Here is a 144,179-nt window from a genome sequence, read left to right as displayed (position 1 = left end):
GAAGCCGTCAACAATTGCAAAAGTGTTGCCGGCGTAGGATTTCGTGCACAAACCGACCTCTCGATTATGTCCCATCAGTTTTCGACGGGATTCATGTCAGGCGATCTGTGTGCCCAATCATTCCCTTAAATTTCCCAGAATGTTCTTCGAAGCAATCGCGAACAACTGTGGCCCGGGGAATGGCGCATTGTCACCTACAAAAATTCCATCGCTGTTTGGGATCATGAAGTCCATGAATGGCTGCCAATGGTCTTCAAACATTTCCAGCCATTGACCGTTTCAGTCGGGCCAGAGGGCGCAGTCCACCCCACGTAAACATAGCCTACAACATAATGGCGCTGCCATCGGCTTGCACAGTGCCTTGTTGACAACTTGGGTCAGTGGCTTTGTGGCGTCTGTGACACACCCTACCACCATCTCTTACCAACTGAGACCGGCACTCATCTGGACCAGGCCGCGCTTTTCCAGTGTCTAGGATGCGACTGACATTACCTCGCGCCCAGGAGAGGCAACGCAGGCAATGTCGTGTTGTTCGCAGAGATACGTCGGTCGTCTGCTGCCATAGCCCAATAACTCCAAATTTCGCCGTACTGTCGCAACGGATACGTTCGTCGCACTTCCCACAGTTATTTCATGCACTGTCACTTGTCTGTAAGCGCGCAAACACCGCTGTTCTCGCTCGTTAAGTGAAGGCCGTCGGCCACTGCCTCGACCCTGAAATTTCGTATTCTCGGCTCACTATTGACACAGCTTGAATTCCCTAACGATTTCCTAAACGAAATGTTCCACGGGCCTAGCTCCAACTACTACTCTACCGCTCAGAGTCTGTTAATTCCCAACGTGCGACCAGAGTCACGTCGGACACGTTTTTACTTGAATTACTGCTGTGCGAAGGGACCGCGAAGATAAGATTTGAGTAATTGTGCCGAGGACAGAGCAATAAAAGCTGTTATTCTACTCGCGCTACATGCACGAACAGAACAAAAGGTGCGGCGCGGCACCTTACTTTTTACCGCCCTGCCAGTGTCCAGCAATGTTCACTCGTCTAGCTAAAAGCTGTAGTAGAAAATACTACACCACTACTGTCTATTGCAGGTCGCAACGTACATAGAATTGTCCGGTAAACGTGATGTGGCTAGCTACTGAAATAAAAGTTTTCACTTGGCAATGTAAATTTTCAGGTGTATTTTTGTGATAAAGATCACACTGCCAAGTCCGTACTAAGTGGCAACACAATGTAAAGTTTTCACGCACACCACAATCACACACCTAGCCAGCGTATGGTATTCACACCCATTACTGAAGTTAATAGAGTTCATCGGATCGTTTAGTTATGAAAATGCTCGCTCAAATGTTGTACACTCTGCTCTACATGTACTACCTGTTCCAGTCTTAGATCGCACAACACGCCACGCGGTTTTAACTGACAGTCAAAAGAAATAATTGTGATATTCCGTCCGAAATTCCACACGACTTTCACTATACCGTCCACTTAAATACACTTTGTACTACTTCGCGAACTCGTAATTAGCATTTTTCCGCGTTTTTACAGTACTTTCGTCGGAGCTGCTTTCAATGACATGTTACTAGTTCGAACCCTCAGCCCCGACTCCTCTAGATCACATCAAAGGCTTCGTTCCCCAGCATAGACTGGCGCGAGCCTGCATTTTTCTGATTGGCTGATATCACAAACAGCAAATCAGGTTGCAGGATTATCCCGCGCTAACCCGCGCTTTACTTCAATGACCAATCATAGTAAAACATTTCTTTCTATGGTAATTGCTAAATAAATAAATTTAGAAAAGTAACATATATAAAATTACTTCTTCTGAAATTACCGATTAATTTGTGTTCTACTCACGATTTATTAGTACCATAAACTGACTGCACATTTAATTATAGTATATCCCCTGTATAGTTTAACTGTACTTCGTGAAGAAACAAAACAATTTTCATTTACTTCTGTTCTTCTTCGCTCATACAACACTCAAAAAAAAAAAAAAAAAAAAAAAAATGGCTCTGAGCACTATGGGACTTAACATCTATGGGCATCAGTCCCCTAGAACTTAGAACTACTTAAACCTAACTAACCTAAGGACAGCACACAACACCCAGCCATCACGAGGCAGAGAAAATCCCTGACCCCGCCGGGAATCGAACCCGGGAACCCGGTCGTGGGAAACGAGAACGCTACCGCACGACCACGAGATGCGGGCTACAACACCCACCCTGCTAATTACTACACATATAAAAATTATAATTATGCAAATACATTAAATATTAATCAAACATAACTTTACAACATTGTTTCGACTACGACTGCTCGCACTGTCCGTCAACTGCTGACCTCTGCCGCCTCCTAGCACAACTACGTGCAGCTCTGTAACTCGGGTCCATGTCAGCTGGTGACATCTGTCGATGACTCATGCCTATAACGATATCGTCCTAACAAGGGACAGGAGCGATGTGAAGGCGCTACGCCTCAAAGGGAGCAGTAATACAGTAATACTGTGGTCACAAAAGGCCTGCGTTCTTTTTTTCTGTTTGAATGCCCTCCTTTTATTTTCTTGAAATATTTGTGATTTTATGTAAGTTCTACGTTGTGAAATGGGAAGTATGCTCTGCCATGTTTTTTACAGTGATTTGCTGGGCTTGGGTGTAGTTGTAGGAGTGAGCACGTGGGATGGCATTGGAATAATAGCATAATTCGTGATAAACGACATACTTATGCGACAGGGCGGCGAGTTACGCGTTGAATAGATTAAAAGCCCAGAAGGGATCTCGCCGCGTAAATGGCCGCCGCGTGTGTGTGTGTGTGTGCGTGTGTGTGTCGGCTACCGCTACCTGGTGTGAATGCACCGCGCCCCCCACCCCTCTCCACCTCTACCGCTGTTCCACCCACCCCCACCCCTCACCCCTGCCGCGGCCGTTGATTTGATTCCCGGAGATATTCATGGCTACAGCCGGGCGCCCCGCTCTCCACCGCCTCCTTTATCAACGTCGTACTGCAGTCTGGCTGCCGGGCCACGCCGCTAGCCCGCCGCCTGCATATTGATATAACGCGGCCGTAGCTCCGCATTACCCCGGCACCGCGCGGCCCAGATGGCGGCCGACCATAAAAATTGAAAATAAAATTGGATCCCGCGCGGTTTTCCGCCGAGCCCGATTGTTTTCCGCGCAACCCACGGCGCCATTATTCCCGCGTTGCCGCGTAACGTCGTGCTCCGTCCTGGTTGGGGTGCGAGATAGTATTCGGCGTGGTCAGGGTTACGCATGACGAAATGTCTCGTCTTAATGTACCCCTCTTACGTATTGCTTACACCCAAAGATCTCAATTTGCAGATACGTATGCGTAGTGGGAGACTATAACGTTAATGTTATTTACACGTTTATTCACCGAAATTTACAGAGATTAACCCTACAACACTAAAGGGTGGAACATGTTGTATTGTTGCTAAATCATTGTAAATTTTACTACTTCACATTTTATTCAAAGGAAGTCGTAATTCATCATTTACACACCGTTAATTACAATTGTAAAGTCTCCAATGGTATGCCCCATACAAAATAGGTACAAAATGCCCTAGTTTACATACTATACTGCCAATAACGGATTGGCGGAAGTCACGAATTGGTACCACATGCAATTGTAAATTTTATGAGCGTTCGTAGTCTAGGGTTAAAGAACAAAACAGCACTAGACTGCATCTGAAACATTTTGTGGCTGAGAAAAGAAAAAGAGACATTTGTTCTTGTTAGTCTGAGAGGAATAACCAGCGAACATGGTAATTAACAAAAATATTTTTGTGGCTATGTCAGTTTCGACGTTACAATTATTTTGATACAGATAAAGTCTGTTACACGAAAAAATACAAAGGCAATATATTGATAAAGTTAGCAACCTCTATGTACCAAATGATGGTTTACCACAAGGAACAGTTCTTGCTCCATTGCTCCACTACTGTTGAGCATCTACACTGTAGATTTTCCAGAGAGTACATTCCTAGAAATTCATACATGCACATGACATTGTTCTGATCGCCCTGAACAGTGACTTCAAAACAGCTCAAAATGCAGTCGCAAAGCATCTCCATAACCTGAACAAGTACATCAATACACCGCTACCTTAACCTAACTCGAACTAAACTGAAATAAGCTGCTGTCATTTGAGTAATGAAAGAGACGACCATATACCTCAAGCGGAATCCAACAACTAAAACACAATCTTTCCAAAAAATAACTGGGTGTCGCAACCGACTGGATACTCTCGTATAAACGTCTGTGTAATAATGCAGCAAAGATAAAAACGAGGGACGAGATCTTGCGCAATCTCAGTGGAACACCTTTGGGAGCGAACACAGTGGTTTTCATCGCGCTGGTTTATCCAGTCGTACAATATTGCTGACCTGTGTGTATGTACTGCTAAACCTGACACACAGCTGAACGATACAATGAAGCACGATCAAATGGATACCTCTGCAATGGTTGCCAGCGTTATCCAACATCCACCAGCTTACATACGAAGACAAACAGCCCTGCTAAGAGAATGGTAGAAATGTCGCGATAACTCCCCTCGGTAGCTGCGGGGTGAGAACTGCAGATTTCTAACAGAAAGGGTCCGGGTTCGATTCCTGCTCAGGTCAGAGATTTTCTCTGCTCGGAGACCGGCTGTTGTGGTGTCCTCACATTCGCATCGTCATTACTGACACGAAAGTCGCCTCAAACACAGCGTCGTATCGTCTTTCCACAATGGAGATGGCTGCATGGACACCAGCCGAAAGAGAATAAATGGAAAAAAATAAACTCTTAATTGTTCTAGAAACGAGAGAGGTTGAAATCTAGGAATCCGTCATGGAAGCTTGGTTGAGAGGAAACACAAAATCAAATTTGGACGCTGATCAGACCTGACATGACGAATGGACCTCTTCAACTCCCGATAATCTACATTTAATCAACAATGCACGCAGAGATTTGCCTGGTTTCAATTTACCAAGAAAAGTATGGACATCATTAAATACAATTAGGAGAAATCCTGGAAGGTGTAAAATCTGTCTTCACAAGTGGGGGAAAAAGCTGAAAACCCATATAGGGATTGCGACATTGCGCCACAGCCATCGAGCACGTGGCTACGGAGTGTCCAAGACAGAGAGACTAGAAGGAACTACGAGAGATGTACACAGTGCCACCGATGATGTTGTGGACTGGCAAAAAAACACTAGAACCTGCGTTTTAACTTATCAAATTATCAAATCTGGCCTACAATGTCATATGTAAATACTGTGTATAAAGTTTTGTAAGATATTCGTATTTGTAATGTACATTTATTTTTGCCGTGAGAAATATAACGGGCAGTTAAATGAAACCTAGACAGATTTGAAAAAGTAAGTGGATGTTTATTATTTCAAAAGTAAGTGCCACAACTGTTAATATAATTATCCCACTGTAATATAAGACGGTCAGTGCCTTCCTCATGGCTCACTCCTTCTATTCTGTCGAGGAGCTCCTGGAAGAGCTGAAAAATTAAGCAAATTCCAATGTTACATTGTTGATTTTCTTTATTTAAACTTACGACTTGTCACCTGAATATGTTTTTTTGTATTTAATTTTATCTGTTTCTAATATCGTATTATAATTTCATGTATTGACTCGTTCCATGGCCATGGAGACTTCTCCTTAATTTGGTCCCACGGAACAATAAATAAATAAATAAATAAAAGAAAAATGTTTGCGGTTGTCTACGGAATCATGATTTTACGCAGGCGTGTACCTCTTCGTTCGAAGGAAATCAACGGTTCCGAATGTATTTCTCTAGGACTCCAAAAATACGGAAATCGCGTGGGGAGAGATGGGGACTGCATTAAGGTTGTGTAAGGGTTGCCCAGAGAAACATCTTCCGCGTAGACGAAACAAACTTGGCTACCTGTGATCATGATGATACATCACACTTCCTTTTTTTTAAAAAAAATATATAGTTATAATATTCTTGGAATACGAGAAACAGGCAAATATAGATGTTCTCTAAGTTTGTTCCACCTCCTTCCTATAATATAACTTATTCAATTTTTGTTGATTTCTGTAACTAGTTTTTATTTCTTAAACATTTGTCGTATGGTTAAATAAATATATAAATTTGTTTACTTTCATACAGCAGAGAATATTTTAATGAATTGTAATTTTAAAGAATTCTTTTGCATTTGTTTTGTATAATTATCTCTACCTTATACATGCATCAACGATCCAAAAAAAAATTTTGCAATCTGTATATAACAGACTGAAGTAAGCATGGAAATTTTGTTTATGTTATTTTATGTGCTTATGACTTGTGCAATGCTTCAGAATGAAGTTATATCGTGTTTATATTACAGCTTCTGTCCCTTGCTTTTAATCTCTTAATGCAGTAGGTAGCAATGCTTTGTTCTGTTACTTATATTGTAGATTCTGAAGATGACTACCACATAGCCGAACACGGTAATTCTGTTAAAAAGAACTTTGTGATCAACACAATTAAGTAAAAAAAAAGTGCATCATATGATCACTCTCCAAATTGTCATTTTATGTCAAAATCTATTTGATGTTTCTAAGCCTGAATACTTACAGTTACGGATAAAAGCTAATCAATATCGCAGCAGTCTAGTGAGCCATAACATAAGAGAGTTCATTTGAAACAGGACTCCAAAGACCGGGGCTTTTGCTGTTTGCAAGGAACTTTTCTCGGAATTCGTCTGAATGCGAAAGTAGGGAGGAAACGCTGACATCCTGTGCCGTCTTACCTGGAAAATGTAATTTAAAAATAAAGGCTTCCAGAGCTGGTTGAAATACAGAGCCGACAAGTGCAGCTAAGAAAGACTCTTTCAAAGTCACTAGAGCTTTTGAAGCGCTATGCTACAAATGTATTTGAATTAATAATGTATCTTTGCGCCAAATAATTGAAAGTCTGCAGTTGTAAAAGAAAAATTTGAGTTCAAATCTGAAGAAATTTTCATTTTAGTGAGCGATGAACACAAGTCTAGTGGGCGATGAACACAAGTCTCAGAAAAGAGTGACAACCTTCCATGAACAGGCCTTTCAACGTGAAAGAGTGCTTTCTGTCTTACATGTCGCCTTATATATTTACAGGAAAATAGTTATCTCTCTGAATCCATCAAGAAGCGATGCAGAACAGAGCATTTTCCAAATTTTGGTTTCCTTCGAATTGGGGACGACAGTTTTGTGCAGTTGTGTTGGCTATTTTTCCGAGTGCTGCAGAAACATTCTCAGACTCGCGTGTTGCAACAGCTAAGAGTAATTCAGAATTCGCCATGGATTTGATTACCTTTATTGGGCATTTAAAATTTGATTTATTTGAGGAAGATCTCATTTCAAATATTCTTTGGGATACGCATCCTGTGTATTTAACTGCAGTACGGCACTATAAAACAGTTTAAAAAACGCAGCGCAATCATCAAGTACAGGTAATACTTATAGAACCTTGTTATTATGGAACAAGGGAATATCTATTTCCATACTCAGATACGTGAAAAAGTTCGCTTCTTAAAATGAAACACACTCCGCTGCAGAGTGAAAATCTCATTCTAGTTCGGTTCTTCATGGCATTTCATAAAAACTTTCGTTTCATTCGCGATAAGAGCATCAACAGTGAGAGACCAGTCCGTATTTCCTCCCAGATACGATGGAACGTATGTGACTCCCTTGTCTGTCTTCTCAGCGTATACGACCCCATCAGTTACAAGCAAAACAAAATCAAAAGAACGTTGTCGTAACGAATAACATGATGCATCAACAATTCCATAAATTCAATGAAAAATTCGCCAGTGCCTTATGTTTTTGCCCTTTAGATGTTGAGTCATTTGTGAGGGCAGACTACAGGCCACCGAATCCCGGCACATTCCCAAAAGGAAGAAAGGAAGTTATCGTGGACGTCACCTGTCACATCCAGCCACTCTTCTTCCCAGCTACGTATGATTGCACAACAACATCGGGGCGATAACATGCAGGGGGACGGCACGCAGAAGATGAGTCAGAAGAAATTGAACAAGTGAAAAAGGGAGTGATAAAATAATCTTGCTGTCTGCTACTTCGCAAGTTTCACGCGACTATCTTCATTCAATAACTTGCCGCGTTTTCCTCTCCTACTTGTCAAATACAGATATCTGTAGCTTCCATCTTTCGACGTAGACGTAATACAGAACATTAGGAAACTACATTTGTGTAAGAATAATTTTAAGATAGATTTGATTACGCAGTAGGAGTTGTGAACTACACATCCTATTATTTTAATAACAATAAATAAAATATTTTATTAGCTGTTATTTAATAAACGGCTGTGTTCCCATAAATCCACGACGATGGATAGTCAAGATATCCACTTATTTTCTTCTTCAGTTTCCTTTTTCTGTCTCTCATACCCTTCAAATCACTAGGCTTCTTATTTATATTCGTTCCTGCAAATGGCGGTTACAGTTCGGGAACAGCTGCCTCAATTCTCCGCTGCGGCTTGGTAGGGGGTTCGTTCCAAGGTGTTATTTCGCAGTATAAGCACGGGAATTGATCGCTGAAAATAACCCTGCGGGCAGCTATTACTCCTCGTTGTTTTCGCCATAGATTATACTGAAATAGAGAAAGAGAAAGGACTGACGTTACTGATGGAAAAACTGATAGAACGTTCAAGCAAAATGTACAAATAGGGAAAGTCAATTGTGTGAAAAATACGGCAGCAGTGACACTGAGCGAGTAGGTGTGAAAAAAACCAAAGTTCACAAAATATATGTAGTTATACTTAACTGTATGAACCAATTTGCAAAAATCTACAGCAATTTTTGGAACATTATGAGCAATACAAAGAAATTCCAATATTGCAAAAGCTTTACAGTTTTTATATTTCCAGCAAAGCTCCGCGGGACCGACCAGACGCCGTGTCATCCTCTGCCACCGGGGACACTGCATGCGGTGTGGAGGGGTCTTGGATCTCGGTTGATGTCGGCTTTCTTAGCCTTGGAACCGCTACTTTTCACTCGAGTGGCTCCCCAGTTGGCCCCAAACGGTGGAGTTCACTCGATACCATCCTCCCACCCATCCTGGCCGTACCGGGAATCGAACCTGGGTCCTCGATGTAACAAACATATGAGGATAGGAACTTTAATAGTGGCAATTATTTATTTACAGCTCGTACAAAATAGATACGCGTTTCAAAGTCTTATTGACCGTCAAAGTAGTCACCAGTATTGTGTATAACCCGCTGCCAGCGATGTGGAAGTCTAGGATACTCTTAGCAGTGCCAGTTGTGTTGACAGTTCGAGCGGCGCGGTCTATTGCCTGACGAATTTGTAGCAGTTCTGTAGCAAATGCCGTGAAGTGTTTCCTTCAGTTTAGGAATCGAGTTGAACTCACGAGGGCTTAAGTCAGGGGAGTGCAGTAGGTGGTATAGCACTTAGCAGCCCCATCAGTGAAACAAATCAGTAACAGCTTGCACTGTACGTGCTTGAGCATTGTCCTGCAAAATGATGGTCAAGTCCTGCAGAAAGCGTCATCACTTTTGTCTCTATGTTACTCATTTTTGGAACACAACCTACGACCAGCTTAGAGACAGGAGGAGGACAACAAAGGCAGACTAGCACTGGCAAGAAGGGCATTGCTGGGAAACAGAAGTCTACTAGTATCAAACACGTGCCTTCATCTGAGGAAGAAATTTCTGAGAATATACGTCTGGAGCACAGCATTATGCGGTTGTGAAACATGGACTGTGGGAAAACCGGAAGAGAAGAGAATCGAAGCATTTGAGTGGTATTACAGACGAATGTTGAAAATTGGGTGGACTGATAAGGTAAGGAATGAGGAGGTTCTGCGCAGAATCTGACAGGAAAGGAATATGTGGAAAAAAACTGACAAACGGGACAGTATGATAGAACCTCTGTTAACACACCAGGGCCTGACTTCCATGGTACTAGAGGGAGCTGTAGAGCGCAAAAACTGCAGAGGAAGACAGAGATTGGAATACATCCAGCAGATAATTGAGGACGTATGGTGTTAGTGCTACTCTGAGATGAAGAGGTTGGCACAGGAGAGAAATTCGTGGCTGGCCGCATCAAACTAGTCGGAAAACTGATGACTCGGACAAAAAATAGAATTCATACCCTAATAAGTACGTGTAAAGGGGAGATTAGTTAGAAAAGCAGAGGAAAACGACGTAAAAAAAAAGCGAAGTGGCACGGCAACATGGAATATGTACGAAAAAAAGCCGAGACCGTGACCGTAAATCAACAATGGAGGTTGAGGAAGGAGAGAAAAATCGAGAGAGCGAGACAAAAAATGGGAAATGAGGCAGGAGTTGTGTAGTAGGGACGCTGCAGCGCGCGCTGTAACACGTCAGAGCGGCGCGGCGGCTGTGTGGCGTGTGCGCTGGTTCACCGCGCGCCGGTTCCGCCTCATTTCCAAATGGAGCGAACGAGCGAGCGAGGCCGCTGGCGGAGGCATTTTCATCAGGGCGCTGCCTCTGGCATATCGAGTTGCGGCCAACTTCCTGATGACGTCCTAATGGAGTGCGCAACTCGGCTGCGCCAACATGGCGCCGTCGCGCTGCCTCTCCCGCGCCTTTACCGCTCTCTGGCGCGCTCACTTAACGCTTCATTCACCCATCTTAACTTCCCACTATATTACGTTGATTTGTGGATGTTTCCTCATCAAGGAATCAATCAGTTTCTTCTCCGAAACTTTCGAAGTTTCTATGACACTCTGTCCTTATCGACATATGAACCCTATGTGCTCTCTTACTGTGTAAGAGAGAAGCTACTTTCGGAACCACTATTATTGCATTCCCCTCCTCCATTTTGCGTTACATTCGCGAAAGGTATGGGGAATAACTATTGTCCTGAAAGCAGCCCGTACACGATCAAGCTTGTTTGTCATTTTCTCTTTCCTATCCATAGGTTTTGCCAAACAAGCCTTGCATGTTTCAACAAAGTTTGTCACTTCAACCCGAATTTCGAAACGGACACTGTTCGTGTCGTGAAGTACTTTGACAGTAGTGGGAATAGCTGTCAATGTAGACAAAGCATTTCTTTCACTGGCTTTAGCACTCTGTACACAGAAGAAAAAGAGAACAAGATTGTGGTCCAGGGATGGTTGAAACTGAGAGAGAGAGAGTGAGAGAGAGAGAGAGAGAGAGAGAAAGACAGAGAGAAATATACCCTTCAACATCTTCTGAAGGAATTATTAGGCTCAGAACCCGTGATAATATCAACTTTCTCGGAATGGTCAGTCAGATTTTTAATAACTTGAGTTACCTCAGCCTCACATTGAAAAAGAAGTCAAAAGTACGCCAAAATTTATTCTCGTTTATTTCGTCCCCTAATGACAGGTTATTAAAATACCACAACGTAGAGGGCTCTACGTCGTCCTTGGAAGAACCGAAGGGCTTCGATTTTTTTTTTATTGTGTTGCACTCCTGCTTGTATCTTGTGCGTAGAATATTGATTATTTTCATCTTAAACTCTTCCTGCGTAATGTATTGCTGGGAAGAAACCAACACTTATACCATTTTGGTAACTGTCAGTGCTATTTAGTTTTTATACTGAACTGAAGTTTCCATAGTTTTGGAAACTCACGATACAGTGAGATAAATTGGAATCTGTTTAATATGCACGGCGAAAAACAACACAAATAACGCCCGCAATCCTGTAAATCATCCGTCAATCAAAATTTAACTCAAACAGGTCAGACACACACTGTGCTTGACAAACATAGACAGCTCCATACAAGCTAAAATATTTGACAAATCTAGGAAAAATTCACAATTCGTTTAATCGTGTACGGAGTGCTTAAGCCACCGTATGAACTTGAATTTCTCTATACTGTCGTATTTATTTTATGAGACGTACGTACTAATATCTTGCTTGACTTCAAGAGGTACGCTCTCGGAATTTTAACCTGGATAGGATCGCAGACTGAAAAACAATTTTCAAGAATTGCTCGGACAAGATTTTTGAAGCTTATTAATTTCTCCATGTTTGTATGATGCTGGTTCCGCAAATGTTGCTAAGTTAATGAAAAGCCGCTCCAGTTGCTTCATTAGAACTCTATTAAGTCCACACCATGGGTTTCCGCCTTTATATTAGGCTATTATCAAGTGTGTCTGAAAGTTACACAACGGAGAAGGAACGTCAAATGATCATTTGAAGTTGCTTATCTACAACAACTGATCATTTAAAGTTGTTTCTCTATAGCTTAACTTTGAGTTGCACTCGATAATGGCCTAACATAAAGGCCTAAGCCGGCCATGTGGGTTACATGTAGTTGTAATTAAGCAACTGGAGCGGCTTTACATCAGTTATATTTCCCTGGGATTCTTCCAATGGACATCAGCGTGGTACCTGCTTTTGCTGCAACCCATCTTAAGTGGTAGTTCCAGTAATGGCAGCACCGAACAGTTGTCCTTAGATATTTTACGGTTGTTACTCTATCCATTGATTTGCTGTCTATAGTGTAATCAAACAGCAAGAAAACATTTCGTCTGTTTACATTTTGTTATCTGATGGTCAACTACCTGTCTATCTTGTGGAGGTCTTCCTGCATTTCACTACAGTTTGCTGCTGTTGCAACTTTCCTATGTACAATAGTACTATCAGCGAACAGTTTCTCGTTATCGATCAGATCATTTATCTGTGTATATCTTGAACATTAACACTTCCTTTCGGTAGTCTCGAAGTTATTTTTAAGTTACGATTCCGCCCATGAAAAGTGAAAATACACCTGGACTTCAGTAGAGCGTGCTGTGTTTGGAATCGTGAACGATACAATGCGGCTTGTATACTCTATTCAATTCGCCAATATGTATCGATGGGTCACTTGGAGCATAGATCCTGCGTCCATTGCCACTTTTGTCATCACAATACGTTTGCCGCCGAATTAACGTTCACTACAACGACGCCAGTGTGGCCGAGCGGTTCTAGGTATCACAAGAGTATTAAAATTAACTGTGAAAAAGAATCAAGATTATATGTTCTACAAGCCCTAAGAAAATGGGTCACTTGTTTGAGAAAATTATGGCCAGCCGAAGTGGCCGTGCGGTTAAAGGCGCTACAGTCTGGAACCGCGCGACCGCTACGATCGCAGGTTCGAATCCTGCCTCTCGAATCCTGCCTCGGGCGTGGCTGTGTGTGCGATGTCCATAGGTTAGTTAGGTTTAAGTAGTTCTAAGTTCTAGGGGACTGATGAGCTCAGAAGTTAAGTCCCATAGTGCTCAGAGGCATTTGAACCCATTTGAACGACGTCATTCGAACATTCAATCGATGGTGTAGTTCCTCGCCGGACTTGGACGTCGAGATCGAGTTGGACGCACCAGATCGGCCGTCCATAGTCGTTTTGTTTCACGTCCGCAGCGTAGACTTCACGTCCTTTGGCATGACATTTTGGGAACGTAAGCCTGGAGAAATCAGTGCGCGCTTTCCTCGTCCAATTGTGTTGATGTTTCTGAAGTTTTCTGATGACCGACGCCACTTTCCCATACAGTTGCTGCTGAGTTTTCTTTCGATCTGCTGCTCTGGTTTTGTTTGTAAGCTGTTGACGATTCCTGACGTTCACGTGTTCGATTACTCTCGGCATATCGTTTCGGTTCTTGATTACTGTTTTAGCCGTTGGCGCCGCCCCCCCCCCCCCCCATCCCCTCCTACTATCCTTTGGGCCACTAGCCGTTTTTACAGAAAGAGATTCACCGCTCTCCCACAACTGGATTATGACGCCCGCGCTCAAAAAGACCTGCTACAACAGAGAGAGCCGTGTTGGTCTCGACAACAAGAGCTGCTACAACCGAGAGAGCCGTGTTGGTCTCCTCAAATGGTTCAAATGGCTCTGAGCGCTATGCGACTTAACTTCTGAGGTCATCAGTCGCCTAGAACTTAGGACATCACACACATCCATGCCCGAGGCAAGATTCGAACCTGCGACCGCAGCGGTCGCTCGGCTCCAGACTTGGTCTCCTCACTATCAGTTTAGCCTCTAGGGATTCAGCACCTTGTATACGGAGCAGGTGGAAAAGGCAACAGCTGCAATGAAACCTGGTTCAGTGACGTTGGGTTCTCTTCATCGACGTGTGCAGGATTTGTATGATGCCTAGAAAACTGTGGAGGCGGCCAGGTACCAATGCGCGCGTCAGGCATACAGTGCCAGTGGTATGGCATGGAGGAGGGTCGGCCATGTTTTAGGATGGCGGACGCCTCTCATGTCTATCCAAGGATATCTAAGGAGCTTCGAACCTATTGTCCCGACCTACGGTCAGTGTTTCAATGATGGGTTTGTCTTCCGAGACGAAAATGCACGAGCAAAGATGCATACTGGCGAGCTTTCCCAGCAAAGCTAATTCTCTCATTCTCTTGAATCTAAGCCCATATACTTTCACAGGTTTGTAAATGATGCAAAACTCTTTTGAGCAATTTAGATGGATACATTTTTCTGTAGCTTAATGTGTACGAATATACCAAATAACATTACAACCGGGTTGCGATAGTAAAATAGTGGCCCATATCTTAATATATCTCTTGATAGTGCTTGGACTGAAATCGGCGACTGATGTTTCTGGTGGCTGAGGTTCTTTGGTAATGTGTTGAGTTCTCCTGCTGCTATACGCAGCCAAAGAATACCTGAGCTACATCTTCCTCTTCACCAAAAGTTCCTGCAGAGGAAATGTAAGCCTGTTGATGCATGAAGGTACTGTTTGATCGATCGTGGTTAAACGTGTAGGATGTAAAAGTTAACACATCCTGTCCGCTGCCGAGCCTACGGCACCGAGATGTGTTTTATATCATTGGTGTTACTGTGGAATAGGGTTTACCTGTTGTCACTTGAGCGTTTCTGAACTCTCTTCCCACAAGAAAGTTTTATTTATTTCTTAACACAGTGATATTTTTATGGCACAATCTTAACCAGCTTCAGCCAATATGGGCGTATGCAGATAGTGAAACGGCATTTGGTGAACACATGCTCATGCGAGATGGTCTTTCTTGTGGATGAAACCTTCTCTCTTCCCAAGAGTGTTAGCTGTTTCATTGCATACCATATCTATATTTGTTTTTCACACAGCAAATTGCCACGTGAAGCACCTTCCCAGTCAACCGACAGATACTGGCCACTGTCGAGAGGGCACTGAATGGTACGACATGTTAGACAGACGTCTCAGCTGGAGCATTGTCACAAGGGCCCTAAAATTGTGAAAGGCATAGTGTAGTATGTGAAAACAGAATGAATGCTGTAGCAGTCGATGCGAGCGTTATTGCTGCCTCTAGCTATACGTGCAAATGAATTGAATGTCACTGTGACATGAAGTGTTTCCTTCCCAGGTGGAGCTTCTAGCACTTCTATGGAAAGCACGCGATATGGATGTTCCTTGTTTCGACTTGCATTTGATTGTCACCCGAACTTTTGTGCGGATTTAATGAAACTCCTGTCACACACATCTCGCAGTGCGACATCTTGTCTGTCATAATTTTGACATGTACTATTTGGAACGCTGTAATTGATGTTATACATTTCAGAGCGCCCAATAAAATTACCTTATTTTTCTCTCTGTTTCAGGTAAGTTGCAGCTACTGTAAGGGATTCGCCAGTGTATGTAAGTACTTCAATACTTTCCGTTGAGCAACTGTACCGACAAAGGGCCCTTTTGTTGCACTTTTAATAGTTGTTTACATTTTCTGCTAATTTTGTTTCTATGTTCAGTTATATTTCTGACGTCCTGTCACGAATTCTTACTTCGATACAAGGTGTTCAGCGATTCTACGATGTAGTGTGTAAAGTGGCGCGACTATTTACAAGTTTACTTGTGGGATAGTCTATTTTATGCCTTAAACGAGGCTTCTGATGTGCGTTTTCTACGTCTACATCCATACTCCATCGATCACTGTGAAGTGCCTGGCAGTGAGTACGTTTATTTTTTTCCGATCGTAACTGAAACGTAGGAAGAACGTTGCTTGTAAGACTTGGAAGACAGCATGTCCTTTCGCCTCACCTTTATGCCACTTTATTTACTCATGTTCTCTGGTGAGCGCCTGCGAGGCTGCGTGATGCAACCCGCCTGGGCCGGCACACCAGCGGGTACGCGCGCTGATAGAACGACTACAGCGCGCGTACGCTTTACAGGGGGCTGACAGTAAATGTAACACTAAATGGAATAATAGCTAAATGCACGCTGTCACTTGAGGTGTCCACAATAGAGTTCCGTAGTGCCTGTCGGTTGTCTTTGTTTGTCTGTGTGGTGTAGTTTTCCACATCTTTAGCATGAATAGTGACTGTGTTAGCTGTGTTCGGATGCAAGCAGAGTGGTGACATTTCACTCTCAGCTCCAGGCTGTGATGACTTCGGTTACACAGCTCGAAGCTGCAATGAGCGGGCGTCACAGTTGTGGCCTGGCCGTGCAGGTCCGAGTGACATGAATCTGCCGATCGGTCCGCACTGGCGACCAGCCCAGTTACTGCTCGCACCTAGGTCGACCACTCACCCATGGTCGACTCAGAGGTCGCCTCGGGGCGTGGCAGGCGGCGAAAGACTTCCCAGGGGGCCACATGTAAGGTATCCCCCAGTTAGTCTGACGAACAGGTTCCATATGCTGCCTGTGGCTGACACTGTCTCTCAGTCAGACGCAGACGCTTGTCTTGTTCCAGAGGGAACCTTTCATCGTGCAAGATCCGGGCAGTCACAAAGGGTGGGATTATTGCTAGTTGGGAGCACCAATGTTAGGCTCGTTATGAGGGGAAGGAGGGGAAGAAAGCCAGTGTGCACTTTGTGTGGATACCAGGTGGAGCCATTCCAGACATGGAACGGGTCCTTCCAGATGCCATGAAGAGCATAGATTGCAGCCAACTGCAGGTGGAGGTTCACGTCAGTACCAATGATGAGTGCCGCTTTGGATCGGGAGAGATTCTCTCTGTTTTCGAGTCACTAACAGAAGTGGTAAAGGATGCCAGTTTTGCTTGCAAGATGAAAGCAGAGCTGACCATTTTCAGCATAGTCGACAGGACCGATTGTGAACCTCTGGTACAGAGCCGAGTGGATGGTCTGAATCAGGGGCTCAGACGGTTCTGCGACCTTGTAGGCTGCAGATTCCTCGACTTGCGCCATAAAGTGGATGGGTTTCGAGTTCTGCTGAATAGGTCAGGTATCCACTATACGCTGGAGGCGGCTACACGGGTAGCAGAGGCTGTGTGGCGTGGACTGGGCGGTTTTTTACGTTACAGGGTCTCGGGAAAACACAAGAAGGGCTTCAGTCACAAAGAGTGCAGCCCGAACACATGAAGAACATAGATACAGAAACCATCGAGATAACAGTTGTAAATTGTCGTAGCTGTGGAGGGAAAGTACCAGAGCTCCAAGCGCTAATTGAAGGCACTGATGCTCAAATCGTTATAAACACTGAAAGCTAACTAAAGCTGGAGATTAAGTTCAGCCGAGATTTTTGCGGAGAACCTAACGGTGCTCCGAAAAGATAGGCTGAAGATAGTTGGCGGTGGCGTATTTGTGGCTGTTAAACTATTTTATCTTGTAGCGAATCCGAAGTAGACAGTTATTGTGAGTTAGTAAGGGCAGAGGTCACCGGAATAAAATAATAATTGGATCCTTTTACCGACCTCCCACCTCAGAAGATACAATTGCTGAAAGGTTCAAAGAAAACTTGAGTTTAATTTCAAACACGTACCGGAACTACAAGTATGGTTGGTGGTGACTTTATTTTACCCTCGATATGTTGGCAAAAATACATGTTTAAATCTGGTTCAAAAAATAGTTCAAATGGCTCTGAGCACTATGGGACTACTATGGTCATCAGTCCCGTAGAACTTAGAACTGCTTAAACCTAACTAACCTAAGGACATCACACACATCCATGCCCGAGGCAGGATTCGAACCTGCGACCGTAGCAGTCACGCGGTTCCAGACTGTAGCGCCTAGAAGCGCACGGCTACTCCGGCCGGCTTTAAATCTGGATGTACGCATAAAACATCATCCGAAATTGTGCTAAACACAATCTCTGAAAATTATATCTAGCGGTTAATTCATGACCTTACGCGAATAGTAAACTGTTGTGAAAACACACTTGACCACTTACCAGCAAATAATCTCGAGCTAATAAAGAGCGAAATTGAATATTGTCATCCACAGATCCTCCAAAAAAAAACGAAAAATATACTATTAAAAAAAACTCATCCGAAGATCAAAACAAATTGCAAAATGATTTAAAAAAGATATCTAAATGGTGCGAAAATTGGCATTTGACCCTAAATGAGAAGTGTGAGGTCACCCACATGGGTGAGAGGAGAAGGCGTTCCCACCTTACAGTACATAAAGCTGTTGATAATATCGCTGTTAGTAGGAAGAATGGGGTAGGTGCCCGGGTGATTTTGCATGACGCTTCAGTCTTTTGCGGATGCATATTGAATTTCACGCTTACGAACGCAGACGCTAATGGACATGGTAATGGTTGGGCTACTGTGGCTGTAATATGCTAACCATTGAAGAACGTGTGTTTTTAGTCGAACAAGTGTTCAAAGCTGGCGGTAAATACTGTGTTCAAAAAGTCTCTCCGCAGTGCCGTATGACTATTAGCCGCGCGTGCCGTATGATTGTTCGCCTGCCTGGGTTACTTCCTTTCAAGTGGACTCTCCCAACATCCCACTGTTTCGTTTACCTCAGCCAGCGTCAGTAGTATCGTTGGTGTGTGTCGAAACTTGTTGACGTGAATGTTTACGTTTAGTTCCTTTGTTCGTTTGTTTCGTTTTTGTCACTGTTAAAATGCTAACCATTGAAGAACGTGTGTTTTTAGTCGAACAAGTGTTCAAAGAAGGCGATAAATACACAGTTTCAGTTCGTCAATCATTTAATTCAGTTTTCCCGGAGACAACACTCCCACATCGCGATACTGTGCGAGATTTGATTAACAAATTTCGAAGTACGAGAAGTGTTCGTCCTAGCGTATTATCTGAGGATAAAACACTCGATTTTTCCGATAAAATGGCCACGAGTCCGAACAAGTCAGTAAGAAAACTCGCCCAGGAAATCGATATTGGTGTCGGAACGGCCCACACAGCTGTAAAGAAAAGATTAGAACTTTTCCCACACAAAGTGACAGTCGTGCAAGGACTGAAGAATACTGATCACGGCAAGAGACTGCATTATTGTCAATGGTTCAAAAATTTCGTTCAACAAAATGGAAGGAATATTCTTAATGAAACGTTTTTCACTGATGAGGCTTGGTTTCATTTATTCAGGTACATGAACTCGCAAAATTCTTGTATGTGGAGTACTGCAAATCCATTGTGTATTGATGAGGAACGACTTCATTCTGTGAAAATAGGAGTTTGAATTGCAATTTCTAGACGTCGGACTGTGGGTCCCATATTTTTCAACGAACCAATAAACGCACAACGATACTGCAGTGATGTTCGGTAGCCCTTCATAGGAGAATTTGTGTTAGGTGAAATACTGAACGGTTATTTTCAACAAGATGGTGCAACCGCGCATACAGTTCGCGTTTCAAGGTCACTGCTTGCTGATGTTTTTGGTGATCGCATAATCTCACAGGGACTTTGGCCTCCACGATCGCCTGACCTAACACCATCTGACTCTTTCTTCTGGGGTGCAGCGAAAGCAACTGTCCATAAAAACCGTCCAGAATCCACCGATGAATTAAAAACTGCAGTATCCACTTTCACTGATTCTGTTACAGAAGAAATGTTACACCTTGTGTTTGGAAACATGATTAGACAGAATTGAATTGTGTATTAAACAGCAGGGGGGACACTTACAACAATTAATGTGAAAATTTGTAAGTAAAAATGAATATTTAATACATTAATAACTTGTATTTCATTGAGTTTCAATTCGGTATATTTACTGGGGCATACGGCACGCCGCCGAAGTGGCCGTACGGTTAAAGGCGCTGCAGTCTGGAACCGCAAGACCGCTACGGTCGCAGGTTCGAATCCTGCCTCGGGCATGGATGTTTGTGATGTCCTTAGGTTAGTTAGATTTAACTAGTTCTAAGTTCTAGGGGACTAATGACCTCAGAAGTTGAGTCCCATAGTGCTCAAAGCCAAAAGCATACGGCACGCGCGGCTAACAATCATACGGCACTGCGGAGCGACTTTTTGAACACCCCGTACTGCTCCAAAAGTAAACACTAGCAGCGCTGAAGACGTTTAACAGTAGAGAAATTATGGCTTACCAGACATTCAGATATATGAATCTATAACATAGGTAGTGGCTTAAAGGAGCTCCTAACTGTAGCAAGATTAATCTAAAGACTGTAAATTCAGGTAAATACCTAAGAATTAGAACTGCGAACACATAGAAAATTTTGTGGGGAAGGAAAACGAAAGACTGCGTTTTATTGGCGGAACAGTTAGAAAATGTAACAGCTCTACTAAGGACATTGCCTAAACTTACTCTTGTTCGTCCTCTTTTGGAGTACTGCTTCGCGGTCTGGGACCCTTACGAGATAGGATGAGTGGAGTACACCGAGAAAGCTCGAAGAAGAGCAGCACGTTTTGTTCAAAAATGTTCAAATGTGTGTGAAATCTTATGGGACTTAACTGCTAAGGTCATCAGTCTCTAAGCTTACACACTACTTAATCTAAATTATCCTAGGGACAAACACACTCACCCATGCCCGAGAGAGGACTCGAACCTCCGCCGGGACCAGCCGTACAGTCCATGACTGCATCAGCACGTTTTGTATTGTCGTGAAATAGGAGAGAGAATGTCACGCAGATGATAAAGGATTTGCTATGGACACCATTAAAACAAAGATGCTTTTCGATACGGTGGAACATTCTCACCAATTTCAGTCACCAACTTTCTCCTCCGGATGCGAAAATATTTTGTTGGCGCCGACTTACATAGAGAGAAACGATCATCATATTAAAATAAGGTAAATCGGAGCTCACACGGAAAGATATAGGCGTTCGTTTCCCCCGCGCGGTCTTCGAGAGAGGAGTAATTGAGGATTATTGTGAAGGTGGTTCGATGAACTCTCTGGCAGGCAGGTGATTTGCAGAGAATCCGTGTGGACGTAAATGTGGACGATTGGTTGTTTTCCGTCAGGCAGCCTCAGCTGTGGCAGGTGAGGTTGAATAGGGCGAGCTCTGCGGAGGACAGGCAGCAGGTACGCAAAGGGCAGGCGACCACACGCCGCGAGCATCACAAAGGACGCAGTCCGAGCCACAGGGAGCCAGTCCCCGGATACAGGAAAGTGGAAAGCCAGCAGCAGGGGCTCGGCTGTATTGTCCCTGCGGCACAAGTTGAGACCAGCATCTGCTCCCGGGCGAAGTGAGGCGCAGTCCACGTTTCAGCAGGGAATCTCGTATTGTCTCCTGTTTCCGCTTAGATCGGTACCAGCTTGTTGGCGAAAACATTTTTGCGTAACACTGCTGCGGGCCCGAGACTGGGTGGCCGAGAAGGCTGTGGGTTTTCTTTCCACGTCACGTTGGCGCTCTAGTCCGCGGCGTTTCCCGCGTGCGGAAAATAACAGTATACTGATCGGAACGCAGTCCATGACGTAAAAAATCGCCACAGTGGACGCCTGTCGATGTACTGGGATTGGAGGAACAGTTTTTCCCCGTCCTATGGAGGCCGGCTGCACAGAACTAGTGGTGCGCAACTGGCGTACGGGTGTTCCCCGAGCTTTCGATTGGTGGTTGTGTTCGTTGGCAAATAATCCACAAGGAGTTTTTGCGGCCCTAAGCTATTGTGTGGGATCCGCGCCAGAATGCGGATGACATTCGGCCGCGATCCGTGAACAAGGGCAGAGGTTTTTCGTTCGCGTTCCGTGCAAGAATGCGGACTGAAATGAGATTCGGTCTTACAGCGAGGAAGAGTGGGAAGAAAGGTCTACTGACCGACCCGATGCCGAGCAGCACTGTGCATCGCGTCTCGAGTTTTCTACTGGTTCAAATGTTCTAATGTGTGTGAAATCTTATGGGACTTAACTGCTAAGGTCATCAGTCCATAAGCCTACACACTACTTAACCTAAATTATCCTAAGGACAAACACACTCACCCATGCCCGAGGGAGGACTCGAACCTCTGCTGGGACCAGCCGCACAGTCCATGACTGCAGCTCCTCAGACCGCTCTGCTAATCCCGCGCGGCTTTTTACTAGTATGGTGAGCACCGGCTGTAGGAATATTGAGAGCAAATTCTCTTAATTGCTCGCCCACGGAAGCAGCAGTTGCCCGATGGAAGCGCGTTATAGTAGTTTGCTTCCGAGTACAGTTAACAATCGCTGCCAGACATTTTGACCATAATCAGATGGAGTTCTTCCTTTAAAGTCGCAACTGAAGTCGAGTCGTCACCCTTGGTTCAACTTTGCCAACCGCCAGTAAACTCATTCTGTTTTATGAATACTAGATAGTGTATAAGCAAGCCGTTGTGTTGTCCAACATTCCATATTTTACAAGTATTCATGAATAACTCTGTCGTGCTATTTAATTCTTTGTTTAATTCACATTTACGAGACTTCTCGATCACGTTAACAATTTTATTACTTATGCGGGAACTAATAAGAGTAGTCATGTAGCGTGAAACACAGGTATCGTCTTCAGTAACACAACACAGGGCCCCTTTTATAGTCATTTGCGTTATTATCCCATGTGCATAGTCTTCATAGAAACGTAACTGAAGTAGTGGCTCTGTGTATTAGAATTATTCAGAGGCGTAGGTTGAATAGAGCCATCCGTGTTCCTGCTCACCAGAGACACGCATTGTAGCCTGTGTGTGACCTCGTATTCGTCCAATTTTATCGGCACCAACTCCGTGGGGTAAATTATTGGGAAGAATGTTGATGTTTTCAAGCAGAGTCTCGCGGGATCAGTGTGTCTGCCACTTCAGGTTTTTCACGATTCCCGTTGCACTCTGTTGCCAGTCATAGAAGCCTGTGAACGTTCGTGCCACCCTTCTATGCATACTGTCAGTGGCTCATATTAGTCCGACATTACATTGGTCCCACATACTTGAGCAATATCAAAGTAGGCGCCCTACAAGTGCTTTGCGTGCTGTTTGTTTTATAAGCAGAGTGCAGTATTTCAGTATCCCACCAGTGAACCTTAGTCTGGCATTCGCCTTAGCTGCAAGTGAGTCTACGTGGTCGTTCGACTTTGTGTTATAGATTTAGATAAATAGTCTGGCGATAGGCGGTTACACTCGATTAATTCGTATATCCTCACCAGAACTGACTGCCTTCCAGAGGGTGCCTAAGTCTGATAGAAGGAAAAGCTGGAACGAAAAACTTTTTAAACCAAAGGCGGCATGGAGTGTGCTTAACATAGGCAGTGAAGCCGTATGCTAGTTTTGAAACTGAACAATTGAACAAAGATAACGATCGAACATCGTGAGAACTGGAGCTGCTGCAAAGCTGAAATGCTTTTAGAGCAGTGGTGGTGAAGTTAGAGTAGCACTTACCTCCACGAACACTGGAATACGCCCTCGAAATTTGCTTACATGTTGGGCGTCTACGTAAGTACCCGCTACAGGAAGGGTACAGGTGTGTAGACTGTGAAGCTGGTTTACTAACCTTGCTGAACGATGACGTCCATATCCCAAACTATCGCTTTTATTGAACTCTCGCGTGTCTACCAATAAACTAGTATTGTATTGATTGTAATATTTCTAAGAAACTGTGTGATTCAGAATGTTTATAGCGTACAGCAACATCCAACCACAATTTGTTTTTCGAGCACTTTACTTAAAAGCACCGTTGCCAGTTTCGCATTTATATATGCATAGCCAGACGGCTTTGGTCAAAATACGCAGTACTTTGAACTAGACACGTCAATTAGTTTGATAAAAGCATGTACGTCGTCTGATGATGAACGCGTAATTTTGTAAGTGGTAACGGTGTTTTTTTGATAAAGTCAAACAAAATTGTGTACTATCAACATTTTGTATCAGATAATACAAAGTTCTCCAGAAAGCTCACTAACTCACAAAACAGTATCATCTATTTTTCGTAAGAGATAAACTATGAAGCCGTCTTTTTGCACTTGACGAGACACTGTTTGCAGTTACCCCTAATCTACAGTAGGTCCGTGATGTTGAGTTGTGCCTTCTTGCCGCGCGGAATGGCCGCGCGGTTTGAGGCGCCATGGCACGGACTGCGCGGCCCCTCCCGCGGGAGGTTCGAGTCCTCCCTCGGGCATGGGTGTGTGTGATGTACTTAGCATAAGTTAGTTTAAGTAGTGCGTAAGTCTAGGGACCGATGGCCTTAGCAGTTTGATCCCTTAGAAATTCACACCCATTTGTGCCTTCTTTTTATAGCAGGCACAGATCACGAAAGTTGATACTTGGCTCCTACACATCTGACACCACGGTTGCCACCACTTGTGAATGAAGGCCGTTTTCTCTTATCTGGAAGAGATGCATAGAAGGCAACATCTTCATAGTCAATTAGCTATCAAAATACGAGGGATTTGAAAGTTTTCATACTTCAATTAAATGCTGTGTACTCTCTCTCTCTCTCTCTCTCTCTCTCTCTCTCTCCCTCTCCGTCTACGTGTGTACGATGCCTTCCAAGGGCCAATAGATATTGCAAGGTGGACACTGGGATTGTAACAAAGCCCAACATGTGGCGACATAACAGCTTTGAGGGACGAAATCAGAGTTTGACCTGTCTGCGAAGACGTTTGTTAACAATATGAACTTCTCCAAACGGTGACTCTTGCCTCATTGAAAACCACATTCTGCACATATTAACAGAACGTAGTTTATACTGAGAAATGTTTTAAAACCGACTGATTGTCAGCAAAATATATTAGTCACTTGATTCTTTATCTGCAAAAAAGACATCTTTAAAATAATACGAACTCTTATGTACTCTTATTTGTCTAACTGGTGATTTACCTGCAGCTTTGTCCGCATAATGTATGGCACATATTCTACTCACGTCTCCTCCTTTCCCCTCTCTCTGTTGTTCTCCTTCTACTCCCTATTTTTCCATCTCCTTCTCCCCCTCTCTAATCCTCTGCTCCCACTACTCTCAGTCCATCTTGCCCTCCCTCTTCCACTATTCATCTCCTTAACCCCCCCCCCCCCCCCTATGTTTGCTAAGCCATGCCCTTCTATACACCGAGCGAGGTGGCGCAGTGGTTAGACACTAGACTCGCATTCGGGAGGACGACGGTTCAATCCCGCGTCCGGCCATCCTGATTTAGGTTTTCCGTGATTTCCCTAAATCACTCCAGCCAAATGCCGGGATGGTTCCTCTGAAAGGGCACGGCCGACTTCCTTCCCTAATCCGATGAGACCGATGACCACGCTGTCTGGTCTCCTTCCCCAAACAACCAACCAACCAACCAACCAACCTTCTATACATTCCAATACAACCTGCACAATATTTCCACCCCGTGGTTCTTACCCCAAGGTACTTGTTCCCAGACAATAAGTGGTATATGTACCACATTTGGTTGAACTCAATCCAGTGGTTTGTGATGAGATGTGTAAAATACACACACACACACACACACACACACACACACACACACACACAGTTATTAAATCTGTACACTGCTCAAGCCTTAGAAGAAGTTAAGAAAATATCTGGAAATTGAATTAAATTTCGGGGATGAGAAATTCAAGTTTCAACTGCATAATGCAGCCTTTCATAGCTTATATCTGCATTGTTGGCGATTTTTGTGACATGGGTATAAGGCAGCAATTCAAGCGTGTTTCTGAGCCTAACATTTCGTTTCCTAATGCTGGAGACGTCATCATTTGGAAAGCGAATTAAGGTGAAAGGAAAAGAAATAAAAAATGTGCGGTTTGCCAGAGAGACTTTAATTCTGCCAGAAATGGCACACGACTTTGAAGATCATTTGAACGGAATGGATAGAGTTTTATAAAGGACTGTGAGGTGAATATGGACAAAAGTAAAACAGGGGTATGGGAGTGTAATCGAATTAAATTGGGTGATGCTTGCAGAATTAGAAAGGGAAGTGAGGTACTGCAAGCAGCAGATTAATGTTGCTGTTTAGCCAGCATAATAGGCCAAAGTAGAGGGGATGGCACTAGTAAAAAACGCGTTTCTGAAAAAGAAAAATTGATGAACATCTAATGCAAATTTAAGCGATAGGAGACATTTCTGTAAGCACGAGAATTTGACTAGCGTGTAGCCTTGTACAGAAGTGAAACATGGTCAGTAACGCTGCAGATAAGAAAATAATAGAGGCTTTTGAAATTTAGCGCTACATAAGAATGCAGAAGATCAGCTGGCTACATCGCATGTCTTTGAAGACATACTGAATCGAATCACGGGGAAAAAAATTTATGCCACGACTTGACTAAGTGACCGGATCGGTTGATACAAAGGTATCATAAATGATTAATTTGATAGTGGAGGATAGTGTAGGGGCTAAAAACTGTAGAGGAAGTCTAAGCCTTGACTAAAGTAAGCAGATGGTGCTGGATATGGGTTGTAATACTTACTCAGATGAAGGGACTTGCAACGGATAGACTAGTGCGGAGACCTGCATCAAACAAACCTTTGAACTGACGAAAACAACAGCAACAACAACAACAACAACAACAACATGTCACTAAATGTACACCGTATGTGGGTGGAAATCCAATCAAACTCAAAGTGTAGTTTAACATTGTATCTGGTCAAAAGCGCTTAGCCTGAAACCGGTAAAGTGAAATAAAACAAATTCGATAGAAACAAGGTGCTCGGCAAATCAGTGTACGGCACGGGGTAAAGTGTTTTGCTATGGTGTGGCTAACACTCGTTACTTCTTGTCAATCGAGACAATGAAACTTTTTTTTATGGAAAGATGTACCTGTGATTTTGAAGGGCATTCGGCATTTACCGAAGACAGGTGTATACTGAAGTACCGGTTATTGATGTTTACAGTTTGAAATTTCACAAGAATAGCCAAGGAAACGTTTTATGATTGCTTGTCCCTGTCACAGTCGGTCTCACACTTATAACATTTTGCAGCTGATTTTGCGAAAAGTTAAATGCACATACTGTAACTACATTACGCTTTCAGTAACCAGTGATTCTCATTAAAAAGTATTCACTTTTACATTAAAGTTGCCGTAACTGTTGTTTTACTTCTGTAGATAAAAGAGTTAATTCTGGGAAACTGAATGTCGTGTATGAAATACGACGGTTTGTCGAGGCTACACGGGACTCCATAACATACCTTAATTGTATGTTTTCTTTGGAGTTGCATTTAGGTAATTATTTTTCTCATATCTCACAGTGATACTGAGTACGCCACACATTGGCAGCCCTGTCTGCATTACACGCAACCGCGCTAGAAGAAAGCACGTGGCGTCATATAGGCAAGAGACGAACATGTCCAGGGCGGGAATAAATGCCACCACTGTTTTGTCACCGTCCAGACACCCGCTAATTGGCACAGAAGCTACATGGTGGTGTTCGTTGTCTGGTCTTTAGTCAGAATGATGATTTAATGCTAGTCCATCCTGTGCTGGACTCTTCATCTCAAATTGAGCGTTCTGAGTGCGCGACATCGTATATGTATGTAGGCGCGATACTGAGAAATTATACTAAATGGAACGATCAAATAAAATCAGTATTAAGGCGAATGGAAGACTTGTAAGGAAACATGGCCTCATATTTTAACGACAAATAAACAGGCTTGCAAGACAACAGCCCCAGAAATCGATCTCGCGAATAAACCTAAGCAACTGAAGAATTATTATGAATGTACTTCACTTAAACAGTGTAGGCTTTCAATCGAAAAAAGAAACGTACAACAACGATGTTGGTGATTAAATAGTGCTATGCTCCTTCTTTAATGACACATTAATTCATTTCATTTATTTATGCTGCATTTCTGAATTGCTACATAAAAATGTTAAAAGCAGAGAGATCACTGGCATCAGCTTCAGATTAGAAACCCTGCACATTGGCACAATGAACAAAGCACGTTACGAATGTCAAAACAGTATTTCACTGAAACAGCGGCTTCCATACCAGTTGCACTAGAAGGCCGACCGAAATACTGGTGCACATAACCGCCTGTAAAGAAGACTCTGCATTTAACGGATGTTGTTACGCTTGCCGAAGTTCACATCGACGCCCAGTTGTACCAAGTTGTTGATCCTGCGGACAAAACTCTCGAATACGTGGAGACCAGACCCTTCCAGTGGCTGACAGTATGTAGTGCAACACAGAAACTGCACTGTCTTTTTCTCGTGGTTTTAATAATTTTATGTTCCTCTTGGCGATCCCGAAACACGGCTTTCCCTTTCTTTCACTTATCCAAAAGGCAACAGCAGTTTCATACATTCCTCAGTTACGGACAGGGACTTCATCGTAACATTCCTCGTTTTTACATCCTTGCCTCGTTGTACCAATGACACTGTTCGACGAATATGACTATGGTGAAAGGGAGCCTAATTATCGTCTTTGTCATACATAAATAAGCACTGAATGTCAGCCCAATGTTTTACTCAATAGCCGGCCGCTGGTGGCCGAGCGTTTCTAGGCGCTACAGTCTGGAACCGCACGACCGCTACGGTCGCAGGTTCGAATCCTGCCTCGGGCATGGATATGTGTGTTGTCCTTAGGTTAGTTAGGTTGAAGTAGTTCTAAGTTCTAGGGGACTTCTGACCTCAGCAGTTGAGTCCCATAGTGCTCAGAGCCATTTTTTTTTTTTTTTTTACTCAGTATCTAGCACGTCTTCATTCATGAAGTTGTCTATGATTGCGACAACGAAACTGAAGGGTATAAATAACAGCAAAGAGGAAACCCACATACGCTTTTGCTTGCGTTGCATGGAAGTTAGTCGAATAGCAGCATATAATGGTGCTTACCAGTCACACGTTTGAGGACTTCTCGTTCTTTAACGTTCCAATTTTACCAATATTCCGTACCTCTCCAGCGGATGCCGCACTGTCACTCTTTGGTTCACCGGCGTTATGAGCACAAACCTCGTACTCACACCACCGTATAGTACAGAGCGGCTGGCAGTGACGCGGAGCGACGACCCGTGCGCGCCAAGTGTAAAAGCTGTACGTTCGTCAAGTCATGACTGCGTACTGTCGCGATTATGACGCGGGATCTATTGCTGGGGCTTATGTCGCGCAAGTGTGCTTTATCTCTTTAAAATATGGTCAGGTTGATGATGTTTCTTTGTTAGATTTGTTGAAGAGGTTCTGGAAAAGTGCTGTGCATTTGTAAATTAAATTGCATGCAACATGCTGGTGTCAGTTTGTTCCATCGCTTGGATGCGCTGATGCGATCGTAAAAGTTCCGTACAGCCCATACGAAGGCGTAAGAGAAATGCTCGGGGCACTTAAATGGGAATCCTTGGAAGAAACACGACGTCGTCTTCACGAAACTCTATCCGATGAATTTGTATTTGTGGAAGACTGCCGATCATTACGCTACCACTATCCAGTAGCTCTCATAGCGATCACGAAAATAAGAAAAATTACGGCGCATTTCTCCCGCCCTCAATACGAGAACGTAACGGGAGAGAAAATAAATATTAGTTCGAAGTCTATTCCGCCATGCACTGTATAGCGCCTTACAGAGTACATATTTTTTGTCAAGTCCTTTCTGTTCAGTTCTGATCCCTAATTAATTATTTTTCTATCTATCCTTTTCTGTAACCTGTAACTTTGACGATATGAAAGTAAGCTGGATAACCACTATAATCCGCAGTCTAAGGCTTTTTCGATGCTAGTTAATGTCGGAAACTCGTGATTTTTCAAAATGCAGCATTTCAATGTAAATAAATACCTAGTAATACCTTTACGGAGTTGGCAGACACTTGAGACCGTGCGTTAATACTGTGTGAACAGAAAACGGCAGCGGGATGGCGTCAAAGGGTGTCTTTGGGCGAGGGGAGCTTTGTGCCGGGCCCGTGGTAAATTGCACACTTCCCTCTGCCGTCGGCCCCGGGCCCCGGGCTTGGAACTATGTGGTGGGTTAAGTTGGCGACCCTGTAATTAAAGAGCGCGGGCCTTCCCTGCGCGCAGGGCTGCCGCTGCCGCTGCCGCAGCTCCCGAGGCGCCGCCCCCTGGGAACGAGATTAAATTTCCGGCGGGAGTTTTTAACGCTATTACTGGATGGATGGAGGGAGCCCTGGAGGCGCGAGGTGGAGGGTGATTGATGCCACGCTCGGCGCTATCCGTCAAGAGGCTCGCGCGCCCGGCACAAAGGCGGTTCTATCTCCGGGCTGGCGACTATTTGTACCACAATTCACTCAAGGCACGTAGCGGTGTGACAGAGGGGACGTTTTATTACATCATATACGGTTTCTTCTCGTTCCACCACACATGAAAAGAAATATACAATGCGTTATCTGTAAGGTTGGAACTATTCTTACGTTTCGTTCATAGCCCAAAAGGGAGTAGTATGTAAGCGACTGTAGAGCATTAGCAAACTAATCGGAAACATCTTGAATTACTGCATTCACCCAGGTGATGTTCTTCTTCATGATGAACAACGCATTTCGAGAGAACAAGCTCCTCCCATCGTCAGGTTCCTAACAGTTTCGACCACATCCCCGTTAAAATATATCTGATATAAAGTCTGTATCAGCTGTCCCACGAATTATTAAAATTTCTCCTGAACACACATTAAAATACAGTCACAATATGTTTGTTTCGTATCTTAAAGTAGAACTGCATCTAACAGTTCGTGCACTAATCTTGAGGATGGAAACTTATTATCTGGAAATATTGATTTCAAATAAAAGATCAATATCATCTCGAGGAAAGCAGCAACTCAAGATTTTAGCTGCGTCACACTTCTGTGAAAATAGACCATATTAATTTGACTCTCAAAATTTTCTGTTTGGATTATCTGCCAAAAATATTCTATCTTTCACAAAAAAACCTATCTCAGATCAAAATCTCCTACTGTGACCTACCAATGAACGGAATTATTATTCTCGCATTGCTACGGCTGGAGCGATGACATGATTCCGTTTTATAGCCATAGACCACAGTTTTTTTTTTAATTACGTGACTCCAGCTATGATGCCGTGGTTAGCACCTCCGCATCACATTCAGGAGGTGCGCGGTTCAAATTTCCATGAGGCCATCCAAACATAGATTCCCTGTGAGATCTTTAAAGCTTTTTTTCAGTTATTAGTATTTCTCAATTATTTGCTGCATGTATCCTATTCTCTGTCTTTCTCTACAGTTCTTACTCTCTACAGCTGCCTCTAGTGTCATGAAATGCGTTCTCTGATGTCTTAAAGGGTCCTGTCATTTCTTCTTGCCAGTGTTTTCCACATGTTCGTTTCCTCGCCAATGCTGCAGAGAATCTCCACATTTGGTACCGTATCAGTGCTCCTAATTTTCAAAATTCTTCTGTAGCACCACAGCTCAAATGATTCGATTCTCTTCTGTCTCGGTTTTCCCACAGTCTGTGTTTTACAATCATACGATACTGTGCTCCAAGCATACAGAAATTTCTTGGTGAGGCTATACTTGTAGACTTCTGTTGGTCAGGATTGCCCTCTGTAAGTGCAAGTCTGCTTTTTATGTCGTCCTCGCTCCGGCCACCGTCGGTTATTTTGCTGCCTGGGTAGCAGAACACTTCGACTTCGTGGTGCCCAATTCTGAGGTTAAGTTTGTGTACAGCTGTGCAGGTGAAGGTCAGGATGGTTCAATTTGGAAAAAAAAAAAAAAAAAAAAAAACACTTTCTTGGCCCGTCCTTTTGAAATCTGAGCGTGTGCTGTGCTCGTAACAAGTTCATAGTCGATGGGAGTTTAAACATTGATCTTGCTTCTTTCTTCTTCCAGCGGGGAAAAACACTGTGTGACGTTTCTGACCACACCACATATTCTTTTATGTTTGTAATTAGACATTTATTCAGAGTAGTAGTGTGCGTGAAGTTTCTACTCAGGAGCAATAAATGGTGTGTCAGTGAGAATACTGCAGCCCCGCGTGAACCAGAGCATGTTCGGAACCGCACTACCGCTACGGTCGCAGGTTCGAATCCTGCCTCGGGCATGGATGTGTGTGATGTCCTTAGGTTAGTTAGATTTAAGTAGTTCCAAGTCTAGGGGATTTATGACCTCAGATGTTAAGTCACATAGTGCTTAGAGCCAATTGAACGATTTTGAACACCTCGGGAGGGCGCAGGGTGGCTCTGGAACCCATGGTTCTTGCTGCCCAGAGCGGCCTAGGAGCCGTGCGACGTTGCGTGGCGAGCATTCGTGGCCGACGACGCGGGCTGCTGCAGACACGGAGTCAGCGGTTTGACCCTGCATGCTGGTAACATAGCGGGTAGAAGGCCTGCCCAGCCACGGGAAGCGACGGAAGCGTACGTGTCCGGGATGCGAACCTTGGCCTCGACGTCTGGCTGGCATTGTCTGGCATCAGCCGTTTCCCAGTGGACCGGCGAGTGGGAGGGCCACGGTTCGACCCTCGACCTATCGGTGCTGCACCTGGACCCCGGTGGAGCGACGGCCTCACGGCGGTAGCCGGCTCTACGGCAACCACTGGTTCGATCTCACTTGCGGGTTGACTGCCAGTGGGCCTGTTGACGAGTGTATGCCCCGACGTGATATACTGCATTTGTTACAATACCACCGAAGCATCCTGGGTTTCGTTAATACTACTGGTTATTGCCAAACTCGTTATGCCAGTGTACCGAGATGGGTGTGGTTGTGAAATTCTGTGATGGCTGTTTGCAGAAGATACTGTGATTACAGCAATAGACACTTACACAGGTCCGCACCGCTACATAAGTGTGATTGCCATACCTCTTTGTTACTTATATTAATAACACCTACTGAAATCGGTATGAGCAAACTGCACTGAGAAGGTGTTTGAATGTTGTGCAGGTGTGGTTAAATTTAATGGAGCTAAACTTCTAATTGTTATTATTTATAGATCCCCAGACTCCGATTTCACAACATTTTTGCTAAAGCTAGAGGAGGTTCTTGGTTCACTTTATAGGAAATACAAAAAGTTAGTTATATGTGGTGCCTTCAATATTAATTGTATAAGTGATTGTGCAAGGAAGAGGATGCTGGTAGACCTCCTTAATTCATATAATCTTATGCAAACCGTATTCTTTCCAACGAGAGTGCAAGGGAACAGTAGAACAACCATAGACAACATTTTTGTTCATTTCTCATTACTAGAAGGGCATTCTGTTAGCAAAAAGGTGAATGGCCTTTCAGATCATGATGCACAAATTTTAACTTTAAAAGATTTTTGTGCTGCAACACGTGTTAAATATAGTCGTCAGCTGTTTAGGAAAGCTGATCCAGTTGCTGTAGAGACCTTTGTAAACCTTATCAAGGAACAAGAGTGCCAAGATGTTTATAGCACTGATACAGTAGACGATAAATATAATGCTTTTCTCAAGACTTTTCTCGTGCTCTTCGAAAGTTGCTTTCCGTTAGAACGTTCAAAACAGGGTACTAGCACAAACAGGCAGCCTGGGTGGCTGACTAGAGGGATAAGAATATCTTGTAGAACAAAGTGGCAATTATATCAAAACGTTAGAAACAGTCAAAATCTAAATGCAGCAACCCATTACAAACAGTATTGTAAACTGCTTAAAAATGTTATTAGGAAGGCAAAAAGTATGTGGTATGCAGATAGAATAGCTAAGTCTCAGGATAAAATTAAAACCATATGGTCAGTCGTAAAGGAAGTGGCTGGTCTGCAGAGACAGGTAGAGGATATAGAATCAGTGCGTAGTGGGAATGTCCGTGTTACTGACAAGTCGCATATATGTACAGTATTTAATAATCACTTTCTGAATATAGCAGGTGAACTAAATAGAAACCCAGTCCCAACAGGGAATCATATAGCGCTCTTAGAAAAAAGTGTTCCGAGACTGTTACCTGAAATGCTCCTCCATGATACTGACAAGAGGGAGATTGAGTTAATAATTAAATCACTAAAGACCAAGAACTCTCATGGATATGATGGGGTATCTAGCAGAATACTGAAGTATTGTTCTGTGTATGTTAGCCCAGTACTTAGCCATATCTGTAACTTTTCCTTTAGGAGTGGTCGGTTTCCTGACCGATTAAAGTACTCGGTAGTGAAGCCACTTTATAAAAAGGGAGACAGGGATAATGTTGACAATTATAGACCTATTTCTATGCCATCGGTGTTTGCTAAAGTTATCGAGAAGGTTGTATATACAAGGTTACTGGAGCATTTAAATTCACGTAATTTGCCGTCAAATGTTCAGTTTGGTCTTAGAAATGGTTTAACAACTGAAAATGCTATATTCTCTTTTCTCTGTGAGGTTTTGGACGGATTAAATAAAAGGTTGCGAACGCTAGGTGTTTTCTTTGATTTAACGAAGGCTTTTGACTGTGTTGACCAAAAATATTACTGCAGAAGTTGGACCATTACGGAGTAAGGGGAGTAGCTTACAATTGGTTCGCCTCTTACTTTAAGAACAGAAAGCAGAAGGTAATTCTCCGCAATATTTTGGTGGTAGTGATGTTCAGTCCCAATGGGGCACTGTTAAGTGGGGCGTTCCCCAAGGGTCGGTGCTGGGGCCACTGCTGTTTCTTATTTATATAAATTATATGCCTTCTAGTATTACAGGTGGTTCAAAAATATTTCTGTTTGCTGATCACACCAGTTTTATAGTGAAGGATTTTGTGTGTAATATTGAAACAGTAACAAATAATGTAGTTCATGAAATAAGTTCGTGACTTGTGGAAAATAATTTGATGCTACATCACAGTAAGACTCAGTTTTACAGTTTCTAACTCACAATCCAACAAGAACCGATATTTTGATCAGACAGAATGGGCATATTATAAGCGAGACGGAACAGTTCAAATTCCTAGGCGTTCGGATAGATAGTAAGCTGTTGTGGAAAGCCCATGTCCAGGATCTTGTTCAGAAACTAAGTGCTGCTTTATTTACCATTAGAACAGTTTCTGAAATAAGTGACACTTCAACACGAAAAGTAGTCTACTTCGCATATTTTCATACGCTTATGTCGTATGGTATTATTTTTTGGGGTAATTCTTCTGATTCAAAAAGGGTATTTTTGGCTGAAAAACGGGCTGTTCGAGCTATATGTGATGTAAGTTCGAGAACCTCTTGTCGACCCCTATTCAATAGTCTGAGAATTCTGACATTGGCGTCACAGTATATATTTTCTTTAATGTCGTTTGTTGTTAGCAGTATTAGCCTATTCCCAAGAGTTAGCAGCTTTCACTCAGTTAATACTAGGCAGAAATCCAATGTGCATGTGGAATGCACTTCCTTGACTCTTGTGCAGAAAGGAGTGCAGTATTCTGCTGCATCCATTTTCAATAAGCTACCACAAGAACTAAAAAATCTTAGCAGTAGCCCAAACTCTTTTAAGTCTAAAGTGAAGAGTTTCCTCATGGCTCACTCCTTCTATTCTGTCGAGGAGCTCCTGGAAGAGCTAAAAAATTAAGCAAATTTCAGTGTTACATTGTTGATTTTCTTTATTTAAACTTACAACTTGTCACCTGAATATGTTTTTTTATATTTCATTTTATCTGTTTCTAATATCGTGTTATAATTTCATGTATTGACTCGTTCCATGACCATGGAGACTTCTCCTTAATTTGGTGCCACGGAACAATAAATAAATAAAAATCTTCGTTTTGCTTCGTATTAGTGATGACGGACATCTGACTTGGTATTCGACGATCAACAAGAGAGTTCTTGCCGAATGCCTGAGGGCCGATTTCGCGTGCTCGCCTTTTCCTCTGTCATGCGAAAGTGGACGAATACCCTTCTGGACGTGCTCGTGGATATTCTCTACACCAATCGCAGCTGTTCTTGGATAAGCAGTTGTTTGTCAGCTTGATTGTTCGTTATCATACTAACTCTCGAAGAGTTAGTTAACTAACAATAAAAGTAACTTTAGGAGCACACCAAAGAAATTTCGTTGTCTAGTGGGTAACGTCACGAGCTCCAGGAGGCTGTTCGCGGACGATGCTGTTGGCTATAGGAAGGCTGCAACATCAGAAGACTGTAGTGAAATCCTAGAAGACCAGCAGCGAATCGACACTTGATGCAGAGACTAACAGTTCGTAAGCTTACTGTCATATCGCTGGTATGGTTTCGGAGTATCTTTGCGAGCTGCCGCGTTTTCGCTGAGTCGAGCGCGGGACACGGAACTGTTATGTTGTGTTGTGGGTAGCTGTGCATGTGACAAGCATTATTATCATGGAAGTTCAGGTGTTGCTACAAGTGTTATTATAGTGAAGTGATGAGATATGGATGTGAACTCAGTGAAAATGGGCGCAATGGAGTTGTTAAATATAAACAGTGCCGCCGTTAACGTATTTGAGTACCCACTCGTTGCGTGTCGCACAGCATCAATCATCCGCGCCGTGTTCGCTCTCCCAGAATGAACTGATGTGAATCAGTAATACTATTTACCACAAAAGAGAGTATTTAAGTGCCAGTGTCTTGTAGGGAGCGTGAGAACGTGTGTTCGATCATCGCGTTCCGCATCATCAACCATCAGCCGCGTCGCGACGGCTATGCGCACGACCGTACAAGTGAGAACTGAGAACTGAAAAACTAACTCTGTGGACAGTGTTATATCGTGATGTCAAGGAGGACTGGTACCAAATATCTGTGTATGCTTGACGAGCGTAAGAACCTTCGTTCGATCATTCGGCTTCCGTGTCATTAACAATCACCCGCGTCGTGTCGGTTACGCGTACGCTCGTCCAAGTGATATTGTGGACAGATAATCATCAAGAATGTTGATTGGGAGAAGCAGTTATGGCTTGGAATGTAAACAGTGCAAACTGTGATTTCTTATCGTCTCAGAATATAGATGTTCATACCAGACGTAGGACACTGTTGTGCTTAACGTTCAGTTGCTCCCCTAATCCCGCTTGCATATTGAGATACATAATTTCAGGCAAGCCAGCAGCAGTGTGGAGCAGAACAGTACGACCGCCGCGGGATTATCAGGTATGTGGTGTGGACAGGGCGCACGGTCACGGTCGCAAGTTCGAATCCTGCCTCGGGCATGGATGTGTGTGATGTCCTTAGGTTAGTTAGGTTTAAGTAGTTCTAAGTTCTAGGGGACTTATGACCACAGCAGTTGAGTCCCATAGTGCTCAGAGCCATTTGAACCATTTGAACGCACGGTCAGTAAACGGCGAGGATCCCGCCCCCCCCCCTCCCCCATTAGTTACCCCGGGCGTGTTACAAGTTGACCCTCAACAAACGTAAATGTAACGTAATGCGCATACATATTTGGAAGTACCTATTACATTTCAGTTACGCTATTGGCCATAAACACGAAAACAGTGACATTGCAAAACATGTAGGTATGCTCTTCTGAAAAAGCTAAAGTGGAACGACCACGTATACCTAGTAGTAGAAAAAGCAGACGTCAAGGTGAGACTGATTGGAAATACCTTTAGGGAATGCAGTTCATCAATGAAAGAATTAGCCTGCAAGACATCCGTTTTGAGTACTTCTCATCTGTCTGACACTTTTACCTGCTAGGGGTAAATATGGGAGATAAGATTCAGAGAAGAGAGGAGCGTTTTGGCACAGGTTTGTTTAACGAGAGCGTTTCGGAGCTGGTCAAGAAACTCCAGCGGCAGACGTTACAAGACAGGCGAGAGTGTGCGAGTCGAGAGCTGCTTACTTCCTCCCACACACGTCTCGTGAAAGTGTCCGTGTCAGGAATACCGGAGTAGTAGGAGGTCATATTCTGACCTCACTGGGCCACATTTCTTACCGCGAAGCACGCCAGATGTGTTCTCCGTCGTGGTTGCTGCACGGTCTGAGACGACTTGCTACGACTCACGAATCATTCTTCTCGTCGTAATTTGCGATCGCAGTACTCTCCATTGGCAGGCGTCGGCTGCATACGGCGCGCAAATCCTACGGTTTGTTTACGAAAATGGACTGTGTAAAATAATTGCGTTAAGCAATCGTCAAAGAAGAGTGGAGAAAATCGCGAAGATGATTCTGGACTCATCCGTGGCTTGAACAGTGAACTGATGGTAGAGGAATACTAAATAAGCTGCATTGAAAATGACAAACAGAATGTACTACAAATCACTTTTGGCAAAAATTATAGTACAAAATATGTTACTGGTAGTATAGTACCTCCCTATAACATCTGCCCCAGCTCCACTTTTATTGCTGTCGCTTATTTTTGTACTTTCTATGTTGAGCAAAACCTACATAATTAAATTTTTTTTGCTATTCCTGTGAAGTTAGCAGGTTCGGCTTGACGCATTTCACTTTGTCAAATACGCGGATAATACCTCGGAACGATATGTTCTTACTTTTAACTTTATATAAGCACCGGTCCTCCTTGATTGAGACTGTTAAAACATATATTCATTCTCTTGACCACATGCTGGCCAATTTGTTCTCTTTGTAGTATAAACAGTGTTGAACTGAGAGGGAACCACCCAGTGTCTTGCAGTTCATAGTTCTATGTCCCATGGAACATCCTCAATATCGAACAGACTCTGTCTTGGAGCAGAGCGCTCTTATTTATAAAAGTAGTAAATAATATCGAATATTGCAGTTCATACTTCAATTAAATTAATAAAAAACTCTCCGAATCTTGTAGAAAACATAAAAAATAAGCAGATAGGCAGACGCAAACCTACAAAATTTGCCTTGTTAGCTCACGACTCTTATCAATTACACTAACGTGTCATCATCGCAGTATCATCTAAATAATTTACACGTGATAATGGGCCGATCTTATGTTATAATTTATAATATTAGAAGCCAATATAGCGTAATGTGAAATAGTTTATTTCATGACGAATTTCGAGGGTATGTACGTTGTAGGTCTGAGAACCCGGGGATGCTGTCAAAAAGGGTCATGAAATGAACTGGTTCAAATCAAGAGTCCTTGGCATTTAGTATCATAAATGTTACCTAAGATCTTGTATAAAATGTGTACATATGTCTAAAGGCTGTAACCACAGATGTCATTCGATATTTGGTCATAACAATTTGTACCAGAAACGACGGATTTCTTTAGAACGTCAGTGTGGCGTAGCATTGAAACGGCATACTTGAATAGTACACAAGTTATAATACAAAAATAATGCAAAACAAGAAAACTTTTGTGAATCTTCAGGTTTTGGCGGCGCAAAGACTGTTCCATTAAGTTTCGGGTGTGCAGCCGCAAGAAATCTCCTTCTTCTTCAGTCTTGCGGCTCACTCTGAAGATGGCTGAACGTTATACAGCCGAAATATTAGAAGAAGAAGGAGATTTCTTGCGGCTACACACCCGAAACTTAATGGAACAAGAAAACTTTTAACTGCCAATATGTATTTTCCTGCCGTTCTTTTATAATATATCTTAACCAAAAACGACGCGTTTTCGAGACATTTTCAATTTGTTGGTGCTTTCAGTCAGCTTCAATTCATCGCACGTCCGCTACAATACAAAAACCAACAAATACGGAATTTATCCCCATATGACTTAATCTGACATGGGATCTCAAACTCTGCTTGTGACGTAAAACCGTGAAATTCCACTCTGTGACGTCACAAAACTCGACTGGCTCCTCGTCAATGAACGCTTTCACGTCACGTGGGAAGACGCCTTTACTAACAATCTGTTATTGCGGCGGACCACTCGCAAATGTAACAAAAATGATGAAAATGATAATGCTACCGGAATTACCCTCTGGCACTCACAATAAGCCGTCTTGCCCTGTGTAAATGTACTTCTTAACGATGAGCCACTAATATGAGGCGACTGAAGAAATGTTTCAGCGGAGCGATAGAGACGGATTATAACCCAGCCGAGTTGATTACGATCCGCGTGGCGCAGTGTGTGTGTGTCTCAGTACAGTATACAGGTAGGGTGGGGCGCACCAAGTTGCGCCTTTGTTCCGAGTCTCCGGCCTGTGCATGCTATTATGTAACCCGCAGCACGCCGCTCCCCAAACAGCGCCATAAAAAGCTGCCGCCGACTGCGCGCAAAACCCGAAAACCCGCAACCCTGAATCGAGCTGCCGACACTGGCTGCGTCTCTGCCCTGCACAAAACAGTCTATGCTCTCCATCGTCTTAAGGCAGTACCTTGTCCCCGCAAGTAATCTTCCCTGTTCTTTGATGTCCTCTACATTTATTGATAACTTCTGACTTCAGTTCAGTGCAATAGATCTTTTATTTCCTTTCTTAGCCTCTCATTCGTTATTTGTTTCCAAAATATTTCCTTTCATTATATTCGTTAAAAACTTTTGTGTCTAAACAAATCACCAAAATGTGTAGTTTTCCGTATCTGGATAGTTGTCATGAGGTTTCTGTGCTGACTGAACTCTTGAAAAACATCTTCTGTCCCGCTCACTGCCCTCGTCCTCATCGTGATTAGTCACCTCCAAGCTTTTACTATCTTCAGCAGTGTCCAGCTTTCGTAAGCATGTTGGAGCACACTCCAGATGAACGTCTTAACAAAATAATTTTTTCCTTTCTTTAATAAACAACGTATTCACAAATTGTCACCTTGTTTAATCGAAAGCACATTTAGCTGTTGTAATTCCTTTTGCGACTTCCTTGTTGCATCTGTTGTCATCTGTGCTTAAGACAAACTATATCAACTTAAAAATTTCGTTTCTTTTGGTTATGATGTCAGTATTCTTCTCATTTTTGATTTGATAAGTGTTACAATTTTTTGGTATTATACACATCAAGAAAAGTTCTGCATTTTCTCGATTCCGAGAGTTCCGGAACCTGTACAGAAAATTGGGTTAGAGATCAACATAAACATCATTTCCGCCCTTTTTACTGCTCATGAAAACCACACATTGCATGCTGTACCACCATACAGCGAGACCTTAAAAATTGGTGGTCCAGATTGCTGTACACACGGGTACCTCTAACACCCAGTAGCACATCCTCTTGCATTGATGCATGCCTGTATTCGTCGTAGCATGTTATCCATAAGTTCAAGGCACTTTGGGTCCAGATTGTCCCACTCCTCAACGACGATTCGGCGTAGATCCCTGAGAGTGGTTGGTGGGTAACGTTGTTCATAAACAGCCCTTTTCAATCTATCCCAGGCATCTTCGATAGGGTTCATGTCTGGAGAACATGCTCGCCACTCTAGTCGAGCGATGTCGTTATCCTGAAGGAAGTCATTCACAAGATGTGCACCATTGGGGCGCGAATTGTCGTCCATGTAGAAGAATGCCTCGCCAATATGCCGCCGATATGGTTGCACTATCGGTCGGAGGATGGCATTCACGTATCGTACAGCCGTTACGGCGCCTTCCATGACCACCAGCGGCGTACGTCGGCCCCATGTAATGCCACCCCAAAACAGCAGGGAACCTCCACCTTGCTGCACTCGCTCGACAGTGTGTCTACGGCGTTCAGCCTGACCGGATTGCCTCCAATCACGTCTCCGACGATTGTCTGGTTGAAGGAATATGCGACATTTATCGGTGAAGAGAACATGATGCCAGCCATGAGCGGTTCGTTCTGCATGTTGTTGGGCCCATCTGTACCGCGCTGTAGGGTGTCGTGGTTGCAAAGATGGACCTCGCCATGGACGTCGGGAGTGAAGTTGCCTCCCATACAGCCTATTGCGCACAGTTTGAGTCTTAACACGACGTCCTGTGGCTGCACGACAGGTATTATTCAACATGGTGGCGTTGCTGTCAGGGTTCCTGAGAGCCATAATCGGTAGGTAGCGGTCATCCACTGCAGTAGTAGCCCTTGGGCGGCCTGAGCGAGGCATGTCATCGACACTTCCTGTCTCTCTGTATCTCTACCACGTCCGAACGACATCGCTTTGGTTCGCTCCGAGACGCCTGGACACTTCCGCTGTTGAGAGCCCTTTCTGGCACAGAGTAGCAATGCGGACGCGAACGTCCGCGGTATTGACCGTCTAGGCACGGTTGAACTACAGACAACACGAGCCGTGTACCTCCTTCCTGGTGTAATGGCTGGAACTGATCGTCTGTCGGACCCTCTCCGTCTAATAGGCGCTGCTCATACATGGTTGTTTACGTCTTTGGGCGGATTTAGCGACATCTCTGAACAGTTAAAGGGACTTGTATCTGTGATGCAAATTCCACAGTCAACGTCTATCTTCAGGTTTTCTGGGAACCGGGGTGATGCAAAACTTTTTTTTGATGTGTGTAATTTTCAATTCTGCTTCTGCTGAAAATTTAGAAAATGTAGTCTACAGTCATGAAAAAAGTCTAGATGCTGTGACTGATGACAAGAACTGTCCGGACGAGATCGTAATTACTGTTCCGTAAAATTTCTGTTAGTGTATTGGATCTTTCTTGGGGGCTGGTGATGAGAACTAAATTTTTGCGTGCCTGTTATCAAAAATATCACTCTTTTAGTATGTACTGGTTTCAATATTAGCTATTATCCATCGCAATAGAATGTAGTTTATTTTTATGAACTCTGATGAAGGAACTGGTTTACAGACGAGGAGGAGGGAACTGTACAGTGAGCTGGTGGTGGTGTTGTATTAGAACGATTGACCATTCTGAAATGTAGTCGTTGTTGACGCTGGGAAATGATGTATGATATATATATAAGAAATTTCTGGGCAGCTGAAGAAAAAATATGTGGTTTCTGACTCGTGGTTGGAAGACCACCGCATAGATATCGTTTCAAGTTTCTGTCGTTTGTGATGTAAACAAAAACCGTAAGTCACGCGGTCATGACTCCGTAACGCGCTCAGGACATACCTATAACAATAAAAAAAACATAATCCTACAGAGAGCTTTAACCTCCTCAGTCCTTATGAAGCATGTATGCTACATCCAGCTTCTTTTCTCGCTATTCCCGATTGTAGAATATTCTTGACGCTATATGTCTTCTGTGCATCACCTGTTTTCAGTTCTGCATGTTCGCAGTAGGCGGTAGGATATGCTTGAAGAAAGTTATTTATCGGAGTGTCGGGATGTCTTTGACAAAGGAAGTTAATTTCTATGTGTTTTTAGTGATTTTGGGCTGATGTGTTTAGGATATGCTGTAAGATTCTAATACACCCCATTCAATCGTATAAGTTATTGTTTATTTCATCACAACAGTAGAACGACATGATTGTTTCGATCTAATAACTTACACCAATTCTTTGAATTAGTATTTTTGTCTTCTTTTGTACCAGAACAATGCATCCAACACCAGTATAAACTTATGATTCATAAAAACATAGTTCAGGACTTAGGAGGACATGTTAGTGTAGAGACACGGTTAGCAAGTGCGAATGTCTTGCTTTTTCCGTTTGGATGCGACCAATGAATGCCTTATGGGGGCGATGACGTGTGTAAACAAAGGAGATCTGACGCAATACCCGTGACTTTCAAGTGTGAAAACAATTGAAGGAGATGCGAACAGAGTTCCTATGAGCTCCATGTGGTACCACATTAGTTGTAATTGTGTACTTTCTATTTATTTCACTTTTTAATAAAAACATTAGAAATACTGGATAGCGGTTGGCAACGAATGACGTGGAGTTGGTAGTCGTCCGTAGACATCAAAGGAATGCCAAACAAAATTACGGGGAAATTGTACAACGTGGAAAAGATAGCAAAGAAAGTGGACCTCGGGCGGACGTTGTAAGTATTGTACTATCAAAATAATATTTTGTAATATAATTTTTATCCAACCTAGAGCTCTGTCTAAGCTGTAGATCAGTTTGTCACCACAATATTTATTCGGAAAACTAAAATAGAAGCCAAATAAGCGCTGCCAGTGTTTTGTTGCATCTCTGTTTGCTTTTGTTCGCAGAGGGACCAATGCTTGCTGGAGACAACTTACGTTAGTTTCGGAAGAGGCATTGCCTCTGTAACTAGATGAGAGTTTGTAACTTTCTTCGCTCCAGACTAACATAACTAACATATATGTTTTGCCTATCTCAGATATTGAGTTGCATTTGGGATACAGAAAATGAAAAATGTGTTGTTTATCCATTTTAGTTCATAATATGTTATCTAAGCTTAGTGCAGTTTACAGATAATGTATATGACGGTATGCGACTGAAAGAACAGCTTATGGCCACGGTAAGATAGCGCTCCAGTTGCTCATAATATGTGACATATACAAAACGTCTATGCCTCACTGATTGAAATAAATCAGCATAATGATGCAGGTATGTTTCTCCGAAACAAGTGGCAGGAAGAACAAAAAATGTGTATGCTTACATCAACACAAAACAGTCACAGTCAAGCGTCACCTAAAATGGTCTCATTGAAAAATGGAAAAAGAACATTTATTTTCCTCTGTGAAGTACTTATTTTCTGGTGTCTTCACCGTCTTCTGCCACCACGGAAACTGCAAGACGCGTCCAGTTAACAATCCAAAGTAACAGCGGATTTACGCGAATGAAACGCCTGTCTTTGCTGCTCAGCGTGCAACCACCGGAATTGCTATTTTTAACGTGTTGTAGGGAGAAAACAGTGTAGGGAGTACATTCCACGGATGGGCCGAGTGAGGGGGACATTGTGTAGACAGCTGCTGTACGAGAGCTGAAGAGTGTGGGGAAGCAGCGGCCGTAATTGGCTCCGTCCACAGTGGGGTGGGCGCCCCACGTGCTGCTTGCCGCGGGGCGTCACCGGCAAGAAAGCAATATGTATGGAAATGGGCGGCTAATCTTATGGCGCCGAGGACGGGCCGCATACCTAGCAGCAGCGGCCGAGGAGCAGCACGTGACCGGCTGGGCCGCACTCCATCTGTAGTGCAGCACCGCGTGTTCACACCGACCCGCCACAACTGGCCGCTTCACGCCTGCATCATTTATACTCGTGTACACGGCGATACACTGTGTCCCAGGAGGACTGGTCAATGTTCTGGGATATGAAGGACCCTATGCTCTACTCCGAATGACTGAATACATTTAATGTAAATTGTTATTTATTTTCTGTATTATTCAATAAATTGTGAGGTTCGCTCGCGCATACAACACTTAATTAATATTGAAACAAGCGCTTTTCTAAGTATAAATCAAACACTACGTATTTTTAACATATTTGGCTCTAAGGATTAGCGTACACGTCACTTTTGAGTTGTTATATACACTACTGGCCATTAAAATTGCTACACCAATAAACATATACACAACGTGCTTCAGAAAGATTCATCCGATATTACAAGACTATGTACACTACTGGATATTAAAATTGCTACACCTAGAAAAATGGCTCTGAGCACTATGCGACTTAACTTCTGAGGTCATCAGTCGCCTAGAACTTAGAACTAATTAAACCTAACTAACCTAAGGACATCACACACATCCATGCCAGAGGCAGGATTCGAACCTGCGACCGTAGCGGTCACGCGGTTCCAGACTGAAGCGCCTTTAACCGCACGGCCACACCGGCCGGCTACACCTAGAAGAAATGCAGATGATAAACGGGTATTCATTGGACAAATATATTATACTACAACTGACATGTGATTACATTTTCACGGAATTTTGGTGCATAGATCCTGAGAAATCAGTACCCAGAACAACAACCTCTGGCCGTAATAACGGCCTTGATACGCCTGGGCATTGAGTCAAACAGAGTTTGGGTGGCGTGTACAGGTACAGCTGCCATGCAGCTTCAATACGATACCACAGTTCATCAAGAGTAGTGACTGGCGTATTGTGACGAGCCAGTCGCTCGGCCACCATTGACCAGACGTTTTCAATTGGTGAGAGATCTGGAGAATGTGCTGGCCAGGCCAGCAGTCGAACATTTTCTGTATGCAGAAAGGCCCGTACAGGACCTGCAACATGCGGTCGTGCATTATCCTGCTGAAATGAAGGGCAGAGCCACGCGTCGTAACACATCTGAAATGTAACGTCCACTGTTCAAAGTGCCGTCAGTGGTGGTGGTGGTTAGTGTTTAACGTCCCGTCGACAACGAGGTCATTAGAGACGGAGCGCAAGCTCGGGTTAGGGAAGGATTGGGAAGGAAATCGGCCGTGCCCTTTCAAAGGAACCATCCCGGCATTTGCCTGAAACGATTTAGGGAAATCACGGAAAACCTAAATCAGGATGGCCAGAGACGGGATTGAACCGTCGTCCTCCCGAATGCGAGTCCAGTGTGCTAACCACTGCGCCACCTCGCTCGGTTTAAAGTGCCGTCAGTGCGAAAAAGAGGTGACCGAGACGTGTAACCAATGGTACCCCATACCATCACGCCCGGTGATACGCCAGTATGGCGATGACGAATACACGATTCAAATGTGCGTTCACCGCGATGTCGCCAAACACCGATGCGACCATCATGATGCTGTAAACAGAACATGGATTCATCCGAAAAAATGACGTTTTGCCATTCGTGCACCCAGGTTCGTCGTTGAGTGCACCATCGCAGGTGCTTCTGTCGTTGATGCAGCGTCAAGGGTAACCGCAGCCATGGTCTCCGAGCTGATAGTCCATGCTGCTGCAAATGTCGTTGAACTGTTCGTGCAGATGGTTGTCGTCTTGCAAACGTCCCCATCTGTTGACTCAGGGATCCGTTACAGCCATGCGGATAAGATGCCTGTCATCTCGACTGCCCTATCCTCTTGAACCCACCGATTCCATATTCCGCTAACAGTCATTGGATCTCGCCCAACGCGAGCAGCAATGTCGCGATACGATAAACCGCAATCGCGATAGGCTACAATCCGACCTTTATCAAAGTCGGAAACGTGATGGTACGCATTTCTCCTGCTTACACGAGGTATCACAACAACGTTTCACCAGTCAACGCCGGTCAACTGCTGTTTGTGTATGAGAAATCATTTGGAAACTTTCCTCATGTCAGCACTTTGTAGGTGTCGCCACCGGCGGCAACCTTGTGTGAATGCTCTGAAAAGCTAATCATTTGCATGTCACAGCATATTCTTCCTGTCGGTTAAATTTCGCGTCTGTAGCACGTCATTTTCGTTGTGTAGCAATTTTAATGGCTAGTATTGTACTTTACAATAAATTTTCGAATATACCACCGTCAGTTTCAGTGCATTTGTGCGCTCTTGGGAGAACGTGTCGAAGTTGAGTGACTGTGCGAGGACACAGGATGACCTAGACAAAATTTCTACTTGGTGTGATGAATAGCAGCTAGCCCCAACTGAAGAAAACTGAAAGCTAGTGTGGATGCGTAGGAAAAACAAACCCGTAATGTTCGGGTACGGCATTAGCAGAGTCCTGCGTCACACAGTCACGTCGTTTCAATATCTGGACGTAACGCTGTAAAGCCATGTGAAATGGGACGAGTATGTGCGGATAGTGGTTGGTAAGGCGAATGGTCCACCGGTTTATTGGGGGAGTTTTGGAAAACTGTGGTTCGTTTGTAAAGGAGACCGCATATAGGAGGCTGGTGCGACTTATTCTTGAGTACTGCTCGGGTGTTTGGTATCCATACCAAGTCGGATTAGAGGAAGACATCGAAGAAATTCAAAGGCTGTCTGCTAGAATTGTTACCGGTAAGTTCGAACAAGACGCAGGTATTACGGAAATTCTTCGTGAACTCAAGTGGAAATCCCTGGAAGAAAGAGGACGTTCTTTTCGAGGAACTTTATTGAGAAAATTAGAGAACTGACATTTGAAGCTGACTGGAAAACAGTTCTACTGCCACCAACATACATTTCGCGTGAGGACTACGAAGGTCATATCACCACAATCACGCAGATTGTGTTGAAAAATTGTGGTTTGTAGGCAAAACAGTGGGAAATGGTACGATGTTGTAGAATCCAGAACAAAACTAACCAGAATTCAAAGAAACAACTCTGTTGCATTATTTATTGAACGGCCCACATATATCGAGGGCAGTGATCACGAGAATAACAGAAATTAGGGCGTGTACAGAGCACATAGAAAATCGTTCACCCCTCGCTCAGTTCACGAATGGAGTATGATGGAAGATTGCCGATATTGTTACGAAATGCCCTCCGGGACGCGCTGTACAGCGGTGTGGATTAGGGAGACATGAAGTGAACAGGGAACAGGTGGTTCGCCGCAGCCGCATTTGCAGATTTGCGCGGACTGGAAGGCGTCGCCCGCTATTGAAGTGCCTTGGACGGCGCGCGCGCACGGCGCCGCCAGCACTCCGTGTATTGCGCGTCTAGCCGGCAGGGAAATCTGCGAAATGCCTCGGCCGCGCCCCGCAGCCGCCTGAAACAAACCACCGCCCCCGCGCCGCCCCCTCCGCCTCCTCCCCCGCAGTCCGGCCGGGCGCCGGTCGATTCCTCCCGCCGTCCCCTATCCTTCCTGGCGCGCTCCTTCCTTCCTGCGCTTCCATTCTTTCCCTTCCTCCGCCCATCTCGGTCCGGATTAATCGCTTTCTCGAGAGCAGTAACAAAGAAACGAATCGCTGGCTCCCGCGACCTCTCCCCTTTCCTGTGTCTCGTGTTATCTCGGGCCGGATGCCGGCCGGCGGGCCGCGTCCTTATTTAGCCCTCCCGTGTTCGCGATCGCATCACAGCCCGTTACCAGGGCAACGAGGAGCTGCGATTTGTCTGCAGATAACGGAAGGCTGCCCCGTCTCCACAGTAATACCAATCGGAAAAAAATCCACTGTTGGCTTCACTTGACTGTCCTCAGATGCGACCCGACTAGATAGGGTCAACTCTGGGCATCTTGTGATTATTTTCATGCCGAAGGAATTTTTTGTGTGTGTCGCGTCTATGTCCGAAAGAACAGAGAATGAGAATAACGGGCAAGGGGCACTACATTAGTAGAGTGTGGGTAAGTTGAGAATTTGGGTCTGACGGGAGGCGTGGGAGCTTCTACCTAGTAAGCAGGAGATCCAGGTTCGAATCCCAGTGCGGCACAAATTTTCAACTTTTCCCACCGACAGCTAATGTCCATGTCCTTTGTGACATAAAGGAATATTCCTACCTTTTGACATCGCCATTTTACCTTATATTATAGTAACGTAAAGATCAGAATATGGACCGAAATCCATAGTATGAAGACAATTCCTTCTGTTCACAGACTGGAGTTAATGATACAAAAAAAGAATAAAATTTGTCATAAAGGAGTTGAAAGTGTAAGGTCAGCCAGTGACACTGTAATTCAGTGAGAGACAGCAAAGAACTTGGAAAATGAATTGAAAAGTATGGTTAGTATTTTAAAAGATTTTTTAAAAGGATCACCAATAAAATAAATTAAGTCTGGCGATGCTGAGGTAACATACACGGTGATTTAGGTGCCCCGACCGCCGGGTTTTATGCAACCTGCAACGCCTTCACATACCACATTCTAGATTTTCATGTCCTCATGCTTGCTACACGCAAACTGTTAGTCCTATAGAAAATATGGTCAGACCTTCTTTACTGGAAATTTAATGTAGTTCAGTTTTTTAGTGGGATAGCTTTTCACTTGAATAACACGAAAACTGTGGCCTCCAATGAAAACGTACCCAACACAAAATTTAAATAAATTAAATTTCCTACAAAAAGATTCTGTTCAGTTTTTCTGTGGAACTAATAGTTCGCAAGCAGTGAGCGAGAGAATATAGAAATCTTTTGCGTGATATCTGAAGGCATCGCAGATTGCATAAAACCCAGCAGCAGGAGCAGATGAATGAGCCTGTATATTGAGCGTGGTACACGAGATGTGCTGTGTAGACCTGGGCGATAAACAGTACACTCTACGAGAGGACAGACGCCTTTAAAATATGCTTCTATGGACTAATACTGACGGTTATAGAGAGAGATAGAGTTACTAACGCAGATGCGCTGCATCGAATTGTGGACAAAAACCTTGTGGCACAATCTGAGCAAAATGACTCTGAGCACTATGGGACTTAACTACTGAGGTCATCAGTCCCCTAGAACTTAGAACTACTTAAACCTAACTAACCTAAGGACATCACACACATCCATGCCCGAGGCAGGATGCGAACCTGCGACCGTAGCGGTCACGCGGTTCCAAACTGACGCGCTTAGAACCGCACGGCCACACCGGCCGGCAATCTGAGCACATAAACGGATAGTCCATGGGACACATTTTGTGGCACCAGTAAATAACTAATTTGGTTACGCTAATAAGTGTCATGAGTAAAAATGGTACAGCGTCAAATGGTTGTTGTTTAAGGTAAATATGCAGAAAAGAAGAAATTTGCACAGTATACCCAAGTTTGGAGAGCTGCAGCAAAGGAGCCAATGGAGTGAGGTTACTGCAGTAACAAGTAACACAACAGGATTCACAGAATGCTTGAAAGCATTGATTAAGAACTTCACATTTAAGTCAGAGAGAGGTATTATCTTCCTGCGTTCTATTCTGCCTCTATTTATCATTTTTAATTGACTCACTGTCTACTCACCAGTTGTACGCCCACTGGAAATACAACTCACTGAGTTGTGTATGAGATACTTCACATTTAAGTCAGAGAGAGGTATTATCTTCCTGCGTTCTATTCTGCCTCTATTTATCATTTTTAATTGACTCACTGTCTACTCACCAGTTGTACGCCCACTGGAAATACAACTCACTGAGTTGTGTATGAGATACCATATGCAGACTGTTTTGCTGCAATTATGCGCTGAACATTTTTCGAGCTAATGTTATTTACTGCACTTTTTAATGGATCGCTGACATTACACACCACGTCCTTCACAAGAAACTTCTCATCTGTAGATATACGTATACACTTAATGGTTCTGACAGCATTCCTTCGTTCGATTCAATTTATACACTCAGTAGGTTATTAGCAAGCATTAACTGATTTTTTTATTTCAATTTTATATCAGACAGAAAAAGCAATGAAATCCATCTATAGTGTAAAAATAAATGTAGTTAAAAGTATAATTAGAGTATACAAATTATAAAGTAAAACCTGTTACAAATTCATTATAATATTAATTTAACGCAGACGTTCACTACAACAATATTTTTAGTTTCCACCAACAGTATTTCTTTCCAGGTGTAAGTCACGTACGTACAGCAACAAGTTTGAAACTACTGTATTTTAACCATCCAGATTTACGCTTGCATGTGGCCTCTTTCCCATCTCTAGAAAGAGGGTTGTCTTAGCTCTGCAGTATTTTTACCTTTACACTAAACAATATGTGTACCTAGTTTGGTTGAAATTTGTCCAGATGGTGCGGAATCATGCTTACATGGCACCTCTTGTTACTGTCACGTCCAGACCTAGGTATTAAATTTGATGAGACTGTCACCAGACAGTCCCGATAACACTAAAATTATGAATTCGACCTTGATATAGTCAGGACCAGTTCGACAAAATTTTTCGTGACAAGCGATTTAGTTTTGGCACCCCCTCCCTCTTCCCTTAGCCTTTGTACACTTTCAGTTGCGTCAGTGTTCGCTTCTACTTTTCAAACACTGTCTTGTACTCGGGCGCCCATGTCATCTTGGTGCCCGAAGCGGTCGCTACTAATTGCTTAGACACCTCACAGCTGTGGTGCCTCCAACGCTCCTCGTAGCGTGGCGCCGCAAGTGATGGCTTGCGTCACTTGGGCCTTAAACCTGCACTGGATATAAAAATGGCTCTGAGCACTATGGGACTTAACATCAGTCCCCTAGAACTCAGAACTACTTAAACCTAAGGACATCACACACATCCATGCCCGAGGCAGGATTCGAACCTGCGACCGTAGCGATCGCGCGGTTCCACACTGAAGCGCCTAGAACCGCTCGGCCACACTGGACGGCTTTAACACTTGATATAATTCGTTTTGCATTATTTTTATTTGCCACAACCTTCATACGTTCACGCCGCACCAAAGGTTGCCAGAGGCGTCTTAACACAGCGTCTTAACACTACTCCAGATAGCCTCTTCAAATACACTTCTCAGCCAAAATCATTATCACCACTGCCCACCGCGAGGTTGAACGCCTCCTGTTAGACGCAGTAAGGAAAGAATGTAAGCGGAAGAGAAACGAATGGACAGTCATTATGGCGAAGATACAGACCGCAAATGCGGAAATCCAATTTATATAAGCGGTTTTGACAGAGGACACATTGCGGCTGGGAATGAGAATCTCTGAAACGGTGAAGCTGGTCGCCTGTTGTCGTACTACTGTCGTGAGCACCTATAAAAAGTGGTCGAAGGATGGTGGAATAACGAGTAGGCCGTATGGTACTGGACGACCAAGTGTGATCACAAAACTTAGAGGTTGGAGGATCCCCCACAGTGTATGCAGGACAGACAGCGATCTGTGGCAGATCTGACGACACGGCACAATGCTGGTGCAGGCGTGGGTGTTTCGGAGCTCACCGTTCAGAGGCCACTGTTTGATGTGGAGCTGCACAAACAAAATCCCTACGTGTTCCTACGTTGACCCAACGGCATCGTCAGGTATGGCTGCAGTTGGGCATGGCTTCACTCAGTTTTCACCGTGGATCGATAGAAAAGTGTCGCCTGTCGAATGAATCCCATTTCTTGTTACACCAGTTCGATTGTTGGGTCGTTTTACGCCACCATCCACACCAGTGGTTGCACGAAACATGGACCGCGCCACATATGCTGTCGGTACACTGAGTTGGTCTTTCAGGGGATCTATGGCGGTGGTACGGCTATGACATCTTCCAGCAGGATAACTCTCCGTGTTGCGAGGTCAGAATCGTGCTACAATGGTTTGAGGGGATTATAGGGAACTGACGTTGGTGTCTTGATCAACACATGTGATTGATCTGTACCCACTGGAACACACATCGGACACTGTCCGCGTGCTCATAAACCACCATCACGCAATTTGTAGGAATTGCTTGACCTGTGCGTCGACATGTGGTACCACATACTTTTAGAATCCTGTCAAGGACTTCTCGAGCAGAACCTCTGCTATATTGTGTTAGCGTAGTAGACCAACACGCTATGAAGCAGGTGGTCATAATATGTTGCCTCACCGGCATGTACAAAGTTTGGTTCCAGTTAATCCAGGCATTTTAGAGATATTCTTAACATGCCGCCCCTGGTTCCCAAATGTGGGTCTTGCTGCATCTTACCCACAGCATTTGTCTACTGGCAGATAGTCGTATCTGTACCAAGTTTCATCGAAACTGCTCCAGGCGTTCCCTAGATGTGGCACACACACACACACACACACACACACACACGTGTTCCTGTCGTTCGTTACCTTGAAACGGAGAAGCTGGTTGGCTGTTCGCGTTCTATGGGAAGTGGCTGCAGGATGGTGAAATCAAGATTAGGCGACAACGTATTGCAGGTCCACGCTTCGTCATCAACTGTGGATGTCGGAGGCTTGCCTCTCTGAAGAGCAGAGCAGGCGGCGATGTGTGGCGGATCTGAAGGAGTACAGTGCTGGAGGACACTTCCAGCGCGCGTTGCTGGAAATGGGTCTACGAAGCAGACGACCTCCACGTGTTTCGACGTTGATCGAACGACATCGTTCATTATGACTGAAGTGAGCATGGGATAGTCGAGACTACGATTCAAACACGGAATTATTTTCCCCATGTTCCTACGTCGATAAATGACAGCTTAGCTGAAATGATAACGGTGAATGTGAAGGGAACTTTGAGTATTCCTGAGCGCTTGCGTAAGTCAGTCGGAAAGAACCATAAGACTGCAAAACTTCAGTGCGTTGTAGCAGTAGTCTACATTGGCCGTATTTCTGCTCCCAGCTGGAACTTCACTCCCCAGTTCTTATACGCTGAGGTGAATTCTTTTCGCTTCGTCCAAGCGCTGTGTGATAGAAATCCGACTTCGGTGTGTCACGTTCGTGAGACAATATCGCGCCCAGTTCTTGACAATCTTAGGCGTGTCATTAAATGTTGTTATTTTTTTGTTATTTTCCAAAGCAAGAAATAACAACGGTGCATGATTTGTTACGCATACAGCCTGCGGTTCATATAGTACTTTTACTCCCTTATAACTCACGCTTTGTGGATACGCGGCACGTTCCCATTCGTGCAGCTGACCGAGGAGTGTACGGTGTGACCGTTCCGTTCTGTTAACGGGTAATCCACTCGTGATGGCGTCTGAACCAAATATTCTATTCAGAGAGGCGTGTTTACATAAGGACCGCCGCATCAAAGCTGTAAAGCTCAGTCGTCCATTATGGCGAGCTCGGGTTTAGAAGCGCGCAGCGGCGCTGCGGACAATCGGCCGTCTGACGAACCGGGCCGTGAGCGGGCGGTATAAACTGTGCCGCCTGGGAAGAGCCGTGCAGTTGCGCGCCGCACAAAGCCGCCGTAGACGCACCACCATTGTGTGCGAGCGCATTGTCTCACCTGCTGGCTGCTGCAGCGCTAATGGCGCCGCCCGGGGCTCGAACCCGGGGCGCCGACGAGCCGGCCGGCACCGCTAGATCTCTTAGTTTCCAGATCCACTGACACGCAGTAGGAGTCGAAAAAATTAAGCTGCTACCATGAAACTCTACGTATTCATCAGCGCTCTACATTTTTCCCAAAAATGGGTGATTTGGTGGAGACCCGGTTGTAAAAGTCTGCATGTCGGCTATCGAGGAAGTTCCACCTCGAAAATCACATAATCGATATTCTGTGGATGCCTGCAATTCAACAATTTCCTCATCTGAGGAAAGGGGCAGAAGTCACTGAGTATCGTGTTAGGAGAATATTGGGAGGGGGTAAGGCCATATTTGTGTCTAAAGAAGCAGCAGGTGTGGTTGCGACTTATGCAGAATGATCTGGGGCGTTGTTGTGAAGCCAAAACAATGCGTTCTGTCACTTTCCCCATACTTCATCTTCGTAGCCCCCCTAACTTCGTCAAGAGATTTCGGTAGTATGCGCCGTTGACACTTTGCCTCTTACGAGCGTAATCCGTTACTACTGCACCATGTCAGTCCCTATTAACAGCATAACTCTTGCTCGATGATACTTTCTTCGCCTTTTACGGCGTCCTTGTGTTCCACTGCCTGTCTTGCTCCTTTGTCTCTGTATAACACCGAGCGAGGTGGCGCAGTGGTTAGACACTGGACTCGCATTCGGGAGGACGACGGTTCAATCCCACGTCCGGCCATCCTGATTTAGGTTTTCCGTGATTTCCCTAAATCACTCCAGGCAAATGCCGGGATGGTTCCTCTGAAAGGGCACGGCCGCCTTCCTTCCACATCCTTCCCTAAACCGATGAGACCGATGACCACGCTGTCTGGTCTCCTTCCCCAAACAACCAACCAACCAACTCTGTATAACAGTGATACGGCCAGCACTCTTCACTGACGATTAGCCGGCTAAAGAAGTTAAAGTATCCTGTAGTATGTGACGCGCGCACAGGAAGAGTAAAGTGTCGAGACAGCCAAGAACAACAGGACTTTATTGGTGAAGTGAACGTGTAGGGTAACGTTAGCGGCTGAAACAGCTTCCGAATCAAACAACAGAAAGATCGTCCTGATCTAATGAAGATTGTCCTAAATACGATAACAGTTCTTGAATATACGAAAAGAGTACACTGCTGGTCACTATGGAGAATAACTGCTGCCGTATACGCGGCACTGGCGATATCTCTGGCTTCACTGGTGAGTGCTATGCTGTGACAAGAACGCTGGCGGTACTTTGGAAGTTGAGTCAAGATGTCGAGATTCGTGCTAGCTGGCGAGCTACTGGGCTGCGTCCTAGAAGGGTCGCCCGGCGGGGGAGTACCAGGATATAGACTCGTGTCACGTGGCTCGCAGATTCCAGCTACTGACGGCTGTAACCGATGAAAGTGGCGCTCTATGCATTGCAGCGACTGGTGCAGGCAAACAGAGCTGCGTCGTCTTGACAGAACGGCAACCCCTCAACGCTGTGTTGAGTGGCGTGAGACCGGATCACAAGGTACCACCCGTATGCTACAGAAGCCATCTGGTTATGGTCTGACACAGCTTCAACATTTCCGCTGCTGCCTCGCTTTGGCGGACATTTTATACGGGTGTGAGCAGTCGCGGAATCCAGCGAGTGGCGATCTTCCTCGTGAACAAAATGTTCAAGGAATATAAGGAAAGTACTGGCAAGAAGAAGGGGCAGAACGATAGGACATCAGGGTACTAGAGGAGGCTGTAGAATGTAAAAACAGTGCAGGGTGCAAGAGCTACTCTGAGAGGATGAGGTCAGCGCAGGAGAGGAATTTGTGGCGCGCCGCATCCAACCAGTGAGAAATCTGACAAAAAACAATCTGCAACTAAGAGTGAATCTTAGGTAGATGCCACGTTCTGCTGGTTAAGAAACTTCTTACGAATCGCCAGCCAATCAGAGGGAGTTCCTGCCTCCACACTACCTACTTTCGATGTTGTTTTTCAGTATTGGCTTATGTTAACTCCAGTTCTTTTTTATCAGTTGTTCTTGTCTCGATCGTAGGCTACCATTTCCCTCTTATAAGCTTTAACTGATATTGTTGTTCTACTCTCTAATTATGTCTGTTTCCTTATTTACCGACACAGTGATGGCTACAAGGAGAACAACATCAAAAACAACAGGGTATTCTTCCCGCGTTCCATACACTATTGGAAAGTGAAGAATCACTAACATCTTGTACAGTTCTATGTATCCTCTGACAAGCATTCTACAGTTGTTTGCAGTGTATGCATCTAGACGTATTCGTAGTAATAAATACCCAACTGAAGAAATGTAATAAAACTTACCAATCCGGTCGGTGGCGGAGACATTACTTGGTACATGCGTAACACACCGTACCAGTTTGTGTCTCGAGCTGCAGACCGCTTCAAATCTACGCCAGGCAACTGGCTGCATGTTGAATGCACTGACTGCTCTCCCGACACACAGGCGCCTCCCGAGCCAGTTAATTAATTAAAGAGATTAGCAACTTGACGGCACGGCGTACTCCTTAAGTATTCTCAGCCCCGTAAAGTGAGTTTGAGAGTTGCGATGAAATTAGGGTCCTACAGAGGCGCAGCGCGCCTCAGACACTGGCGCACGCTTCAGATGTGCCTCTTCAAGTGTCAGGCAGCCAGGCGGAAGTTGGAGCAGACAGTGCAATACCTGGGGCAAGGTATCGCGAATAGGCGTAAGCAATTATGTTCCGAGCTCTGAGACGGCGAGTAGTTTGCGGGCACGGAAGCAACGTTGCCGAGGCGACCAGAATCTACTGCTACTTTCTGATGTTCTCTGGATCGTGTTTTAGTGCCCGTGAGTGCTAGGATACGCAGCCATATTATGCATATTTTGTCGACGCACCATGTTTGCTCAAGGTCGGGCGAGTGTACTCGCTAATTTGACACTAAGGTTTACACTGCAGACTTTTGCGGAAGTGTTGACAACACACTTACAGCTTCAAAGTTTTGCGCAAACTGTTCCACACTCGTTTTCCTCCAACTGTGCTTTCCAGTCGTTAGGTATGTATCTTTCGCTCTACCAAAGTAGTTATTTGGAGATGAAGAGGCTTGTACAGGACAGAGTGGCATAGAGAGCTACATGAAACCATTCTTTCGACTGAAGACCACAACAATAGCAGGTGATCTCAAACTTAAATTTTTTTGAAACAGCTGTTGGAGATGACAGTGCTTGAATAATGCTTTTAAAAGTTTGGAGGTGTGAATTAAACAACGCTTCAGTCACAACTTATTCGTGTTTCTTTTTTAACTACACGATGCATTTCAGACCCTGTGGGTCCATCGTCAGGTGTACTTTGTTTTAATACATGTTTTATTTCTTATTTGTTCTCCTGAATGAGGTGAAAAGCACATTCCTGTCACGAAAAGAAGGAGAAATGAGAAATAAAACATGTATTAAAACAAAGTCCACCAGACAATAGACCCACAGGGTCCGAAATGCATCGGGTAGTTAATAAAACACGAAAAAGTCGTGACTGAAGGCGTTGTTTAATTCATACCTCCAATGTTTTTAACACAGTCACGTTTTAAGCTGCAAAATATGGATAAAATTAAATTTTAAAAGTTTAATTAAGCAGTGTAAACCGCATACAATAATTTAGTTTCAGAAAAATGTTTCGATCGGTGTTTGACCGTCTTCACACCGATACTCCTCGCTGATTGCTAGAGAACGAATTCCTCCTACAGTTGCTCTTCACGCCATCCTAGCGCAGTTCGTGCTGCTTGCCATCACCTGCAGCAGTCAGGAAGGAGTAACGGTCTGAAGATGATCTAACATTGATCAACACCGGTCGCCATTTTTAAAATACGAGATTTTATGCGGTCTAGACTGTTTTTATTATTTTTAATTGATCCTGAATTAATTCCACATTTCTGCATTTCCAGAAGGGTTTTCACACCGTTTCCCACGAGCGCCTTCTAATCAAACTGCATATCTATGGAGTATGGTTTAATTTGTGCTACTGGATTCAGGAATTATAACTTTCGGTTATACCTCCTAGTAACGGACGGAAAGTCATAGAGTACAACAGAAGTGACGTGCTGCGCTCTGCTCTTTCTAATCTGTATTAACGATTTACGAGACAATCTGAGAAACCCTTGTAGATTGCTTGTAGATGATGCTGTCATTTACCGCTTGGTAAAGAACATCAAAACCAATTGCAAGATCATTTAGACAAGATATTTAAATTCTGCGAAAAGTGTGAGGTCATCCACATGAGTACTAAAACGAAACCGATAAATTTCGGTTACACGATAAATTACACAAATTTAAAGGCTGTCAATTCAACTAAATACCAAGGGATTACAATTACGAGAAACGTAAAGTGGAACGATCACATAGAAATGTGGAAAGGCGAACCAAACATTGCGTTTAACTGGAGCAACACACAGGAAGCGCAACAATTCTATCTAAGAGACTGCCTGTGGTACGCTTCTTTGTCGTCTTCTGGAATACTGCTGCGCGTTATGGGATCTTTACCAGATAGGTCTGTGGGATCACATGGAAAAAGTTGAAGGAAGGACAGCTCGTTCTATGTGTTCCACCGAGTTGAGATCAGGCAAATTTGGTGGCCGTGACATTAACGTCAGTTCTCAATTACGCTTCTCGAACCGTTACTGGTAATTCAGGCCTTATGACACGGACAGTTGTCACTGCAATCGACCTCGGGGCAGACGTAAAGCATGAAGGGGTGCTGGCGGTTCGCAGTAACGCTCGCGTAGTGCACAGCTTGTAGTGACGCCCTCTATCACTACACTGGTTCCATGGACCACAGGTGAATATCCCCCGTGGCGTCGTAAGCTCCATCGATCCCCTACGCGTGGTGTGTTCCAGCACCCGTTCGCCTGGATGACGGGATATATGGACGCGACCAACGGCTTTGTCTCACAAGAAACTTAATTTATCCAACTGGCTAATTCAGCGGACCAGGCGACACCTTTCTGTTGATGAACACTCGAATCTCCATGATTCCGCCTTAACTGTAATCGAAGTCCGTGACTTGGTGGGGGCCACGCGTAGTGGCCGCGCGGTTTGAGGCGCCATGTCACGGGTTGCGCGGCCCCTCCCTCGGGCATGTGTGTTTGTGTTGTCCTTAGCGTAAGTTCGTTTAAGTGGTGTGAAAGTCTAGGGACCGATGGCCTCAGCAGTTTGAATTCACACACATTTTTGACTTCCTGCGGACCCCTTTATTCAGCAATGTATGCTGAAGCTCGACCACTGTGCTCCATCAGATCTTCCTGCTTTACTGAACAGGCAGTTCTTCGACTACAAGTTCTGTGATGAGACGTGGAAATGCAACACTCTGCCGCTTACTCATGGCCGTATCGTCCTTCAACCATTTTCCACATGTGCTCACGACTATCGCACGCACCATCTCTCAACCACCAGTTCTGCCGTTTCCGCGTTCTCGTTTCCAGGTGACGGGCAATAGCAATATGGTTTTTTTTTTTTTTTTTTTTTTTTTTTTTTTTTTTTTTTTTTTTTTTTTTGCCAAGCTGCTGATGAGGTCATCGGTCCCGAGTCTTACACACTACTTAAACCAACTTAAACTAACTTATGCAAAGAACGACACATACACCCAAGCCTGAGGGAGGACTCGAATCTCCGGTGGGAGGGATGGTCTTTGTTGAATTCGTTTATGTCAGTGGATTTCCCACTAAAATGATTCCTCATTCGCTTCTGCTCCGCTTATATAATTCTCCTTACTGGATCACGTGACGACGAAGCCGTCTGGTGGCGTTCAGTCTCACGCTGGGCAATGGTCATAACGTTTCGTACCATTACTGTATTTAGAAAGTATTAAAAACGTGGCAATTTCTTCTTCTTTTATCAGAACATATCAGGTATTTCTTCTTATTTTCTCAGAAAATATTTTGCTATTTTCTTTGTTGTGTACTAAGATTTTACTGCGTTGTCTGGTTATCTTTGTTTTCTCCTAGCTTTAGCTTCGTGACCAAATGTTTAATGCTCATCGTTAATGTTAATGTTAATAAAGCCGTGGAACGTTCAGGAGTCGATCCTCAGTCGAGCTTAAGATTTTTTTATGTGATTTACCGCTTTTTTCATCTCCGGCAATTTCTGTTAATGTGAAAAATATGAACTTGCACCGTGTTGCAGAATCCGCACTAAACTGTACTTAGGTCCCCCTGTAACTGTCTGGCAAATCGCGTCAAAGGTTGGCAGAAGGCAAGCCGTACCACCTCGAACAGGACCTTGTCCGTTGCCTAGAAAGTTGAATACATATTTCATTACTTAATTCATCAATTTGGGTATTCATCTCTTCCTCGGCAATATACGCAATCTCAACAACATACTTGCATGAAACTTCCTGGCAGATTAAAACTGTGTGCCCGACCGAGACTCGAACTCGGGACCATTGCCTTTCGCGGGCAAGTGAGTCGTGCTTGGATAGTTCAGATGGTAGAGCACTTGCCCGCGAAAGGCAAAGGTCTCGAGTTCGAGTCTCGATCCGGCACACAGTTTTAATCTGCCAGGAACTTTCATATCAGCGCACGCTCCGCTGCAGAGTGAAAATCTCATTCTGGAAACATACTTGCATATTCCTGTACTGATTGGCGAGATAAAGGTGTGCCGAAGAGCTTCCCAATAAACAGCGCTTCTTCCAAACAGACTTTCCTGTGAGTTTTTAACTTTTATCACTCGTGAGTTCCTAATGATAAATTATTCTACCGCGTCACTCGCAGTGTATGAAATTCAGAATGTATAACAAACACGCAACATTGGGTAAAAAACTATGGCAGTGATATATTAAAGCGACGAATTTAAAATTAACGTTTGAACAGGAGATAAAATTTTCATGTTTAGGCATGCGCGTGAAATAATTGTGACAGCGTTACCGAGCTCACAGTTCCGAAAATCCCGGTTTCGAGCGCAAATTCCCCGCAACAGAGGAAAAAAGGACCTGAATAAAGGTTTCAACCCGGGCACTGGCTGCGCTAATTGAATGGATTAGTCTCTTCATTATTATTAACCGAAACGAGGGGTGCTTCACGTTAAACTGCCCGATGCGGGAGCACATCGATAAAAAAAAAATGGAGAACGAGATGCATGTTGCTGAACACCGTCACGAGAGGGACTGTAGGTATATTTCAAAAAGTACATTGATTTTGCACGATCATCTGTCTTCCTTCCCATCCACCTCCCCAAATCGTTTCCACTCGTATTTATATCAAAGAATACTGCATCTAACTCAAATTCGAAGATCCGCTGTACGATACGCGATGCGCTTTTCTTTTCAGTTTAATCCCAGCGAACTGGAAATGACGAATAGGGGTTCACAGTTGTGAAGCGTAAGTGTACTGGAGGCCCCCAAGAGACATCGGGCTAATTGAGTATGGTGCCGCCTTGAGAATGGCTTCTGTACGACGAACAAGACAGTCCAGTATTCTGTTATATAGTATGCCATAACCAGTTAAAGCCAATCATGGATGATCAGATCCTGCAGGGATTCATGATGACGATGTTGGGGCGACACTTGGTCACACAGAACGTTGAAATAAATATTCTGGTTCATGATACCACAGATACCTCTGGCCGTGATTATACTTTCCGCACAGTCGGGTTTAAACGCCTCATTACTACACTTCCTGTCTTATTTAACTCACTGAAGATGTACAGCTTTATGAGCGAGTACCCGACGCCGAATGTCTGTTGCAAGCACTTTTCTCAGTAATATTCGCTCGGAAACTGGTTGAAGTACACATGCAGTCGCTGACAGCATCGATTCCTTGCTGGTCATTGAGAAGGCGTCTCAGGTCACTGTCGATTAAGATCTTTGTATGACAGCTGTTATTATGTCGTGTTACACGGCTGTGGGAGTTCTACCGTTCCATGTAGACGCATTGGGCAGTCGGCACTGATGCGCCAAGAAATGGGGCAACTTCATTCGCGATGCTACTTTCTGCCATTCTGGCACATCTCGACGTCGGCCTACTTACTCTTCTGATTCCACACAAACGACGTACACACCATTTCATTGCGACACTTACGCCAGCGGTGCAGGGTAACAAAGCCACCTGGTGCCAGTTCTAGACCGTCTACAGCAGTCCAAAGCGAGCAGTGTGCTCTTTGAAGGAGGTGTCTGAACAAACACAAGATATTTGTGCACTCTTTCGTCGGAAGCAGACACTCGATGGCTGTGACTACCTCTTTGTCGATCGCTTCTCGATCCGTTTACTAAGAGCCGTGAGAGTAGCCTTTACGGTATTGTACCCCCTGCTAATCCCTCTACAGCTGTGACGACGGTATCTGCTCTCTTTGTATTGGTTTGCAATAATCCCGATTGCAGACGAGTGTGGTTCACGTTTTAATTTTATTTATTTATATTTGTATAGACAAAACTGCTTGGATCCACGTGTTACTGATGGATGAATCGTCAGTTTTAGGAGTCAGACAGCCAGCCTGTTTACTCTTCTAAGCTCTTTCCTGTATTTATAATTTTAAGTACTGTCGCTGTCTAAGACTTTGTCATCTCTCTCTCTCTCTCTCTCTCTCTCTCTCTCTCTCTCTCTCTCTGTGTGTGTGTGTGGGTGTGTGTGTGTGTGTGTGTGAATAGTTGCCACCTTTGTCAAGTGAAAAGTCGGGACACTTCGAACGAGGGGTATTACTTGGCATATTAAACGTGCAGTCGCAGGCCGGGGTAGCCGAGCGGTTCTACGCGCTACAGTCTGGAACCGCGCGACCGCTACGGTCGCAGGTTCGAATCCTGCCTCGGGCATGGATGTGTGTGATGTCCTTAGGTTAGTTAGGTTTAAGTAGTTCTAAGTTCTAGGGGCTGATGACCTCAGAAGTTAAGTCCCGTAGTGCTCAGAGCCATTTGAGCCATTTTTTGAAACGTGCAGTTCTTATTAACGTTCTTCAGTTTTTAACCTCACGAGAAAAGTAAACTACATGTACCATACTGATAACTCAAACTTAAAATACTTAAAAGTTAACAGCGTTCACCTTATATATTGGTGAAAATAAATGAGGTAGTCGCTGGAACCTACAGGCGTACTTGTTGTCTGCTGTAGGGATCTTCAGAAGTTTCTTTTCTTGAAAAACATGCTGACATAACCCTGAGCAGTTCGTATTATAGTTTATTTTAATAAGAAGTTCACTTTCACCAGACGCAAAGTATGCAGTCTATATAAATAAAAATCAGTTTGCGCATGTATGAAAGCTCATCACTTGAGAACGGCTCCACCGTTGTCTTCGTAAGCGTCAGTCAGGTCAAGGTTTGTACGAAAGAAAATTTTTTCAAAATCCTCTGGAAAAGTCGGAAATTTGGATGAAATTTTTATACGAAAATCGCAATGAAACAAATGCGAAGGTCGGTTTGACAGTTATGCTGTCGGATGTTCTCATACAAAAAAAAGGTGACCTTGCAGTTAGACGGTTCTGCTGTCGCTTGTTTTCATAACAACAAATTCCGCATTGGATCTTGATATTTTGCGGAACAGAATACAATTGAAAGTGTACATTTCAGTATGTCATTGGTGGTGATCACATCTTGGGTGTGTTGCAAAGATTGAATTGATGTCAGTTCGCGGTAACATGGTGTGTTGAAACATTCAGTTGATTTCAGTTCGTGGTTTATTTTTCTGGAAAAAATGCTACTAGTGGGGCATCGAAACATCCGTCGGCGTACGCGCAACGCAGGCCAAATGCGTGATCGTCGAGTCAATGTGACTGACGAAGAGCGTAGACAGTGTGTGGAGGCAAATCGAGCAAGAATTATACAGTAAACACTTTCTGTTAAACCGGCTGTGGAAAGGAAATGCTAAGCTGTGCACGATGTCAATTTCCTTTTGACAGTCATTTTTAACAGAAAGCAGGAAACCTGTGTTTATGGCTTACTGTGTAATACTACCTGTTCGTAGATTAAAACAGTGCGAAATACTGCCATTAAAATTGCTACCCTCATAGATCCAACGTGGAAGATCTCTCTCATACCCCGTGTACTGACGATTACAGCCAATTTACTCATTCAATTTGACCTTTATTCGCAGTCAAAGTTCCGTTTGCTGTAAGAATAAATAAGGTCACTACTGAGCGAGGTGGCGCATTGGTAAGACACTAGACGAGCATTCGGGAGGACGACGGTTCAATCCCGCGTCCGGCCATCCTGATTTAGGTTTTCCGTGATTTCCCTAAATCGCACCAGGAAAATGCCGGGATGGTTCTTTGAAAGGGCACGGCCGACTTCCTTCCCCCGTCCTTCCCTAATCCAATGAGACCGATGACCTCGCTGTCTGGTCTCCTTCCCCAAACAACCTAACCCAAATAAGGTCAGAGAGGAGGAGAAGGACGGAGAATGGAAAAGGAAATGGATATAAAGAAGGGGAAGGAGGATATAAACAGCGAGACGAGGGAGGAGGAGGAGATGGGGGGAGAGGTTGTGAATAAGGAACGCGCGGTAGTGGGGGGAACGTGATGGACAGATTTGGGGGAGGAGGGAGGGTACGGACAAAGGGAGAGTGGACGAGAAGAGACATAGAGAGGAGGGTGGGGGAGAGGAGATTAGGACGTATATCCAGTTCCTGTACATAATCGTATTTAGCAATTGCGAAGCATTGCTAGGTTCGGTAGTATCGTGTAAAAGCAGTTAAACTGTAAAAGTAAACCAAGAAAGTAGGGACTTGATAATGTCCCGTCATCTCATGTGTGGACACGAGTCAGTTGAAAAAAATACAGACGACCCATACAAAATCGGCACAGGTGGCAGGCAGTCCTAGTGTGTGTGATTGTGCCAATGTGTTCGTGAATGAGTCTGTTTTAAGGAGATTTTTAGGGCAAGCTTGTTCTGTAGTTCTGTGATAGCACTCGTCACAAGTTATTTAAGAAGGTGTCCAGAAGGCCCAAATGTGCAGTCTCCAAAAATCCAATATTCATCATCGTCGTCATCACCACCACCCCCTAAAGCCGCCGTAAAACGTGTGTGAGGGTCGGCGCCAGCTGGCGGCTGCCCTGTCTGAACGCCGGCTCCAGCAGAGCCACGCACAGGCGACGGCCCGACGCGACCCACCGGGCTGCTGCCCTGCCTGAACGCCGTTATCGCCGGTCGATGCGCGAGATCGTCCAGGCCGCTAATCGAAAAACAACGCCACGCCGCGGGCCGGCCAGGCCGCGCTTAATGAAGTGGGATCGTTTCGGAAATAAAGGCACGGCCCGCCGAGTAATCGAGTGTGCCGGCCTGCTGTTAGCGCGGCGCGTGTGTGTCGGGTGTAACCGCGCGGGTCCTGGCAATGAAGTTGGCTCCGTGATGCGCCAGCGTCGTGTCGTGCGTTATTTATAGCTGCGATACCAGCGGCAGTCCACATACAGCAGCATCCGTCGTTACACTCGACGAAACTGGCGCCACGCTGACTTTCCTTTTTTCCTTGCCACGGATGACGTTTCTATCAGGTTTTCTAAAATAATGGGTTTCTCCATGCTTGGAGGTGCTTGTTACTCTGCAGCTCATTTCTGAACAATTGAATAACCATTCCAGTTCCTAAAATGTTCCTTATTTTACTGCATTAACGGCTTTGATATGGACGTAATTTTCTAGTGGAACACACTGTATATTCAACCAATTGTTGTACATAATGACATAATGAAAGTTTAAATAATTGGCATAACAGGAGTGTAGGTGTTCCGAGATGTAAAAAAAATTAAGTTTACCCATGTGCAGTATAACTTCACAGACAAGAAATTGGCAACATTGTTGCGAGATGAAGCAAATGATTAGCTTCTCATCTTTTTTCCTTCGCCTGAGATCACCTTTTCTATTTTATTGGTGTTCGTTTGTAATCTGGTCTGTATGTCTTGCTACATTTTGGTTTTGTCTGTTTTGTTTATCAGGTCATCTACTGTAATTTACAGTTCTCGTATGTCTTCCGAAATTTCTGTAACCCATTTAATATTGCTCTTACTGTTCCACAGCTTTTCTGTTACTCTCTTAGTAATTCTGTTTTCTGGTGTTATCATCAGACATCCAAAGAATGGGATACGGTTCTTCCTGATCGTGTTCATATTGGTTCTGTTTTTTGTGTGCAGTTTCCTTTGAAGCTATTCTCCAATGTCCATTTATTGATAATTATTAATTTATCTATAGCCTAATTAGTCTTCTTTCTCTATTACTTTTTCCGATGACTTTTACAGTCACAATTTTTTTATGTGTGCTTGTGTAACTGTTTTATAATGTTTTAAATTTGCGGCGATCGATAGGCTTTCTTGATGTACATGGTTTTGGTAGTATAATTTTCTTTGTTGAGTTTTTTCATTGAATTTAGCCATGTCGGTACTGATATATGTTGTATGTTATGATTTCACCTAAATATTTAAATTTATCTACTTTTTTTTTATTTTCTGCTCCTCTCTTGCAATTTTGTTCGGAAGTGCTGGATCACTTAGCATAATATCTATGTCTGACGTCAGCCTCCAGACGGTCAGCAGGCTTTGAAAAGTGAACTGGTGACGGCCATACGATGGTGAACGTAGACTGATCGTGAGACCGCAGAGAAAGAGAGAGAATTTTATGGCATTGGTGGCAGGGAGGTTCATTTGGTCAGTTCTTCCTCGCACAATGGCCCCTTCCCACGCGGTTTTTGAGAGTTGTGTCAGAAATGTATGTGTTAAGCGTAGGTGGCTGTAATGGGATCGTGTGCTGTGAGGTGACGTGTGTGCATCGTGGTGTGATGAGAGAAAGGAGAAGGTGTAACCAGGTGTCGGCCCGTTCCTCTCGAACAGCACCGAAGTGACCACTGGGCCACATGTCCCCATCCGAACGGCGAAGCAGCACATGCCATAGCTCGTGAGTGGAATGTAATCCAGAACATCGTCTCAAAGCCAGGTAAGCAAGACCATTACGCTGCCGCCTCTCATCCCCTTGCCCGCCAAACACTGGAGGCGAAAATTTTTGCCACCACCGCGATTCGAACCAGATACTCCCTACTGGAGTGGCACCGTACAGCCATTCTGCGGTGGTAGGACCCAGAGGGGCGCAGAGGTTTCAGCGAGGGACGCGCGGCTTTCTGTAGTGGCGCGTGCCGCCCCAGTCGTAGGCCGGCTTATCGTGTTCCCGTTAAAAGCCGTAACCGCGCCGGGAAGGCACACGCAGCTTGCAATCCCGCCACCGTGTTCCGCGACACGACGGCACGCCTCACATCCCTCAACGATTGGGGCTACGTACATGGAAACACGAAAACACCCTGTAGTAGATACATATTTACTGCTGGCCTTGCATTTGACTCGCACCCTACAAGCTACTCCAGCCCGTGTGTCACAGTTACTGTCATCGCACTAGTGTAGCGTCGCAATCTAGTTTGACATCAGATTCCGTCCCAATAATTGGGCGAATACAATGGGAGTGGATGCAAACAGTCGCAGTCAAGTTCACTACGTTGGTTCGGAGTGGTCACTATTTAGATACATTTTTCCGAAAACGTTCTTCATAGTTAGGTTCACTTATCACGACGGGTTATTAGGCTCTCAACGAACTGAGCCGGTGTGAGGAGAAAACTTCTTGTCGTTAAATTGTTTCTTTTCGCCGTATTGATTTCGTTGCAGCTATGGAAACGCAGAGCGATTCTCTAGTTTCTGCTGTTTTAAAGACATCCGACAGACCTTATCACACTGGAGTCGGCGAGTTATTACGGAATTTTGATTTGATTATAAACTTTGTCGTTATCTTCGCAAAAGGAAACAGGTAACAACTTTTTATCCTTGGTTAAAATTTCTTTAGTCACTGCAAAACGATTTCATGGGTCTTGTAAGTAAATCACTTAACCAGAGGTGTTCCTTAGTCTTCAAACGTTTTTTTTTCTGATAAATATTTAAATTAACAAACACTTCATTCATTCGTCGTATACGGTGAAATTATTTTCCATCAGATTTATTATATTCTTCGCAAGTAATCAGACAATATAGAAAAACTTACTCGCGTAATAAAGCCTACGGCTTTCAATGTCTTCGTTCGACACTAATACAGGGCTACCATAAATGATTCATTCATTTGATAATGATAGATTTTACAAGTCAGCAGGTGAATACATCTCACAAAATATTTTTTGCGTACAACAAAAAAATTTGTAACTATATGTAGCAATTAAATATCAGCTACGTAGATGTATCCAGCGCCATCTTCTCTTGCTGGCTGCCGTTGGCTGGAGGTTTTTCCAATGACCGGCGCTGATTAGACCCTTTGTAAAGGAAGTACGGAAAGCTAGTCTGCTCTGCTCTTTCATACAACAGAAAAGATGAGCACACCTACTTAGTTTCGTTTAATACTTCGACCCTAATACAGGCCTACCATAAATGATTCATTCGTTTGCAAAGTTATGTTTTCCAAAGTATTACGTGTAGAAATATGATTGATGCGTGAACAGAACCGCAAACTCACGGAGTTTCCATTGTGCCCACCAACTGGCGTTACGAGTGAAGTTTCTTGTGTAATTGGTGTCAAAACAATAAAAGAGTTTGTTTTTGTATTGAAATATGCGAGATCTGTATCTGTCGCAACACTGCGGCGTGCATTGAGAAGGAATTATTTAAAAGAACCGCTATGTTATTAGAGCATTCTGCGTTGATATCGACAATTTACAGAAACTAATTGTCTCTCAACATAGAAAAGTTGCGGTCGACCAAGTGTATCAGATGGAGTTGTGGAGAGGGTGAGGGAAAGTTTCGTACACAGTCCAAAAATACCAATGCTCCGCGCAAGATACGAACTTGGAATACCGCAGCAAACTGTGTGGTAGATTTTGCAACGATGGTTACATTTCAAACCGCACCGTCTGCAGATCGTGCAGCAAATGAAACCGGAAGACAATGGCCGGCGCCTTCAGTTTCACATCACAATGCAGGAAGTGCTTGAAGATGAACGTTTCGCCTCCGAACTAACGTTCAGCGACGAAACAACCTTCGATTTATCTAAATCCTCGTGAAATTGTGGCACTTGAACGAAATTCGCCGTAGGTTAATGTTTTCTGTGCAGTGTCACAGGCGAAGGTGTAAGGGCCGTTTTTCTTCTGTGACGAGAATGCGATGGGAACCTCTTACAGCTTGATACGTCGCAGCTGGCCACAAAAGTCTACTGATTCCGAGCATTTCATCTTACAACAAGACGGAGCACTCTCTCATTGGAGCATCGATGTTCGTCACCAAGTAAACGACGAATTTCCGCAACGCTGGATTACGCGTAGTGGTGAAGATGTCATGTACTAGGTCATGTACTCGGTAAAACTGTAATAATCAACCCGGAGGTTGGTTTGAACACCATAGTGCTTTAATACACACGGTCATACTGGAGCTCAACAGGTTCGAACAACGCGCAAGTATTGCGAAGATGCTTCAGGAATTCAAATGGGAATCACTGGAAGGAAAGCGACGTTTTCTTCGAGGAGTGTGACCGAGAAAATTTAGAGAACCGACATCTGAGGCTAACTGCAGAAATATTCTACTGACGCCAACTCACACTTCACGTAAGGGCCGTGAAGGTGAGATTAAGGCGCGTACGGAGGCATACAGATAATCATTTTCCCCTCTCTCTACGAGTGGAACAGAAAACGTAGTGAGTAGTAGTGGTACGGGAAACCCTTCGCCGCGCACCTCACATTGGCTTGCGGAGTATGTACGTAAAAGTAGAACAGCAGCAGATGCGCTACTGGAAGCACGATAGGAGCGCACGTTCTCGGACAGCATTAAAGTGTTGAAAGTGATGACATTTCGTAGAGAGAACGCAATAGTTCCAGCGGTGGTATTTTTATCCACACGAACAACAAAGATACTAACCCAGTTTCGACCTCTATTAACATCCGTTTTAATCAGCGCCAAATCAAATTTAATAGCAAGCGAAGTCGCAGGACCACAGAATAATTGCTGACAGGAAACCGTGGCTGTAGCAATGTTATAGTCAGCGCCAACAACAGAAAGTTATTTTAACGGTAGGCTGCCGCCTATATACACGATGAATCCTACGCGTGGCCCCATGTTGCGACAGTGACGTAAAGATCACTACAGTAGCGGCGCGCAGCAGCTGCTGACGTGCTGACTGCGCCAGCTGGTAACGTGCGACTGCCCTTCCAGTTTACATACTCTTACACTGACAGTAGTAGGAAGCTGTCCTATCAGAATCCGCACGCTTCTCGCGTTATACAACAGCTTACGTAACTGTAACGCGATATCCTGAGCATCCGTAGCTTCTTCCAGGGACCGGGATACAGTGGTGACCACCCAGAGTGGGTATAGCAAGATACAGCGACGCAGGACGATCGGCCGTGTGCATAGCTCAACATTAACAAAATCGACAAACTGCAGGGTCGGATTCCTGAATGGAGGAAAAAAGGTCTTATGAATATATGCCCGAAAATGCGGCGTCGCCACGTTAAATGGCGATGAAGGACCTAAGTTCCCCCGACCACGTGCGCGTCTGTAGCTCACAGATGACGATTATACAGATTGATGATGCCAGCTCTGTTGAAAATTGCTTCTTCGTTAAAGAGGACTGATGACAGAAATCCCGCAATTGTGATGGTGCAAAAACCATAGAAAACTTTCTCGTAGAGGGAAATCCGCAGCTGATAATCCTTGTACGCGTTGCACGTGATGGGGGTGGCAGCGGTTGTCATGCAGGATACACATAATCGCACTTTGGCTGACGCCATCTCGGCGGGCCACTTGCCTGAAGGTTCGTCTCAATATCCTGTAGAAGCCGGTCCTCCAAATCTGGTGTACGCGCAGTCCTCCGCCACCCTACACGTTTGCCTATCTGGAAGGGGTCTTGATCACAGAAACGCCCAAAAATGGGTGAAATGTCGTGTGATGTGGTTGGTGTCTGTGAGGGTACCGTGCTACCTCTCGACCGTTACCATCTGCTTGGCCGTACACAAACACCGTCTCGGCTTGTTCCCGACATAAATACCTGACCCTTCTGTTGACAAACAACTCGGCTACCTTATCAGCTGTCGTTCCGTCATCTTGCAGTTTGTGTGCTGTTAAAGTCGATGGTGCTTTGACTACACTGCTGGCCACCGTAAATGCAACACCCTGAAGGAAGCATCCGAATCAAGTGACATTTACACCATGGGTTTGCAGCGATGAGATATGCAACTGATTAGAATTTCAGCGCAGACGCACATCACGCGCGCCTGTGGCGCCACCTCATAGCTCCATTTAAGGCTTGGCGATTTCGACGAGTGTACGTTCGGCACGTGTGTTTACCTTGTGGTTGTTTCACAAGACGATCAGTTATGCCTCGTAGATAACAGCGAACATCGTTTGATCAAGTATCCGAGTTCGACAGAGGAAGGATAGTGGCTTACCGAGATTGTGGATTATCATACAGAGAAATCGCTAGTCGTGTTGGACGAAACCAAACAACTGTAATGCGGATATGTGACCGTTGGATGCAGGAGGGTACGACGGACCGACGTGGTCGATCGCATTCACCTCGGTGCACCACTGCGCGTGCTGATAGGCAAATTGTGCGCATGGCAGTGACGGATCGCTCAGTGACATCCCGAACCATAGCACAGCACATTGGTTCTGTAACGCATCATCCAGTGTCTGCGTGTACCATTCGACGCCGTTTACAGCAGAGTGGTCTGTCCGCAAGACGTCCATTGCTTCGTCTACCATTGACGCAGAACCACAGACGTCTCCGTTGCCAATGGTGTGATGACAGACGGATGTGGACGGCAGAATGGAATGACGTTGTCTTTACTGACGAGGCACGCTTCTGTCTGGAGCACCACGATGGTCGGATTCGAGTGTGGAGACACCGTGGAGAGAGGATGCTGGACAGCTGCATTATGCACCGCCACACTGGTCTTGCACCGGGTATTATGGTATGGGGCGGTATTGGATATTACTCTCGCACTCCTCTAGTACGCATTGCCGGTACTTTAAATAGCCGGCGCTACATATCCGAGGTGCTGGAGCCAGTTGTCCTTCCTTACTTTCAGGGCTCGGCCATATTTCAACAGGATAATGCGCGACCACACGTGGCACGCATTGTCCAAAGGTTCTTCGTCAATAACCAGATTGAAGTGCTTCCCTGGCCGGCTCGCTCTCCGGATCTTTCGCCGATAGAAAACATGTGGTCCATGGTTGCTCAACCAGTGACCCAGATTACATCCCCAGCTGCCATACCAGATGATCTTTGGCAACGTGTGGAAGCTGCTTGGGCTGCTGTACCCCAGGAACACATCCAACGTCTCTTTGACTCAATGCCGAGACATGTGGCAGCGGTGATCTCCAACAATGGCGGCTACTCTGGCTACTGATTCTGGCAGGAACCACATGTCACAGACGTCTGTAAACGTAATCATTTGATACTTGGTCAACATGTTATCTACAAAATAAATTTTGCTGTGCTACCTCTTGTCTTTCTTGGTGTTGCATTTACGGTGGCCAGCAGTGTATAATTGATGTACATGGGGCTCAAAGTTGCGTTACCATTGCTTTTTTTTCGTGTGGATAAAAAAACTTTGCTGGAATGAGTGTGTTGGAAAACTTCTCTACCCGAGATGTCGGCACTTCCAAGACTTTAATGTTCTCCCAGACTGTGTAGTCGCGATCTGCTCCCGCTAATTCATCCGTTGCTGGTCACTAACCATTGTGTATTCACTCTCGTCTTCCTCCGACTCTGGAAGTGACTTATCCAGCCAGTGCCCCAAGGAGGAGGACATACTCGCACAGTGTAAGGTTGTCTCGAAACTATGGTGCGACTCGGCATTTTTCTGACTTACAAGCGTTTCCAGAGATGATAAAAATTCCAGAACTGTGCGAAAACCGAAATCTATCAAGTTAAAATTTACGTTATTTTTAATGGACTGTGCCTCAATCGCATACGAGACTTCGTTCAATAAAGTCTTATCGTTACATATCTTCAGCTTTTACAATTTCTTCACAATTACGTATTCCGTTGCTTCCTATATGAAAAACTAGAAAGATAAACGTAATATGGTTAGTGACTGGTCAGCATGGAATGCACACCTCATGTTGTGTGTTTCACACTACTAAAATGGAGTCTCTCACTTGCAGCGAAACACTTGAGCTGTGTTCATCTTTCTCACTTGTAAAGATAGAAAGAATCCCCTTAGCGACTAGTTCTTAGATAGTAAGGGAATTACACTGAAGTAGATATAATATATCGCGATCTTGTTCATTTACACGCTATCACTACTCTAAAACAATTACTGCGATTTCTGTCATTATGCACTTAGCGTTCTCCTGATTGCTAGGTGTCTCCACAAAAATAGTATGGAGATGGGATGAACAAAATAAATGTTTTCATCAAGGCAGACCCACATGCCCCGCATCATGATCTCTAATTTGGTACTGAGTTATGTGTGCCTCGATGGCTGAGTTGGTGGTGGATAAATACCAGACTGGGAATCTACAGATCTGACGTTGAAATGCCCTCGTCCGCGATCGTTTATAGAAATTTTATTTCATGGCTTCTTTCACCTCTAGAAGTAAATTACGTAGAAACTACACCGCATTACTCATTTACAGCGTAAATGCAAAAGTGCACGCGCCACAGCACACAGTTATTGCTCGTCACCGATCTCTCCGTGTTGGAAAACCGTTCTTGATTGAAGGCTTCAGTGGATGGAAATAGACAGCGTTTCAGAAGACGATCTTCTCGCCGAGAGAGAAATCATTGCTCTGTTGAGAGTATTGTATGTAAGTGGAAATTTGCGTTCGGGAGTATGTGACAGCTGCCAGCCACTACACTAGTCGTCGATCCTCTGCACTTGTGCCTACAGGCAACACAACCCCTAGTCCCCGAGCGCAGAATATCTCTGAACCGGCCGAGAACCGAACCCCGGCGCCTTCGCACATAAATTCGCCGTGCTTATCGCACAGCTACCGAGGAGGACTTCACGAAGCTTTCGATGTATCAGTTACGCATTGTTTCATCCTTTTGCAGTTATGCAGAAGTCATACCTTTTGCACCTTATTTGACTACCATTGTATTACATCAGCTTCATCTTCGCTGTACAGAATCGAAAATTCGCAGGTGGACTGACTGAAGTATGCCACTGACCGAAACCTGGAAAATCGGGAAGAGTTAGTTATTTATCAGAGTTTCTTTAAAGACAATATGTGAAAAATACCGTCGCACTGCGATTTAGGTTTCATGTTACGCTGTAGGTTTTCCCTATAACTGGCTGGGTAATTTAGTTTTCGCAGATCGAAGGAAGGAAAGGGAATAGTATAATAGCAACAAACATGCCTAATACAGCTGTGTAGTGTTCAAACTGTGTGATGTCGAAACTAACCTTTGGACGGAGTACAGATTTACTTTTTTTTTTAATTGAGTTGTGTGTAAAAGTACTGGCAGACCCTGCTAGAGGCCGTGTTCACTGGGCGAGGAAGCCCGCCACAGAGGATCAGACAGATTGCGTCCGCGGAGTCGTTAATTTTATATCGGAGTAATCAGATGCGGCGAGGGGGCGGCAGGCGGGCTAATTACGCCTGTCCGCGGCACGCGGGGTCAGCCTTTTAATTCCAGTAATTACAAGGCCGTGTCATCTGCCGCCCCGCCCTCATACATACGCGTGTTCACCGAGGAAGACTCAAATCCGCTTTCCCCTGCGCGGCCTCGCTGGTAGTTACACGTCCGTGCCGTTCGCGTCCGAAAATCCATTCGTGGCAATGCTGTCGTCCAGACAGCACTACTGTGTGCTACATAAGCTCATTGCATCTCGCGTGTACACAGAACTGGACGAGAGCGGTCCGGAGCAATAAAGTTTCGCTTTCGTGTAAAGAATACCCCATACACACATAACTGCAGTGCACGGTTCTATGTGTTGGGTGTCATTATTAGCGACTTTGTGTCGACTACATTCGCACATGAAGAGAACGAAAAGCGATTGACTCCATACCTTTGTATTAGGGATCAGAACGAGAGTTGGTACGAGTCTAGTGCTGAGGGTTGCATACCTTGAAATCAAGGCGCTTCTTTTACGTCAGTTCTGTACCAGCTTCGCTTCTCCCCGCTGTAGTACTGCGAGTGTGAGCCTAGGCTGCGTTCACACTGCCGGCCGGGCCGGGCCGGGCTGGGCTGACGCGTACTGACTCGGCTCAGGCCGACGTGTAGTGCATTCACATTGCGCGCCGCGCCGAGCTGGGACGGCGAAATGGGGGAAAATCCACTTCTCCGATTTTCATGTTTTAAAAATTCTTATCGGTATTTAAGACTTCGCCACATCATTTTATGAACTTATTTTTTCCTTAAAAGCGTTACTTACGTCGTGAAAAAAGAAAAAGTCTACTTTTCGTTTCGCCTGATTTCTTAGTTTCATAACGCTCCCCAACCGATTTTGAAGAAAGTATGCGGCTAAAAAATCTGATTTTTGTACACGTGGTAGTGCAACATCTTAGCTTCGTATTGAATCATTTATCTTTCCATATTTCTTAACAGTCATTGTGAAATGATGCTATTTGTCAACGTTGTGCACTTGATTTACAAATCTTGTAGTGAAAAAGTTATGTAGCGGGTAGCTTACTGTTAGATCCGTTTTAGACCATACATTGTTGGGAATGAAATGTAGCTAAAAGTACCAAAAAGTTTTTGAAATGATAATGATACTGATATCTGTCTCTGGTCTCAAGTAATGCGAGCTATTCAGTGGCGTTAGTGCCGCGTCCGCAAGCCACGGAGTTCGCGCGGTTACAGCTTGGTTTAGTGTAGTCATATAATGCAGGACAGAAAAACTAATTACTGGTGATCAGCGTAGACCTAGTGCCGGTCCCTCTTATTATTTTAATGGTCTCATTCTCTAGATAAATCCAAATGTATAAGAATTTTTCCCTTGGCTACTGGACAATCATCTGCTATGCTTTTATAATTGGCCACACGCTGCATCACAAAAGACAAACAATTATTTGTCATCAACATCCTACAATTAGTATGATGTACATTTCGTATTTCGAACTAAAAGATAACTGAAGCGCAATTCTGTAGTCTCGTTGTCTACTTTGACAGAAAAAATAATGGAGAGTTAATGAAACTACTGTAGATCGGCACAGATGTGCGTTTCATTGTTCTTCATTGTTTTTTTTCTTCCTTGGCGGGCTGCGCTGCACTGTCAAGGTAATCCCCACTCTTTGGCTAAATGGCAGTTAGCTGCCGGAGGCCAAATAAATAAATTTAAAAAGATCCCCACCCTTCGACAGCTGACAAGCAAGTCTGTTGAAAACGCAGCTGCAGTCAACAGTTGCTCGCCTTTAGCTAGTCTGTGCTGTCGTGTAAAACAATGTCTTCACTCTTTTATTGGTATTGTTTTGACTCTGCAGTAACTCGTCGAGTTTTGAAGTACAGAAGAACTAGGAGGTTATGGATTCATCCCATAAATAGCGACAGACATTTAGGAGAGTTTTTTTCTTTATATGAAGAACTTAAAAACTATCCTGAAAAATTTTATTCAAATTACAGAATGAATCATAATACATTTCAGTATGTGCTGCAGAACATTCAAGACAAAATTTCTAAACAGAACACAAATTTTCGCAGAAGTATAACAGTAGAAGAAAAATTGTGTATAACGATAAGGTAAGATTCGTTAGTACACACTTTTTGGTTTGCAGTAGAACTTTGTACAGCATTCGCTACCTCCAGTTAATTGTAGTCATGCTAACCTCTGAGGTGAAGAGAGTTTATGGGACTCCTGAGAATCATTAGGAAGTAATTAGCTTCGTCATTTTGGGTAATGTCTTGCTGTGCCTTCAACGAAGAATCGCAGAAATACTCCTTCAGAATTTTCCAACATTTTTCTTCTTTTTTCTTCATGATGCAGCGCTTGGCAGTGGTGATGGTTCATCATGTGGAGCCACTGATGACCTCACAGAATTCTTTTCATTACCCTGTAAGATAGACAGATTGATAGGCGAAGAGTTTTGAGATAATGCCCTTTGACTCAGTGGTTCTATTTCCACTGATAAGGAACTGCCACAGCATGACTTTACAATGCATTATCATCTGGTAGGGACACATTTCCGTCCCTCAGTGACACTCATATGTGTCTCCGTTTACAAGTAAATGCGAAATATTCAGTGGCGGCAATGCCGCGATCGCTGGCAAGCTATTGTTGTAAATGCATGTAAATACGGTAGATTAAATAAATGAAATAAAAGTAATTTCGCATGTATCATTATAATAAACGTAATTTTTCCTCATTGATTGTGAAATGTGAGGTAACATCTTAAAATAAAAGACGTGTGCAGTCACACTTGTGAAGAAAGCAGAAGGGAAACGTGTGATGCGTGTACTGCAGAAGCTGTAGTGCTGCTCCACAGGCTCGCGCCTGCGGTCGGCTCGCGCCGGCAATATTAAACACTCGGGATGTCGCCGGCTCGGCTCCGGGAGGCTCACGCCGTGTCGGCGCGGCCCGGCCGCCAGTGTGAACACCGCAGTTCAAAACCATGTGTTTGATATCAAAGCGGGCGGCGGCCCGGCCAGGCTCGGCTCGGCCCGGCCGGCAGTGTGAACGCAGCCTTTTAAGAATGGGCGCTGCTGTCGCTTCCTAGTCGTAGACTCGTTCTCTCTTACTGGAGAGTGCAGGGCTGTAAGACTAGTCGTGACCTGGTGCGGAAGTTCGATGCACGACTCTGCTGTTCTTGAGTAGCGCTGACAAGTGTAGCCGCCCTCCGACGATCTGCTGTTGCCGACTGATGTTGCCGGCCGGGGTGGCCGAGCGGTTCTAGGCACTTCAGTCTGGAACCGCGCGACCGCTACGGTCGCAGGTTCGAATCCTGCCTCGGGCATGGATGTGTGTGATGTCCTGACGCCTTGAGTCGTATGAAAGACGTCATGATCAGGATTTGTTTGGACTGACTCCAGCTACAGGTTGCAAAAGCAAAATTGCGTAGATATGCTGCCGGAACACGAGGGAAAATTTGCCTAACTACCCATAGGAGATTCGCCTGGTATGTACAAAAATCAGTGATTGAGGTGGCAAGAGTCATGGGGTACGTCCTCATATCGTGTCGGACCACGTGCTTTTGCTCGGCGTAGTGCAGCAGCTTGACCTGCCATGGGCTCAACAACTCGTTCGAAGTCCCCTGCAGAAATACTGAGCCACTGCAGCCGTCCATAATAGCGAACGTGTTGCCGGTGCAGGATTTTGTGCACAATCTGACCTCTCGACTGGGTGCTATGAATGTTCGATGGGATTCATGACCAGCGATCTGAGTGGCCAAATCATTCGGTCGAATCGTATGTGATTCCAAACCAAGATGGCACATATAAGTCATGAATGTGCAGCAAGCGATATTTGTCTCTGGGCAGGTACGATTTTTAGAAGTCCAACAAAGATACATGACCAAATTTTTCTTTTGGTTCAATGTCAGACTGCACCTTACGTAACCATTACGGCACCTCACCTCAACCTCTCGATACCAGCAATATTCTACTGTGTTTCTGTAAAATAGTTAACATATTTCTGTGACAGCATTCAGATTTGATTTCATTAATGTAGAGGTACTTTGATACATCGATATGTTTATATTGCAATGATATTATTCTTATGTGTATTCTTTCTTTTGTCACTATGATCTTTGACGTACTTGTAACTCTGATTTTTGGGCGCGTAAGCGGTTATTAGGGAGTCAAGCTTTGGTCGTCATGTTAAAAAAACGCAAATTGTAGTCAGTTTATGAAATGTGTACTTTAACAGTGAGGAAGATATATTCAAGTATTTTTGGAACGAGTTACGTGGTATTATATATAAAAAAGAAGTGTCACTTAAATTCGGAGTCCTGATTACTTTTTTCCATCATCATTGTCCTAACTTGCAAAAGTTTAATCTTCAAGAATGGTTTATGAAACACATCTATAAAACTTTTGAATATCGCAGAACAACACCTAGGCCTCTTTGCATCCGAGCTTGGAATCATCACTACCTAGATTTTCGACGATTAAGCCATGAGTTCACAACGAGACCAGCGTGGGAAAGACGAAAAGATGAGTGCCTAGTTTATTAAAAAAGTGGTTCAAATGGCTCTGAGCGCTATGGGACTCAACTTCTGAGGTCATTAGTCCCCTAGAACATAGAACTAGTTACACACACATCCATGCCCGAGGCAGGATTCGAACCTGCGATCGTAGCGGTCTCGCGGTTCCAGACTGCAGCGCCTAGAACCCCACGGCCACTTCGGCTGGCCGCCTCGTTTATCCATTACTGCAATAAATGACTTTATTAACTGTGCTCTAATGACACCTGCCACATAATATAACTTTGTTGTTGGCCGAAAATGCAATATTTAGCAGCGTGAGCCGTCCGGAGTGGCCGTGCGGTTCTAGGCGCTACAGTCTGGAACCTAGCGACCGCTACGGTCGCAGGTCGAATTCTGCCTCGGGCATGGATGTGTGTGATGTCGTTAGGTTAGTTAGGTTTAATTAGTTCTAATTTCTAGGCGACTGATGACCTCAGAAGTTAAGTCGCATAGTGCTCAGAGCTATTTTAGCAGCGTGAGCAACACTACAATGATAATTAATTCTTGACCTTTGTTGTGGTAGTGTTGTTAGAACCTCCATGCATTCCATCTGAAAATCTTTTGGCAACGCATCTATGTTGTTTATAAAAGGTGTCAAATAAATATAAGAATTCTGATTTTTTTTTTTCGAAAATCCAGAAATCAGCTTTCAAATTCTTCTGTCAAGTCGAAAAGTATGGTTTCGTATTTCATTCTGTCTGTAGGATTACGTATCTCAAGTAATCGTAAGACAACAGACCAGCGCGTCTGATGGACTGTCCCGTTATAGAGCGCGACTCTTGAGGCACGGACGACAGTGTTAAGAACGGGACAGACTAATGAGTGAATAGTCTCTTAAGCCCATCTTTATACAGTGGTTGCAGAACGTCGGCTGTTCAACATAAAATGTCGGATCAAAACACCTTCGGCCGACTAAATTTCGAGTTGTTGTTTTATTTGAGCACGTAGCGCTGAAACTTGTTGCTCAAATAAAATAACACCTGGAAATTTAGATGGCTGAAGGTGTTTTGATTAGAAATTTTATAATGAGAGAAAGGGATCGTGTCGCGAAAGTTCCAAATTGAAAATACTGAATTTATCACAAGGTCACATAAGCGGATTTCTATGGATTTTTTTTTTTTTTGCCTATCGTGTGATAGATGCTCACTTGTTGAGCAGCACTGGTACTTGCTTTCCGCCGCGGCCTGCGGGTTGGACACACCAGGGAGGGCCGTGAGCGGCGCCACAGCAGCCGCTGACTGCATCCCGCGGCAGCATTACCAGACCGGGGCCTAATTACAGCCACACGCCGATCGGAGCCTCAGCTCGGCTCAGCTCGGCTCAGCACGCGTTAATTAAGCAGCCGCGGCCGCACCACGGGCACGGGCACGGCCGCAGTTTTAATTAAGCCGCGGAAGTCATTACCCGGCGCCGGCGCCGCCGCTGCGGATGTCTGAACGGCCGGGCAGCGCAGCCGGGCAGTTCTGCGGCGTCCGGAAGGGCCGTCTGCTCTTCTAGCAGCAGCTGTGGCAGCAGCTTTCAGCAAAACATGGAACATTCTAGCAATCTTCGTCTACACTAATCCGCCAGAACATTAGGACCCGCTATCCATATAAACGCGTCCAGGCGACAGCAGAGTCACGTGACGGTCAATAACTGCTGGTCAGACAAACACACGTTGCATGTAGTGTCGGTGAGCGTCCTGTTCGTGTGTAGGATGAGGACTCCGCATGATCTACACTCCTGGAAATGGAAAAAAGAACACATTGACACCGGTGTGTCAGACCCACCATACTTGCTCCGGACACTGCGAGAGGGCCGTACAAGCAATGATCACACGCACGGCACAGCGGACACACCAGGAACCGCGGTGTTGGCCGTCGAATGGCGCTAGCTGCGCAGCATTTGTGCACCGCCGCCGTCAGTGTCAGCCAGTTTGCCGTGGCATACGGAGCTCCATCGCAGTCTTTAACACTGGTAGCATGCCGCGACAGCGTGGACGTGAACCGTATGTGCAGTTGACGGACTTTGAGCGAGGGCGTATAGTGGGCATGCGGGAGGCCGGGTGGACGTACCGCCGAATTGCTCAACACGTGGGGCGTGAGGTCTCCACAGTACATTGATGTTGTCGCCAGTGGTCGGCGGAAGGTGCACGTGCCCGTCGACCTGGGACCGGACCGCAGCGACGCACGGATGCACGCCAAGACCGTAGGATCCTACGCAGTGCCGTAGGGGACCGCACCGCCACTTCCCAGCAAATTAGGGACACTGTTGCTCCGGATCTGTCCCCCATTGAGCATGTTTGGGACTGGATGAAGCGTCGTCTCACGCGGTCTGCACGTGCAGCACGAACGCTGGTCCAACTGAGGCGCCAGGTGGAAATGGCATGGCAAGTCGTTCCACAGGACTACATCCAGCATCTCTACGATCGTCTCCATGGGAGAATAGCAGCCTGCATTGCTGCGAAAGGTGGATATACACTGTACTAGTGCCGACATTGTGCATGCTCTGTTGCCTGTGTCTATGTGCCTGTGGTTCTGTCAGTGTGATCATGTGATGTATCTGACCCCAGGAATGTGTCAATAAAGTTTCCCCTTCCTGGGACAATGAATTCACGGTGTTCTTATTTCAATTTCCAGGAGTGTATTTGAGTTTGATCGAGGGGAGGTTGTGATGGTCCGGAGGCTCGGTACGAGCGTTTCGGAAACTGCACGAATTTCGTGCTGTGCTGATTGTCTTCAACACTTGACGAAACCGAGGTGAAACCACGTCCCGACGTCGTGGGGTTGGGCGGCCACCCCTCAGTACAGAGAGGTCGGACGTCGTAGGCTGGGCAGTCTGGTGAAACAGGACAGGCGGCGGACTGTGGTGGAAGTAACATCGGACTTTGATACTGGGCAGAGTGCAAGTGTGTCAAAACACGCAGTGCACCGAACATGACTAACGATGTGCCTCCGAAGCCGACGACGCATGCGTGTGCCAATGTTAACACCAAAATATCGCCAACTGCGACTGAAGTGGGCGCCTGACCATCGGCGCTGGACGTTACCGCTGTGGCAGAGCGTAGGATGGTGCGATGGATCGTAATACCTTCATCATCATGTCGGTAGGAGGGTGCGACTCTGTCGTCTTCCAGGAGAACAGCTCCTTGTCGTCTGTACTGCGGGATGAAGACAAGGTGGTGGGTGCTCCATCGTGCTCTGTGGAACGTTCACGTGGGCATCTGCGGTTCCAGTGGAGCTCGTCCAAGGCATCACCCACTCATGACGGTCATGTATCCCGATGGCAGTGGCATTTTTCAACAAGATAATGTCCCAGGAGTGTGGCGGAGTGGCTCGAGGAACACGGTGGCGAGTTCCAATTGATGTCCTAGCCCCCCAATTCGCGAGATCTGAAAACAGAACGTTGCAAGGCATCGCAAATTTCAATAAGGTTCGTGTCTCGGAAGTTTGGTGGCGAGCGAAAGTGTTTAAACTTGCAAGGGAATCTCTCCATCGCACCCCCCTCAGATTTAGTTATAAATTGACACAGTGGATAGGCCTTGAAAAACTAAACACCGATCAATCGAGAAAACAGGAAGAAGTTGTGTGGAACTATGAAAAAATAAGCAAAATATACAAACTGAGTAGTCCATGTGCAAGATAGGCAACATCAAGGGCAAGGTAAGCTGAGGAGCGCCGTGGTCCCGTGGTTAGAGTGAGCAGCTGCGGAACGAGAGGTCCTTGGTTCGAGTCCTCCCTCAAGTGAAAATTTTACTTTCTTTATTTTCGCAAAGTTACGATCTGTCCGTTCATTCATTGACGTCTCTGTTCACTGTAATAAGTTTAGTGTCAGTGTTTTGCGACCGCACCGCAAAACCGTGCGATTAGTAGACGAAAGGACGTGCCTCTCCAATAGGAACCGAAAACATTTGATCGCAAGGTCATAGGTCAACCGATTCCTCCACAGGAAAACACGTCTGATATATTCTTTACGACACTGGTGACGGCATGTGCGGCACATGACAGGAATATGTCGTCGACCCACCTAACTTGCACACTTGGCGAATGGGTAAAAAGATTCTTCTACCTTGCCCGATTTAGGTTTTCTTGTGGATGTGATAATCACTCCCAAAAAAGTGATGAAAATATAAGTGTTTGTCACATAAACTCCAACAAATGAATGCAACAGTTTCACAGTCGCACAGTTTTCCCTGTGCTCTGTCAAAATATATGTTTTTTACGTTTTCAAATGTTTCCGTGCGTAGACCGTCAAATCCTGCATATGTCCAAGCAAATCTGAACATGTCCTGGAATTTTGGAGAGCGAAGTTGATTATGTGTGAGTGCCTGAACTTTGATAATTATCTGAAAACAAAAAATTAAACTTTTCACCTGAGGGAAGATTTGAACCAAGGACCTCTCGTTCCGCAGCTGCTTACGCTAACCACGGGACCACGGCGCTCGTAAGCTGCCACTTTTCTTGATGTTGCCTAGCTTGCGCATGGACTTCTCAGTTTGTATATTTTGCTTATTTTTTCATAGTTCCACACAACTTCTTCCTGTTTTCTCGATTGATCTGTGTTCAGTTTTTCAAGGCCTATCCCTGTCCCAACTTATAACTAAATCTGAGGGGGTTGCGATGGGGAGGTTCCCTTGTCAGAAGAACGTTCCTGGAGCCACTCTGTAGCAATTCTGGACGTTTGGGGTGTCGCATTGTCCTGTTGGAATTGCGCAAGTCCGTCGGAATGCACAGTGGACTCGAATGGATGCAGGTGAAGAGATAGGATGCTTACGTACGTGTCACCAGTCAGAGTCGTATCTATATGTGTGAGCGGATCCATATCTCGCCAAGTGCACTCGCCCCACACCATTACAGGACTTGCACCAGTTTTAACAGTCCACTGCTCACATGAGGTTGTCTCCGTACCCGTACACGTCCATCCGCTCGATACAAATTGAAACGACACTCGTTCTACCAGGCAACACGTTTCCAGGCGTCAACAGTGCAATGTCGATGTTGACGGGCCCAAACGAGGCGTAAAGCTTTGTGTCGTTGAGTCATCAAGGGTGCGCGAGTGGGCCTTCTGCTCCGAAGGCCTACATCGATGATGTTTCGTTGAATGGTTCCCGCGGTGACACTTGTTGATGATCCAGCATTGAAATCTGCCGCATTTTGCAAAACAGTTGCGCTTCTATCACGTTGAACGATTCTCTTTAGGCGTCGTTAATCGCGTTCTTACAGGATCTTTTCTCCGGCCGCAGCGATATTTGATGTTTTACCCGATTACTTATATTCACAAGAAAATCCCCACTCATCTCTACCTCGGGGAGGCTGTGTCCCATCGCTCGTGCGCCGACTGTAACGCCACGTTCAAACTCACACAAATATCGATAACCTGCAATTGTAGCACCAGTAGCTGATCTAACAACTCCGCCAGGCACTTTTTGTCTTATATAGGCGTTGCCGCCTGCAGCGCCGTATTCTGTCTGTTTACGTATCTCTGTATTTGAATACGGATGCCTATACCGGTTTCTTTGGCGCTTCAGTGTATTGCGTTCTTGGAAACTTGGGCCACCCACATGTCAGGCCTCCCCTTGTAAGATTAAATGTACATCGATAATGTGAGAGCTGAGTATATTGCATGACTCAGTGTTTTGGTTTAGGCACTGGTCTTTATTTCAGAAGGTGTAACATTTACGTGTGTGTGCGTCTGATACATTTGTAAGGAGCAGCTCCTACGATCGTAGACCCATCAGCGGTACCTCGCAGGCCGTTGTCAACGTGCAGAAATCTCAGTAGCCTTCTCGACTGGCGATGAAGTGAAGTTACAACGCGCCTGAATGGCGGTGTTTAGTGGACGTCAGTGCGAGATGTGAGCCGCCGCCGTCGTCGCATCGGCGGTAGTCGCCGGGACGGAAGTTTAGCGGCGGGCCGGCTGCAGTATTGACTGCCTCTAAGCGGGACGCAGCCGGTTCCTCCATATTTATGTCCACAGAGAGCGGCTGCTGCCCGCCGTGCGTCACGTGATACGGCCGCCGGGCTGCCTCTCCGCCACTCGCAGGCGCCGCCGCCGTAAACTGCGAAGAACCGGAGTGAGGTCTCAAGCCGCGCTGGAGCGCGTTGTCGGCTAAGAACAAGACTCATTGGTTTAACGAAATTAAGTCATAACATGCTGCGTTACCTAGTCCTCTCACGAACTGAGCCATATATCAAAAAAAGGTTCTCAGAGATCTACTCTGCGTATTTTTTAGTGGGAGTTTCGATTATTTAAGCTCAAAAGAACCCGTTTTATTTCCAAACTTAACGAAAGTAATAACCACGACAGAGTTTGGCAACAAACGCCAAAGAACATAAATAATTAAGAAAACGGCTATGATTCTGTGCAGCTGTAGCTGTAAGAAGTAAATAAACTCGCACTTGGTCACGAGCATGACGGAATATGATGTCTTATTGAATGTAAACATAGTTCACACAGCTCTCAGCTATCGGATTCAAAATTCCCACCTACAGCGTGCCTTGTACCAGTAGCGTTGCACCGACAGCGCCTAACTACGATAGCTAGGCCGGCCGGGGTGGCCGAGCGGTTCTAGGCGCTACAGTCTGGAACCGCGCGACCGCTACGGTCACAGGTTCGAATCCTGCCTCGGGCATGGATGAGTGTGATGTCCTTAGTTTCGTTAGGTTTAGGTAGTTCTAAGTTCTAGGGGACTGATGACCACAGCAGTTAAGTCCCATAGTGCTCAGAGCCATTTGCACCATTTTGAACTGACATTTCAATATAGTAAACCGCGTGTAGCCGTATGCTGGAGATTTAATATTTACTCCAACTGAGGGTGTTCTTATCTGAGAAAATGAGTTTAATAATTTCAAAAGCGCTCAAAATCTGGTGTGTGTGAGAAGATAGGCAGTTTTAGATCTCCCAGTAGGAGAAACACCACAGTTGCTATAGCATGTGCCCGTTACAGGCTAAGGTCCCAGATTCGAGTCTTTGTTCGGCACAAAATTTTATCCACCGGGAAGTTGCAAACCAGCGCCATTTATCTGCTCAGCGAAAATTCATTCTGGAAACATGGCAGTACCCTTTCTTACAGGAGTGATAATCCCGAAAGGTATGGAGGAGAACTTCCGCGAAGTCTGGAAGACAGACATAAGAGAGTGAGGGCGAGTTGTGCTTGGATAGCTGAGTTGCGTCCCGGTCTCTCGGGAAGTATCGAAAGACTTAGGTTTACCGGAAGGTTGTGCAAAGTGCGATGCACCTGCCAATTTCTAGACAGTCTACACAGTAGACGGAGTATATATGTGTATGAAGATGTACAGTCGACTATAAGATTGGGTGTACCCCAAGCGGGCGCCATAAGATCACCAATCACCATTGTTCTTTCAGTATTCATAAACGACTTATCGGACGGGGTCGCCAGCACATAGAGACGCTGTTGTACTTGTGTTGATAAATACGGCAAAAGACTCGTAAAAAAGAAAAAAATTCGCGACTTATAAAATTACAAAGTTAATGGTGAACATCTGGAGCACCTGACATTGTATAAATAATTAGCGTTAAAACCAAGAAGCAAAATCAAATGGAAGGATCACCTTAAATTTGTAATAGGGAGGCGAATGTAAGACGTAATCCCAATGGGAAGGTTCTTCGTAAAGTGTGGAGCATCTGTACAGGAGATTCCAAATAGTAGTACGCCCAGTTCTACAGTGATATTCGGGTGTTTGCAGTAGTTAGTCAAGCATAAGCAGGCATCGACCGATTTCTGCTGCCGCTACCCAAACGACTCGGTTTAGCCCACACGAAAGTATAACAGAAATTCTCGCTGAAGTTAAAGAGGAATCCTTGGAAGAAAGGCGAGTTTTTTGAACGCGTGGCGTCTATTCCTTCGAAAAAAAAAAAAAAACAGCACCACGCAGATGCCGCAGCTGTGAAACACTGTATGTAAACTGAACGGGGATCGTGCAGGAGTTACAGCAGTCTGGGGCCGGCCGGGACGCGCGGGATCGGACAGATGTGCGCGACATTTGTGCGATAATGACAGACGCCTTGCCCAACGGCTCATCGTGGTTTTGTTCACTGCCAGATCTCGGTAGATATTCTGCAACCGCCATACTGCGATCCTCTGGCTTTCCGCCAAATGAAACTCAGTGGCCGCTGTCTGTTTGTAATGTTCAAATGTGTGTGAAATCTTATGGGACGTAACTGCGAAGGTCATCAGTCCCTAAGCTTACACACTATTTAACCTAAATTATCTTAAAGACAAACACTCACACACCCATGCCCGAGGGAGGACTCGAACCTCTGCCGGGAGCAGCCGTAGAGTCCATGACTGCAGCGCCTTAGACCGCTAGGCTAATCCCGCGCGGCTGTTTGTAATGCCCCACCGTTGTAGACGCCATTTCGAAGGCTACGTATAGTGCTTTCACGTATCGAAACTTCGTGAAACTATAGTGACTGAAGCGGGAATATTTCACGCCGTCCCACAGCTAATTGTGCATTTTTTCAACCGAAATCTGCCGAGAAAAAATAGTGTTGCATTACTTGTTGAACGTCCCTGGTAGGTGTTGTAAAAACTATGGCTGAGAGCGTTAGCAGGCGCTGTTGCTAGCTAGCGAGGCGGCGAGGTACGGCGGAGGCAGCGGCAGCGGCAGCTGGTCGCCGCGCTATCGCATTCGCCCGCCGTGGAAGTTGGCCCGCCTGTGACGTCACAGCCCGGGGCGGGGCGGGCCCCGGCCCTTCATTAGGCAAGTTGCCCTGCGGAGCAGTTGGCCGCTGACCTCTGTGTGCGCCCCGTCCATCGCTGCGGCTTGCCGGCTTGTTAGCGGCTGCCGCCTATCCGTAGCTGGCTGCTTCTTTCGGGTACAGACAAGAGACTGAGACTTGTCGCCGAGGGTGTTATGTGGAAAGTCAGGCGCCTAACTTCTCCACCTCAAATAACTTGTGACTCGTTAAAGATATTTTTGCTCCCTTACTACCGCATACACCAGTTGTAACCAGGGGCTCATAAAACAAAGAAACACGCGCTTTTCAAACTTTATTAATCACCTACCTAAAGATACAAACTTTGCTTTTACACTTAAGTAAAACTTTGGTACCACATTAGAAGCCCGACACAGCACGATTTCAGAGGAACATGATTATCTCCGCGTTACCACGCAACCGCTTTGTTTTTCTACTATTTTTCACTTTTGTTGCAGCCCCTCCACGCCCACACCGGCATGATGGCCAGCACAAAAGCTCTACTGCCATCTCTTGATAGGCGTTAGTGTTCACTAAGTGAGTTCTTCGCAGTATGTGTCAAATTTCAAATGGCTCTGAGCACTATGGGACTTAACTTCTGAGGTCGTCAGTCCCCTAGAACTTAGAACTACTTAAACCTAACTAACCTAAGGACATCACACACATCCATGCCCGAGGCAGGATTCGAACATGCGACCGTAGCGGTCACGCGGTTCCAGACTGAAGCGCCTAGAACCGCTCGGCCACCTCGGGCGGTGCAGTATGTGGGTACTGCGATGTTTGTGTACGTCTAGTTATAGCTAACCATTAATACGCTTCCTTATGGGGAGAGTTTGGTTCGAAAATTGAACGTAGGGTAGCGGTTTGAAGGGCAGAGGGAAAAAAGTGCCAGGGCAAGAAAATGGAAAGTGAGAAGGTCTTATGGGACTAAACTGCTGAGATAGTCGGTCCCTCAGCCTACAACCTACTTAATCTAACTTGAACTAACTTAGGCTATGGACAACTCACACACCCGTGCCCGAGGGAGGACTCGAACCTCCGACGGGGGGAGCCGCGAGGACCGTGGAAAGGCGGCGACCGCACGGCTTGTGACAGGCCAGCTACATTGTTGGGTAGGTAGTTTCATCGCAGCTCGTTTATGATAGCGGTGGGAGCAGCAAAATCGACAAACCAAAGTCAAAGGAGACTGAGAAGGAATTAAGAATTGGGGAATATGTAGCAGTGACGACACGGAGCGCAAATCCAGTAGGGGGACGATTGTCGTGTGTTTATGAGGCATCTCCCAGTAAATCCTTAGGTGTGATGCAATGAAAATTATACGGAAAGTTACTAAACACTCATTCTGGAGCCTCGAGTATGATCCGACATGTTTGTAAATTTCACAGCATCTCCCTCACTCCATAAATATTTTGAAAGAGGCAAAGACTTAGTGGATGAGAAACGTGTGGAAATGGTGGAAATGTGTACTAAGGAGGTGAAGACATTCTGTAGCACAGAGGCGTTCTAAATGTGAGGCAAACATTAACTGAAATAGTAGAGCCACGCGGAGTGGCCGCGCGGCTAGAGGCGCCATGGCACAGACTGCGCGGACACTTCCGCCGGAGGTTGGAGTCCTCCCTCGGGCATGGGTGTGTGTTGTCCTTAGCGTAAGTTAGTTTACGTTAGGTTAAGTAGTGTGTAAGTCTAGGGACCGATGACCTCGGCAATTTGGTCCCTTAGGCATCCTCGCACATTTCAACATTTTTTGAAATCGGAGAAAAATATGGCTCAGTGGATATTAAAAACCACATTCTGATCGCATGCAACGTAGTGCGAAGAAAGCTTAGTATTAAAGAACGACTTCTTTCAGACATTAACTGATGAGATTCGGGAAGACGACGGTTCATACACGCGTCCGGCTATCCTGATTTAGGTTTCCCGTCATTTCCCTAAATCGTTTCAGGCACGGCCAACTTCTTTCCCCATCCGTCCCAAATCCGATGGGACTGGTGACCTCGCTGTTTGGTCTCTTTCCCCAAATTAACCCAGACCAGCTATTTAGATTGACAAATGATAATATTTGCTGAAACGTATTTATTTAATTCAGAATGAACTGTTTTGGCCATTCAGAATCAATTGAGCGAACCTGCGTTACAAACCCTGGGGAAGAACTGATTAAAATTGGTATAAATGCTGTCATACTTGGCTGGAACACAGTAAGGCTACGGAAACGACCCTTGTAAAACCTTATTTTAGTTGACTTTGCAGACATTTTCAGGTTCTTATATGGAAAGGATGTTCACTTTGAAAGAGGGTTCTCATTACTATGATTCAAACTGAAATAGCCAGTACTAGTCGAAACAGGGCGAAGTTGCAAAAAAAGGCGCTCATATCGAAATAAACAAATACGCCCGAAACACGCCGATAAGGAAAGAAAGGGCTAATAAAATCCACCATTTCCTGGCTTACAGCGACGAAATAAATATATATGTCATTGAACCTAATGTTGTGATACTCGGGTAAAAAAAGTCTTTTCATCAGCTTTCGATCGCTACTCATAGCACTACACTCAAAGCGTACGGATGAAACTGCTACGTAGCGTAGCACAGCGGGTAGACGGGCAGCCAAAGAAGACTCGTGTAGCCTGGTTGGGTCGGCCGCAGCTTCACCTGGATGGCTGTGAAGCAGCCGCGCCCGTTCTGCTGACAACCTGCGGCACCTTGCCTGCCTGGCTGACAGGCAGGAGTGAGCGGGTGCAGCTCTGGTTGGCTCACCGCAGCAAAAGTAATAAGCAATGTTCAAATAACATACGAGTTTGCTGCCGTCGACCACCGCCGATATTTCGACAGGAGCACACCCTGCCATTCTCAAGGCACAAATGCAAGGAGGAGGCAATGTGCAAAGGAATTTAATACCTCGGTTCACAGAGGAGAAACAAGGAAGATACCACACACAAAACAAATAACCGTAGAGCCAACACACAACCAAAGATAACCAACATCATAAATATCGATAGTGACTATTAATCAACAGGTGAGGTAGCACTAATTCTGTCCCTCTGTTTTTGATGAGAGACAGAGCCGGATTCCAAGCAGCATTTAAACAAAATCCACCATCTCTGTTTATAAGGTTGCTTGATAGTTTGATTTCAACAGCTTCCTTAATAACACTATCCCAATAGCTGGACGTGCAAGCCAGAATCTTCGGGTTGTTGTATTCCATAGGATGACCGGTGTCAAGGCAGTGTTCTGCAATAGCGGATTTGCTCGGCTGTTGTAAGCGTGTGTGACGCTTATGTTCAATACACCGGTCTTCCACAGTCCTGATTGTCTGACCAGTATATGACATGCCACAACTGCAAGGAATACGATAGACACCAGCCTTACGCAAACCTAGATCATCTTTTACACACGCCAACAGGGCCTTAATCTTAGAAGGTGGTCGAAAAACACATTTCACATAATATTTCCGCAAAATACGGGCAATCGTGTTGGCAATGCTTCCTGCGTAAGGCAAAAAGGCCGTAGACTTAGGTGCCACTTCGTTGCTATCGTCACTCACCCGTTGCACAGAAGGCTGATAGCGCAACGCACGTTTGATCTGTCTCTCACTATAACCATTCTGACGAAAGGTGACTTCGAGATGAGCTAGCTCAGCTGCCAAATTTTCAGGGTCTGAGATAACGTGGGCCCTGCGAACCAAGGTACGAAGTACTCCTTCACGCTGAGCTGGATGGTGACAACTATCAGCTCGCAGATACAAGTCAGTGTGAGTAGGCTTCCTATAAACAGAACGTCCCAACTTACTTACCATCAGTCTTCCTTCTGACCAAGACATCAAGGAAGGGAAGGCATCCATTCTTTTCCACCTCCATAGTGAACTGAATATTCGGATGGATTGAATTCCGGTGTTCCAAAAACCGCAGGCCGGAGTGGCCGAGCGGTTCTAGGCGCTACAGTCTGGTACCGCGCGACCGCTACGGTCGCAGGTTAGAATCCTAGCTCGGGCATGGATGTGTGTGATGTCCTTAGGTTGGTTAGGTTTAAGTAGTTCAAAGTTCTAGGAGACTGATGACCTCACAAGTTAAGTCCCTTAGTGCTCAGAGCCATTTGAACCATTTTTTTTTTTTGTTCCAAAAACTAGTTTAAATTCTCACTACCACGAGGCCAAACAACAGAAGTATCGTCTGCATATCTGAAAAGACACGCAGGTTTCAAGGTCGCTGACTCCAATGCACGTTCCTCAAAGTCCTCCATAAAGAAATCGGCCACAATAGGTGACAATTGGCTTCCCATTGCGACTCCATCAGTCTACGGCCTTTTTGCCTTACACAGGAAGCATTTCCAACAGGATTGGCCGTATTTTGCGGAAATATTATGTGAAATGTGTTTTTCGACCACCTTCTAACTTTAAGGCACTGTTGGCTTGTGTAAAAGATGATATTGATTTGCTAAGGCTGGTTGGTGTCTATCGTATTCCTTGCAGTTGTGGCATGTCATATACTGGTCAGACAATCAGGACTGTGGAAGACCGGTGTACTGAACATAAGCGTCACACACGCTTACAACAGCCGAACAAATCCGCTATTGCAGAACATTGCCTTCACACCGGTCATCCTATGGAATACAACAACCCGAAGATTCTGGCTTGCACGTCCAGCTATTGGGATAGTGTTACTAAGGAAGCTGTTGAAATCAAACTATCAAGCAACCTTATAAACAGTGATGGTGGATTTTGTTTAAATACTGCTTGGAATCCGGCTCTGTCTCTCATCAAAAACAGAGGGACAGAATTAGTGCTACCTCACCTGTTGATTAATAGTCACTATCGATATTTCTGATGTTGGTTATCTTTGGTTGTGTGTTGGCTCTACGGTTATTTGTTTTGTGTGTGGTATCTTCCTTGTTTGTCCTCTGTGAACCGAGGTATTAAATTCCCTTGCACATTGCCTCCTCCTTGCATTTGTGCCTTGAGAATGGCAGGGTGTGCTCCTGTCGAAATATCGGCGGTGGTCGACGAAGTCACCCGGCAGCAAACACGTAAGTTATTTGAACATTCAATTCGCCGGAAAAAGTTAAGGTCTCACTAATATGCAATGCTTTGTCTGAAGAAAAATATACACAAAATATAAATGGAACCCCATTATCAGATACAACTGTGAAGAGAAGAACTGCTGAAATTTAGAAAAATGTGAAAGAAGCTGTCATTACTGCTATGAAAGAAAGCGAATATTTTTCTCTGCAGCTTGGTGAGAGTACAGAGATTGCTGGCCAGACTAATTTATAAGACTTCAGTCGTTTTGAGTTGAATGACAGTGTTCAAGGAACACTATTGTTTTGCCAGTCTTTGCCGACAGAAAAAACTGGCGAAGAGATTTTGTAATGTATTGACAACTTTATGAAAGAAAACGAAGTAGATTGGTCTCAGCAGGTAGGTTTGACAATTCATGGGGTGCGTACTATGTGCGGTATTCACATTGACTTAATCGCCAAATGCTCTTTTGGTTCGGTGGAGACATAGTAGCTTCCTTAGAAAGGCTCTTACAGTAAAAGGTTTGGACGAGTGTCTCAAAGAAACTCTTGACGGTGCAATAAAAATCGTCAATTTTATTACAGGACGGCCTAAGAAATCGAGTTAAGAGTAGTGTTTTGTGTGGTGAAATGGGCAGTGAAGACACACAGCACAGCTTCTGTGAAGTTCAGCAGCTACAAGGAGATGAACTGCTTTCAAGACGTTTCGAACTCTGCGAAATACCCAGATTTTGCTTCTGGTAGGGACTGTGATAGAGAACATGCGGGTTCGTACTTAGATCGTGTGACTAATGAAAACTGGTTGACACGGTTGGCGTATTAGGCGGATATTTTTGGTGCTCTCAACGTTCTTAACTTAACTTTGCAGATCAAGGGCGTTCATAAGTTTCTTGCGCAACACAAAGTAGAAAAAGTGATAATGAAGCTTCAACGATGGACTAAAAACTGGAACAAGATTCCTTCAATTTATTTCCAATCTTACATGATTTTCTGGAAATCATCTCTGTGAAAACTGATAAAACAACAGCTAAACTTTACACAAATATCTCTAAGTATCTTAATTGTTACACTAATTTTCTTTAAAAAGTAACTTTCTCTAAAACAGTTAATTCTTGAAGAACCACGATTTTTAAAAGTAATAATAATTTATTTTAGACACTTATACCGTTATTATACATTTTGTCCTTCATTTGTATGAATCAGAAATCTGCTAACTAGACTTACTAGAGCAGTGTCTAAGCTTTTTCATGTTTCTTTTAGGAACTACTTCCCTAAAACTGGGTGCGAAATCCAAATGATTAGAAAGCCCTTTGTAGAAGGTTACTTCAAAAAATTAAAAATGTCCTCAAGTGAAGGAGACTTTCATATCAAACGACCCTAAAATCGTTTTCTAAAACGCCACCATTCATCCCGTTGTCGGTAAGTGTTCGGCAAGAGTGTCCAACAATTGCCAAATTTGCACTGAGACACTAGAGGGGCGATGTGAATGAGCCTTTTCAACTTTACTTTTGAGAAATAAGTACAGGGATAGATTGAATGTAGATTGTAATTCAGGCCAAAAGCAACGAGTTTCAATCCAGATACTGAGTCTGTCGTGGCGGACAAACAATGTCAAGAACCTCATTGAGATCTTTTCGACACTGACCACTCGATTTTGAGTTTACCTGTAGCTGTGACAACTAAGTGAACCGAATAAAAATCTTTTCTTTACAAAAAATGTAAATATTTTTCAATCCTTCTACAGTATGGTTTAGTAATTAGGCCTACTGATATGTGTACACTTTATATGGAGGAATCTATTTCTGTATTTCTATATTTTTTACTTGTATGTTTTAGCTACTGAAACTGTAAACATTTTTCACAAAATAGATGGTCCGCGCAGTTAAAAATGTTGCGAACCGCGGCTCTAAAGAATTAGTCCGCAATGGTGAAACTGGTCTTACCAACTAAGGCGTCATTCTTTCCTTTTGACATGCGATAAAATACCCAGTATAATGTAGTCGGTATTCTGGGCAAAGGCGCGGACATGGAATCTGTGTGGAACGCAGCTTTCCCCGCCGCAGCGTTCAAAGACGGGAGTTTCGAATGGCGCAGTCCCAATTACACGGCCGGATGTCTGAGCACACAGTAGGTGCAGATGTCGCACGGGGCGCTTAATGAGTCGCCTCAGCCAATACAGCCGCGCCAGCGGTTCTCATTAATGGACCCCGATGATGGGTTGGTGCTCGAAACCCGCGGATAACGAGAGCCGAGGTAACCTAGTCCCTGGTTTTTCTTTCAGCTCCGCCCGTGCTGTGGCGGTATTGGACCCAATCTTTCTGTATCGCGGGAAACCATCATACGTTGTTGCGATATTGAGATAACAGTTTGTTCCGTCTTCTCATAGCCGTAACAAGTGACTTTCTCTCCTGGGCTCACGTATTAAACTTCACTGTTTTTTTATACACCTCATCAGCAGTTAGCTTTAACGTCCGAAGAGAAGAGCACTTAAACGTGAAAGTACCTATATTGTGAGTGTCTATAACATTTTCTTTATTTCTTCTGTTTGTGGCTTAGCAACATTTGTATCATTTTATAGGAGAGAAATTGTGGTGCGCTCAAGATCCACAAGCTGATGATGTATATCTATCTACACAGTCAAATCGAAATGGTCGTCATGTTAATGTTCCGGTCACGAAAGCTGACAATAGCCGCGAGAGCTGTGTGCTGACCACACGCCCCTCCATATGTACACTCAGTGACGCCTGTGGGCTGAGGATTGCACGGCGGTAGCTCAGTAAGGTTGGGCCTTTCGAGGCCTTTTCGGACGGAGACCATGTTAACGTCTTGTGGAAACGCGGGATGCACATTTGAAAATGGAAAGATCTTTGACTCTACAGCGCTATGTCTGGGACTCCAACCCGGACTCTTGCCTTCGAAATTCATTGCCTCGTTGTGAGACGAGCGGCGGTATTTTAGCGCTGAGTGTTCAAAAGTAATAGTCGGATTTAATAAAAACCCTTTTCAAAAATATTGTTCTGGTAGTACGAACAGTTTCAACAGAAATGCGCATGAACACATAACATTGTTTTAATAATGAAAGTAAAATATATTGCTAAAAGGTGTTACATGTTTCACTAATAGGCGGTGTAGCTCTTGTTATTAAAATGTTTTTGACGGATGGTAAAATTGGAAAATAATTGCCTGTTGATGCAAGAATCGTGTTTTCCATTTATGGAAGTGGAAACGCATTCAACTGTGAGCTGCGAAAAGGCTTAAAACGTACCTTTCACTCATATATATGTATCTCATATGACAGTGAGTTTTTGCATTCCACTGTAGAAATCTCGTGCATTTCTACGAAAACCGCTTCATCCGAAACTGCTTTCGTTACCCATTTTTGTCTTCCTTTAGGTCAAGGATGTTCAGCCTTTAAACTTACCTGGGTCACACAGGAAGAAGAGTACTTTTCGGCCGCATACAATACACTTGAAACGAACAATAACCGCTGACCAAAGAAAGGTGGGAGGGGGCGGTCAGAGGTATGTACTTAAGTATTTCAGTATTTATTAATATGTGATTATTTATTCTAAAAAAGCAAAATGAAATTAATTTGAGATGTTTTATAGGAGATTTCATTAGTTTCATAACTTTACATAAACAGAACTGTATGGAACTTGTTTTTTTTTTTTTTACCTATTATGTGACAGATGTTCACTTCTTGGGCCGCATGCGGCCTACAGGCTCGGGTTCGACAAAAGAAATGGTTCAAATGGCTCTGAGCACTATGGGACTTAACTTCTGAGGTCATCATTCCCCTAGAACTTACAACTACTTAAACCTAACTAACCTAAGGACATCACACACATCCACGCCCGAGGCAGGATTCGAACCTGCGACCGTAGCGGTCGCGCGGTTCCGGACTGAAGCGCCTAGAACCGCTCGGCTACCGCGGCCGGCCGGGTTCGACATCCCTGCTTTAGACACGGTTGGTTACACTATTAACCACGAATGTTGCGCCAATTTAGTTGTTTTCCAACTAGATGTAGTTTCTTTGAAAGGCCATCTGGTTGGAAAATTTAAAGTCTGGTTGCTAGTGGGAAATTTAGTCTTTTTAAAATATTACCTGGTTGAATTCTAGTCTTTTTAATATTATATTCTTCGAAAAACTTATTTTTTTCATTCTGGTTCATTTCAGTATACTCAACAGGTTATAGAAGAAATTACTTTCTTGCAACTGCTTATAGTATAAAATCTGTTAAGAAACAGAAACGTCCGTTCGAAAGGCTGCTTCCTGGCTACCGCGCATGCGCAGAGCGGAAGTTGCGTCCGGTCCCAAATCTGGATACTTGGAGTGGGGCGCCAGCTGTTTGAAGAGCGACTAGCAAGTAGCCACGTGCTGCCTGAGGACAACTTCCTGCCGCTGTCAAGCTTGCAATTTCGCGCATGCGCATAATTCTGCTTGTAGTGAGGGTACGCGGCCGCGGTTTTTTCCATTATCTTTCAACAGCCGATCGCGTTAGTTCACTGTTTATGGATCTTCGATAGTTGTAAGGTAAGCACTTTATTTGCTCTTATGTTTTATTTTCGTTTATTCTTATAAAATCACCTGTAGAAGTTCAGGTGATCGCCGCTCGGTGACAGTCGATCAGTAAAACGCGTTTGAAGAGCCCAGACAGCAAGCACGGGCTCTTGACGTCACAGAAAGTGTTCTTCCTAAATTATCTAGAGTCTCACTAATTGCCAACGTCGACGCGCATGCGCAGTAGCGCCTGTTTGCTGGTTCTTCAAGTAGCTTCCTGGCAGCTAACGAGTGCAAGAAGTACATAAGTACGGAACTGTCATACTTTATTTTGTAAAATTATTTTAAGTGTATGAAAAATTGAAATGGTAATTTAACTAACTTCAGTATTTCATGATACGGTATAATGTTTCTGTTATATATTCGCATTGTCGAGGACTGAGCAGCTGAACGAAACGCAATCTGCTTGTTATTATTCAGTTATTGTCGCGTTCGTGTCAGAAGTGGCTGCGCTGAGTGCTTGTTGTCCACGTCATAGTGATTGATTATAATTACAGTACACCCAAAAGTTTAGGGAAGAATGGTTAAAAAATCCGAAATTTGTCCAATGGTTATCACAAGCTGTAGGAGATGACACAAAAGCATTGTGTAAAGTGTGCCACTGTACTGTAAGAGCTCGGTTAGCGGATATAGAAAATCACGCAGAAACAAAAGAGCATAAATCTGCAGTTTCTTCCGTTTCTTCCCAAAGACAGCCAAAAATTAATTTTAAACCAGTTCAGGATTCCGTAAGACGTTACGAAGCTGAAGGGTCACTCGCCCTCTTTGTGTCCGCACGTTGTGCTATAATGTCGTGCGATCACTTAGGAGAAATGTGTAAAAACACAAGCCAGATTAAGTTACATCGTAAAACGTGTAGTGCTATTATCAAGAATGTTCTTCGGTCTTATTTTGCGAACCATCTCAGAAATGATTTTTATGATGGTATGTACAATATTTTATAGGACGAATCAAATGATATTAGTGTCACTAAACCTCTAGCAATTGCTATAATTTATCATAGTAAAATATCTCACAAGATTGTTTCGACATTTGTTACACTAGTCGAACTCGAAAAATGCAATGCCGAGTCTACTGTATTAGCTATTAAAGAGGAGGCGTTAAAAGAAGTTAATTTAGATTTAAAGAAAACTGCAGTGAATAGGAACAGATAGTGCTAGTGTGATGGTCGGTATTAATAACGGAGTGTATGAAATACTTTAAAGGGAGATTCTGCATTTCGTGTGTCTATCATTCCATTCAGTTGGCGACCTCTGCAGCAACTGCAGAATGTCTTCCGAGAAATTTGTACTTTTTTGATTAGGGAAACATACAACTGGTTGAAACTTCCTGGCAGATTAAAACTGTGTGCGCGACCGAGACTCGAACTCGGGACCTTTGCCTTTCGCGGGCAAGTGCTCTACCATCTGAGCTACCGAAGCACGACTCACGCCCGGTCCTCACAGCTTTACTTCTGCCAGTATCTCGTCTCCTACCTTCCAAACTTTACAGAAACTCTCCTCATACAACTGGTTCTCTCGATCTACTTCACGACAGCTCTTTTACCACCAGATTTTCTCAGTCCTAAATGATGGGGAGGAGCCACTGAAGATCTCCCATGGTTATCTATTGAACCTGCGGTATGTAGAATAATTGGTCAATCGCTCGAGTAAAAACTTATACTGAAATTGTTAGGAAAAGCGAAAAATGCTACACAGCGGGACTGCTTTATTCGATGTTCAGTGACGAATTTAATTGTATAATTGCTATTTTTGAAACCTATTCTTTACAGTCTTCAGAAAGTCATCAAGGAATTCGAGTCGAATGGTGTGGACCCATGCAAGTTATTAGATGTCCTCGTAATTTTTATTCAATCTCTTCTTAAGCAAGTTGTCATTCCCACGATCCAGTTCAGAGAAAATATCTTGACAATGATTTCGAAAATCACCTAGATCCAAAGCCGAATCTTGGATACTAGTATGAAAAAAAAATTTCAGAAATTAGAAACAAAATAACCGAAGGTGATGAAAAAAATTTAGATAAAGATGTGTAAAATTTGTTTCTTCACTTGTCAAACAATTACAGCAAAGATCGCCTGATAATATTGAAGTATTGAGGAAATTATCTCTTCTTGCAGTTTCAAGGGCGCTTGTAGTGGTAAAAGAACACTTTAATTCCTCTATTAGAAAGCTCTCACTTGGATAATGATAGAATTACATAATTGAATTACAGTGGCAAAAATTGACCGTCGTCCAATGGGATGACGTTAACAATTCTGTCGATTTCTGGTGTGAGGTTTTCAGTTACCATGACACCAGCGGTGAGAATCCTTTCAAAGAACTTGCAGATTTGTATTATCTGGGTTCCTTGGTCGAACGGCGAGGTAGAAAGAATATTCAGCCAGTTGAATCTCGTCAAAACGAAGATAAGGAATGGAATGCGTAGAGATATCGTAAACGCCATATTAGGGATTCGTGCAGATCATCGCAGAAAGAATCTGTGCTGCCATAATTAAAGATTTTCTGAGTCATTTCTCAGAACAATTGGGACAAATGAAGCATATAAACCGAGACCATGAAGACGGTGGCGATAATGATGAAGACGACATTCTTATCCAGTTTAAGTACGTTTAGTAAAAAATATGTTATTTATGTAGCCTGTGTCTCGAGTGAGTGGCGTTTCATTGTCATTTTTATGCTTCTGATCAAAATTTAGAATCTAGTTCTTCTAAGGCTTTTTTTAGTCTTTTTTACTCTCAATGTGGGAACACTGCCAACCACCTTCCTGTAAGGCTGTTTTTGGTGCTTGTTGTACTACAAAGTTACTCCGCTTCGACTGACTTAGTAGAATGTGTTCTTTCTAAATTATCTAGAGTCTCACTAATTGTTACTATACTCGTATGTACATTTAGTTTGCATTTGCTGCCTCGTTGACGATAGAGCTTTGGTTCCCAGCAACACAATCTTAAATATGAAGATTTTTTTTCTATTTAGCACGACTGGTGATGTTCTAAAACGGTGTTTCTGGTTTGTGCGGGTGCTCTTTTAAATGAAATTTGGAACTAAAAAAGAGTAATGATTCTGCGGTTACAACGAAAGTGAATTATACAATGAAGAGCCAAAGAAACTGGTACACCTGCCTAATATCGTGTAGGGCCCCCGCGCGCACCCAGAAGTACCGCAAAACGACGTGCATGGACTCGACTAATATCTGAAGTAGCTTTGGAAGGAACTGACACCATGAATCCTGCAGGGCCGTCCATAAATTCGTTAGAGTAAGAGGGAGTGTAGATCTCTTCCGAACAGCATGTTGCAAGGCATCCCAGATATGCTCAATAATGTTCGTGTCTGGGGAGTTTGGTGGCCAGCGAAAGTGACTAAACTTAGAAGACTGTTCCTGGAGCCACTCTGTAGCAATTCAGGAGGTTTGGGGTATTGCATTGTCCTGCTGGAATTGCCCAAGTCCGTCGAAATGCACAATGGACATGAGTGGATACAGGTGATAGACATTATGCTTACATACGTGTCAGCTGTCAGAGTCGTATCTAGACGTATCAGGAGTCCCATATCACTCCAGCTGCACACGCCCCACACCATTGGAGGGTCTCTTCCAACATGAACACTCCCCTGCTGACATGCAGCGCCCATGGATTCATGAGGTTGTGTCTATACCCGTACATGTCCATCCGCTCGATACAATTTCAGACGACACTCGTCCGATTTGGCAACATGTTTCCAGTCATCAACAGTCCGATGTCGATGTTGACGGGCCCAGACGAGGCTTAAAGCTTTGTGTCGTGCAGTCATCAGGGGTACAAGAAGAGGCCTTCGGCTCCGAAAGCACATATCGATGATGTTTTGCAGAATGATTCGCAAGGTGACACTTGTTAATGGCCCAGCACTGAAATCAGCAGCAATTTGCAGAAAGGTTGCACTTCAGTCACGTTGAACGATTGGTCCCGTTCTTGCAGAATCTTTTCCCTGCCGCAGCGATGTCGGAGATTTCCTGTTTTACCGGATTCCTGAAGTCCAAGTACACTAGTGAAACGTTTGTACGGGAAATGTTCACTTCATCGCTATGTCTGAGGTGCTGTGTGCCATCGGTCGTGGCGCCGACTATAACACCACGTTCAAACTCACTTAACTTTTGATAACCTGCCATTGTAGCAGAAATACAGGTCTAAAAAATGCACCCGACAATAGTGTTACATAGGCGTTGCGACCGCAGTGCCGTATTCTACCTGTTTACATATATCTGTGTTTGAATACTTATGCCTGTACCAGTTTCTTTGGCGCTTCAGTGTACATGTTAAGTAACTACAGTTTGTTCAGAGATCATTGAACATTTCCAGCCATGTTCGTGCTATACTGTTTACTTAACGATAACGATATCTGAAAACAAAATCGTTCTTCTTTCCATTATGCTTGCAGTTTATATAACTGTGGCGTGTAAAATCCGGTATTAACCCTAACGGACAAGTGGATAGGGACACGTACACCTACTATACGTAACAGCTTCGTGTGTCCCAGAAAGGCGAGAAGGAATTAGTGTTGTTGAAACTGAATCGACGTCTTAACTTGACTCGCATGCCCCAAATATGGCGTAGGTTCGTTTGCGCGATACGCGATGTGTTCTTATCGAAATACGCGGAGTGATGGGCGTGTTTCTCCAGCACTGTCGTTAAGATCCACGGCTCGTAATCGGATCACGTGTGCTGGCGCGGCGGCATCGAGAGAATACCGGCCTCCCGCTCAGCCGCAGCACCTGGCCGCCTTTTGTAGCTGGATTACGGCCCGACGCAACACAGCAGACCGCACACATTGTTGCAGGTGCGCTCGACATCGTGCGTGACGTCACACGGGGGTTTACTCTAGCGGGCTGCCAGCAGTGTTGCCAATTTAGCGACTTTGCCGCTAGAAATGGCGACTTTTGCATTCGTCTTAGCGACAAAAAAAAGTTTTTTAGCGACAAAAATTATATAGCGACTTATCTGGCAACTTTTGGAGTACTGACGACTTTTGAAGTACAAATCAAAACTATTTTGGGCCAGTATTTTCATTAAAAAAACTAAGATTTTAACTATAGAATGGGTACTACACTGACTTTGTTCTAGATTTACCAAGTTAAATTAAGTTCTTAGCAGATCATGTAGCATTGTTCAGCATTTAGTAAACCTGAATGTGGGAATTGCCACAGAGTAAGAAAACCTTGACTATAGAACAATTCATTATTCATTACCCACTAGCCTGTTATCGTCGATAGCGTATCGATCTATAATACTTCAACTTTTGAACTCCCTTTATTTTTCGAATCGACAAAAAACATACGTAACATTAAGTATAATAAAATACATTTCTGTCCAGCAACCTCTAATTTTTCGAAATGTTAACTCGCAGTCAAATTATTACCACATGCACAGTGGTTAACGCAAGAACAATTCGGTGGGGGTATCTCAGACATTATTACGTTTTAAACAATGAACAATAGGACTGATATCGAGTTACCGAGTGAGTAGGTTGTTTCATGACCTCTAGTTCGCCTGAGTTTTAATGTATTTTCAGTGATTATAAATTGGTGAAACTTATGTTGTGGTGGCTTACATAATGGATTTACCGCAGAAGAAGAAGCAGTACGCTCAAAAATATCGGGATGCGTGGGAAGCAGAACCTGAATTCAATGGGTGGCGGAAACCAGTCGTTGGAGACTTATCCAAGGCAAGATGTCAAGTATGTGCAACAGAGTTTTATGCTAAATTGTGTGATATTAAAAAGCATTCGAAAACTATTAAGCATAAACAAAAAATTCATTTAAAAAAAACACAAACCACCTTACCTGTGAAAATTGTTCCGAAAACTACAGTTAGAATAGCAAGCAGAGCGGAAGGCGCCCTTTCTTTATTTATTGCTGAACATTGTTCTATTTTAGCTGTAGATCATTTAAGAATACTGCGCAAGAAGGTGTTTTCCGGCGATGAGGGCGCTAAAAACATGCAATTACATCGTACAAAGTGCACTAACATTATAACTGAAGTTTTGGCTCCATATTTTACACAATCATTGGTTGAAGATATAGGTAACCAAAAATACAGTGTACTAATAGATGAATCCACAGATGTATCAATATCTAAAATGCTAGGTATCGTTATACGGTACTATAGTGTAAACAACCAAACTATTAGATCAACATTTCTCAAACTCGCTGTAGTAGAAACTGGAGATGCAAGAAGTCTGGCTGCTGTTCTTGCGAATTCTTTGAAAGATCTCAAACTTCCAATCGCTAATATGGTAGGAATTGGCACAGATAATGCTTCTGCAATGGTTGGAATAAACAATGGGCTTTTCGAACAACTCAAGAGAGAATATGGTTTGAAGCATTTGGTATTGATCCGTTGCATTTGTCACTCTCTTCAGCTTGCAGTTTCGCACGCCTCAGTGAATACCATACCTAGAAACATAAAGTTTCTTGTACGGGAAACCTACAATTGGTTCTCCATTTCACCCAAAAGACAGAGGAATATAAAAAGGTTTATGAGACAGTAAATTGTGGAAAACAGCCACTAAAAATTTTGAAGGTCTGTGCAACACGTTGGCTTTCAATTGAACCAGCAATACGAAGAATTCTGGAGCAGTGGGAAGAACTAAGGCTACATTTATCACTTGCCATGGTTCAAGACAATTGTTACACTGCCGATCTTTTGTACAAGATGTATTGTGACGAATCAAATCATCTTTACGTTTTACCTTGAACATGCTTTAAAAGACGTACAAATAGCAATAAAAGCTTTTGAAGGAGAAAACAATGACCTCACTAAATTACTAGATACACTTCTACTTCTCATGCAGTCACTCGGACAAAACATAGTTTTTCCAACTGTTGAGTTGTTGACAACACCAGTTCCAAGCGAATGTATGTACGCAAATCCGAACCTTGGCTTTATGTTTGAACAGAAATTGTCTGAGTCAAGTTTGTCTGAAGAAAATAAAGTTTATTTGAAGAAGAGATGCATTCAGTTTAGTCTGAAACTCATTAAAGAAATTCAACAAAGACTGCCAAGTAACGTTACGATCCTGAGAAAAATGTCAATGCTGAATGTTGAAGAAACACTAAAAGTGAATAAAAATGATTCTGTAGCGGATGTAGCCAAAGAATTGGGTTTTAGTGGCGATTTCATAGACGGCATGCTGCAAGAATGGCATAATATCAACTTCATTAGGTAGAATAACACTACGGACACTGTTCGATTTTGGAGTGAGGTTTTGCAGTATACAAATGCCGCAGGGGAGAATCCTTTTTCTTTGGTTTCACAGCTAGCAATCACTGTTCAATGCCTACCGCATTCAAATGCAGAAGTGGAAAGAATATTCAGTTCTATGAACATTATAAAAACTAAACAACGTAACAGATTATCGTTAAAGACAATTAATGCTTTGATCATGTTGAGAGACCAGCTGAAGAAACAAAATAAAGATTGTGCATCTTTTGACACACCGTCAGACATATTGGAGCTTATTGGAACGAACAAAAGTTACTCTTTTGCGACAAAACCAGTCGTACTGCAACATCATCTTTTGAGCGACGTTCAGCCCTCTACATCAACTATAGTTCTGTCAGAGCATGAAACAGAAGAGTTATTCGATCTTCTGAGTGACGACGATGAATAGCTCACATGCCGGTATGTATATATTTTGTAACCTAATTTGAGTTCTTGCTTTCTTTTGTTACAAATATAGTTGTATATTTCTAGTATATTTGACTACTGTGATTGAAACAACAATTTATGTATTGCGTCAATTATAATAACATGTTTAATTAAATGTTAGCGTATTTTATACGTATGTTGTTGCATGCGATGCGTCATTTAATTAAGGCAATATAGCAATTACGTATGAGACAATTTTTATTAATATTATAATCCCCCCCCACTGGCTTATTGCACCATTCGCAGCACGAAATTTTCAGTACACCCCTAGTAAAATTAGTTTTAGCGACTTTTGATATTGAATCTAGCGACTCGGGTTTTTTAGAGTGGCAACGCTGGCTTCCTCGTGTGATGGAGGCTGGAGAGAAGCTACTTTTAGCCGATTCTTAACGGGAAGTGACGTCAGAATGACGTGTCTTTCGAAGAACCCGGTACTACCACGAAACTTGGTAGCAGTTGTGAAGAAAATGGTTCTTAGAGATCTACTTTGCGTAATTTTGACCGTGAACTTCGATTATTTAAACTCATAAGAAATCTGTATTGCTTCACAAACTTAACGAGAAGTAGCCACGTCCGAGCCTGGCAACCAGCTCCAAAAGAACATATAACACGAAAACTCCCGTAAATAATTAAGGAAACAAATCTTTTTTTTTTTTTTTTTTAGGTACAAGGTGACACAGAATAACGGGAATGTTTGGAATGAGTAGTGGCAACCATGGGCAGGTGGCAACACTACGGGTTCGTGACAGTTAAGCGAGTAACCAGCCCGCCATTTGAGTAATCATGGATCAGTTGTACGGACAACAGCGTGCGTCAGCCACAAAATATTTTTTATAAAAGATATGATAGTTTGGTAGCAGCGCAGAGGGTGTTTCGACGTTTTTATAATTTAGGACGTCATGATGCCGTTCCGTCGAAACACGCGATAAAACGATGATTTAATAACTTTGAAGAGACTGGGTGTGCCCTCAAGAAGAAACCAAGAGGACGACCAACAAGTTTGCGTTCTCCAGCGAACACGCGAGAATGTCTTACGGAGCCCACGGCGTTCAATTCGTAAGCAAGCAGCAGTGGTTGGAATGTCCCGCGACAGCGTTCGCAGAATTCTTCATCTTGATTTAAAATTTCATCCGTACTAACAGAAGATGGTACAACAATTGAAGGACAACGATTACCGATTACGATTAGGATTCTGTCAACAAATGAAAACAAAAATAAACAATGACTATGAATTTCTAAACAAGTTGTGGATGTCAGATGAGGCACATTTTCATCTCACAGGTCATGTCAATAAACAGACCTACCGTTACTGGGCAAACACAAGTCCTAATGACGTTCATGAGCGCCATTTACTCGCTAGTAAAGTGACAGTTTGCTGTGGTGTTTCATCACATGGGATTATAGGAACGTATTGTTTCGCAAATGAACAGCGAAACACAATAACGGTCAATGCCGATCGTTACGTGGTTATGTTACGAAGTTGCGTTACACCTGCATTCAACAACTTTTCAAACGTTCAACAAGCCTGGTTTCAACAGGACGGAGCGACATCATACACTGCATGGCAGTCAATGACATATGCACGAGAATTGTTTGGCAACCAAGTGATCTCACGATTCGGTAACATTCCCTGGCTCCCTACATAGCCAGATTTATCCGTTTGTGATTTTTTCTTATGGGGCTACCTCAAAAGCAAAGTCTATACGGCACGACCAAGAACCATAATGAGTTAAAACGGAAAATTTGGGATGCAGTTCACAGTATCCCAGCTGAGATGTTGCAGCGGTCAATGAGGAATCTCAACAGTAGGTTTCACGAATGTATTCGTACAGGAGGACGCCATCTAAAGGACGTAATTTTTTAAAAATGATAATTTCTATCAATGATTCGTAAATGGCAAGGCTGTAAGGTTTCATTTACTACGAATGCAATTTCTTTCCTTAATCACTTCTAGTTTTATTGGATTGTGGAAATATTCCCGTTTCTCTGTGTCAACTATAAAAGTCAAATAAACTCGCACTTGGTAATGAGAATGTCGCAATGTGACTTGTTATTGAATATAAACACATTTTACGTAATTGACAGCTGTCAGATTTGAAATTCCCACCAATAGCGTGCCTTGCACCAATGGCGAGCGAGTCGCCGACACGTGTTAGGTCGGTGCTCAGAATTTAGAGGCGGACCCCGCACTTTATGTGGGATAACACGTACCACAACAAGCACGTAAATGCGCCCGAGAAAAGTACTGTCCACATACATGAAAGCCCACCCTCAAAAATAGTACACAGATAAGCGTACAAGAACACAGCTACAATGAAAAAAGGGAGGAGGAGGTAGGAAACAGTGCTAACTACTTTTTGTGGCAGGTCAACATTGTCAGCGCAGATTGTAATACGCTTCACAGAAATTACATTTGTTTCCAAATAAACCATCTATGAACAAAAGTTTTTCACAAAAGAAAAAGAAATTACATTTAAAACTACGCGCGAATATCTGAGTCTTTTCAGGGAGAGAGCGACTGGCGTTGCAGCTTATCTTTTTGCTTCGTGACGTCAGCAGCAGCTCTTTGGTATTGGCGGCGTAATTCGTATGACTCCATTAGTTATGAAATTGCTATAGATGTATACTCTTGATTGGCATAGGCCCCAACATGAAATAACATTATCCTCCTTTGCGTTTCTGTGGTAACAGGTCGGTCGGACTTAGTCGTTGTTGTGTAGATCCAGTTTCACATGTGCGTCATTACGAAGTTCCATATACACCTGCTCCTGATTATAACGTTCCGAGCACAGTTTTAAAACAGTACAGTATTCAATCCCATCGGCTGATCACGACATTACAATCCGTACACTTTTCAGCAATCACGCTCAAGAATTTACAGTTCTGGCGAAAAGAGTGGCACACGCCACAGTCAGTTTGCAGGTCTCCACGCCGACAGTCAATGTTGTGGAGCGCGCGGCAACTCATTAAGCTGCACTCCAGGTAATGAATTGAAAGTACGTCGGTTTGTGCACCTCAGTTGCACGCAAAACAGTTCGGTACTGATTATGATAATCACAGTCCATTCGTGTTGCTTGTAGTACTCCACGAAACCCACAGCCCTCACACAGTCTAATATTTTGTTCCATAACATCCACGTTGACGTTTAGTTTACGCTGTGACCGAAAAATAAGAACGCGTCCATGAATTTTCATGTGATTCCGTCCAACACAATTACACAACACAACCGCGCGTACGCCACGACTCTGCATACCTTGCGACTGGCTTTACAGTCCAACTACAGCTATCGCTTTCGCACTCGCATCACAATTTATAGGTCAGTGCTGCGTATTACATTTGGTTTTACACACCGCATTGCACATGAGTATTAAAAGGAGATTAAACATTCACTGACGATTTTGCGTACTTAAATAGAAATTCTTGTAGCAATATTAATAAAGCAGAACAAAGTTACGTTTCATATTACAGAACAAAACAAAAAAATATTCTAGACCATCAAAGATATACGTACAGAGCAAATTAAGCAGAAAAAAGAAAGACAAAAGTAAAAAATTATACCTTATATTTAGCAATATCTTCACGCACTCGATAAATGAAGAACGCTGGAGACTCCATATTCCATTTCGACGTATTTAGTTTTCATGAAAATGGCATATTGAAGTTTATCACAGACACATCACTCTTGGTACGGTTTGTTGTAGGTAAATGGTAGTTAATCGCACATGAGCGGTAACAGCCTTCTGGAGATCATAAGATGAAAGACACTGTTGCTGAAAGCTGTATGTATTCACCGTGGTGAAAACCGTACCTATCCTCAGTTGTGTAAGTGAAACGTGGGTGAAAAGAAGACGACAAGAGAGAAGAACACAGGCTTAAAAAGTGAGGTTTCTGCGAAAAGTGGAAGGATGTACACAAGAAGGTCTTAAGAAGAATGAGGATGCAAGGAACGTTTTGGGCTGTATAATCTACACGAAAAGAATGAAGGAAAATAGAGAAAATGTAAGGAACGTGTAGACGGAATGGGTGGAGAACGACTCCTGGTAACAGCTCTAAATTGTAAAGGCACTGGAAGAGGAAACGTGGGAAGCCCATACAAGAGATGGAGTACTATAACAGGCAATTTGCTTACAGTATGAAGTGAAGAAGAAGAAAACTTTCTTCTTCTTAGTCCACATCTTTCCGATGTAGTGAAGTCTTGAGAAGTACTTGTAACAAATTTTACTCCCTCCTTTTTAGTCTTTTATAACATCCTGCTAATAGTTTCTGCAACCCGCTCGATACAATTTTTAATGAAATTTTTATTACTTCCTCAGACAAAAAATTAATGGCGTAGCTTATAATCACATGTGCCTGGTTTAGAACATCCTTTGCGCCTGTCGTGGCCAAACACTAGGGTGCTATGCTGCGTAATAAAGAGGTAGAAACGAGAACGCTCGAAGTGGGCATGTCGGTAAGTGACAGCCGACAGACGCGGCCGCCCCTTCGGAACAACAGAATGGAGCCACCCAGCGCCCAGGACGAGAAAGTGTTTCTGCAAGGGTGCCACGTTATTCTACATCTACATCTACATTGATACTCCGCAAGCCACCCAACGGTGTGTGGCGGAGGGCACTTTACGTGCCACTGTCATTACCTCCCTTTCCTATTCCAGTCGCGTATGGTTCGCGGGAAGAACGACTGTCTGAAAGCCTCCGTGCGCGCTCTAATCTCTCTAATTTTACATTCGTGATCTCCTCGGGAGGTATAAGTAGGGGGAAGCAATATATTCGATACCTCATCCAGAAACGCACCCTCTCGAGACCTGGCGAGCAAGCTACACCGCGATGCAGAGCGCCTCTCTTGCAGAGTCTGCCACTTGAGTTTGCTAAAGATCTCCGTAACGCTATCACGGTTACCAAATAACCCTGTGACGAAACGCGCCGCTCTTCTTTGGATCTTCTCTATCTCCTCCGTCAGACGGATCTGGTACGGATCCCACACTGATGAGCAATACTCAAGTATAGGTCGAACGAGTGTTTTGTAAGCCACCTCCTTTGTTGATGGACTACATTTTCTAAGCACTCTCCCAATGAATCTCAACCTGGTACCCGCCTTACCAACAATTAATTTTATATGATCATTCCACTTCAAATCGTTCCGCACGCATACTCCCAGATATTTTACAGAAGTAACTGCTACCAGTGTTTGTTCCGCTATCATATAATCATACAATAAAGGATACTTCTTTCTATGTATTCGCAATACATTACATTTGTCTATGTTTAGGGTCGGTTGCCACTCCCTGCACCAAGTGCCTATCCGCTGCAGATCTTCCTGCATTTCGCTACAATTTTCTAATGCTGCAACTTCTCTGTATACTACAGCATCATCCGCGAAAAGCCGCATGGTACTTCCGACACTATCTACTAAGTCATTTATATATATATTGTGAAAAGCAATGGTCCCATAACACTCCCCTGTGGCACGCCAGAGGTTACTTTAACGTCTGTAGACGTCTCTCCATTGATAACAACATGCTGTGTTCTGTTTGCTAAAAACTCTTCAATCCAGCCACACAGCTGGTCTGATATTCCATAGGCTCTTACTTTGTTTATCAGGCGACAGTGCGGAATTGTATCGAACGCCTTCCGGAAGTCAAGAAAAATAGCATCTATCTGGGAGCCTGTATCTAATATTTTCTGGGTCTCATGAACAAATAAGGCGAGTTGGGTCTCACACGATCGCTGTTTCCGGAATCCATGTTGATTCCTACATAGTAGATTCTGGGTTTCCAGAAATGACATGATACGCGAGCAAAAAACATGTTCTAAAATTCTACAAGAGATCGACGTAAGAGATATAGGTCTATAGTTTTGCGCATCTGCTCGACGACCCTTCTTGAAGACTGGGACTATCTGTGCTCTTTTCCAATCATTTGGAACCTTCCGTTCCTCTAGAGACTTGCGGTACACGGCTGTTAGAAGGGGGGCAAGCGTGAACTTGTAGCCGTTGTTCTTGTGGAGGGAGACGAAGCCCGGGGTGGGAAAGGGAAGGAGGAGGGGCGGGGAGAGGTCCGTTTGGAAATGTTTGGAAAAGTAAATGAAATTAATTGAAACCCTCAGCTGTCGACAGGTGTTGTTGATATACCTCGATGGGGACAGCTGAAAATGTGTGCCCCGACCGGGACTCGAACCCGGGATCTGCTGCTTACATGGCAGACGCTGTATCCATCTGAGCTACCGAGGACACAGATGAATAGCGCGACTGTAGGGACTCATCCCTTACACGCTTCCCATGAGACCCATATTCCCAACTGTCCACAATCTACAAACGTAATGTTCCTAATAGATACTTTGCCCATCCACTCATTACTCGCGCACACTAAGGCGACGATTCCCGCAAGACTTAGGGCAACCTGTGCGCATTCGCACAGACGAAGGTCAATGGCCGGGTAGCCTTTAACTATCTTCATAGTGGACTGGCCTGCACAGTCCTGACTTGAATCCTGTAACACATCTTTGGGATGTTCTGGAACGCTGACTTCGTGCCAGGCCTCACCGACCGACATCGATAGCTCTTCTCAGTGCAGCATCCCGTGACGAAAGGGCTGCCATTACCCAAGAAACCTTCCAGCACCTGATTGAACGTATGTCTGCGAGAGTGGAAGCTGTCATCAAGGCTAAGGGTGAGCGAACACCATAATGAACTCCGGCATTACCGACTGAGGGCGCCATGAACTTGTAAGTCGTTTTCAGCCAGATTTCCGGATACTTTTAATCACATAGTGTCTAAATCAGGACAGGTATTTACTGCCATATGCCATATTGCCGAATAGCAACAGAAAAACTGCCTTATAGACGGAACATACCTCCACGAATTTTGAAGAAACTAAGCAACGGCGGAAAACAGAAAAAATGACCAAAAAGTTGATAGTGAAGTCAAGTGGGGAGCGAATGCTTCTGATTTATAGCGCTCTTTGCTTTTCCACTGCAGAGTACGCTTGCCCAGTCCGGAACAGATTTGCCCACACAGAAAAAGTAAATGTCATCCTGAATGGAACATTCCGTTTAACAAATGGATTTATGAAGGCTATACCTATAGAGCAGCTGGTTTCCGTGGTCTGTGTATTTGGCTATCAGTAACAGAAGACATGGAACACTTCAAACAGACCCTTGATGAAAAATATGTAACGTAGAGTGCATGGAGCAAGTTTTCAGTAGATTAAAATTCAGGAAAAGTCTCGTGTACTTGTCGAACTTGTACACATTACAAGAAATTAAGCCAATAGTTGCCCAAATGGAGTGGGAAACTTGAAGGACATTCAACAGACTACGAACAGGTGTAGCACCAGTAAAGACAAACCTATCGACGTAGAGGTTAAAAGATCATAGTAACATATTGTGCGGTTGCGGCACCCCCATTATATTGTCCTACTAATCTTTACCAGTGCTCTCTCGAAGATTTGTGTCTGGGAACAATTCAGCTACTGACGTCGCCCAATACTGAACCGAAAACTTTAGAAGAGGTAAGAGGGATCAAAGATAATGGCTGAAAATTCACTCGGACTCGAAAAAGTACGAGTGGCATCCAGTAAGTAACGCAGCACATTTTTTTCCTGAAAGACAGTTGGCTTTATTCAGGATTCCAATACACCATATTATCCCCCACTCTTTCGGCTACGAAATCCTGTTTTTCGTTACGACGCCTTACTAGGAGGGCCTCTATACCCACATGGTACCACTCTATTGGTCGACGTTGGAGACAACGCCTCGCTGCATCAGCAAACTCCCCACGTACTGCTTCCTGCAGAGTGCATCCTCCATTGGACCGAACAGATAAGAGGTCGGAAGTTGCGAGATCCGCACTGTAGGGTAAATGACGAAGAACTGTCCAATGAAGTTTTGTGAGCTCCTCTCGAGTGAACAGACTTGTGTGAGGTCTTGCGTTGCCGTGGACAAGAAGAAGTTAGTTTGCATTTTCGTCGCCACGAACACGCTGAAGTTCCAGCATTGCATGGGTCACAGCTCTGTGAGCCCGCCGGCGCGCGTGGCTTTCACGGATAGGCGCGACCTCGTTGCAGTGATGACAGACGCCTCGCCCAACGATTCACCGTGCTTTTGTTCACTGTCATGACTCCGTAGACGTTCTGCAATCACCTATTAATATCTGCAATGCTCTGGTCTTCCGCCAATAGAAACTCAATGGCAGCTGTCTCCTAGGAACGCGCCTCCGTCACAGACACCGTTTTGAAGACTGCGTATTGCGCCGCAACCTGTCGGATGTTCATCAGACTATAGGGGCTGAAGCTGTATGTTACATGATCTCCCACAACAAACTCTGCAGTTTTGTAAACCGAAACTGGTCGAGAAAGAAACAACCGCGTTGCAGTACTTATCGAACGACTCTTCGTATCAGCTGCAATCACTTTCCGTGCCTATTTTTAACAGTCACGGGAAGTTCTGTCTTCTGTATGACTCCGGATACCATTAGTGATCTATCACCTCCAAAGTGAATCGCTCGATTTTTGACCGCTTGTCCCGAGGTCTGATGTTCCTGAAAATATAATATGATGAACTAGTAATCTCTAGAATATGGGTCCAGTGGTTGTTAATAATTGTCGAATGAATTTATTGTGAGGAGCGCATTAAGAACACGGCTGCGCCACTGTACACGGTACGGTCTTCGTGCCCCAACAAAATGCTCACAAAAGACTCGTGTGGCCTGAGGAAAGCCGGCGGAGCGCGCTCGCGCCTCTAATGAAGTGCGGCGCTGCGGTTGGGTGGTTCACTCTGGAGCAATATTGGGGACGGCCAGCGAAAACACGCAGCGCCCCGTAAATGTTAATGCGCTCGCGGCTTAGCGCGGCCGTTAGCAAATTATCGGCAACGGCTGCGGTTCCCTGTGGGCTGCGGGTTTGGCTCCCGGCGCGGGGCGCCGCTCAGCCCTTTAATTAAAACAGCCAGCCTGCACCGCGATAAAGTTAGCGCCCAGTATTAAAGGAAAACTACACGCTGTTGCGAGTATTTTCGTATGCCTCTTGCCAGGACCCAACGCAACAGCAAACGAATGAAATTCTTTATAAATATGTGGGGGTTTATATCAGTTTTATTTGGTCAGTAAATACACTACACTGCTCTGTCGAAAGAGCAGATGATGTAAATGGAATACATTGGGAGATGAGAGGTACATGGTGGCGCAAAATAAGTGTTACACGGTTTTTGTGTACTGCAACGTAATAAGGGGTGATAAATACCTGCTATCATGTTTATGTTATAGCAGACAATCTGAGATTAGTACAGAAGCTTTTTAAAGTGGTTTTCTTCTGCAGCAGCGAGTCTGTAGAGCCTTGAACTGAGTTCCGTGGTGACTGTCTGTAGAAAATCATTTTGGGCTGCACGATTCTCTCCGGAAATTGCAGTACGAAGATCCTGGAGTGTTGCAAAGCATCTTTGATGAGCCTCTCCCTTAGATAACCCCATAACAAATAATCACTTGGGGTAAGATCGTGACTATAAGGGTGCCATTCAGCACCAGGTCCATGACACGAACCGATGTCTGCATGTCGCCTGAAGAAAGTGGACAACGTCTGCAGTACGGTGTGGACATGCTCCTTCCTGCACGGACCAGTAGTTGCAGAGCATTCGGCGGCGTCGTGCAGCCGTCATAAATTCATGTTCCAGCACTTGTCTGTGTTTGTGGCTCAAATGGCTCTGAGCACTATGGGACTCAACTGCTGTGGTCATAAGTCCCCTAGAACTTAGAACTACTTAAACCTAACTAACCTAAGGACAGCACACAACACCCAGCCATCACGAGGCAGAGAAAATCCCTGACCCCGCCGGGAATCGAACCCGGGAACCCGGGCGTGGGAAGCGAGAACGCTACCGCACGACCACGAGATGCGGGCTGTCTGTGTTTGTCTTGCGTGACCGGTTCCTCAGTAAAAATGAGCCCAGTAATGGATTGTTCACAGACTGCTGTGGAGCAGAAGCTTGAGCGTGTGGTTTTTCAGTACCGCTGTTCCAGTGTCAGCGCTGCCATTCTGAAACGTGATTTGATACATCAGGAAGAGCGCTACAGAGTTTTCAGAGCTACAATACAACAATATCACAAGGAGGTTCATTTACGGCATACGATTGAACCACCTTAGACAAACACTTTGTAACACGTATTTTGAACCACTCGGTATATAACGGCTTCAGTATTGAAAAGTGTTCTGCATCAGTGTTATTCCGTGCGACTCGGGGCTTCAGTACAATAAATGAACTCTTAAGCAAATTTTTTAGGAAAAAAGAGACTGGAGCAGATCCACGTAGCGAATGGAATTTGTCATGTATTTCCTCGATATAAAAAGTGGTGACAAAGGGGTATGCACAAATTATAGCGGAAAAAATGTTATCCCAGCAATAGCTATGCTTTTCTCCAGTATTTTCAGTAAGGAAATGAAAAGGGTGTTCCGGTGTTAAGTGAAGAGGAACGTGGTTTTAAGCAAGGACGGTAATGTCTTTTAACACTCACTGCCTCACACAAATTCAAAAATGCAGAAATAAAAATAAAAGCGTATACATGGCCTTTCTCGCTCTGCACAAAGCGTATGACAATGTCACTAGAATAAAATTATGGGAAGCAATGACTAGGTAAACGTAAGAGAAAAATGGATTAACCTAACTAAAAAGTTATACAACAACACAAAAGTAACGATTAAAATGCGAAACAAGGCTATCCGAAGTAATTTCGTTGACAAAACTAAAAAACACGGTTTTGGAATGCCACGAAGAGGGTACAGCAAATAGAGTTTGGGAATAAATCTGGAGAAGACAAACTGTATTTGTATGGTACATGATTTGGTGAAAATTGACGCAGAGGAATGAAAAATGAAATGCTGCAGATGCTGCAGAAGCTACAAATATTTGTAAAGAATAATAAATAACTCTGGTACATGTGTCAAGGATGTTAGTTTCAGAATAGCAGTACGGAAGAGAGCTACTAAATTTTCTTATTGGATAATATGGAATAATAACATTCGGCCATACACTAAGCAGTTAGGGAGAGAATTAGAACAGTGCAAATGGAGTATATGATAAGGTGTGAAGATAGGATGCGAAATGAGATATGGAGGTGAATGGAGTTAACGTACCCCACAACATAAGCTTTGGGGGGAAGAACGCTTCAGTGGTTCGTGCAGCACGTATAGAAAATGCCTAACCACAAGTGACCAACGAAGATTTTAAACAGGGAGACGCCGAGAAGAAAAACGAGAGGAAGGCCAGTGCAAAAGTGAGAAAAATGCATACAGATAGCAGTGGCAAAAAGACACCTAGGAACGGATGAATGGAACGAAAGATGCCTGTGGATGTCGAAAGCGGCTAACTGTTATAGGAAAACGCTGAACAAGGAGAAGAAAAGTTATCTGTTGTCATAAGGGGTTGGTGTCAGGCAGAGTGCAAAAGATGAAGTGAGGCAGATTAAGGACGAAGTCGTATGGATGTGGAAGGCAATCGATCGTGTTAAGCATCTTGGCATTTGATTTAAGGCGGTTTAGGGACAACACGAACAACTAACATCTGGATACCTCGATGGGTGTCTAAATTGCCACCCTCTCGAGCCCAGGATCTGATTCACTTTGCAACCTTTTTTTATATACTGTATTCTCACCGTACATAACCTAGCAAAAAGGTACGACCCTACTTGGTGGACACATTCGTCACGCAAGAAGAAAATACGTTTTATGGACATGGATCTTGAAGCGATTCATTCCGGTGTTGCAAGTTATTTTCTTCGTTGTTCACGATTACACAGATCAACCAACAACGCCATACTAAAGAATACTGCGCGTGATCTGCTAAAAGACGTGCCCTGGTCATTTCGATGAAGCGTGACGAACGCCGGAGCTGCGCCTCACTCCAGTGTTAACATCCGTCGGCTCCTGAATAACAGGTGGAAATGTGGAGAGGGAGAGGGCGGCCTGTTCCACTGCCTCCACGCTCTCCGGACCTAAAACCACAATAGGATCTTGTTTGTGGGACGATTGGAAGCCCTTGTTCATGGAACCCCCGTAAAGATTCAGACAGTCTTGGTATCCGTATTGTGGAAGGCTGCGATACCACACGTTAGCGCATCCATAACGCCATTCACGCCAACAGAGGGCAGTTTATTCTATTTCTTTGTTTACCATAGTTAATGTGGCCTGAAGTGTGTAATAAATTACGTATTAAAGCAGGGGTCTCCAAACTTTTTAGTCCGCGGGCCACATTGACTCCTCCACGAAGTCACAAGCGCCAAGATCTACCTAGTGGGGTTAAAGCACCCTAGCACTCCATGATCACCGTAATGTAAGGCTAAAGGAAAGATGAAATCGCAAGAATCTAAGGTTGTGGGAATAGCTAGCACAGAAACGAACTACGATTTTTATTTAATACATAATTTTGGTTGGTGGACGTACCTGACAGAAATTCTGGCGAATTTCACCGACAAAAAGTATATCACTGCACATTCTGTATGTATTGTACAATGTAATCAAAAGAAAGTGAAACCTCGCTTAAGAAGCATCTTCCATAATGATTGGTTACTAAGGCTAGTCGCCGAAGTGGCGTCCATTTGGAAGACTTGCACCAGACTCGTGAGTAGAATAAAACGCAAAGAATTTTTTTACTTAAAATGTTTTCGCCAAACTAGTCTGTTAACAGTTCTTTTTTTTCACTATCGCACGGATAATGGTCTGTCTGTTTACTGTGGATAGCCACATGTTTAACCATGACCTTCCGCTTTGTAAAGACAGAGCTCCGACAATGTCGCGGTGTGTTGGTCGCGATAGGCCTCGAAGCTCAATGGTTGGCAGTATAGGCTCCACCTCAAATATTTGGCGGGCCGGATACCGGGGGTGTCCAGCCAGCTACCGCGGGCCGGTTTCGGCACGCCTGCCGTAGTTTGGAGACCCCTGTATTAAAAGTATAAATAAAGAGTTCTCTTAACTGTGTCCAATACCTGTAATATATACATTTTGATGACTAACCAAAACCAACTGTCTGCAGACAGTCGTCGAATCTGTATAAGCGATTTGACATGAAATTCGGTGCCGGTCAAGAAGTATCTTAATAAAGGTCGGTTTGCGGCCTAGCCTATTTTGTGGGACAGAAATTCAGTACTAATAATTTGTAAAATATTCTCATAGTCCTTGTCGGACTTGACATCATCGTACTTTCTCGTGAATACCGTCCAAACGTCTTTGTAAATAATGTACAAGTTCTATTCCTTTTCTGAGTGAGATATCTTGGTTTTATGCTACACTAAATGTTCTCTGTGTCAAAAATGCAATGGCTCTCGTTAGTTTGTATAAAAAATCTTTTACAAATCACGCAAGTTCAAGAACGGAAATAAAATTTCAAAATAAGAAACTTCCTGACAGATTGAAACTGTTTGCCTGACCGAGACTCGAACTCGTGACGTTTGCATTTCGCGGGCAAGTGTTCTACCATCTGAGCTACCCAACCACGACTCTCGTCCCGTCCTCACAGCTCCTCCCGAGTTCGAGTCTCTGTCCGGCCCACAGTTTTAACCAACCAGGAAGTTTCGTATCAGAGCACACTCCGCTGCAGAGTGAAAATCTGATTGTGGAAATATCCCCCAGGCAGTGGCAAAGCCATGTCTCCGCAATATTCTTTCATTCAGGAGTGCTAGTTCTGCAGGGTTCGCAAGAGAGCTTCTGTGAAATTTGGAACGTAGGAGACGAGGTACTGGCGGAAGTAAAACTGTGAGGACGGGGCGTGAGTCGTGCTTGGGTAGCTGAGGTGGCAGAGAACCTGCCCGCAAAAGGCAAAGGTCCTGAGTTCGAGTCTCGGTCCGGCACGCAGTTTAACCTGCCAGGAAGTTTCACATCAGCGCACACTCCGCTGCAGAGTGAAAATATCATTCTGAAAACTTCAAAATAGCTTGTTATGTTAGCCACTGTTAAACGTATTTGTGTGTCATATGCTGTTGTGTAATTTTCAGAGCTTATTAAATTTACTATCAGTATACAACAAAATAAGGGATAGTTCGTAGAATCTAAGAGGTCAGTGCTCTGATCAGTATAGTGTTATAATTGCTGCAACATGGAAATGTGGGCTAAGTGTGACATCTTAGATATTCTGCCGCAAAACTGTTTAACTGATGTGGATGATAGTTTAACTGATGGTGTGGGTGATACCTGAATGCAGCTGTGACGAGGATCTCTGTACTAAACTTCAAGTTCCTGGGGTAAGTGAAGTTGTTCTAAAGGAAATCCGAGAACATGACGAGCGCCTATGTAACTAGAAACATCATTAAAATAAAATATAAAGAACCTGATGTAAGTTGTTTCCGCACGTAAGTTTTTTCGTGTTCATCCTCAACCTCATAATTCCTCGCTGGAAGTTTAGGTTACATTGTACTTAAAATGATTGACACCAGTGGAAAAATACGCTGCCAAATATTTGTCAAGATTTCTTTGGAATTCACATAGAATATATGAGAATTCAGACTTGTAGAAATGCTAATAGGTTTTTCTTTCTCTTTTACAGGTAAGTGTCCTCGGATTCACCTGCTGACTGCAAGTGTTGGCTGAGCGGTGAGTAAAAAGGAAACGTATAACGGTCATACCACGCTGCAACGGAGGCATAACAGCCTGTCTATTTGGTTCTCTGCAAAATGCCTACACAGATAAAAGACAGATGTTCGTAACCTACACGGTGACCCAAAAACTCGTTAACATTTAAAAATTCAATACTTCACGGAGTAATGTAGATAGAGTGGGAAAAATTTATACATGCGCTTAAAATGACGTGGGGTTTTATCAAAACAAAAAAGGTGAACAAAATGACCAATAGATGGCTCCTCGTATGATACAAGTGCAATAATTAGCACAACAATTGATTTTAGCAAAGAAGATATTCTTTATAACAATGCTTGGCATGTGGGCCGTAATTCATCGACAATACGTGTAGTCGAGAGACAATATTGTGAAGAGCACTGTACAGGATATCTGTAGGAATGGTGAGCAACTGCGTTGGATGCTGTCCTTCAGCATCCACAATGAGGTCGAACGATGGCGGTAGACTAGCGACTACAGGTAACCCCGCAGACTAGTTAGTAATCACACGGATTGAGGTCTGGGGACCTGGGAGCACAAGCGTGGCGGAAATGGCGGCTCAGTATGCAATCCTCGCCAAAAACGACGCCCGCAATAGATGTTTCACATGTGTAGCAATGTGCGGTAAAGAGCCATTCTGCATGCAAGTCGTGCCTTCCAACTGGTATTTATCAATCAGGGTAGGGACGATGCGATTCTGTAACATATTGATGTACCTCGCGTGTAGCGGTCACGGGCACGGTAGTGTGACGAAATAGTGTTACAGAAATGTTGAGAAATCTTCAGCTGACACACCGTCGAACAAAGACGCCGCACATCTAGCGAAAACCTACCTAGAAAACTATATTCTGCAGGCCCCTGCGTACTTATCCTGTGCCTATTGAGAGGACAAAATTAGGGAAATAACAGCTGGCGGAGAGGCGTTCGAGCAGCCCTTCTTTCCACGCGGAGTCCGCGAAGGGAACGGAAAAAACGCACGCTTCAGTAAAAGAAGTGCCATGCGATATGCTCTCCACGGGAGCTGGCACAGCACAGAGGGAGGTAGGTACAGGTGTGGGTGAGGCGTGTGTTCTCCGTCGACCTCCAGGACGCCTCTTTAGGCAGACGCCGGGCGCTCGTCACTTGTTAGGGTAAGCAATGGCTGCTTAATTTAAGTGCAGCCTCAGAGCGGGGACCGCGCCGACGACTTTAATTAAAACTTTTTTCCGCATCTGCCGCCCGCCGGCCGTGTTTCCGGCTCCTGGACAACATGTGAGGCGAGATGAGGAACACACGGCCGGCGAAATGAAACTGGCGCGTCCGACGCCGCGCTGATTAATGAAATTTCCTGGGGTCGCCGTCCGTCCGTAAACAAAGGGTCGCGCAGCAGGCGCCCTACGCCCCGACAAGAAATTAAAAGTTCCTCATCCGGCGAAGGCTCCGGATGGCTGTCAGAACCCTCCGAGGACCTTCTTTACTGCCCTGTTCCCTCTACGATACTGCGGTATTGGAGAAGTCGTAGAATATCAGTTGAATTAGACTCATCGAAATGAACTGAACGGATCTATGGGGACGAATCAAGATGCGAGACATGTAGTGGTAGGGGAAGTTAATCAGAAATGCAAAATCTGCAGTGTAATAAACGTGTTGTCTCTAATGAAAATTTACGTACTTCTAGGACTGCCTTTCTACCACGAGGAGTCCATTTAACCGTTAGACTATCTGGGCTCCTCTTCATATCTGAGTCAAACTTTCATTGCCACTGAAGTTTCCACCTATGATTTCCCAACACAGCTGCCAGAGAAGTAGCACCAATGCGTGAATGGAATTGCTGGACACTAATGGCTGAGTTTGTCACAGTTACGCAAAGTGACCCTTGTACAGAAATGGAATGTGTTGACGTTTCTGCGGGAACCCGAGACATTTCAGGTAGTTTCGGAGTTCACATTCGTTGGTTCGGCGAACTCACGACCAAACCGTCACCTTCCGACCCTGCCTAGGCGAGCGATGAGACAGGCAGCCAAGAGTTGCATTCACTTCACAAGATGGTAACTCCGACTAGTGGCAGTCTAGCGAATGGATAATGATAATCTTGCTGAAGCTACCTGACGTCCGTTAAACGAAACGCAACGATGGAACAATACGCCAGAGCCCGAACCGGCTACTGTGTTTAAAGCGCCCGGAACGAGAAAGAAATCACTACCACCAGAGTAGAAGTAGTACCGACCGGCCTACAATCAAGAAAGCTGTCAAAACTACACGCGTTACCGTACAGCAATGGCAAGGCGAGGAAACGTAGACTGCCGTTACATACACTAACCCCCAGGGCAGGTAACTGGGGCGTTAGCGGCCACCAGCCAAGAAAAATTGCCGCTGGTTGAACTTAATAAATTGTAACAAGTTGAACGCAGTAAATAGTAATAAGAAGTCGAGGAAAGCTAATCAGATCCGCCTTCCCCAAGCACTCCACTCGCTGCTCTTCGCCTCGGCGACACTACGAGCAGCAAGAAGAACCCAAGTCACTGGAGAATAGAGAGATATCACAGTGGTGGAGGTTTCTCTACTTGAACTGAAGTGCACTCATCTTAAAGCTTTCTGGATCCGGCTTACGTCGAGGTCGCGCATCCGGCAGTTCATGCGTGCTGCTAGCGGTCCCGGCGTGTTCTGGCACTGCGCGGACCTGGCTCCCCAACCGAACTGCCACACTCACACGACACGGAAAACAACGGCGTCGCCCATAAGATAGGGCAACAGTCACTACATATCGATAACCGCCGCTTGCTGCCACTAGCGGACAGGCAACGCTTGCGAAACCGAGTGGCGCCAGTCAACACGAGAAGAAGACAAACAACAGCAACCATGCCAACGAAACGATACCGTCTGGCGTCCAACAGAGGGCGGAACCCTACAAGCAGCACCAACGCGAGCCGCAGCACGGCTCAACGTCCGTGAGCACCGAGCGAGGTGGCGCAGCGGTTAGACACTGGACTCGCATTCGGGAGGACGACGGTTCAATCCCGCGTCCGGCCATCCTGATTTAGGTTTTCCGTGATTTCCCTAAATCGCTCCAGGCAAATGGCGGGATGGTTCCTTTGAAAGGGCACGGCCGACTTCCTTCCCCGTCCTTCCCTAATCCGATGAGACCGATGACCTCGCTGTCTGGTCTCCTTCCCCAAACCAACCAACCGCCCGTGAGCTTCCGTCGGTGGTCACGTGACACGGACAAAGCTTTGACTTTCCCCGAAACATCTGCCGCATTTAGAGCAGTGCGCGCGCTGTGCATTGCTCACGTATTCACAGAGTGGAACTACATCTACATCTATATCTACATCCATACTCCGCAAGCCACCTGACGGTGTGTGGCGGAGGGTACCTTGAGTACCTCTATCGGTTCTCCCTTCTTTTCCAGTCTCGTATTGTTCGTGGAAAGAAGGAGTGTCGGTATGCCTCTGTGTGGGCTCTAACCTCTCTGATTTTATCCTCATGGTCTCTTCGCGAGATATACGTATGAGGGAGCAATACACTGCTTGACTCCTCGGTGAAGGTTTGTTCTCGAAACTTCAACAAAGGCCCGTACCGAGCTACTGAGCGTCTCTCCTGCAGAGTCTTCCACTGGAGTTTATCATCTCCGTAACGCTTTTGCGATTACTAAATGATCCTATAACGAAGCGCGCTGCTCTCCGTTGGATCTTCTCTATCTCTTCTATGAACCCTATCTGCTATTAGCCTCTTTCCCGACGACGAGTAAAATTTGATAAAATACATTTCCCCGTTCTAAATCAACGTATTGAGACTATAAGTAGATACAACTAAAGTGTCCTGCCCATCGCCAATCGTGACTAGGGGCAGAAAAATTCAGTGCAAATAGAAGAGGCAAGCCAGACAGCTTGTAAACTTCCGAACTTGGCGTACCTGTCCAACCTTCTGTACCGTACCCGATAGTCAGCGTGGTGCCTATTAATAGATAAAAGCGCTGACTAAAGCATACGACTATCGAGCGGTCTTCTCTGCGCGAAAATATCTCGGACAGGAAACAGGGAAAAAAGACCGTAAATTTGAAAGCTCGTGGGATGGACGCAGCGGTGCTGTTATGCCAATGAATTAATGAGCGCTCTTCCATTTCGGTTTACACGCCTGGTTAATTACATACACCAAATTGAAACGTACAGCTTAATCCCCGTGTTTTCACAGGGTATTTAATTTACACAGTTTATTGTGCGGCGGCGCGCGGCGCATTTTATTAATGCGGTGTAGTTATGGGCTGCCCGTGTAAAACACGCCGCCGCGCGCGCACGCGCAGATACGCCTGTGGCTTTTTTGCCGGGTTTTGCGCGCTCCGGGCATCGAATATTCCAGAGGGGGCCGGCCACCACAAAACTGCCGGACACTGCCGCTGACGTGTGGGCCGCGCAGTCGGCCAGCGCATTAAGATGCAAATCCGCCGCTTCAGGCACAGCAGCTGGGCCGAGCGCACCGCCGTGGAAACACCCACCGTCACACAGCCGGGGGCCACGCGCAAAGGTGTCGCGGCGATCCTGTTTCATCGGCGGTCTTGATCGCAATGATCTCTGGTCGTGCCAAGTCACAGCTGTTAATTACACACAACAACGAAAAGATATTTTTTTTATTACTTTTTGTCACGAAGTAGCTTAACATTATGGTATCTGGGCACCGAATCCATTTCTGACCTCAGTTTTTTTCTGCTAAGTACAGTTATATCACGAAATGACTTGGTTATAAACTCGAAAATTAGCAGACCACATGTAATTGGTTCGTGAAGGTGAAACATCCACTTACAAAAATTTGTGAATTACTGTGCTGGTAAACCCCTTACATTATTTGATTTTCAAACAGCTGAGCAGAACTAAACGTACTCAGACAATTCGCTCTTTACTTATTCTGATCAACACTAAACTGACACACAATATTTTTAGCGCAACGCAATCTGACTTTCAATAATCCCTACAAAAGAATGGCCCTGACTAACAATAACCTATACGCTTCATGAATCACTTACGTCACAAAAATCTTCAGTTCATGATATCCAGTATTACAATTTACTCTTTCTAATGGACACACGTCCAGATCGTCTGCTCTCAAAATTCTGCCATCTCTCTCCACACATCCACCACTGCTGGCGGCTCACCTCCAACTGCGCAACGCTACGCGCTGTTCACATCTAACCGCCCAACACTATAACGAATATTCCAACAATGCCAACCAGCCACCGACTGCACACAGCGCAGCCAGTGATTTTCATACAGGGCGCTACGTGACGTTACCAACATAAAAACCTAAACAGGCTACTTACGAAGGTATGTTCCGGCTTTGCAACTAAATGACAGGCATCTGGTTTTTTGACAAACGCGTTTCGCTTCTTTTATTTACGAAGTATCTTCAGTGACCTGTAATACACGTTTGGTTTTGTATATACAATAAATGCATTATGTCGTTTTCACAACTCCTCCTCCATCAGAAGGTCAGCTGCCCTCCGTAAAAAAAAAAAAAAAAAAAAAAAAAAAAAACCGAGTTAGTGGATCAACGATGAACTTGAACAAGCATCATGGGACGTCCACCCCGAACAAACAGAACGAACAGTAACGAACAAAATGAGATCAATAACAAGAAAGGGGGGTTAGCTGCCCTCTGTAACAAAAAATTGAGTGAATGGATCAACGCTTAACTTCAGCGTGTGTCACGGGACGTCTTCTGCCCCGAACAAGTACAGCGAACTATAACGAACAAAAATGAGATAAGAAAAAAAAAGTGGTCAGCCTGGTAGAATACGATGCGAGGGGGTAGAATACGATGCGAGGGTCCCGGGTTCGATTCCGAGTTGGGTCGGAGATTTTCTCCGCTAGAGGACTGGGTGTTGTGTTACTTTCGTAATCATATCATCCTCATCGACACGTAAGTCGCCGAAGTGGCGTCAGCTAAAAAGTCTTCCACCAGACAACCGGTGTAGCCGAGGGAGCCCCTAACTACACGACACTTCAGTAGTTACAGGTGTGTTACATATTCTCTTGTTTTTCAGTGTCCAAACAACTTTTGCAGCACGAGTTTGCTGAGGGTAAATTATCGTTGATGTGTTGCTAACGATTTCCAATGTTGCTAGTCTATGTGTGTGGTCCTAGAGATGTGTTTACTCTGCCTATGTACTCCAGATGGCCGAATTCCGCCGTGTTTTCGCTTGCATTTATTACACACTTCACGTGGGCTTTTTATTGTGTGTTGAACGCGTATGTGTTTACAACGTGTAGTGCTGCCAAGTGTCACTGTGTGTTTGTCTTTCGTCTTTGTGGTTTGATATTTGTTCATTTGTCGTGTGTGTGTGTGCGTGTGTGTGTGTGTGTGTGTGTGTGTGTAATTTCCCACGTGCGTGTTTGTCTGAGAGAGAGAGCTAGAGAGAGAGAAAGAGAGGAGAGGAGGGGAAGGGAGGGATTCATTAATTATTTATTTTGGTTACGTTTCCACTTCTGTTCGTTATTGTTTAGTGGCTGATATGATCAGTGAGTTATTACTGATATTGATTAGGTCAATAATTACTTTCTTTTTCATTGCAAAGGCTCGAAAGTTTTCCTATAATGTCAGGAGTTTTTTCTTCTAATTGTTCACTCTAATAATTTTAATGTCCTGTTCTATGTTGGATGGTACATGTCCGTGTTTTATCAGGTGGTCACCAAAGATAGAATCGCTAATTTGACACGGCCAGCTTCTTGTATGGTCTATAAATCTGTTGTTGTAACGTAATTATAATGACTTACTTATGAGGAACGTTTAATAGTGGTAACTTTTTATTTAGACTTTATACAAAATGGATCTGTCGAAACTTAGACCAAGGTTAATAAACCTGTGTTTGGCTGCCTTTCACAATCCACTGATGCTCAGTTGCTGAAGCGTAGCCATGTTCAAAGTTTTGTTTCATGACCCCTAAAGTAACGTGTAGAAAGGATAATACAATTTCTTTCGGATTCAGCAAAAAGAAGAGGAATAGTTACGATCTACATTACTACCGGACTAAAACGTTTCATGATTCTTGATTCGCTGTCTTGCTTGCAAGCTGTCTATCAAACGACGTCCAGGAGTAACACAAAATTTGATTTACAATATTTCATATAATTATTGACAGAATTAAATTTTTTTAAATGTTATCGTAATATAGTGATAACGAGTACTCTCTGTGTGAAAGGTTGCACACAGGAAGGCAAATTTTAAAGTTAAAAACTCTGCATACGTCTTCAGGCAGTATCCACAGCATAGTCATTCAGTATTTGAGAATGAGACCACTTAGCGACTTTCAAAAAACTTGACACACAAATTCAAACCTTGTCTAAAATTCTTCTCCCTTATAAGCTTTGTATGAAATATTTAGCATATTAACTCATCCGTAAAGTAATCAGATGTGTGATGTCGTTTCATGAATGGGTGTTCGGGTCTTTAAAGAATTGGGGGTTTACTGATATATACTAATCGGTGCAACCACTGGCACCAAAATTTTAACTTCATGTTGCTACTAACTGAAACAGCACATAATAGGCATGGTTTTAAGTATTCGTTGGTAACTGAAAAAATAAGTGTGGGCGATGTGGCTTCTTTGTTATCATGCATGGATTCAGCACAATAAAAACTACAGGAATAAACCACTTTCATTAAAAAAGTTTCCCCTTCGTTGCCTGTGTGGTAGACCTCCAGCAGTTATAAGTGGAAGTACAGAACATGTTCCTGCTAAACGGCGCCTTCATACAGTAGCGTACCCGCTATCACACACGTCGCTGATTGTGATGTAATTCTGTTGTACGTCAACAACTGAAATGTCTCTATTTTGTATGGAGTTTACCGTGTATATGTTGCCTAATGTGTTATACAACGCTTTGTTAGAACTATCGCCGAAAACTCGATCGAGAGATACAAATTTTAGCGAGAAAATTCGATTGCTATTTTGTGTATGATGTTAGTCTACTTGGATTGTAAATGTTCACAAGTCGACGAGGACGCACGCTCTTATAAACCGATTGGTTGTAAGCTTGTGGGTTATGTTTTTATACAGTAGGAGTGCGATTAGAATTACAGACTGTCGTACGGGTATTGCTGAGTTATTGTCCAAAACAGCAGGATACACTGAAGGGATAAAGACCTGCTGTTAGTGCTGGAATTTAATAAACTGTGGCTTCTAGCTAACAAGCACGTGCTACGACTTGGTGAGGCACGGGGAGCGATATGCTCTATACAACAGGAGTCATCCAACAAATTGGGATTCGGCGAATATTTTTCTGATGTCAGTACCGTAACAGTTAGCTGGTTGTTTAAACGTTTTGCTACTCACTTCAGAAAAATATCCAGGGAATCCAGATGTATTTGATGGCTTCTGTTGTACTACACCAAAGTTACATCAAACCGTTCAAAATGTTCAAATTTGTGCGAATTCCTAAGGGACCAAACTGCTGAGGCCATCGGTTCCTAGACTTACACACCACTGAAACTAACTTACGCCAAGGACTACACACAGACACACACTCATGCCCGAGGCAAGACTCGAACCTTGGGCGGGAGGGGCCGCGCAGTCCGTGACATGGCGCCTCTAACTGGGCAGCCACTCCGCGCGGCCCAAACCGTTCAGCAGCGTGCGTAGGTGCTTGAGGATGCCACCAGTGAAGTGCCGAAACTGGTAGCTTAGAGAGAAATAAATAAGTACTGATTGAAATACAGCTTTCGTTTGGGTTTTGTTCTAAATACTGTCTGAGTCGGAACAAGGCCCCGGGAGTAGACAACATTCCATTAGAACTACTGACGGCCTTGGGAGAGCCAGTCCTGACGAAACCCTACCATCTGGTGAGCAAGATGTATGAGACAGGTGAAATACCCTCAGACTTCAAGAAGAATATAATAATTTCAATCCCAAAGAAAACAGGTGTTGACAGATGTGAAAATTACCGAACTATCAGTTTAATAAGCCACAGCTGCAAAATACTAAGACGAATTCTTTACAGACGAAGGAAAAACTGGTAGAAGCCGACGTCGGGGAAGATCAGTTTGGATTCTGTAGAAATGTTGGAACACGTGAGGCAATACTGACCTTACGACTTGACTTAGAAGAAAGATTAAGGAAAGGCAAACCTACGTTTCTAGCATTTGTAGACTTAGAGAAAGCTTTTGACAGTGTCCACTGGAATACTCTCTTTCAAATTATGAAGGTGGCAGGGGTAAAATACAGGGAGCGAAATGCTATTTGCAATTTGTACAGAAACCAGATGGCAATTGTAACAGTCGAGGGACACGAAAGGGAAGCAGTGGTTGGGAAGGGAGTGAGACAGGATTATAGCCTCTCCCGATGCTATTCAATCTGTATATTGAGCAAGAAGTAAAGCAAACAAAAGAGTAGGTACTAAAATCCATGGAGAAGAAATAAAAATTTTGAGGTTCGCCAGTGACATTGTAATTCTGTCAGAGACAGCAAAGGACTTGGAAGAGCAGTTGAACGGAATGAACAGTGTCTTGAAAGGAGGATATAAGATGAACATCAGCAAAAGCAAAACGAGGATAATGGAATGTAGGCGAATTAAGTCGGGTGATGCTGAGGGAATTAGATTAGGAAATGAGACACTTAAAGTAGTGAAGGGGTTTTGCTATTTGGGGAGCAAACTAACTGATGATGGTCGAAGTAGAGAGGATATAAAATGTAGACTGGCAATGGCAAGGAAAGTGTTTCTGAAGAATAGACATTTGTTAACATCGAGTATAGACTTAAGTGTCAGGAAGTCGTTTGTGAAAGTAATTGTATGGAGTGTACCCATGTATGGAAGTGAAACATGCATGATAAATATTTTACACAAGAAGAGAATATAAGCTTTCGAAATGTGGTGCTACAGAAGGATGCTGAAGATTAGATGGATAGATCACATTGTATCCTCCCCACAAAATAAAAAAAAATATGAATAATTTTCACATTTAGTGTAACCTCAAAACAGAAAAATTCCTAAACCTCTCAACAGTAAAAAATATAATTATGTCGTTCACATTCAGTATAACCTACCAACAGGAAAATTGCGTAACCTATCAATAATAAAATGTGACTAATCTGTCAATAATAAAAAATGTGACTCACTTGTAACCTTTCAATAATTGACGGTAAATTTAAACTGGTAAATTCTGGACGTCAGCAGTGCTGCGTCATGGCCCTGAAAATTCATTCTGAATAAATTGAAAAATCTTACCTAAGTCTGGTCGCCGGATAACGCATATATATATCTGCTCCTATAAGAAATTATTCTGGCACAGCCCTGTGCAATGCTGGCCGATAGATTTGTCATTTATAAAAGGAAACAACTGATTTTTCTTTTCAATAATCGGGATGACCAAGGATTAGAGAAATTAGTAAATTCTTTAAATTGAAAGGAATTATCGTCAAAAATTACTTTTTATGAGAAAGATTATTATTAAGAGATTTTTTTAAAACATTTACATGAGACTTGAGATAACAATGCTACATATGCGCGAGGCTGCTTTTACCTTACATTATATCGCTCAGGCTCCGCCATCGCTCCACCACGACCGGCCCAGCCAACACGATACACGAGACTGCTCGCTAGCAACTTACTGCTACTGCTACACGGTTCCTACTGCCGTCAACACTGCTCTTTGGTCTGAGATTCTCTTATACCTCACATATCGCAGGCAGCGCGTGAGCAATCCATCGAGATTACATCTGCTCGAGTGCGCTAGCAACAAATTCCTTAATCATGGACCTCTTACAACATAACTAATGAGGGGGTATTGAATAGAATTGGGGAGAAGAGGGGTTTGTGGCACAACTTGATAAGAAGAAGAGACCGGTTGGTAGGACATGTTCTGAGGCATCGAGGAATCACAAATTTAGCATTGGAGGGCAGCGTGGAGGGTAAAAATCGTAGAGGCAGACCGAGGGATGAATACACTAAGCAGATTCAGAAGGATGTAGGTTGCAGTAGGTACTGGGAGATGAAGCAGCTTGCACAGGATAGAGTAGCATGGAGAGCTGCATCAAACCAGTCTCAGGACTGAAGACCACGACAAATTTTTTGGTTTCGTGACCATACAACCAACCATTGTTCAAATACATCATTAATAGCTGTCAATTTTGGTTGTTATCTGTGTACAAATTTCAGTGTATTTATAGCAAAAGAAATATACATTTTGTAAAATTATTATGTATATACAAGAGACATTGCGTGAAATAACTGCAGAAAGCAATGCGGGACGTACGACGAACGTACCCGTTAGGACAATGCGGAGAAATTTGCAACAGCACGGCATTGCCTGCAGTGCCCCTCCTGGGCTCGTCACCGTATCGGTTGGACCCCAGACGGCTGAAAAATCGGGGACTGATTAGATGAGTCTCAATTTCTGTTGTTAAGACGTGAGGCAGGGTTCGAGTGTGGCGCAGACCCGACCAAGCATGTCCTCAGGATGTTCTCCTACTTGGAGACCATTTGCAGTCATTCATGGACGTCATGTTTCCAAAGAACGATGGAATTTCTATGGATGACAACGCACCATGTCACAAGGCCACAATCGTTCTCGACTTGTTAGAACGCAGCATGTCGTTCTCAATGGAGAGAAGTCTTCCGAAGTAAGAGTGATTTCAGGTGTGCCGCAGGGGAGTGTCATAGGACCGTTGCTATTCACAGTGCATATAAATGACCTTGTGGGTAACATTGGAAGTTCACTGAGGCTTTTTGCGGATGATGATGTGGTGTATCGAGAGATTGTAACAATGGAGAATTGTACTGAAATGCAGGAGGATCTGCAAAGAATTGCGCATGGTGCAGGGAATGGCAATTCAATCTCAATGTAGACACGTGTAATGTGCTGCGAATACATAGAAAGAAAGATCCCATATCATTTAGCTACAATATAGCAGGTCAGCAACTGGAGGCAATTAATTCCATAAATTATCTGGGAGTAGGTATTAGGAGTGATTTAAAATGGAATGATCATATAAAGTTGATCGTCGGTAAAGCAGATGCCAGACTGAGATTCATTGGAAGAATCCTAAGGAAATGCAGTCCGAAAACAAAGGAAGTAGGTTACAGTAGGCTTGTTCGCCCACTGCTTGAATACTGCTCACCGGTGTGGGCTCCGTACCAGATGGGGTTGATAGAAGAGATAGAGAAGATACAACGGAGAGCAGTGCGCTTCGTTAGATGATCATTTAGTAATCGCGAAAGCGTTACGGAGATGATAGATAAACTCCAGTGGAAGACTCTGCAGGAGAGACGCTCAGTAGCTCGGTACGGGCTTTTGTTGAAGTTTCGAGAACATACCTTCACCGGGGAGTCAAGCAGTACATTGCTCCCTCCTACGTATATCTCGCGACGAGACCATGAGGATAAAATCAGAGAGGTTAGAGCCCACACAGAGGCATACCGACAATCCTTCTTTCCACGAACAATACGAGACTGAAATAGAAGGGAGAACCGATAGAGGTACTCATGGTACCCTCCGCCACACACCGTCAGGTCGCTTGCTGAGTATGGATGTAAATGTAGATGTAGCTGAAGAACATTGTGGACAATTCGAGCGAATGATTTCGTCGCCCAGATCGACCGACACGAATAGCATCGAACGTTCATGGGACAGTTTATGCAGGAATTCCTGCACCATCAACACTTTCACAGTTACGGGCGACTATCGAGGCAGCATGCCCCAATATCTCTGCAGGTGACTTGGAAAGACTTATTGCGCCCATGGCACGTCGACTTGCTGCAGTACTCCGGGCAAAAGGAGGTCCGACACGGTATTAGGAGCTCAGTGGATTATGAGGCCACCACTAGCTTGCACAGCGTCTTGTTGACAATTTCGGTCCATGCTTAGTGGGGTTTGCGCCACACTCGAACCCTGTCTCACGTCGTAACAACAGACTTTTCTCAGCTCGGAGTATTTTAACTAAATAACTAACTGTGTTGAAAAACCGTTGTCTTCACTGTATGTGTCCGATTTGTCTTCCGACTTATAGGTAATTGGCCAGTACAATTCTCGTTTGTGCTACTTCCGCACGTTGACAAAACGATGAAAACGAACAATCCGGCCAGACTATGTGCAAGAACCTCCCATATTTGCCGTGCGCGCAGGTACGATCTGTAAATGTGCAGAGGTATGCACGCGTGGTAGCTGAGCAGCCTAGCACGCAGAACACAGCAGTAGCCGGCTGCCCCACTAAGCAGGCCATTGTTTACCGTTACTCGACGCACAGCTGCACCCCGTTTCACCAGCCGCGATGGCATCCAGTCACAGCCCCGTTCCGCTCTACTGTGCGTGCGTGCTGACGTGGCGCCATACTTCTGACCGGCGCTGACGCCGCGGTACCTGGACAGCAATCCCAGCTGCTGACGCGGCCGAGTAAACGACGGCGGCCGGCCGGCCCGTGCTCAACACACGCTCACACGCCTACGCACTTCCGGCAAAGGTCAGAGGTCACGCCAGCCGCCACCACTTGCACGTCGCAGCTCGAGGACCACGCTTACTGGCAGCGGAGGAACGCAGTGCGCCAACACTGCCGCCCGCAACACCCACATTACTTCGCACTGCACAATAAACTAATCAGTGTGGAAAAGAAAGTAAAACTGTCTTACTTTTTATGTTATGTTGTGAGACCAAAGACGCTGCTGCGTTTGATTATATTGTTTACTATCACAGGTCTATTTCGACATGACTGCCATCTTCAGATTATATGCTAGAAGTACATAATTTGGTATAATATTTAAAATATTTGAGTATTAATTTAACCAACTGTAGATTTATGGTTTGCTACTTACATCAGGTTTCCTTCATACCCATACGACATGTGTGTCTCAGTTTCTGTCACATTATTTAATAAATTTGCTCCGTTGATACTGTTGGAGCTGTAGTAGGTGTTAAAATTTTTGTCGGAATAGCTACTTACGTAACTGTCGAATTGTTGTTGTGGTCTTCAGTCCTGAGACTGGTTTGATGCAGCTCTCCATGCTACTCTATCCTGTGCAAGCTTCTTCATCTCCCAGTACCTACTGCAACCTACATCCTTCTGAATCTGCTTAGTGTATTCATCTCTTGGTCTCCCTGTCGAATTACGAAAATTTATTTCATAATGACGTTACGTGAGACCTATGTTTACAGTTGAGTCAGCGATGTTATATGCTTACAGACAGTTTGTTTCTTTGATAGACTCTTGGTCATATCTTTGTTCTTATTAGCTATATTATATTGCTTGTATAAATATACTGCATAACTGACGAGAACAAAATATATGACGTAGGGAATACCAAACAAACAAACCGCCTGTAACCAAGTAACATGGCTGACTCAACTGTCAACATAGCTCTCGCAAAACATCATTGTGAAATAAACTTTTATAATTCGACTATTACATAAATATCTATTCCAACAAAAATTTTAACTTCTGCAGTAACTCCAACAGCATCAAAAGAGCAAAGTAATGAAATAGAGTGACAGCAACTGACACATCGACGTCTTATGGATATCAAAACCACCTTATGCACGTAGAAAACCACAATTGTGCAATAGGTTAAATTATCTACATAAACAACTTTTGTAGTCCTGTCTTCCTCAGTTGCGAGTAATATTACGGTATATTGATAATTTTTACTTATGGAAATGATAACATAAAACAAAAAAACTCTTCCCCACACCATCTGGACACCCACACACACACACACACACACAAATACACACACACACACACACACACACACACACATACAAAAAAAAATTATACCACACCAAAATTCAGACACACACACACACACACACACACACACACACACAGTATAAAAAAATACATATCACACCAAAACACACACACACATACACACACACACACGCACACACAAATGCATACACGAACAGACCACAGATACTTCAATAATTACACTCATAAGTTTCGATCTTTGGCAAAAACATTTGACAGTCGGCAACAGAAACCAAAACATTGCATTAAAACAAGCGTTCAGTGCATAGTGCTGTGGAATGTGGAAAAAACCGCAAATTGGCGTTCATAAGAAGAAGAACAACACAAAAAATGTAACAGGAGCGTAATATGTAAGAAATTGTCCACGCAATCTGTAAGTACAGTTCAAAACATTACTACTTAATAGGAAATAGCAACCACCAGAACTGTTTATAACCTATAGGCACAGTGACAAAAACGTAAATAAAATAGCTATCATATGTACGTATTCTAGGCCAGTGGTGATGCCTTGCAGAAAATAAAGGCGAAACGCGTATGGCACTAAAATTGTGTTTTATTTAGTTGCTGTCAGACGGTCCATAAGTAAAAATTATCAATATACCGTAATATCTACGTAAAACTTGAAATATTGTACCAAACTAGTGCTTCTCACAGGTAATCTGAAGAGGGGAATCACACCGAAAGATGGCTATTTTAATAAACAATATAATCAAACATAGTAGCGTCTTTGGTTTCACAGCATAATATAATCGTGTCCTTATATGACATATATGACGCAGCGAGCCCAGATGAGTACAAACTGTTTAACTTTTTGTTTTGTTTTCCGGTCACCAGTCTTTGAACTTCTCTTCCATCGTTTCATATTGTGTCTAATCTTTTCATCTGTAGGTGTCTATTACGCTCAACGTCCTGTATAACTCTTAACAAGGCTACCACACAACAGTAAGATTTTTGTAATTTTGTTATATTTGTGGTACGTAAAGTTCAGAACTCAACTACCAACCTCCCGCGGCGGTTCGATAAAACTTTCAAAAATTCTCTAGAAAATAGACTGAAGTTTTCTGAGCATTTTCCGTTACCTAAATGTAGGGCGAGCTGCCAGTGGGTAACCAGGCTATATGGTAGAATGCTTGCTACCAATGTTGTGTGGCCTGATTTCGATACCCAGCCAATCTTAGTTATAAACAATGCTGCTTGTTGTAAGAGCATTTTTGTAAAGCGTTAAATGAATAAAGATGAAAAAACAATTTGTAAGTTTTCTCTTAATTTAATCAATATTAACAATCTTTTACACAGGGTGAATAATTAAGGATACATATTTGCAATTAATACTGTAATTTGTGTGCGATATATAATTAGAAATAAGATTATGTGCATCTTTGTAAAAATGCAATTACAAATGTCAACACTATACGTTTGATGAATTTTATCATTAAATGATTTAGGTATGCGACCTGAACTTTTAAAACAAAACGAAAAAATAACGACCAAAAATAGGCTCGAACAAGCGATTACCAGTCTAGAACGCTACTGATTTCTTTTCATTTTTATTTATTTTACGCTTTACGGAAATACTCATAGTACATGCATCTATGTTTACAAATTTGCATTGCTCTGGTATCGAACCCCGAAAACCCACACGGCAAGGGAGAATTCTACCACAGAGTGACGGTAACCCAGCGGAAAAACATGCTAGCTGTAGCGAATTAAAGATACTCTAAAAACTTCAAGTCTATTTTATCGAGAATTTTCGAGAATTGCATCGAACTGTTTTGAGCGACTGATGTTCGAATTCTCAGCTTGACGTATCATAAGTGTAACAATTTACAAAAATTCGATTCTAATAAGGGAATGACCGCACCCCCACCTCACATTTTTTAGGCTGTGAGGGGATCGATAGGTAGCTGAAATTGAGCATTTTTGACCATCATATAGTGGTTCAGCAGACGTAAATTTTTCCTAGAAACAAGCTTTCACGAGTACTCTTTATGTCTTCAACTAAGCTCTACAAATTTGTTTCGCAGACGTAAATTTTTCCTAGAAACAAGCTTTCACGAGTACTCTTTATGTCTTCAGCTACGCTCTACAAATTTGTTTTGCATGTTAGGCAATTGTGTACCACTACTGCTTTCCCTTTTCCGCCCCTTGCAGCATCATGCTAACCAGTCTTACATGCTGTAGAATACGACCTACTAATATTTCCCCTCTTCTGGTGAGTGCCTAATATTTTAGTACTTTTTGTTTCGTTCTTCATTTATTCACTAAATATACAACATCCTGCAACAGCACTCATTTCAGAAATTCCACTTTCTTCTTCTCTGTATTTCCAATGGTCGACGACAGTGACAGCTACAGCGACTGAAATGAGAACGGACCTGGCTGAAGAGGCGGGACACCATTTTTTGACTTTCAGCTCGGCAGTCAGCTTGTCTGGACAGCTGGATGCGCGTGCTCCGCTTAATTTCTGACGTATTGCGATAGCTGCACGTTTCAAATTTTTTTTCACTATATTCTCCTCTTGATTTTAGATGGCGCACTTTTCACTTGCATACAGTACTGAGCACGTTACGTGGACTTCCAGGAACTTCTTCGCCATTTGCACAGGAGTAGGGTTCTAACAGGGAAGAAACGTTTCTTCGCTCTCTCCAAAATCTCTCCTGCTAGTCTCCAGTCGTTCGCCGTCCTGCCTCGTCTTGCTACTTCCGAGATGGGAGAATTCTTCCATTACGTCCATTTACTGCGTCGCTCCAAATGCAAGTCGTTAATCTTCGTTCTACCACTCTGCCTCCCCTAGCCTTAGACTGGTTATGGTTTAGCCATATTCTGTGCTAGGTACGCCGTCTATTCTCCATTTTATCGGGTCGAGAGGGCCATACAAAAGGGCAAACAATCAGTGCGTAACCCAGTGGCGTCATGGTGTCTGTAGATCTGTATTATTATTAACGTTAGACTGCGTCTGTTCCGAGATCTAGGGCGTGCTTTGTACCTCTCCATGTTTGATGACTGCTGAGTATGATTATGTAAATCGTGTCCCTACTCTGGGCACCATATGCTGTAACAGTATGATTTCTGATGATGGGCAGTTTATGACCGAAACCGGTCACGATTAAAAGCCTCTAACTATGGGTGGGTGTAGAAGAAATAAAATTATGTAATACACGTCAGTTAGTTAGTTACGTGTTCCATTGATCAATATCACGGAAAACCGTTATGATGTGGAACGTGTCGAATGCACAGGAAATGCGCACAAGAAACAAGGTTTTTTTTTTTTTTGTTTACATTATAGTTTTATACCTAAATATTTCTATTATCTATCCCATTCCATTAAATGGCATAATATATATATAATCTCCAGATTTATTTACACGTATTCAGTAATTCATCTATTGTATAGAAGGAGTTGTCGAGGAGGTATGATTTCAATTTGTTTTTGAAACTATTGTTGCTGTCTGTCAGACATTTTATTTCATCTGGTAATTTACCAAAAAGCTTTATAGCAACATATTTTACCGCTTTCTGTGCCAAAGATAGGTTGAGCAAAGGATAGTGTAAATCTTTCTTTTTTCTGGTATTGTAATCATGAATGTCGCTGTTGATTTTAAAGTGGTTCATGTTGTTGAGAACAAATTTCATCACTGAGTAAATGTACTGTGGAGCAGTTGTAAGGATTCCTAACCTTTTAAACAGATGCCTACAAGATGTGCGACTATGAGCCCCACACAATATTCTAACTACTTTCTTTTGAGCAGTGAGTGCCTTTTACCTAAGTTTTGAGTTGCCCCAGAATATGATTCCGTATGACATCAGAGAGTGGAAGTATGCAAAGTACGTTAGCTTACTAATTTCTGCATCCTCAAAATTGGCAATTATTCTGACTGCAAAAGTTGCTGAGCCTAGTCGCTCTAGGAGATCCAAAATATGAATTTTCCAATTAAGATTCTCATCTATATGTACACCCAAAAAATTAGTATACTCTACCCTGGCTTCTGACTTCTTTTGATGTGTTACGTTTATTGAAGGAATTATACTCTTTGCAGCAGAAAATTAGATGTACTGCATTTTTGCAAAGTTCAGAGCAAGCCTATTCGCAGAAAACCAATTAATAACTTTTCTGAAGACCTTATTTGTATCATTTTCTATCAGACTTTCTTTTACTGGATTAATAATTATGCTTGTATCGTCAGCAAACAGTGTCAGTTCAGCATCTCGTTTCACATAAGAAGGGAGGTCATTGACATGTATCAAGAGCAGCAGGGGACCCATGATCGCACCTTGTGGAACACCTAATGTGATTTCACCCCAGTTAGATGAAGTGGCAAACTCCTTTGAATCACTTGAAGCATATAAAGAGACTTTTTGCTTCCTGTTCTGTAGATTTGACTTAAACCATTCATATGCTGTTCCATTTATACCATAGAATTGTAATTTCTCTAACATAATGTCATGCTTAACACAATCAAATGCTTTGGACAAGTCACAGAATATTCCTACTGATGACATTTAATATTTAAAGACTCTATTATGTGAACATTGAAATTGTATATTGCTGTTTCAGTGGAACAGCATTTCCGAAACCCGAACTGTGATTTGCTAAGTATCTCATTACTGTTGAGATGGCTAACCACTCTTGAGTACATTACTTTCTCAAAGATTTTTGAAAATGCTGTAAGCAAGGATACTGGCCGATATATATTGACATCTGTGGTTTCCCCCTTTTTGTAGAGAGGCCTGACATCTGTGTTATCCAAGGACAGCATTCGCCCTCTCCAAAAACTGCTGAAACAATCTCAACTAAGCACAGCGAATGTCTCGCACAGGATAGGCGAGAGTGACCCAGTCAGCAGTTGTGGGCAGGGGGCGTCTGGCTGTCAGTAGTTCAGGAGACGCCTCAAGCGCCGTGGGGGAGAGCGGGGCGACGGCCGTAGCGTCTAATGGGGCCGCTCATCTAATTTGCCGCCTGACCCCTAACTTGCTTCCAGACCTTTGTCAGGGCTTTTAAGCCGGCTGAGCCCCAGCGACGTGACGCCTTCCCAAAGGGCGAGGCAGTCCGCCTATCCCTGTCTGCACTCGACTAAAGCAGAGCCAGGCAGCTGAAGCGATGGACCGCTCTACCTGTGGTACAACGAAAACCCGCCATCTCTGACGCGACACAGCTCCACAGTCCAGTTTTGTTTGTCAGTGCCTGCTACTAGGCTGTCATTTAGCGATTGTAAAAGACAAGAAACTGAACGAATTGGTATCGAAATTTCCACGTTTGTTACGTCTGTCAACGATAATCAGTTGAACGTAACACGTTATGACATTCTGAAAGCTCAGGATCAAGGTAGTCCGGTAGAGGATTTCCCAAAAGCGTTCCACTCAGTAACATACCTACACCTATTGTCAGAAGTACTATCATACGGGGTCTCAAGTGAAATTTGTGACTGCATTCAAAATTTTTTGGTAAGGAGGATGTAGCACATAATCTTGGATGGAGAGTAATCGTCAGATGTAGAAGTAACATCGGGTGTGCCCCAGGTAAGTGCGTTGCTGTTCATGTTGTATATTAATTAACTAGTAGACAATGTTAATGGTAACCTCAGACTTTTTGCTTATGAAGCTGCATAAATATTCAGTCAGATCTTGGTAAGATTTTAAAGTTGTGCAAAGATTGTAGATTTGCTTTAAATGTTCAAAAATTATGCATTTCACCAAACAAAAAAACGTAGTATCCTATGACTTTAATACCATTGAGTCACCGTTGGAATGGGCCAACTCATACAAATACCTGAGTGTGACACTTCGTAGGGATGAGAAATGAAATGATCACATAAATTTAGTCGCGGTTGAAGCGAGTGGTATGAAGCAGGTGGTATACTTCGGTTTATTGGTAGAATATTGGGGAAATGCAACCAGCCTCCAAAGGAGATTGCCTACAAATCACTCGTGCGACCGGTTCTAGACTATTGCTCAAGTGTGTGGGACCCGTACCAAATAGGGCTAACAGGGGATATTGAACCTATACAGAGAAGGGCAGCAAGAATAGTCACATGTTTGTCTTATCCATGGGAAAGTGTCACAGCGATATTGAAGAAACTGAACGGGTAGGCTCTTGACGATAGACGTACACTGTCCGAGAAAATCTACTAGGAAAATTTAAAGAACCGGCTTTAAATGATGACTCTGGGAATATTGTACAACACCCTACGTGTCGCTCACACAGGGATCCTGAGCAAAAGAGTAGAATAATTACAGTACGCACAGAGGGATTCAAACAATCACTCTTCCTACACTCCATACTCCTACACTCCATAATGGACCGGGAAGAGACCCTAATGAATGGTACAGTGAGACTTATCCCCTCCGTATGCACTTCACGGTGAAGAATATACATGTAGATGAATAATAAATAGATGTAGATGCACAATCTGGAAGTGCAGTAAGTTCTTGGTTCAAATGGTTCTGAGCACTATGGGACTTAACATCTGTGGTCATCAGTCCCCTAGAACTTAGAACTACTTAAACCTAACTAACCTAAGGACATCACACACATCCATGCCCGAGGCAGGATTCGAACCTGCGACCGTAGCAGTCGCGCGGTTCCGGACTGAGCGCCTAGAACCGCTAGACCACCGCGGTCGGCAGTAAGTTCTTGTTTGTAGAAAATGTTCATCGCTGTTCCACAAGAAAATAAACATCAAATAATTTTTTATTGCTTTTTAATGTCTCCTTCTAATGAAAGGTTTCAACTGGAGGCTCTCCCTCGCGTCGTGTTCTGAACATCTTCTTTCATCTGTCTGTGTGTTCGTCGACTTCTAATGTCATCCGTCATTCCATTTCTCTTCCTACCTCTTCTTCTCGTTCCATCCTATTTTCGCCTATAATTCTTTGTTGCAGACTATCTGCCTTCTGTCTTTTTAACTGTCCATCGTTCATTACTATGTAACACTACACTCTACGCATAACATTTAGCAAATATTTTCGTCACCTGATGTTAGTAACTGCTCCATCTTTTCAAATTCTCACTTTCCCATAGATATCGTCCTCCCCATTTCTTCTGCACAGCTTACACCCCATGTCATTAAACTTCACAGGTATAGACAGAAAAAGTCTGTAGCCATACAGCAATCTTACGTTTCTTAACTTCGTGTAGTAGCTAATTTTTCTTCAGGTGTTACAAGCTACAGGTATGTGCACGGTTATCCAAAAGTAACTCGGGAGTCTCAGAAGAAGACTGGGCGATGACTGCAAGACATAGAGAAAAAAGACACATATAAGTGGATGTTGATGTTGTTGTCGTGTTCTTCAGTCCAGAGTCTGGTTTTATGCATCTCTCTATGCTACCCTGTCCTGGGCATGCTTCTTCATCTCCCAGTACCTACTGCAACCTACATCGTTCTGAATCTGCCTACTGTAGTCATCTCTTGGTCTCATTCTACGATTTTTACCCTCCACGCTTCCCCCCCCCCCCCCCCAAGTGCTAAATTGGTGATCCTTTGGTGCCTCAGAGCGTGTCCTACCATCGATCCCTTGTTGTAGTGAAGTTGTTCCACAAATTCCTCTTCTCCCCAGTTCTATTCAGTATCTCTTCATTAGTTACGTGATATACCCAACTAATATTCAGCATTCTTCTGTAGCACCACATTTCGAAAGCTTCTGTTCTCTTCTTGTCTAAATCAGTTATCGTCTATATTTCACTTCCATACATGATTACACTCCATACAAATACTTTCAGAAACGACTTGCTGACATTTAAATCTATACTCGATGTTAACAAATTTTTCTTCTTCAGAAACGCTTTCCTTGCCATTGCCAGTCTACATTTTATATCCTCTCTACTTCGATCATCATCAGTTATTTTGCTCCCCAATTACCTAAACTCGGTTACTTCTTTAAATGTCTCATTTCCTAATCTAATTCCCTCATCATCACCCGACTTAATTCGACTACATACCTTTTTCCTCATTTTTCTTTCATCTATGTTCATCTTATATCCTCCTTTCAAGACACCGTTCAACTGCTCTTCCAGGTCCTTTGCTGTCTGACAGAATTACAACGTCATCGGCGAACCTCAAAGTTTTTATTCCTTCTCCATGGGTTTTAATACCTACAAATTTTTCTTTTGTTTCCTTTACTTCTTGCTCAATATACAGCTTGAATAACATCGGGGATAGTCTACAACCCTGTCTCACTCCCTTCCCAACCACTGCTTCCCTTTCATCTCCCTCGACTCTTATAACTGCCATCTGATTTCTGAACAACTTGTAAATAGCCTTTCGCTCCCTGTATTTTACCCCTGCCACCTTTAGAATTTGAAAGAGAGTATTCCAGTCAACATTGTCAAGAGCTTTCTCTAAGTCTACAAATGCTATAAACGTAGGTTTGCCTTTCCTTAATCTTTCTTCTAAGATAAGTCGTAGGGTCAGTATTGTCTCCTGTGTTCCAACATTTCTACGGAATCCAAACTGATCTTCCCGAAGGTCGGCCTCTACCAGTTTTTCCATTCGTCCGTAAAGAATTCGTGTTAGTATTTCGCAGCAGTGACTTATTAAACTAATAGTTCGGTAATTTTGACATCTGTTAACATTTGCTTTCTTTCGGATTGGAATTATTATTTTCATCTTGAAGTCTGAGGGTATTTCGCCTGGTTCATGCTCACCAGATGGTAGAGTTTGGTCAGGGCTGGCTCTGCCAAGGCTATCAGTAGTTCTATTGGAATGTTCTCTATTCCCGGGGCCTTGTTTCGATTTATTTCTTTCAGTGCTCTGACAGTCTCGTCACGAGCATCCTATCTCCCATTTCATCTTCATCTACATCCTCTTCCATTCCCATAATATTGTCCTCAAGTACATCGCCCTTGTATAGACACACTATATACTTCTTCCATCTTTCTGACTTCCCTCCTTTGCTTAGAACTGGTTTTCCATCTGAGCTCTTGATATTCATACAAGTGGTCGTCTTTCCTCCAACGGTATCTTTAATTTCCTGTAGGCAGTATCTGTCTTACCCCTCGTGATATATGCCTCTACATCCTTACATTTGTCGCCTGCTAGTGTGGCCGAGCGGTTCTAGACGCGACAGTGTGGAACCGCCGGCCGAAGTGGCCGTGCGGTTCTAGGCGCTTCAGTCTGGAACCGCGAGACCGCTGCGGTCGCAAGTTCGAATCCTGCCTCGGGCATGGATGTGTGTGCTGTCCTTAGGTTAGTTAGGTTAAACTAGTTCTAAGTTCTAGGGGACTGATGACCTCAGATGTTAAGTCCCATAGTGCTTAGAGCCATTTGAACCAGTGTGGAACCGCGCGACCGCTACGGTCGCAGGTTCGAATGCTGCCACGAGCATGGATGTGTGTGATATCCTTAGGTTAGTTAGGTTTAAGTAGTTCTAAGTTCTAGGGGAATGATGACCTCAGATGTTAAGTCGCATAGGGCTCAGAGCCATTTGAATCATTTGAACCTTACATTTGTCCTCTAGTGTCAGTGGATAGCATCTCTACTTTTCTTTCTCTCACTAACGGGTCTCAATTCGGGCTCCGTTTAGAACGCAGTAAACGTCAATACGTGTGTGCAATTCAATTACGTGGTTGGTGCTGCTGCCGCCCGCGAAGGCACAATGACAACAGCCTGATTTGCAAATTGTTCCGGGTTGCCTATTTGCAGTCGCGAACTAATTCAATCGGACCGTACGGTTCGAATCATTAGTCCCCTTGCTCTGACACGCCTGCACCCTAGTTGTGCGCTCTACAACTACGCCACGGCATGTAGTACTAATCGTAACGTGGAGAAATGCTGTGTGCACTGATATGTGTCATTTTTTTCTGTATGTCTTGTAGTTTTC

Source organism: Schistocerca serialis, chromosome 1 (assembly GCF_023864345.2).
Source record: "Schistocerca serialis cubense isolate TAMUIC-IGC-003099 chromosome 1, iqSchSeri2.2, whole genome shotgun sequence".
In the NCBI taxonomy this organism is placed as follows: Eukaryota; Metazoa; Arthropoda; class Insecta; order Orthoptera; family Acrididae; genus Schistocerca; species Schistocerca serialis.
This window is presented reverse-complemented; position numbering follows the sequence as displayed.